Source organism: Hyperoodon ampullatus (assembly GCF_949752795.1).
Source record: "Hyperoodon ampullatus genome assembly, chromosome: 4".
Classification (NCBI taxonomy): Eukaryota; Metazoa; Chordata; class Mammalia; order Artiodactyla; family Ziphiidae; genus Hyperoodon; species Hyperoodon ampullatus.
In genome coordinates, this window is record NC_136917.1 from 33,447,944 (window position 1) to 33,571,621 (window position 123,678).

A 123,678-nucleotide genomic window follows, 5' to 3' on the forward strand; every position below is an offset into this window, starting at 1 on the left:
TCACAAATCAAGCCTTGGTAGCTTTAAGAAAATGGAAATTGTATCAAGTATCTTTTCCGACCACAACGCTATGAGACTAGATATCAATTACAGGAAAAGATATGTAAAAATACAAACACATGGAGGATAAACAATACACTACTTAATAACGAAGTGATCACTGAAGAAATCAAAGAGGAAATCAAAAAATACCTAGAAACAAATGACAATGGAGACACGATGACCCAAAACTTATGGCATGCAGCAAAAGCAGTTCTAAGAGGGAAGTTTATAGCAATACAATCCCACCTTACGAAACAGTAAACATCTCGGATAAACAACCTGACCTTGCACCTAAAGCACTTAAAGAAAGAAGAACCAAAAAACCCCAAAGTTAGCAGAAGGAAAGAAATCATAAAAATCAGATCAGAAATAAATGAAAAAGAAATGAAGGAAACATTAGCAAAGATAAATAAAACTAAAAGCTGGTTCTTTGAGAAGATAAACAAAATTGATAAACCATTAGCCAGACTCATCAAGAAAAAAGGGAGAAGACTCAAATCAATATAATTAGAAATAAAAAAGGAGAAGTAACAACTGACACTGCAGAAATACAAAAGATCATGAGAGATTGCTACAAGCAACTCTATGCCAATAAAATGGACAACCTGGAAGAAATGGACAAATTCTTAAAAATGCACAACCCGCCAAGACTTAATCAGGAAGAAATAGAAAATATGAACAGACAAATCACAAGCACTGAAATTGAAACTGTTATTAAAAATCTTCCAACAAACAAAAGCCCAAAACCAGATGGCTTCACAGGTGAATTTTATCAAACATTTAGAGAAGAGCTAACACCTATCCTTCTCAAACTCTTCCAAAATATAGCAGAGGGAGGAACACTCCCAAACTCATTCTATGAGACCACCATCACCTTGATACCAAAAGCAGACAAGGATGTCACAAAGAAAGAAAACTACAGGCCAATATCACTGATGAACATAGATGCAAAAATCCTCAACAAAATACTAGCAAACAGAATCCAACAGCACATTAAAAGGATCATACACCATGATCAAGTGGGGTTTATTCCAGGAGTGCAAGGATTCTTCAATATATGCAAATCAATCAACGTGATACACCATATTAACAAATTGAAGGAGAAAAACCATGATCATCTCAACAGATGCAGAGAAAGCTTTTGACAAAATTCAACACCCATTTATGATAAAAACCCTGCAGAAAGTAGGCATAGAGGGAACTTTCCTCAACATAATAAAGGCCATATATGACAAACCCACAGCCAACATCATCCTCAATAGTGAAACACTGAAAGCATTTCCACTAAGATCAGGAACAAGACAAGGTTGCCCACTCTCACCACTCTTATTCAACATAGTTTTGGAAGTTGTAGCCACAGCATTCAGAGAAGAAAAGGAAATAAAAGGAATCCAAATTGGAAAAGAAGAAGTAATGCTGTCACTGTTTGCAGATGACATGATACTGTACATAGAGAATCCTAAAGATGCTACCAGGAAACCACGAGAGCTAATCAATGAATTTGGTAAAGGAGCAGGATACAAAATTAATGCACACAAATCTCTGGCATTCCTATGCACTAATGATGAAACTCTGAAAGTGAAATCAAGAAAACACTCCCATTTACCACTACAGCAAAAAGAATAAAATATCTAGGAATAAACCTACCTAAGGAGACAAAAGACCTGTATGCGGAAATTATAAGACACTGATTAAAGATATTAAAGATGATACAAATAGATGGAGAGATATACCATGTTCTTGGATTGGAAGAATCAACATTGTGAAAATGACTCTACTACCCAAAGCAATCTACAGATTCAATGCAATCCCTATCAAACTACCACTGGCATTTTTCACAGAACTAGAACAAAAAATTTCACAATTTGTATGGAAACACAAAAGACCCCGAATAGCCAAAGCAATCTTGAGAACGAAAAATGGAGCTGGAGGAATCAGGCTCTCTGACTTCAGACTACACTACAAAGCTACAGTAATCAAGACAGTATGGTACTGGCACAACAACAGAAATATAGATCAATGGAACAGGAGAGAAAGCCCAGAGATAAACCCACGCACATATGGTCAACTTATCTTTGATAAAGGAGGCAGGAATGTACAGGGGAGAAAGGACAGCCTCTTCAACAAGTGGTGCTGGGAAAACTGGACAGGGACATGTGAAAGTATGAGATTAGATCACTCCCTAACACCATACACAAAAATAAGCTCAAAATGGATTAAAGACCTAAATGTAAGGCCAGAAACTATCAGACTCTTAGAGGAAAACATAGGCAGAACACTCTATGACATAAATCACAGCAAGATCCTTTTTGACCCACCTTCTAGAGAAATGGAAATAAAAACAAAAATAAACAAATGGACCTAATGAAACTTCAAAGCTTTTGCACAGCAAAGGAAACCATAAACAAGACCAAAAGACAACCCTCAGAATGGGAGAAAATATTTGCAAATGAAGCAACTGACAAAGGATTAATCTCCAAAATTTACAAGCAGCTCATGCAGCTCAATAACAAAAAACAAACAACCCCATCCAAGAATGGGCAGAAGACCTAAATAGACATTTCTCCAAAGAAGATATACAGACTTCCAACAAACACATGAAAGAATGCTCAACATCATTAATCATTAGAGAAATGCAAATCAAAACTACAATGAGATATCATCTCACACCAGTCAGAATGGCCATCATCAAAAAATCTAGAAAGAATAAATGTTGGAGAGGGTGTGGAGAAAAGGGAACACTCTTGCACTGCTGGTGGGAATGTGAATTGGTACAGCCACTATGGAGAACAGTATGGAGGTTCCTTAAAAAACTACAAATAGAACTACCATGTGACCCAGCAATCCCACTACTGGGCATATATCCTGAGAAAAACATAATTTAAAAAGAGTCATGTACCAAAATGTTCATTGCAGCTCTATTTACAATAGCCCAGAGATGGAAACAATCTAAGTGTCCATCATTGGATGAATGGATAAAGAAGATGTGGCACATATATACAATCGAATATTACTCAGCCATAAAAAGAAACAAAATTGAGCTATTTGTAATGACGTGGATGGACCTAGAGTCTGTCATACAGAGTGAAGTAAGTCAGAAAGAGAAAGACAAATACCGTATGCTAACACATATATATGGAATTTAAGAAAAAAAATGTCATGAAGAACCTAGGGGTAAAACAGGAATAAAGACACAGACCTACGTGAGAATGGACTTGAGGATATGGGGAGGGGGAAGGGTAAGCTGTGACAAAGAGAGAGAGAGGCATGGACATATATACACTACCAAACGTAAAATAGATAGCTAGTGGGAAGCAGCCGCACAGGGAGATCAGCTAGGTGCTTTGTGACTGCCTGGAGGGGTGCGGTAGGGAGGGTGGGAGGGATGGAGACGCAAGAGGGAAGGGATATGGGAACAGATGTATATGTATAACTGATTCACTTTGTTATAAAGCAGAAACTAACACACCATTGTGAAGCAATTATACTCCAATAAAGTTGTAAAAAAAAAAAAAGTGAAAAAAGAAGAGCTAAAGGAACTTACCCCAAACAACCTTATTTCCCCTCAGAATAAAGAACCTTAAAAATGCCCTCAGACTGACACTTCCCAGCAGCACCCACCCTCAAGTCCCGGTCTGGATTGGTCACAATATGCTATGCCCCCTGGTACTCACCCACACCCGTGGCACAGAGAATGCCTCGTTCTGCTGTCATCAGCTCTTCTCTTGGCCCCACCTGGGAGACCAGACAGGCTTTGCAGGGTGAAGTCCCTGCTGGTGGAGAAAAACATACGTGCTGAGGGAAGGGAGGGTTTGCAGAGGAAAATAAATGCTTCCCCTGCCTGCCCGCCCTCCACCTGGACCTCAGCTCCTGACCCCGAGCAAGTACGCGGGGTACCTAAGTGATCACATCCAGTTTTTAATGAACTCAGTGAGGTTCTTTCGCAAGGGCCCAAACCACAAACGCTCCCTCTCTGCCCCATGGAACTGAGGTTCTCTAAGTCCCAAAGCCCAAGGTCAAGGTCAGTGAGACCCACACGAGTGACTGGAGAGAATTAAGTAAAAGCAATGCATGGAGCTGTTATCCTGTGGAAGCCCATGAACTGGAAACCCACACTACATCACTGTGGTCACGTGGCAGGCGCTTAAAAAGCATTTGCATACAGGAAGGACCGGAGTAGCACCAGCCTTACCCCGGGGGGCCAGGGTCCTGCAGTTGTCCAGCAGCACGTATCTGCACAGGTTCCTCCGAGCGTCATCCAGCAACGCCCACTCCTGGATGAGCCCCACTGCCACATCCTCCAAGGTGACTGATTCCTAAGACAGTAGACATATTCCGGCTCAGCAAGGACCACCCTCACCATTCTGCAGGACGAGGGGTTATCCCTGGGGAAGGTAGACCCAATGCAAGAACATTCAGAGAGTGATCTCTCCAAAGCAGGGCTTAGCAAACCCAGCCTGCTTCCTGTTTGTCTGAATAAAGTTTTACTGGCAAACAGCCACACCCGTTTGTTTATCTCTACGGCAGTTTTTGTGCTACAAGGGCAGAATTGAGGAGTTGCTGGGACAGAGCTCATATGGCACACCCAGCAGAAAATATTGACTTTCTTTTAACATTTGGACAGATCCAAAAGTATAAGCTTTGGCTCTCTGTCACTCCACTAACCAGTGATGGCAGAGCCTGTTCTTCTCACCTTTACAGAGCTTTTCCTAAACTCCTTATTTAAGACATCAAAAGTTTGGGTTTGATCTTTTAATTTTCATGAAGTCCCTAGGACGCCGCCCAAGACACAGATAAGCATTTAGTCATTTTTTATGCTTGTTAAAATAGGACTTCCATTGCATCTGAGAAACTTGATGGCCTTTTAATCTCAGAATTCTCTACAACAGCACTGACTGGTAAAGCTCACTGTGATGATGGGAATGTTCTATGTCTGCACTTTCCAAAAAGAAAGCCACTGGCACGTGTGGCTACTGAGCACTTGAGAAATGTACTTTGGGTAACTGAGTAACTGAGGTTTTAATTTTGTTGGATTTTAATTAATTTTAATTTTACTGTATAGAGCCATGTGTTTTTGGTAGGTCTCACGAGCGATGGCAGGGATGGCCCTGGAGCTCTGCTGCTGCCGGCTCTAAATGAGCCCCACACTGCAGTCAGACTCTGGAATTAGGCACAGAACCCCAGGGTCGCGTTGGGAACCCTCCACCCAAACCAGTTCCCTCCGGAGGTCATGTACTGAAAGAGGTTGCCAGGTCCTGGGGACGGGGCTAAAGATGCTCCACACTTCCCTCTTCTTTCTTCCTCAGTTAGGAGGCAGGCAGAGAGGAGACAGGGCTCAGAGTACATAACTATTCCCCCCACCAACCATCCTAACCACCCCCTTCCCCCTCACCATGACACCAGCGCCAGGGTTTAAAGTTTCAGTAGGTGTCCTTCCTGCAATAAGAGAGACAGAGGTAAAAGAAGAAATGAGAGTGGAAGCAGAACACCAAGCAGGGGTTTGGTCCAGGTAATTCCATTTCTGTGGACCACCAGCAGGGCGGCCAAGCGAAACATGCTTACCCGGAAATTATCTCAATAAGGAACATACTGGGCCCCGAGCCACCTTTCACACCACTGGCCCTGACCGTTTCTACTGTCTCCAGTCACCTAATAAAAGCATCATTTCTCCTCTTATCCTCCCTCAAAACACCTCTAACATCCTCTACGTTTCCTCCACTGCCCTTATCAAGTTGCGATTTTTAAATATGTATTTGTATAGGTAAGTTTGCCTCTCCCTCTCCAACCACGATGTAAACTCTCGAAGTACAGACCTGTGTCCACTTTTTTCAGGACTGCAAATCCTGCCACCAGAACAGCACTTGATAAGTACTCAGTACTTGATGTACTAGGGGTTGGCAAACTTTCTGTAAATATCTTAAAATTTGTGGGCCACATGTATGGCAACTATTTAACCGTGGTTATAGCATAGAAACAGCCACAGGGAACACATAAACACGTGTTCCAATAAAACCTTATTAATAGAAACCAGCACTGGGGCAGATTTGCCCACAGGCCACAGTTTGTCAAGCCCTACTCTATATCATGTGGTGGAGAGAATACATCGATCATCAAATTCTCTCAGTTCTACCTCTTATGCATCGCAAACATTCCAACTTTTTCAATTCCACGATCACCACGAAGCCCCAACTTTTCCAACTCCACAATCGTCTGAGTCCTGAACTAACCCAAGCTGCTATATGTGTGGACTTTGCATTCATTCTTGTCCATCCTGAACACCATGCTCAACCCAGGAGTTGGTGGTTTGTTTAAATCACAAACAAAATCATATTACTCCCTACTTAAAACTCTGATTCAGTGGCTTCCCATTGGCCTTAGAACAAGGTCCAAAGTTTACCATGGCCTTCAGGGCCCTGCCCTCCTCTCCTCCCGGCTCATCCATTCCGTACTTTGTCTTCTGTGTTTTAGCTTTCCCTATCTTTTCTCAGCTCCTGGAATACACCAGTCTTTGTACTGCCTGAGGGATTACGCATCCACCGTTCTTTCAAATCTCCTCCCCACTCCGACTCCACAGCCTGACCCCTGTCTAGCTACATAAAACTCATCTTTTAAGTTCAAACATTTGTCCCGTTTAAGATATTTTTGCTGATCTCCTCCTCAAGTTCCCCTGTCCTGTGTTTCTACATCACCCTTGTCATTATTAATTTAAAATCTGTCTTCCCAGCTAGAATAAAACCTCCACAGGGGCAAGCACTAAATCTATTTCAGTCACATTGTTTCCCCTGTACAGGGCCCGGTTCACTGAGGGCACCCCCAATGAAAATGTGCCAAACAATCAACACTCCTCAAGAATAATTCAATATAGTTAGACTAAGAAGGCATGTGCCCGCATGCACACACACACACACACACACACACACACAAACACATAAGACAATACCACAAGTCAAAAATAAAAATGACTTAAAATGCCTGTTCATATAACAAAAATCACAACACTGGATTTCAGCTGTCTTTAAGAAACGTTAATTCTTTCTAAAAACACAAAGCGGGACATGAATCCTCGCTAAAAACAAAGACCACATTCATCAAATTGAAATCTGATGCTTAATTTTCCTCCAGAATTAATTTTTTCCCCATTTCTCATTAGAAGTGAGTCTTAACCCTATGATTTAAAAAAGACATCCCATTTACTGCCAACTCAATTTCAATTCCCGGTACTAACAAAGCTTATGTTCTTTTTCCTGGAGTCCCATCTTTTGAAGCCTTATGGCGATTTACAGGCTGGAGCCAACTTGAAAAGAACTGAATAGTCTTATTTTTCTTTGATGTTAATAAGACTTGTGACGTAAGTGAGAAATAGCTTTTATTAGGACATGCTCCCCTTACAGTTAAGAAAACTGATACAAAGTAAAAGTCAGAAGGGAGGGAGGGAGGGAGGGGAAAGGAAAGGAAAAGGAAAAGAAAGCTAACTTAACAGGTCCTAAGGTGAGCAAGTGCAAATTGTCAGTCACCAACTAATTCATCCCTTGATAGAGGGTACATTCCATTTTTTAAATTCACATGCCAAGTCACTCAAATCAGTTTGCACATGTAGACTCAGACCTAAATTTCCATTTGCAGAGCTAGATAACCTGAAACGTAATATGAAATAAAACGTTATTTATTAATAAACAGTTATCCTGCATATGGGAGATACGGTAGGCCTACAAATCGGGGAAGACGGGTGAGTGCTGGGGCCGGCTGGTGTCACCACTTCTTAGCTGCGGGACCTGGGCTGTACTTCGTGACCTCCCCTTCAATAGGCGGATGAGAGTCCTGTTGGCCCGAACAAGGGGTACCTGAGAGCGACAGACCTAACAGGGGGAGCCCGGCTGCAGAGCCGAGCTGTGCGGGCCCCATCCCGGCCCCGAGGTTACCGCGGGGAGGAAGCACCTCGGCCCGGGCAGCCGTCCTAGGCCCTCCGGCCCCTCCCCGCGCCCGCCGAGCCTCCCCGCCCTCCCCAAGGGCCTGGCCGCACCTGCAGAACCGCCGGAGACACTCCCACCGCAGCGCGCCGCGCGGCCCCGTACGGCCGCCACCATCCGCCGCCGCTGCGCACTTCTGCTTCCGGTGTCAGGGCAGCCGGGAGCGGAAGTAGTCGGGGCACCGGCCCTCAGGGCCAGAGGACCTCCGGTCCTCAGGGCCAGTGGCGGAAAGGTTGACTCCTTCATCCAACCTTGGAGGAAGAATTGTTTCCTTCCCCAGGGCTGCGGGCGAGGTTAAGCTCTCGGGTGGGGCCTGACCGGACCTAAAGAGTGGGGTTGGAGCGGGGTGTATGCCGACTAGTCGGGGCTAAGGACAGCTGAAGCCCGATGGGCGGGGATTGGGGCAGGGCCTGGGCTTGGTGGGCGGGATAGAGGCGGGGCCTCGCTGGCTCATTGGCACGCTCGATGTTCTACTTTCCTCTCCCCCTTCCTTCCCCCCCACCCTGCCCCGCCTTGCCTTTCTCTTTTGCCTTAACCCAAGTCCCTGCAAAAACATACCCATAAGTAAGATTTTTTTGTTCAGAATTTCTGATTTCTTCTAAAAATAAGATTATATATTCTACTTCTTCTACAATTTGCCTTTCTCACTAAAAATAAGATGTGAAAATCTATTCAAGACAATAGAGAGATCTGACTGTTCTTTTTAAAATTATGTATTTGTATGTCGTACAGATAATACATACATACAGGAAAAGTTCAAATGGGGGATCTCCCTCCATCCCTAAGTTTTCCTCCCCAGAAACAACCACTGTGACCAGTTCCCTGATATCGTTTATATTTCAAGCACTGCGTGTATTATTTCTCTCAATAAGTAACCTACAGAGCATCGGTTGATTGCTACATACTAAGGTTACAAAGCCCTTTCCTGCAAGGGTGCTACAAGTGGAGGATTGGAGGGAAGATGTGGAGAGAGAGATGAGGTTGATCCATTCCAATAAAACTAACTCAACACATTGTCATATGTGATGTATTAGCAGAATTTTTTTAACTGATAAGGAGATGTGGAAGAGAAATAAAGAAATTTGGCATAGTTGATTGAAAGCAGATCTTAAAGGATGAATATCAAGTCATGGAGAATGGTTAGTGCACTGGGTGAGAAATGTTGCAACTTGGGGGTATAGTGTGAGCAAAAACACAGAGGCAAGGGGGAAATACATGTTCTGGGAACACTGAGTAATGAGTTATGGCTAGAGATTAAAGCTCTTTGTGTGTGTTACTGTCACAGGAATACACAAATAGATCAAAGAAACAATAGCTCAGAAGCAGACTCAAGCATGTATGGACTTTTAGTATGGGTTAGGGGGTAGTATTTCAAATCAATGGGGAAAGGAGGCAATTGGGAAAATTGGCTAAAGGATTAAGTTCTTAGATCCCCATTTCACATCATTCACAACAATAAATTCCAGGCGGACTGACTCAAACTTTAAAAAGAACTTTAAGACATTAGATGAAAGTGTAGGAATAGTATTCCTAACAGATTTTGCTTTATATTTTTCAAAGTTATGGTATCAGTTGTATAACCCAATGGTTAAGAGTACTGGTTTTTGATACTTACTAGCCAGCCTGTGACCTACCTAATTTCTCTGTGCCTCAAGTTTCCTAAACTGTTGAGTGGGGACAATAATGAGATTGCACTGAGGATTGGATGATATAATGCCTGTATGCAAAACACTTATCATAATGCCTGACATGTTATAAGTGCTCAATAAATATTGGCTACTATCATTATAGTTTTTCATGACATAACCTTATATCAGTATAAAATCTCCCCCTCTTCCCTTTTTAAAACTGGCCTTTAATTTTAGTCTAACATTGCCATAACATCTTCTTGCTCTTGCTGTTAGTATTTGTCTGATATGTCTCTTGTTTTCAACCTCTTTGTCATTTTCTCTTAATTGATGTTTTTTAATAAATAGTACATAGCTGAAGAAACAAAAGAAAAAGAAAAAAGAAATAGTACGTAGCTGGATTTTGTTTTTTAACAAAGTCTGAAAGTAACTCTCTTCTAACAAGGGAACTTAATCCACTTATATTTAATGTGATTATTCATATGTTTAATGTACTTTTGCCACCTTATTTTACATTTATCTTATGTTTTCTATTTATCATGTGTGTCTGTTGTATGTTGATTGAGACAGTTCTCTTTTTTTCATAATTTTATTTATTTTTTTTATACAGCAGGTCCTTATTAGTCATCAATTTTATACACATCAGTGTATACATGTCAATCCGAATCGCCCAATTCATCACACCACCACCCCCACCACCCCCGCCGCTTTCCCCACTTGGTGTCGATATGTTTCTTCTCTACATCTGTGTCTCAATTTCTGCCCTGCAAACCAGTTCATCTGTACCATTTTTCTAGGTTGCACATATATGCGTTAATATACGATATTTGTTTTTCTCTTTCTGACTTACTTCACTCTGTGTGACACTCTCTAGATCCATCCACATCTCTACAAATGACCCAATTTCGTTCCTTTTTATGGCAGAGTAATATTCCATTGTATATATGTACCACAACTTCTTTATCCATTCATCTGTCAATGGGCATTTAGGTTGCTTCCATGACCTGGCTATTGTAAATAGTGCTGCAATGAATATTGGGGTGCATGTGTCTTTTTGAATTATGGTTTTCTCTGGGTATATGCCCAGTAGTGGGATTGCTGGATCATATAGTAATTCTATTTTTAGTTTTTTAAGGAACATCCATACTGTTCTCCATAGTGGCTGTATCAATTTACATTCCCACCAACAGTGCAAGAGGGTTCCCTTTTCTCCACACCCTCTCCAGCATTTGTTGTTTCTAGATTTTCTGATGATCCCCATTCTAACTGGTGTGAGGTGATACCTCATTGTAGTTTTGATTTTCATCTCTCTAATAATTAGTGATGTTGTGCAGCTTTTCATGTGCTTCTTGACCATCTGTATGTCTTCTTTGGAGAAATGTCTATTTAGGTCTTCTGCCCAACTTTGGACTGGGTTGTTTGTTTTTTTAATATTGAGCTGCATAAACTGTTTATATATTTTGGAGATTAATCCTTTGTCTGTTGATTCGTTTGCAAATATTTTCTCCCATTCTGAGGATTGTCTTTTCATCTTGTTTATGGTTTCCTTTGCTGTGCAAAAGCTTTGAAGTTTCATTAGGTCCCATTTGTTTATTTTTGTTTTTATTTCCATTATTCTAGGAGGTGGATCAAAAAAGATCTTGCTGTGATTTATGTCAAAGAATGTTCTTCCTATGTTTCCCTCTAAGAGTTTTATAGTGTCCGGTCTTACATTTAGCTCTCGAATCCATTTTGAGTTTATTTTTCTGTATGGTGTTAGGGAGTGTTCTGATTTCATTCTTTTACATGTAGCTGTCCAGTTTTCCCAGCACCACTTACTGAAAAGACTGTCTTTTCTCCATTGTATATCCTTGCCTCCTTTGTCATAGATTAGTTGACCATAGGTTTGTGGGTTTATCTCTGGGCTTTCTATCTTGTTCCATTGATCTATGTTTCTGTTTTGTGCCAGTACCATATTGTCTTGATTACTGTAGCTTTGTAGTATAGTCTGAAGTCAGGGAGTCTGATTCCTCCAGCTCCGTTTTTTTCCCTCAAGACTGCTTTGGCTATTCGGGGTCTTTTTTGTCTCCATACAAATTTTAAGATCTTTTATTCTAGTTCCGTAAAAAATACCATTGGTAATTTGATAGGGATTGCATTGAATCTGTAGATTGCTTTGGGTAGTATACTCATTTTCACAATATTGATTCTTCCATCCAAGAACATGGTATATCTCTCCATCTGTTGGTATCATCTTTAATTTCTTTCATCAGTGTCTTATAGTTTTCTACATACAGGTCTTTGTCTCCCTAGGTAGGTTTATTCCCAGGTATTTTATTCTTTTTGTTGCAATGGTAAATGGGAGTGTTTCCTTAATTTCTCTTTCAGATTTTTCATCATTAGTGTATAGGAATGCAAGAGATTTCTGTGCATTAATTTTGTATCCTGCAACTTTACCAAATTCATTGATTAGCTCTAGTAGTTTTCTGGTGGCATCTTTAGGATTCTCTATGTATACTATCATGTCATCTGCAAACAGTGACAGTTTTACTTCTTCTTTTCCAATTTGTATTTCTTTTTCTTCTCTGATTGCCATGGCTAGAACCTCCAAAACTATGTTGAATAACAGTGGTGAGTGGACATCCTTGTCTTGTTCCTGATCTTAGAGGAAATGCTTTCAGTTTTTCACCATTGAGAATGATGTTTCCTGTGGGTGTGTCGTGTATGGCCTTTGTTATGTTGAGGTAGGTTCCCTCTATGCCCACTTTCTGGAGAGTTTTTATCATAAATGGGTGTTGAATTTTGTTAAAAGCTGTTTCTGCATCTATTGAGATGATCATATGGTTTTTATTCTTCAATTTGTTAATATGGTGTATCACATTGATTGATTTGTGTATATTGAAGAATCCTTGCATCCCTGGGATAAATCCCACTTGATCATGGTGTATGATCCTTTTAATGTGTTGTTGGATTCTGTTTGTGAGTATTTTGTTGAGGATTTTTGCATCTATATTCATTAGTGTTATTGGTCTGTAATTTTCTTTTTTTGTAGTATGTTTGTCTGGTTTTGGTATCAGGATGATGGTGGCCTCATGGAATGAGTTTGGGAATGTTCCTTCCTCCACAATTTTTTGGAAGAATTTGAGAAGGATGAGTGTTAGCTCTTCTCTAAATATTTGATAGAATTCACCTGTGAAGCCATCTGGTCCTGGACTTTTGTTTGCTGGAAGATTTTTAATCCCAGTTTCAATTTCATTACTTGTGATTGGTCTGTTCATATTTTCTATTTCTTCCTGGTTCAGTCTTGGAAGGTTATACCTTTCTAAGAATTTGTCCATTTCTTCCAAGTTGTCCATTTTATTGGCATAAAGTTGCTTGTAGTAATCTCTTAGGATGCTTTGTATTTCTGCGGTGTCTCTTGTAACTTCTCCTGTTTCATTTCTAATTTTATTGATTTGAGTCCTCTCCCTCTTTTTCTTGATGAGTCTGGCTAATGGTTTATCAATTTTGTTTATCTTCTCAAAGAACCAACTTTTAGTTTTATTGATTTTTACTATTGTTTCCTTCATTTCTTTTTCATTTATTTCTGATCTGATATTTATGATTTCTTTCCTTCTGCTAACTTTGGGTTTTGTTTGTTCTTCTTTCTCTAGTTCCTTTAGGTATAAGGTTAGATTGTTTATTTGAGATTTTTCTTGTTCCTTGAGGTAGGCTTGTATAGCTATAAACTGCCCTCTTAGAACTGCTTTTGCTGCATCCCATAGGTTTTGGGCCGTCGTGTTTTCATTGTCATTTGTCTCTAGGTATTTTTTGATTTCCTCTTTGATTTCTTCAGTGGTCTCCTGGTTATTTAGTAACATATTGTTTAGCCTCCATGTGTTTGTGTTTTTTCATTTTTTTCCCTGTTATTCATTTCTAATCTCATAGCATTGTGGTCAGAAAAGATGCTTGATATGATTTCAATTTTCTTAAATTTACTGTGGCTTGATTTGTGATCCAAGTTGTGATCTATCTTGGAGAATGTTCCATGTGCACTTGAGAAGAAAGTGTAATGAGCTGTATTTGGATGAAATGTCCTATAAATATCAATTAAATCTATCTGGTCTGTTGTGTCATTTAAAGCTTCTGTTTCCTTATTTATTTTCATTTTGGATGATCTGTCCATTGGTGTAAGTGAGGTGTTAAAATCCCCCACTATTATTGTGTTACTGTCGATTTCCTCTTTTATAGCTGTTAGCAGTTGCCTTATGTATTGAGGTGCTCCTATGTTGGGTGCATATATATTTATAATTGTTATATCTTCTTCTTGGATTGATGCCTTGATCATTATGTAGTGTCCTTCCTTGTCTCTTGTAACATTCTTTATTTTAAAGTCTATTTTATCTGATATGAATATTGCTAGTCCAGCTTTCTTTTGATTTCCATTTGCATAGAATATCTTTTTCCATCCCCTCACTTTCAGTGTGTATGTGTCCCTAGGTCTGAAGTGGGTCTCTTGTAGACAGCATATAGGTGCGTCTTGTTTTTGTATCCATACAGCAAGCCTGTGTCTTTTTGTTGGAACATTTAATCCTTTCATGTTTAAGGTAATTACCAATATGTATGTTCCTATGACCATTTTCTTAATTGTTCTGGGTTTCTCTTTGTAGGTCCTTTTCTTCTTTTGTGTTTCCCTCTTAGAGAAGTTCCTTTAGCATTTGTTGTAGGGCTGGTTTGGTGGTGCTGAATTCTCTTAGCTTTTGCTTGTCTATAAAGATTTTGATTTCTCCATCAAATCTGAATGAGATCCTTGCCATGTAGAGTAATCTTCGTTGTAGGTTCTTCCCTTTCATCTCTTAAAATATTTTCTCGGGTCCTTTCTCTCTGTCTTCTCCTCTGGGACCCCTATAATGCGAATGCTGTTGTGTTCAATGTTGTCCCAGATGTCTCTTAGGCTATCTTCATTTCTTTTCATTCTTTTTTCTTTATTCTGTTCTGCAGCAGTGAATTCCACCATTCTGTCTTCCAGGTCACTTATCTGTTCTTCTGCCTCAGTTATTCTGCTATTGATTCCTTCTAGTGTAATTTTCATTTCAGTTATTGTATGTTCATCTCTGTTTGTTTGTTCTTTAATTCTTGCATTTTCTCGATCTTTGCCTCCATTCTTTTTCCGAGGCCCTGGATCATTTCATTATCATTATCATTATTCTGAATTCTTTTTCTGGAAGGTTGCCTATCTCCATTTCACTTAGTTGTTTTTCTGGGGTTTTACCTTGTTCCTTCCTCTGGTACATAGCCCTCTGCCTTTTCATCTTGTCTATCTTTCTGTGAGTGTGGTTTTTGTCCCACAGGCTGTAGGATTGTAGTTCATCTTGCTTCTGCTGTCTGCCCTGTGGTGGATGAGGCTATCTAAGAGGCTTGTGCAAGTTTCCTGATGGGAGGGACTGGTGGTGGGTGAGCCAGCTCTCTTCACTCTTCTCAATTTGCTCCAACTTTTCTTCAGTATGTTAATTTGTAAAAGTACAAGTTATGGTCAAAATTAAGAGTATTATTTGGTGTTGTTTCCTGATTATCAATTATTTTGTCCTTTTCTGCCTTGTTTTGTATTTATATTATTAAAATCATCCATGTTATTCAATACTTATTTTTTTAATATATCACAAAGAAAAACACTGATGGATTTAATAGACTTAAATTATAACATTCTCTATACTAAACAAGAGTAAAGAGTAAATGATAAGTGATAAAATTGGAGATATATTCCTAACATAAAGAGAAGATTATATCCTCAGTAGAGTTCTTGCCACACCAACAATACAATCACGAATAACACCCAACAGGAATTGACAAAAAAAAATGCCTCATAGAACAGAAACGGTTATGACAACTTAAAGTCATCCATGTTACTTATTTTAAAATGTTATATATTATGGGAAATATAAAGAAATAGAAAAAATAATTTCTTTATATACTACATGTTCCAAAATTTCACTGTTTACTCAGTAGGCTTCTTTGATCTGGAAATTCATATCTTTCAGCTCTGGGAAAGTATTTTATATTATTTTCTTAGATAACATGTTCCTTTTGGATATTTTTTCCTTTTTGTTTCTTTCTTTCTAAAACTCCTCAGACTCTTTATCTTTTTGGTCTCCTTTCTTGCAGAGTGTCACCACTTTATATCTAATCCTTTTATTGAATTTTCTTGTTGGCTTCCATAATTTTAATTTCTTAAAGCTCTGTCTTATTCTTTTCTTACTTGCAAGTATTCTTGTTTTATCTTTTTGAAGATACAAATTAAAAGTGTTAAGAGTTTACTTGTTCCCAGAGATGATTTTAGGACAGTATGGAGTCTCCTTAACACAAACACTATCACAATTGGGACTCCACTGAGGCTGTGAGTTTATCTGTAGCTGTAATTCTGCTACCTGCAAGATAAAACTTTAAGGTTAGCTTTAGACTATTTCAGCCTGAGGATGTAGGAAATAAGATATTCTTTTAGTAAAGTAAGATAAAGTCCCTGATTCCCTGACAAGTGGCTTGAGCAAATATTTTAGGACTTTGAGCTTGTCATTCTTTTTTTTAAAACTCCCCATCACATATAGAAGCAACCAACTGGCCTTGCAGTCCTCGAATTCCTCACTTGCTCCTTGGACTTCAATGCCAGTGGCCAAAAGCATATGTCATTGTCCAGGGCACCTTCTGGCTGGGGACCGCTTGCTCAAACCTCAGCTCTGTCCTCAACAGCAGCAGGGAAGCCTGACTGGGCAAAAGGAAGGAGACAAGACATACGAATATTGTGTACCCTAGAACTCAGCATGGTCTGTCCACTCACACACCTAAGTGTGTTACTCCATCTATCCTCTTGTTCCTCACTGTGTTTTAAGTTGATTTAGTAAACCATGTGATTTAAGTATTTCAGTTTGGCCTGTGAACTTTTCTATGCTGTGACCTCCAGCAAGGCTTGCCTGGTGACATAGTTGGAGCCTGTCATTGCATTAAGGTAATTTCCCACGTGGCAGGCACAGACACCAAAACCCAGACACTGATGTGACCAACCCTGGGTGCTGGATGCTAACTCTTGATCCTCTGGCACTGGTAACCCCAGAAAACCTTGTATAGCTGCTGCTACTGTTACCAGAAGAGGAGGTCCAGCTGCTTGCTGTTCAAAAGCCAATAAAGAGTCAAGGTTGGTGGAAAGGAAACTTTGCTTTATCCTGGACAACAGCAACCAGTGGGAGGGCAGACTCCTGTCCAAAGGCTGACTCCCTCTCCCACTGACAATCAGTGGGCAAGAGCTTTTATAGATGGAGGGAGGGGGCTACATGCAGAAACAGCACAGTCAGCTCTGACAGTCATCTTGAAATTGGTCATCAGTGGTCTGAGCAGCATCATTTTGATTGTTTTAAGTACAGTTAATCTTCACTTCCAGGGTTGGTTTCTTCCCATTTCCTTGAGGCCAATTCTTGGAATTGTGCCTGAGAGGTGAGCTTTTACATTATTCATTGTTTTATTCCTTATACTTGACCTTATTGTTTGGGAGGTGTGGTGTAAGGCCTAAAATTAAGGTCCACTATTATGTGCTGCCTTGACATCTGGGGAAAACTGGGATGGTCTTGAATGGCCTACTGTAAGTTCATCTCCTCACTCTGCTCCCACAGAAATGATCCCCTAGCAAACAATCCTCCTTATCATGGGGACCAGGCGCAGTTCCTGCCGATCCCCGAATAGCGGGCTTCAGTGACTTGCCAGCCTGCAGAATTATTCAAACAAGCCAGTCACATCTACCCATGGGAACGAGAGGGCACTTCATCCTCTTATCACTACAAAGCCTGCCTCTGGCAATGCCTGGTTATTCACTCTGTTGTTGAGTATATCCCCCTGGAATCCTATGTGACACATGGCATCCTCCCACCCCCCCCCCAGGGCTATGAATATACGTGATATAAATAAATATAATAAAGTGCTGTCTATCCAGTATCAGATGTCATGTGTTCCACTATCCCCATAACAGTTGGGCAGGAATCCCTCCCTCATCCAAGAGGTGAAGAGGAGACAATCAAAGCAGGAGGGAATATAAATCATAAATCTTTTTATAGACCATTTAGAGAGAATAAGTCAGGATCTCAAATGTCTTTACCCTTTGACTCAGTTCCAACAAGTTACTCTGTAGAAATATTTGCGCAAGATCTCAGTGATAAAACACATAAGGATGTTCATTGCAGTATTATTTGTTATAGGGTGAAAATGGAAGCAGCCTAAGTGTCTTGTCTATCAGTAGGGAATTGAATAAATAATTCCACACAATGCAATGTGGTGAAGTCATTAAAATTGAAGTGATATATAATTTACAATAGCTACACAAAATGTGTCAGTGTTATGTGTTAACTACATAGCAACATCTTTATTTTAATCCCCTAGCGTTTCTCTATTCCCAAACTTGCTCTGCACCAACGCTCTGATTTTATTACCTAGAACTATTTGCATGAAAATGCATTTTTTAACAAATAAAAGAAAGAAAATCAAATTTTGTTAGTGCCATGAATGTATTTCTTTCCCCTAAAGAGTAAATGGATTGGCATGATTAACCCCACTTGAAATATGAGAAAATTGAGATTGAGTAAAATTAATAACCCTGACATAAAATCACTGAGCACAGAGAAGGTGTATCTTAAACATTTGTTGGATGAATGAGTAGATGATGGGTGAATGGATGGTGGATGATGAATGGATGAATGAGTAGATGATGGGTGAATGGATGGTGGATGATGAATGGATGAATGGGTGGGTGGATGGGTGGATGATGGGTGGGTAGGTGGAGGGATGAATAAAGTTCCTAACTCCTATTTTTATGCACTTGTTGCAAAATTTAGCTTATTAACTTAATGAGTATCTTTGGACCTGAATTTTCAAATGCAATAAGAACATATTAATAGATTTAAGGTGATATAAAAAGGCACTAGTTAATATTTCTGTAGGATTTGCTTCAGTTCCTCATATCCCAAAGATTTCGACCTGTTTCATAAACCCAGCACTTGAAGCTGCTTTGAATTTCTTATTCCGTAGGTTCCCCGGAAGGTGGCAGTATGGTGTAAGGACTAAGTACTCTAAGTTCAAATAGGATTCAACCATCATCCTCATCATTATCAATAAAATAATATTAATAACAAGGGATCTTATTTGCACCCTGCCATGATCCAAGTACAGTGTTCATTGTTTTCCAAGCATAAATGTATATTTAAATGTTTACAGTAAATAAACATAAGAGAAGTTTTCCCCTATTTCCAAATAAGATAATGTTGAACTTACTTTATAATGAATTTTACACTTGACCTCATTTTTTTGGTAAATACAGTTGTGAAAATTTAGTTACAGACTCTTTCTTTTAAAAAAATTCTCCCCTTGGGCTTCCCTGGTGGCGCAGTTGTTGAGAGTCCGCCTGCCGATGCAGGTTCGTGCCCCGGTCCGGGAAGATCCTACATGCCGTGGAGCGGCTGGGCCCGTGAGCCATGGCCGCTGAGCCTGCGTGTCCGGAGCCTGTGCTCCGCAACGGGAGAGGCCACAACAGTGAGAGGCCCACGTACCGCAAAAAAAAAAAAAAAAAAAAATCTTGAAAAAGAAAAAAAGAAAAATCCCTTTGTTCTTGGGGGGGGAATACACTCATGACATTAACAAAATTTTTTTTTCTTTTATTTGTTTTTTTAAAATATATTTTCATGGAACTAGTTCTAAGGAGTAGGCCAGGAAATGGGGCCAGGGGAGGTACTAACATCATCCTCTACACCAACACTTAACATGAATTAAGCCTGAGTGACATCATAATCCTTGAGACTGTAAAGAATTAAGAATTACGTGTAAGCTGCTCACCCCTGGCTTTATCATGTGATGATGCAAAATGGTTTATGGGAAATCATTATTTTGAACACTTTAAAATGAAGAGGAAGTGACATTCATATTCTGTATAGCAACTTTTGAGGCAGTGGGTAAACATAACCAGACAAAGTTTTGAGCACTGTAGTGAACAGTCCTGGTGCTCTGTCCAGATCCCATTCATCACTTTGCCTGTCAAGTTATGTACACACCCCACCCCCAGAGGCAGCCCATAACCAATGACTGACTAAAACAGGGAGATGAAAGGCTTTGCCTCAAGATGGATCATCTCCATGGTACCCACTCCAGAGCTCCCCCATGGAATTAGCTGGGACAACCCATATCCTCCCTAAAATAATCATGTGCATTCCAACCCCTTCTCCCCCTGCCCCCAGTAAACCATGTACATCCCAACAATTACCCCCCAACAAATTATTTGCATGCTAACTGTTCCCCCAAATATATCACATGCAGTGTAACTGTTACCCTCCAAAAAAATCATTTGCATGCCAACACTTACTCCTCCAACAAATTATGTCATCCCAACCCTTACTAACCCAACAAATCATGTGATCACAACCCTGCCTCTCAGACACATCAAGTACATCCAAACCCTTACAAAAGCATGTGCATTCCCCAACAAAACATGTGCATCTTAATTCCTACCTCAAGATCTTCTAAAAGGAGACTGGCCTAAGATAACCACATCATAAAGGAAATTCTATCAATTAGTAGAAGTTACTTTTGGAGCTATTGTGAAGGTTTCCTGGGAGGAAGTATCTCTTCTGGGTCTGGGAGTTGGAAGGGGAGCTAGAGTTAGAGAGAGAAAGGAAATTTCAGGTAGAGGGAACAGTGTGTGCAAAAACAAGACTCCATGAGAATGGGGATTTTTGTCTGTTCACTATTTTATCTCTTGGACCAAAAATGGAGCAGTGCCCTCTGGGGTGAGGCTGGAAATTGAGCCTGGACTCAGGTATGTAGATGCCCAAAGATTCCCATTGCTGAGAGCTGCTGGCCCCCACCACCAGGAGATCTTTCAGGAGCTAGTCAGTGACTTGAAGCAGCTGATAACTACTCTAAGGTTTACAGCAATGAATAAACAAAAATCATTGCCCTATGGACCTGGCATTCCAGTAGTGGAGAAAGGCAATAAACAAAATAAATAAAGTAAATAAGCAAACTGTTTTGTATATTAGAAGGTGGTGGGTACAATGAATAAAAATAATTGGGCAATGGGGATGGGACGTGTGTGTGTGTGTGTGTGTTTGATTTTAGACAGGGCAGTCAGGGAAGGCCTCACTGACAAGGAAACACTTAACCAGTAACTTGAAATGAGGAAGTGAGCCATATGATTACCTGAAGGTATCTGAGGAAAAGCATTTAGATACAGGGAACAGCAAAGGCAAAGGCCCAGAGGCAGGAGAGTGCCTGACATCTTCAAGGAAAGACAAAGAGCCAGTGTGGTCAAAGCAGAAAAAGTGAGGGGGAGTCTGGGAGGAGATGAGGGCAAGGATGTCACAGGGGCAGATCATGCAGGGCCCTACAGGCCACAGTGAGGAATTTGGCTTTTTCTCTGAGTGAGGTGGGAGTCACAAGGGTTCTCAGCAGAGGAGGACCAGGATCCGACATGGATTTAACAGGATGACATTACCTCTGACCTCAGTAAAGCCTTGTTAAACATCACAACCTGGCTGAGATGAGCCAGGAGGAAGCAGAAAGAGTTTCTGAGTCTAGGGCATGAATGTCAGGGCTAGGAAGCAGCACAAGACAGTGACCTCATGGAGGTCAAAAGTAGCAAAGACAGCTACCTGGCAGTAAGGTGAAAGGTCTGGCATGTATGTATGGATGGATGGATTGGAGATGGACAGAAAGATAGGTGGGTGAGTGGATGGATGGAAAGGTAGGTGGGTAGGTGGGTGGATGGATGGATGGATGGATGAATGGATGGATGGATGGATAGAAAGGGCATCTGTAAGGTGGACCTGCAGGAAACTCTAAAAAAAACACTGAGACACTTTTAGAGGGTCTGGTTTTCAGCAAGGAAGTCCCTGGAGTTTTATGCTGTAATAACTTGGTTATAAAAAGCTATTACAGGGGCCTCCCTGGTGGCGCAGTGGTTGAGAGTCCGCCTGCCAATGCAGGGGATACGGGTTCGTGCCCCGGTCCGGGAGGATCCCATATGCCGCGGAGCGGCTGGGCCCGTGAGCCATGGCCGCTGAGCCTGCGCGTCCGGAGCCTGTGCTCCGCAACGGGAGAGGCCACAACAGTGAGAGGCCCGCATACCACAAAAAAAAAAAAAAAAAAAAAAAAAAAAAAGCTATTACAGGGGCTTCCCTGGTGGCGCAGTGGTTAAGAATCCGCCTTCCAACGCAGGGGACATGGGTTCGAGCCCTGGTCCAGGAAGATCCCACATGCCATGGAGCAACTAAGCCCGTGTGCCACAACTACTGAGCCTGCACTCTAGAGCCCGCGAGCCACAACTACTGAGCCCGCGCACCACAACTACTGAAGCCCATGCATCTAGAGCCCATGCTCCACAATGAGAGAAGCCACCACATTAGGAAGCCGGGCACCACAACGAAGAGTAGCCTCCGCTCATCTCAACTACAGAAAGCCCACGTGTGGCAACGAAGACCCAATGCAGCCAAAAATAAATTAATTTTAAAAAATGCTATTATAATCTCATCTCATCACAGGTAAAAAGCTAGGGATATTTGGTTTATCCTTGTGTGCTCTACTGAGGAGTGTAAGGGTGGTAGAGAGCCAGCAATGGCTTCTGGTTCTTTTTTGGGTTCTTTTAATAAATACTTCATCATTATACTGTTGGTAGACCAGAGAACAATACCATGCAGATCTGGGTTCTCAGACTTGAGCATGCATCAGAATCACCTGGAGAACCTGTTAAACACAACTTGCTGGGCCCCACCCCAGACCTTCTGGTTCATCAGATCTGGGGCAGAGCCTGAGAATCTGAATTTCTAAGTTCCCAGACGATGCTGATGTTGCTGGTCCAGAGACCATACCTTGAGAACTAGTGATGTAGAGAAACATGGACATTGAAACATAGACTTTGATAGCTCTGTGTTGAAAGTAATTTTGAACATTCTGAATGTAAAGAAGTTTCCAAAATATCTTAACTAACTTATTTTCCACTTCTGTTTTCCTTTTCATATATAAGAAAGAGTGATATGTTGTAAAAAGTTTTTTCCAAATAAATCTACAACGGCTTGTTCAATAAGGATAACATAAAAATTCTAAAGCATAAGAAGGCATTGTGTCATAGTTTGTTAGGTTTGGTGGTACATAAAATACGGGCGTACCTTAAAATTAATGATGCCTTAGGTTTTGGTTACATACGGAATGCATAGAGAGGGAAGATGTTAACTCTACCTTGGGGTAGGGAAAGGGGCAGAGTAGGGCTCTGGGGGATCTACCTTAGGGGTCAAGGAAGGACATACAAAAGAATGCACACATGGAGGACTTGGCCAGGGGCAGAGCAGTGGAGGAAAAAGGGAAATTCCTGGTGGAGGGGACCACACGGAGGCTGGACCATGCCTGGGCAAGTACTCAGGGCAGTTGAGCAGCCTGAGGGAGAGGGGTGGGAGATGAGGCTGGTGAGGTGGACTGGGGCCAGAGTGAGTATGATTTATGTGCCTATGAAGCACATTTAGCCTGCAAAGTATCTGGGGGGCTGTGAGGCAGGTGTGTGCTGGGCTCAGATTCTTGTTTCAGAAAGTTTTCCTGGATGCGAGGTAGAGCATGGGATGTAAAGACAACCATGTAGGAGACTGTTGAAGTTATCCCATATCAGAGATGCCTTAGGGACAGAAAATTTGAATAATTTTCCCAAAGTCACACAGCTAATAAGTGCCCAAGCCAAGATTTGAAACTAGGCAGTCTGGCTCTAGAGCCAGGAGTCTGCAATAGCATTGGCCTGACCATTAGGTGGCACTGCCTGTCGTTCTTGATCAACTCTTGCCTCCAACTCTCACCCTCTCCCCACTTCCCCCTCCCCAGAGGACCACTAGGGAGAAACAACAGGAAGGCCCAGTACATGGCTGCTGGGCCAGTGGGATGTTGAGAGCCCAACAGTCTTACTATGTAGGACTCATGACCATGTCCACCCCAATAACTGGCTAATTCCACCATGCTCCAACCACCCAAGGAGGTCCTTGTTCATCTTCTCTCATTCACACACTACTCTCCATCTCTCTCTGGAGTTGACTATACTTGGTGCCTCCACTTCTTCACCTCCCATTTTATCCTCGATCCACTTCATTCTGGCTTCCATCATCATCACCATCACCATCACCACTTTCACCACTATTATCACCACCATCATCACCTCCACTCCCATGATCTCTGCCACCACCTCCACTGTTTTCACCACCATCAGCATCACCATAACCACCACCTTTATCACCACGAGCACCACAAGTACAATTGTCCTCACTGCCACCATCACCTCCACCACCACCTCTGCTAGCTTCACCAGCACCATCACCACCACCTCCACCACCTTCATTACCACCATCATCCTTACCACTGGAACTACTCTTAGAATAGAACAACCTCCTTACTGCTCTGTTCTGTGAATATTTTTCAGTCTTAATTCATTTTGGTCTCTTTCCTTCGTCTTCCATGACACCATACTCTACTCATTTCCCCACATCTGTCTGACCACTCTTGCCCTCTCTCGTCTATTAGCTGCTCCTCCACTCCCTGATTTTATTTATTTTTTATATAAATTTATTTATTTATTTATGGCTGGGTTGGGTCTTCATTGCTGCACGTGGGATTTCTCTATTTGCGGTGAGCGGGCTTCTCATTGCAGTGGCTTCTCTTGTTGCGGAGCATGGGCCCTAAGTGCTCAGGCTTCAGTAGTTCTGGTGTGCGGGCTCAGTAGTTGTGGTGCATGAGCTTAGTTGCTCCACAGCATGTGGGATCTTCCCGGACCAGGACTCGAACCCATGTCCCCTGCATTGGCAGGTGGATTCTTAACCACTGTGCCTCCAGGGAAGTCCCTCCACTCCCTGATTTTAAATTACTTACTCAGAACTCTATTCTCACTCTATAATCACTCTCTAAATGATTTAATCCATTATCATGGCTATAACTACCATCTATTGGCTGGGGGTGGGAGGGAAAAACCTCTTTTTTGTGATCTAGATTACATATACAATGTATATTGAAATAACAATACCTCAAAATCAACTTACCCAAAACTTAATTTTATCTCTCCCCCAAAACCTGCTTTTCCTCCAATGTTCCCTTTCTCTGAACTTTCTCTATAGAACTCTATATAGAAAAGATTGTGTTAATTTTGTTCACTGCTATATCCCTAGAAAGTAGCACAGACCTTGTCACTCAATAAGATTTGTCTTAATAAATATTTGTTGAGAGAGGCAATGACTCCCAAATCCTGCAATTGCTCTCGATAGCTCCAAATGACCAAATAATACATCACCTTCTACCAGACTTTGAGACTCCAGTCAGATCTGGTGAGTGCCATATTTTGAGGGGGAAGGGGGATCACAGATTTGTAAAAAATGACACTTTCAGAAACTTTAGATAAGGTAGAGATACCATAAATTCTGGCTTACCCACCTCCAAACCACAGGGTTATTTAAAGTTTATTTTGATCCTACAGTCACTTCCTGCTCCTCAGACAATGCTCTGTAATTAAAGGGCATTGCTTTCCTAGGGTCAATTGATTCTGTAATCCCAAAGGCAATCAACAATAGCTAGGAAAACCTACTACCAAGGGAACATCTGAAAACCAGTGAAGAAAGGGTAAAGAGAATAAACTAATGAAAAGCAGAACCATGGGTCTGATGGTGAAAGATGGAAGAAGTTCACTTTTCTGTTAGTGGTTTCCTATGTCAGCTGACCTAAGATACATGTCAAGTCTCATGAGATTTCCTAGAGATAGGAAAAGTGGTCGAGAGGGAGCACAGTAGGGAGCTTGGAGAGCTGACTGGCAAGGGTTACCTGTACACAGGAATGCAAGGGTCATCGCTTCTTCCAGGTATGTGTAACCTTAACCTACCCCATATCAGGGGCTACTTGTTTCAACAGTTAGTTGTCTTTTCCTTCTCCTCTTTCTTCTGTTCTGCTTTGAACACTCTCCTTTCGCCCTTGGTTTATGGTTTCCTTCCTCACCACCCTATTCAAACTACGCTCTCAAATATCCCTAAAATTGTCCTTACCGTCAAATCCAATGAGTTGTTCATCTCCTTCTTCACAGGTCTTGTTTTCTAACTGATATTCTCTCCTCCTTGATAACTTCTGTGACCTAGCACTGCCCTGATTTTCCTCTGCCTCTCTTGCTATTCTTTCTTTCTCCTCCTTTTGCCTCTTCCTGAATATTAATAATAACCAAAATTTTCGAGCACTCACTATGCACCTTGCATATTAATCCATTTAATCCTCATAATGGACTCATAAGGTGGGTACTAATATTATTTCCATCTTACAGATGAGAAAACTGGAGCACAGAGAGGTTATGTTACTCGTCCAAGGTCACACAGATTGTAAATGGCAGAACCAGGATTTGAATCCAAGCCTCCTGGCTTCAGATCTTTGTTAATATGCCTTTGGGTTTTTTCCTTCTCTTTTTCTACTCTCTCTCCCTAGAGGAATCTTAAGATCCCATGGCTTCAACGCCACCTCTGTGAAGGTGGCTCTCCAACTCTGAAATCCCTTCCATTCTCTGGCTCCAGATCAAATAACAATATCAATAGCCACAATATCAACCAAAGCTAACATATGTTGAGCACCTGGTATCAGGCTAAGATGTTCTATATTCATTATCGCACAGTACCTCCATATTACAGGTGTAAAATGGCATCACAGAAATGGTGCTCAAAACCTCACAGTTATTTAGTTGCAGAGGCAGGTAATAGATCATAAAGTCTATCAAAATAATATAAGCTACTTGAAGGCAAAGTTCCCCTCACTTTTGCAGCCCCTTCTGCAACAGCTTACATATAAGACGTATCCAGTATATATCTGTGGAGTCAAATTTAAGTGAGAGAGCGTGTAATTTTTTATATATCAATTATGCCTCAGTAAAGCTAAAAAATTCTTTTAATGAGAGAAGCTCAAAAACGATGTTTCCTGCTTTGGGGCAACTGCAGGCAGAGTCCTGGAAACTTCTGAGATGGATTATTTGTGAATTTTGGTTATCCATGACCTCTCTGACCACATCACTAGATGGAACAGACAGTGTAGTAGAACGAGTATCAGGTGAAGAATTTAAAAATAGAATTCTAGTGCAAATAAAATGATAATAGAGGCAGCTAGCATTTATGGAGTGATTTCAGCCAGACATTGTGTTTTACACAATTCCCTCATTTATGTCATCACTCCAACCCCAGGAGGCAGGCAATGTTGTCACCCTGTTTTGTATATGGAAACTTAGAGTAGTTAAGCAACCTGCTCAGATTTGCACAACTGGTGTCTGAGGTACTTGACCCCTGGGGACCTCTTTTCTCATTAACAAAAAGAGTCAGCTGATGATTTCTAAAGCCTCTTAGAACTCTGGGATTCTGGCATGCCAATGACGCTTCGAGAACTCTCACTTAAGACTCATGCCCGTATTATTGAGCACAGGATCGCTGACTGGGCTGGAAGGACACCTTGAAGACTAGCCTTGAGGAAATGTGATGGTACCCAGAATGCCTGAGTTTTAGGAACCAGGAAGTACTTTTCAGCCATATGTTTTACTAGCTGCCTCTGCAAGCTATAGTCATCATTGGGGCAGCTGTAATATTAGTGTAGCTGCTGCAAATTAATCATTATACAAAAGTAGGAAAAAGGGAAATTTAAATGTATTAAGAAATATTCCAGGATTCTGCCATTAAGCGGTTCACATCCCAGCTGATAATATATTCATTGGACCACCAAAAATATTCAAAATTCTCCATGAAAGCAGTTGCATAAGTAATTGATCACAGGACAGACCTGGCAACTTCTTTGGAGAAGAATAAGAGCCTGGGAGGAGGAGTAACAGCCCCCCACCAAAGATGTCAACATCCCCTGAAATGTGTGGATATGTTACCTCACATATACAGGGGAGGTAAAAATTCTCCTCTACCCTCTTACGGTCTCTAGCTGGGAATAAGAATTAAATTGACATAAGACAGATTAATAGGAGAGAAGCATACACATTTAATTAAATTTTAACGTGTACATGGGAGCCTTCACAAGAAAATGAAGACCCAAAGAAGTGACCAGAGCACAAAGTTTTGTACCTTTTAGACAAAGAAATGATAAATGTGTGAGGAAACAAGACAGACAAAGGGATTAGGGCTAGATGCAATAAATTGTGAGGAAGTGACTAGGAGATACAGAGGAGGGGGAAGTTTTGGAAGATAGGGTTATTTTAGTAAGTTTGTTTGTACAGATCTGTTTCAAGGTCCATTCACAGTCTCTGGGAGTAAAGATGCTCTTCTCATCCTGGTACAGGGAGGGCATCTTTCTTGTGGGAAATTATGGCCAGTTTTTAGGTAGAAAAACCTAGGTCATAAAGCTCTTCCTGCATCTTCAGTCTCTCAATTGCCTCCAGCTCAAAATAATGAATATGCTAAAGTGGAATGTTTTGGGGGGGCATGTCCTGAACCCCATCACATGGTCAAAGGGACTTTGCAGATGTGCTAAAGATCTTGAGATGAGCAGATTATCCTGGATTATACTGGTGGGTCCAATATAATCACAAGGGTCCTCATCAGAGGGAGGCAAGAGACCAGAAAGGAGAGACGATGCTATGCCACTGACTTTGAAGATGGACCAAGGGGCCGTGAGCCAAGGAAGGTGGGCAGCCTCTAAAAGCTGCAAAACGCAAGGAGATGGATTCTCCCCTAGAGCTTCCAAATCAGCCCTACTAACGCCTTGATTTTAGCCCAATGAGAGTGATTTTTGACAGAATTGAATTTTCTACGGAATTGTAAGGGAATATATTTCTGTTATTTTAAGCCACTAAATTCAGTTAATTTTTTTTTTTTTTTTTTTTTTTTTTTTTTTGCGGTACGCGGGCCTCTCACTGCTGTGGCCTCTCCCATTGCGGAGCACAGGCTCCGGACGCGCAGGCTCAGTGGCCATGGCTCACGGGCCCAGCCGCTCCACGGCATGTGGAATCCTCCCGGACCAGGGCACGAACCCGTGTCCCCTGCATCGGCAGGCGGACTCTCAACCACTGCACCACCAGGGAAGCCCTCAGTTAATATTTTACAGCAGCAATCCAAAACTCATACAGGGAGACCCAGTAAGTGTTAGTACTGCCCTCCCTTCCACTCTTAAAGGGTCACTGCTAGCCCATAGGATTTTCTCCCAAATCCTGCAATTGGTCTGGATTGCCCCAAATGACCAAGTTAGCATATCACACCCTCTACTGAACTTTGAGACCCTAATCAAATCTAGGGAGCAGCATCTTCTGGAGAAAGGGCACCCCTTCCTCAAGTCACTGTCACAATAAACTGCCAACTTAGGGTGTACAATCTGAACATCTCCTCTTTGCATGCAACACTGTATGGGATTTCTGAAAGGGAGATCATGTAGGGTGGTAGGTTAGCAGCAGGAACCTAGAGCCCGGTTTAATCTCAGCTCTGCCACTGCACTAGCTCTGGGAAATGTAGCAAGTTACTCAACCTCTCTGTGCCTCTGTTTCTTAATCAGCACAATGAGGTTAAAGCTAATAGTATTCACCTTTTTTTAACATCTTTAATGGAGTATAATTGCTTTACAATAGTGTGTTAGTTTCTGCTTCATAACAAAGTGAGTAAGTTATACATACATATATATCCCCATATCTCTTCCCTCTTTTGTCTCCCTCCCTCCCACCCTCTCTATCCCACCTCTCTAGGTGGTCACAAAGCACGGAGCTGATCTCCCTGTGCTATGCGGCCGCTTCCCACTAGCTATCTATTTTACATTTGGTAGTGTATATATGTCCATGCCACTCTCTCACTTTGTCTCAGCTTATCCTTCCCCCTCCCTGTGTCCTCAAGTCCATTCTCTAGTAGTACTGCGTCTTTTTTTTTAGATTCCATATATATGTGTTAGCATACGGTATTTGTTTTTCTCTTTATGACTTACTTCACTCTGTATGACAGACTCTAGGTCCATCCACCTCACTACAAATAACTCAATTTCGTTTCTTTTTATGGCTGAGAAATATTCCATTGTATATATGTGCCACATCTTCTTTATCCATCCATCTGTCAATGGACACTTAGGTTGTTTCCATGTCCTGGCTATTGTAAATAGAGCTGCAATGAACATTTTGGTACATGACTCTTTTTGAATTATGGTTTTCTCAGGGTATATGGCCAGTAGTGGGATTGCTGGGTCATATGGTATTTCTATTTTTAGTTTTTTAAGGAACCTCCATACTGTTCTCCATAGTGGCTGTATCAATTTACATTCCCACCAACACTGCAAGAGGGTTCCCTTTTCTCCACACCCTCTCCAACATTTATTGTTTGTAGATTTTTTGATGATGGCCATTCTGACCGGTGTGAGGTGATATCACATTGTAGTTTTGATTTGCATTTCTCTAATGATTAATGATGTTGAGCATTCTTTCATGTGTTTGTTGGCAATCTGTATATCTTCTTTGGAGAAATGTCTATTTAGGTCTTCTGCCCATTTTTGGATGGGGTTGTTTGTCTTTTTGGTATTGAGCTGCATGAGCGGCTTGTAAATTTTGGAGATTAATCCTTTGTCAGTTGCTTCATTTGCGAATATTTTCTCCCATTCTGAGGGTTGTCTTTTCGCCTTGTTTATGGTTTCCTTTGCTGTGCAAAAGCTTTTAAGTTTCATTAGGTCCATTTGTTTATTTTTGTTTTTATTTCTATTTCTCTAGGAGGTGGGTCAATAAGGACCTTACTGTGATTTATTTCATAGAGTGTTCTGCCTATGTTTTCAACTAAGAGTTTGATAGTGTCTGGCCTTACATTTATGTCTTTAATCCAATTTGAGTTTATTTTTGTGTATGGTGTTAGGGAGTAATGATGAAAAAACTGAAAATGAGATTAAGAAAACACTCCCATTTACCACTGTAACAAAAAGAATAAAATACCTAGGAGTAAACCTTCTGAAGGAGACAAAAGACCTGTATGCAGAAAATTATAAGACACTGATGAAAGAAATTAAAGATGGTACAAATAGATGGAGAGATATACCATGTTCTTGGATTGGAAGAATCAACATTGTGAAAATGACTATATTATCCAAAGCAATTTACAGACTCAATGCAATTCCTATCAAACTACCACTGGAATTTTTCACAGGACTAGAACAAAAAATTTCACAATTTGTATGGAAACACAAAAGACCCCGAATAGCCAAAGCAATCTTGAGAAAGAAAAACGGAGCTGGAGGAATCAGGCTCCCTGACTTCAGACTATACTACAAAGCCACAGTAATCAAGACAGTATAGCACTGGCACAAAAACATAAATATAGATCAATGGAACAGGAGAGAAAGCCCAGAGATAAACCCACGCACATATGGTTATCTTATCTTTGATAAAGGAGGCAAGAATATACAATGGAGAAAAGACAGCCTCTTCAATAAGTGGTGCTTGGAAAACTGGACAGCTACATGTAAAAGAATTAAATTAGAGGACCTTCTTTTTTTTTATTCCACATGTTTTTATTTTAAAATAAAGGACAAAAAATACATCATATTGTTTTACAGATATTTTTCTGCAGATACTATTGCTTTTATTGTTTGATTGAATGTGATTCATTTTTAAAAGTTCTCACATTTCTGCCCAAGGCAGTGTTTGGCTCACAGCAGTCACTCTTTCTATATATTTGAGATATTTTATGGGAATTAAAAACTTAAGAATTTATGTCATTTGAGTTCTCTTTCTCATGAATATTTTAATGATCTGATTTAGTAACCCCTTGACACTAAGATCACTCATTTTTTTAAAAAGCTATATATCAGATATTTCTAGTGTATAATATAAAATAATTTAGATTAGAATGTGTAAATCACTGTGTAATTTCAATATTTCCAACTATAGATTTACTATGGAAATAGCAGTCATAGTCAGCTTTCTGGTTTTGTTTTTCTTTGTTTTGTTTACCATTTAAACTTTTTATCTTATATTGGAGTATAGCCTATTAACAATGTTGTGATAGTTTCAGGTGCACAGCAAAGCAACTCAGCCATTCATAAACATGTATCCATTCTCCCCCAAACTCTCCTAGCTTATAATATAAATTCAACTAAAATATCATTAAAACAAACAGAAGCCATAATTTGGTGGCTCAGAAAAAAATAATTTTGAAGTTGAAGTTAATAACTGCCAAACATAAACTTTTCCCTGCTAAAAATAACACTAGAGACAGTATTAAGAATATTATAGGATGATGGCTGAATGACTTTTAAGCTTTTAAAAGAGTCTCAGTGATACAATTTTAGTTATATTGGAAAGTTTTTTTGTTGTTGTTTTTGTTTTTGTTTTTTTGCGGTACGCGGGTCTCTCACTGTTGTGGCCCCTCCCGTTGTGGAGCACAGGCTCTGGACTCGCAGGCCCAGTGGCCATGGCTCACGGGCTTAGCTGTTCCACGGCATGTGGGATCTTCCCAAACCAGTGCACGAACCCGTGTCCCCTGCATCGGCAGGCGGACTCTCAACCACTGCGCCACCAGGGAAGCCTGGAAAGTATTTTTATTCTTTATAAACCAGCTATTATTCCTTATGTCTAAATTCTTGGTTGAGAGAAGAAAACATTTGTATATGTCTCTAAACTGGGTCATTTCTATATTTTGCAATTCTCTGTTTTTAAAAATTGCAATTATAAGGAAAAGTCAGAAATATAACCTGAAGAGCAGGAAAGATGAAATATTTAATGCTGTTCCCTAGAGTTTGTCTTCCCAAATTGTCCTTCCAGTTCATAATTATTTCATAAGGATTTTGAATGTTCATATGTTTATTATTAAACATTAGTTCAGGGGACAGTAATTTAATTACTATCATGAGTATAATTTTTCAATATACTATTTTTTATTCCAGAATATTTTGCAAAGCATTGTTTAAAATGGTGCATGCCAACAAAGTCTCCTAACTCCTTAGCAACTACATGCTCTCAAAATTACTTCCAAAAACCAAAATCTGCCAGTAGATATTTGCTAAAAATTAATTTTTCTAGTATTCACCTTCTAAAGTCGTTAGAAAGCTGAAGTATGTTCATGTACCTAAAATGTTTAGAACAATGCCTGGCATGTGGTAAGAGCTCAATTCCTCTTGGATATTGTGGAGGCTGCCCTTAGAACTTTGCCCAATTTCCCCCACCCAGGAAATCCTCTCCCCAAGACATGAGTCTCTCTCTTCAAGAGAAATTTCACTGGTGTGTTCATAGGCAGGATGGAGGGGTGTTTTCATCACAGGGTATGCTGCATTTTAATCCAAAAATTCCCATCTCCTCCAAGTCTTGCTTCACAGACACCAGCCACCACATCTTCTGAACCTCCCCAAGGAAGCCAAGACATCCCCCCCCCACCCACTTCACCAGACTCTCAGCCTCGAGCCCTCAATCCCAGTCTTTTACCGACAGGAATCAAAGTTTACCAGCTCCACCAAACTAGTCCACCCTCACCCAACCTGTCATCCAACTTGGTAAACAGACACCTTCCATGACCAGGACCCACTTTCTTTTTTTATTTTGGCTTTATTGAGGTGTAATTGATATACAAAAAAATTGCACACGTTTACTGCATACATCTTGATGAGTTTGGGCATAAGCATACACCATACACCCATGATATCATCCCCACAATCAAGATATTAAGCATATCTATCACTTCCCAAATGTTCATTATTTGTGGAAATGTTTTTCTTTTTCTTCTTTCTTTTTTGTAAAATGATTAACATGAGATCTATCCTTTTAACATATTTTGAAGTATACAACACCAAGTTGTTAAACGTATTTGCTATGTTTTACAGCAGATCTCTAGAACGTATTCATCTTATATAGCAAAAACTGTATACCCATTGAAAAAGAATGCCCTGGTAACCACCATTCTATTCTCTTCTTCTGTGAGTTTGACTACTTTTCATATAAGAGAAATCATACAGTATTTGTCCTTCTGTGTCTGGTTTAATTTCACTTAGCATAATGTCCTCTAGATTCATCTATGTTGCTGTAAATGGCAAGACTGCCTTATTTTTTAAGGTTGAATAACATTCCATTGTGTATATATATATATATACCACATTTTTAATCCATTCATCTGCAGGACCCACTTTCTTAGGAGGTAACCAATGTTGCAAATAAGGTTACTAGTCATTGGACCTGTGCACACTAGAAGAGCCACACTGGTTGTTCATATTGAAATGTTTCCACACCATGTGTAAATAATTGTTTCCCAGAATCAGCTCCCAGGACACTCCTGCCAGGCCAGACCCTTCCCTGGGACCCCATCGACTGCCTCACAATTCAGCGGCTGAAAGATTAACACCTGCTGCCTCAGAGAGGGTCTCCAATATCCATTCTGATTGGCTCGTTCCTGAAACATATCAGTTGTTAAATATTTTGTATATTGTACTTGCAAGTGGCAAATTATTCTAGATATTAGTATGTTAGAATGAAAAGAAGGTAAGGAGAGAACTAAGAATCAGAGTGGTGTAAGATTTATTAAGAAAGGAAGAGAAAAGCCACCCATCTATCCAGCACCTTCGGGTCTTTGCAGAAGCAGGAACATGGCTGATGATACCACCAGATGTTGGGAAGGTTTGTGGAAGAAAAAAATAGCACTTTAGCAGCCACAGTAGAAGTAGCCTTCACATAGAGGCAGTCTTCATTTTTCAAAAAGGCAGAAACAATACTTCCCTTCCAAGACATGTTTCTGGAATTTTGCCTGGTTCTGGTCCACTTGAATCTGGGTGGACATGTGACTTGCTTGTAACCAAGAGAATATGGTGGAATGGAGCTGCATGACTTCCTGGACTGGATCTTGAGAGGAGATGTAGCCTGGTTGGCCAGAACACTCATGCTTAGAGCTCTGAAGTGCCATGGAAGCTGCCTGACCAAGGCTGACATGATGGGAGGAAGCCCAAACTACCCTAGGTCCTAAGACTACATGAAGCCATGTCCAGCCAGTTCCCAGATGCTCCAACCCCATCACTGTCTAACAGCAACTGTATAAGAAGCTCCAAGCCAGAACTATTCAGCTGAGCCTTTCCCAGATTCCCAAATCATAGAAACCACGAGATAATAAAATGAATGTCTGCATTTTTTGATAGTTGTTATTCAGCAATAGATAACTGATACCCAGCCCTTGGAGAATATCCTAGAATCTTTCCTCAATCATTTCATGTCTCCCTTCTGCTTCCCTCTTCCAGGACTCTGCTTTCTGCTAAGCTTGTCAGGAGTCGTGGCTCACAAAACCAAAGGTAAGTGCTTAAAGCCTGACTTTTCCATAGCCAGAGATCAGAGAGGGCATAGACCAATAATGCACCTGGGACCACTCACATCCTCCAACAATACAGAGGAAGGGGGCTACTTCTGGGAACATAAATGGGGCAGGTTTACTCCCGTAATTCTTTTTAAGTCATCATTTCATCAAATTTGGGTATATTTTAAGTTATCTTTTTTTAATTTTACTGTTATTTGTCTATTTATTTGTTTTTAGTAACCACAGCGTGACAGAGGTAGAGGTAGAACAGTGAATAAAACACACCAAGTCTCATGAAGTAAACATTCTGGTGAGGAGAGACAGAGCATGATGAAAATCATTTCATTCCAGTCACAAGCAAGTCAACAGAAAATGAGCAAGTTCATTCCAGGTTAACTTTAATCCCTTGACGATCTCATTAGATTCTGAATCAGCAAGCCTAGGGTGGAGCCTGAGATTCTACATTTCTAGCTAAAAGTTAGGGATGCATTCTGAGTTGCCAGGCTCTGCACATTTTCCCCCCATCATGTTCCCTGCCTCCACTCTGTGTGAACCCTGGACAGCTCCCAGATTTCTCCACTAGACTTAAGCTTGAGATATTTCCTCAGCCCCCGTTATTTCCATTAATTTTCAAGGGACCTCAAATTAAGATCCTTAGTGATCTCCATCTAAATGAAGTTATACATAGTGTTACAAAGATAACATTTACCCTTATCACCATATACCTTCTGTGGTACTCTACAAACTCAAATTTTTGTAATCATAGCTGACATTTAATATGTTCCAGGCACTGCCTGAAGAACTTTATATGTATTAATTCACTTACTCCTCACATTAACCCATTTTACAGATGAGGAAGTTGAGGCACAGAGAGGTTAGGACACTTGTGCAAAGCCACACGGGTAGTAAGTGGTGGAGCCAGAATCAAACGCAGTGTCCCAGGTCTTAACCAAGTCATTCCCCTTTTATATATTCTGCAATGATCTTGAGAATAGCACAGTTATATTGCATTGAAATATTTGTGTTAAAATTAACTTGTTTAATACCAACCTCAGTCCTTTATCATGCATAAGAATCACACTTTTTTCTGTAGCTTGGGTTTGGTATGTTTAACTTTTTAATGTACTGACGTCTCACAAAAGGAAAAAGGTGCAGCTTCTTCAGCCTTGAGAGGCCTTTGCTCAGAGGCAAAACCAAATGATAACAGGAGAGATTTTGACTCTGGTGACATCTGACCTGCCTCTCTTCTCCTTGCAGGGGCCTGTCGTCAGTGCCCCAAAGATGCTTCCTGTGTCAATGCCACTCACTGTACCTGCAACCATGGATACGTTTCTGAATCCAGGATGATATACTTCACATACCCCTTGGAGACATGTGAAGGTAAAGGGGTAATTTTCAAATCACCTAGAGGTAGATGTGGAAAGAAGGCAGGATAAGGGCTTTGAAGAGGTAACAATAATATGCAATACTGAAACCTCTGCCAACTCAACCTTCACCAAGAAAGAAATTCTTCCATGAAGTCAGAAAAGTGGGCTCTTCCAGAACCTAGTTAGGTCTCAATTTTCTCCTCCATAATGTAGGGATAATAATGCTGACCTCGTGATAGCAGTAAGGGGTTTGAATAAGATAATAATAAATGTAACCATACTTCATGAATCATAAAGCATTGTGCAATTTTTTGTACAATTTTTTTAAGGAGAGAGATTATGTACTGAAGTCATGGCAAAGAAAGAATAAAAGCTTGGGCAGAAACTTTTTTTAGTATAAAGTCCGTGGTCACAAAAGATGCAAGATGCTGCCTCAACGCAATAATTTAAATGTCCAATCCTATGGAAGAATGAACACTCTAGAGTTGAGTAAATATTAGGTTTTTCCCCTTTCCTACTTTTCAACATCCCTCCTGGTTGGAAGCCTACTGTTGGCAATAAGGTGTATAATTGGCTTCTCTCCTCTTTCCCCGCCCAACATTCTACTTTCCTTCACCCAATCTTGCAAAAGTTGTAACCTGGCAGGGAGATGAGGAAAGGGGAGCAGGGAAGTTTTCCCTTGACAATACTATTGTTGCTATTTAGTCTCTATTTTCCTGAGATATAGCACTTTCAATCGTGACAGATTTTGTGGGTTATTTGAGGACAATTCCCCAATCACTCCCCTGAAATTCCCCTGATAACAGCAAATTCCTCCCTACACCTTACTCATCCTGGAGGAATCCTGTGTCTTCTTCAGCTTCTCCCTGATAAAGTCCGTTTGCCACTCCATGTGGCCCTCTCTGAAATAAACTAAGCAACCCCACACCCAAAACATCTCACACATGACCCACATCTAGGTCTTGGGAGATATTCACTCACCCTTTGCCCAAGAAACTTGAGATGAGCAGGTGCAGCAGATCTCTCTTTTCTGCCCAAGTGGCTCACTATTTAGATTTTTCAGGAGGAAACAGGCACCAATCAACTGGGTCCCCATAAAATGCAAAGACAGTGTAATTAGCTGAATGAATTCTTTAAAATCCCTCTCTTGGATTAAGATGAAGAGAAAAGCATCCACACACACTTCTCCTCTTGGGTGGAAGTAGAGGGGCTCACAGGACAGCATCAGCTCTCTCCAAATAAATCCTTCCTCTCTTACTTACCAACTCTTTTTAAACCCTCATATGAATGAAGGCTATAAAAATCATATGACCAGATCCCAGACATCTCCTTCTTTGCAAATATTGCATCATGGCTTGTTCCTCACTTGAAATGCTCCCCTTGTGCTTTTTCTAATGGTAGATCATGAATCATCTTTCCAGTTCCTACTGATTCAATGGGCTTATTCTAATTTTCTATTTCTTCTTGGAATAATTTTTATTATTTATAAGACATCACTTATTTTCCCTAATTTTTAAATTTGTGACCATAAAGTTGCATATAGCATTCTCTTATGGTTATTTTAATCACCTCCTTGAGACTGTGGTATGTTCCCCGTCTTGCTATTTTCCGTCAGGTTTTTTTTCATCAAACTTGTGTGGGTTTATCTTTCTTAATGGTCTTTTGAATTTTTTATCCTTTCTACTATGTTTTTTTGTTTTCTATTTTATTGATTTCAGCTTTAATCTCTTCTTAATTTCTTTTTTCTGGGTTCTTAAAATGAATACTTAGATGCTTTATGTTTTCACCTTTCTTTCTTAAAAATAAAGACATATAAGGTAATAAATTTTCCTCTGAGTATAGATTTAGATATATTCTACAGGATGAAGTATTCTTCTTATTGACCTGTGGATGGTTTGTAATTTCCTTTTGATGTTTTTCTACTCCAAGAATTATGAGGGAGGGTGCTTCCTCATTTCCAAAAGTTAAGATTTTTTGTACATTTTTGCATTATATATTCCTAATTTTATTAGATAATTAAAGAATCATTTCTACTTTTAAATTTTTATTAGGATTTTTAAACTAATGGCTGAAAATCTCTACTTCCTAAGTTTTTATTAGAGATATCTTTGTGGAAGCATATGATTGATTTTATGAAAAAAAAGTATATATTTTATTTTCAAGGAATATAAAATTATTTCTCTCTACATAGGCTTCTATCTCTTTCAGTCTCTATTTCTGTGTGTGTGTGTGTGTGTGTGTGCACGCACGCGAGTGCCTTTGTCTCTCTGACTTTCTGTATATGTGTATTTATTGATTTTATTTACTCATTAATTTCCCCATATCTTTACTTTTTATCCACTAGATCTTTCCTCTGTTTGTATGTGCTTATTGATTGTGGTATCTAGTTCTTCTCTACTCTTATTTATTTTTTATCTACTAGTTCCGAGAGAAGTGAATTGACTATCCCAGTATAATTGTATTTTGATTTGTTCTTGCTTCTTACATTTCTACTTGTTTGTGCGTTCTGTATTTATCTATGTTGTTTGGTGCATACATATTTGTGAATGGAATATAATTTTCTTCATAAAATATGTTAAGTATCGATACATAGTTTCCCTCTTTACCTTGTTTAAAACTTTGAACCTTAAATTCCACTGAGTCTGATATTAATATTATACATTGTTTTATTTCTATTTGAATTCTCCTAGTATCTCTTTGTGCACCTCTTTATTTCCAATATTATCAATCTCCCGAAAACAGTATATAGTTGGGTGTCATTTTTTAACCCATTGTTCCACTTACCTACTGCTGCATAATATAATCCAAACTTATTGGCATAAAACAACTGTTTTATTATGCTCATATGGGTCAGGAATTCAGACAAGCAAAACAGTGATGGCTCTTCTCTGCCCCATGATATCTTAGGCCTCAGATTAAAGTCTCAAATGGCTGGTGGTGACTTGGTGCTCAAACAGTTGAGGGTTAGAATTATCTGAAAGCACCTCTCCTCACATGTCTGTGCCTGGGATGGGATAACTCAAAGACTGGAATCATCTAGGACTGTCAACTAGAGCCCCTATGCTAGATCCCTCCATGTAGCTTCAGCTTCTCACAGTTAATGGTTGAATTCTGAGATGTAATGTCTCAGCATGGAGTTTCCAGAGAGTGAGGCTTCAAAGAGACTCACGCAGAATTGCACGTTTTTTATGACCTTGTCTCAAAGTCCCATTGTAACACTTCTGCAATAGTCTGTTGACTAAAGCAGTCCTGAGCACACTTGGACACAAAGGGATAAGACAATGTGCCCACATCTCAATGGAAAGAGTGTCAAATAATTTGGAAGCCATGTTTTGAAACTGCCACACTCAATATTCTAGTCTCTATTTTTTTCTCTTTTTTTCCTAGTCTCTATTTTAATAGAAGACTTCCATTTATATTTAGTGTATATTAGTCCATTTATATTTAGTGTAATGATTGGCACAGTTACTCCCACAGTCTTACTTTACATTTATTATTAATTTTATATTATTATGATTTCCTCATTTGCCTTTTTCTCTTTTTTTGCATAAGATTTTTTTAACATCTTTATTGGAGTATAATTGCTTTACAATGCTGTGTTAGTTTCTGCTTTATAACAAAGTGAATCAGCTACACATACACATACATCCCCATATCTCTTCCCTCTTGCATCTCCCTCCCTCCCACCCTCCCTGTCCCACCCCTCTAGGTGGTCACAAAGCACCGAGCTGATCCCCCTGTGCAGCTGCTTCCCACTAGCCTTTTTCTTATTTGTGTTTGTTTTATCAAGTTGCTACTAGTTCCATTTTTCCCTTTATTTATTTAGAATTTCTACTATACTTTTTCATCCTATTAATGGTTACTTTCTCTCTTCTTAATTTCATAATCAAACACATATTTCTCTCCTAATATTTGAAACACTCATCAATTATTTTTCCCACCAGGTTGCATTGTTTTCCCTACCAAGATGCTTAATTTTACCCTTACTTCCCCTCCCCCATTAAAGAGACGACATCCTTAAAATACTCTTATTTTACTCCTCTCCTTTCCTCCTCTTCCCTCTAATCTCCCCCACCATGAATTTTCACTTTATTTCAACGTTCATTGCAAAACCCTGCTTCCTCTTCCCTTCATCTTCCTCCAAGTTGAGGTTTCTGTACTTGCTTATTTAATACTTGTTAACTTGTTGTTTGCTTGGAGCATTTCTTCGCATGTTTTCTTCAAATTGGGTACATGGGTAATATCTCTCTAAATTATTGTATAACCTCACCTTTCTTTTACTCTAACAAGTAGATTCTATCTTGCCTGTGTAGAGAATTTTTTAACTCCATCTTCTTACCCCAGTAATCCATCGATACATATCCCAGTAATCACAGAAACTGTCTTCAAGTTTACAGGTTTGCAGTTGGGAATTCCAATACCAGATTGAGTCTCATTCTTTTGTAGTGAATTGTAACTACTTTCTATCTCACATTTTGTAAAGTTTTTCTCAGGAGACCATCCTTACTTTCATTGGCTAAGGGTATGTCACAGGACAACCCTATCTGAAAGGGAGGCTGAGAAAGAGAGCACCTGAGAAATGGGAACAAGATTGCCATGCTTGGCCTCCCAAACAAGGAATAGCTATTGAGCAAGCAACAGCATCAGCTACACTATGTCACACTCTGAAAATCCAAAATTCCCTGTTTCCTGTAACAGACAGGGGAAATCACACATTTTTACTTCCCACTTGACATCGTTGTAAAGGGGCTACAGTGACACTGAGGACTGGAGACATAATGATTTAACAAAAACATTCTAACTCAATTAGTTAGGTTAGCAGATGTATTCATCTGCTCAGGTTTCTATAACAAAATACCACAGGCTGGTGGCTTAAACCACAGAAATTTACTTTATAACAGTTTTGGAGGCTAGAAGAAGTCCAGGATCAAAGTTCTGGCAGATTCTATTTCTAGTGAGACCTGCCTTCTCACTATATCTTCACATGGTCTTTCCTCACTGGGCATAATGGCAGAAGCAATGGTTTGGAGTAGCACTCCTGTGTCTCTTCTTATAAGGATGCTAATACTATCAGATCAGGGCCCCATTCTTATGATCTCATTTAACATCAGTTACCTCCTAAGAGGCCCCATCTCCAAAAACAGCCACACTAGGAGTTAGGGCTTCAACATATGAACTGGGGGTAGGGGAGAGAAACAAACATGGTCAGTATCCCATCTATATGCCCTTGGCATTTTTCATTCCTTCGTACACCAAGTCTGAGGCTTTCTCTCACTACTGAAGACCACTCAGTCCACGCTCAGGACAAATGGAAGTACTGGAGAGTTTACATTCCCTGGCAACATTCCTTCACCAATAAATGATAAGATTTTGTGGATAAATACCCCAGCTCCCTCACTCCTTAGGTAGGCTTACGTGAAGTGCGTGCTCTACACTGCCTCTCAGAGGTTCCCAGAGGAATTGAGCCTCAGTTGCCCACAGTAGAAATTTCCTGGATAATACCCCCTTTATTTTCTGCCTTCCCTTCCCTGTTTCATTTCATCATTTCCGTTCCAGTGTTTTCTGGGACCATCTCCCAAATAAAGTACTTGAACTTGAATCCTTGTCTCAATGTCTGCTTCTTGGAGAACCCAACCAAAATCAATGAAGAAAGGAAAGAACAAAGACAACCATTAGTTTAACTGAGTTGTTTTGGAAAGCCAGGATAGACCCTGCTGGAAACGATACAGCTTCTGGCACATATTTAGATGTTCAATAAATCTTTGTCAAATGAATGACCAAATTTCTCCTTTGTGTTCCAGATATTGATGAATGTAAACCACCCATTAGTGTATATTGTGGTGTGAATGCTGAATGTCAGAATATCAAAGGAAGTTTCTACTGTCGCTGTAACGCTGGATATAAACTCCTCTCTGGGAAAGCACAATTCAATAATTCCAACGAGAACACTTGTCAGAGTAAGAAAATTCTTGTCTTCTTGTCTCCTTTTCTAATTTTTAATTGAGTCTAACACCAGAAAATGTATACTTGTGGTGGGGCCAGGCCATGTCTATTTTCTGGAGGGAAACGGGTGATGGAAAGAGGAGGGGAAAAGGAAAGAAGGAAGTTTATAGAAATAATGGGGTTAAGAAGCCAAGTGAGAGAGTTCCCTGGCGGTCCACTGGTTAGGACTGGGTCCTTTCACTGCCATGTCCCTGGGTTCAATCCCTGGTGGGCAACTAAATCCCACAAGCAGTGCTGTGTGGCAAAAACAAAAAAAGAAGAAGAAGGCAAGTTGGAGATGGAGGTGACAGGGTTGTGGCTGAGAAAAGATTCTTTGAATTGCAAAGTAAAGAAACCCACTCAGGCTAACTTCTGCAGAAAAGATGAGTTTATGATAAAGATGCGTGGAAACGTCTTGGAACTCAAGGGCAATAATACAGCTGGGATTCTGGAATGAACTGAAGCTGGGGACCAAACACTGTCAGAGCACCCCCAGTCTCTCATACTCTGGGTCTGCTCCTTTCTTCTCTTTCATTGCAAACTGCCTTTTCTGACTCCTTGTCCACAGGACAGGAAATATGGCCACCAACAGCTCCAAATCTTACCATTTTTATTGATCCAACCACCCAAAGAAGGATCAATTGATTCTCTCTTGGACATAATTGCATATTACTTGGAAATGTACAAATTGGCCCAATTTGAGTCATATGCCCACCCTCAGATCTGTGACCTTGGATAAGCATGATCACTGTCATAGAAATCATATAGATGGAGATCTATACATAAGAAACATGGGACTTGGCAGACTATCCATGAGGTATTGACTACAGTTGAAATCATAAGAGAGAGGGTCTTTAAAGCTAAATTCTAGGAAACTGATTTGTGGAGAAGCAATAATACTGGTAGATAATATTTATTTCATTTGTACTATGTGCCAGGTACAACACTAAGTGCTTTACATTCATTATTTCATTTATTACATGAGGTAAGCACTGTTATTACAGATAAAGAAACTGAAGCACCCCAAAGTTAAGTAACTTGTTCAAGGTCTGCCAACTAATAAGATGATTTTTAACTTATGTCAGCCTATATTGAGAGTCCACACTCAGCCACTTGCTACACTGCAACATGGGTCTCAGGGAAGCCATAAAAGGGACAAAGCATGATTTTTGTTGCAATAATAATAATAATAGTAATAATCAGTTATTCCTCTTTATCAGTCAAGATCAAACCTGGAAAACAGAAACACACTAGGTCTTTTAAACATAAGTAATTTCATATAGAGAATTGGTGCTGGTGAAGGAAGAGCTGAGAAGTCAAAAGGACAGTGAAGCAACCCAGGGATTAGCAATAGCAGAAATCTGTAGCCATCCTATACCTAGGGGGACAGAAGAGGAAGTGGTATTACCAGGTCCCAAAAGCTGGGTCCATCTGATGAGAGTTGGAAATTTGGAAGATAGACAGCCCTCAGATGGCTATTGCAAGGATTAATGAGATAGTACCATTTAAAGCATTTAGTGCAGTACCTATAAGTATTTGCTAATATTGCTAGATTTTCATCTGATTCTCAGGAAAACCAAACTACACTAACAACCCTGCTCCAGATAGAAAGGTCTGGAAAAGTTCAGGTTGCTCTTTAATATCAAGAGTATGTTGTCCACCAATGGGAGGTGCTCCTGCAAGATTCAGGCCCAGGTTACCCTATTTCCCCAAGTCTCAAGCTGGAGCCCACACCAGGGTCTTGGAGCTGCATGTGCTCCAAATGAGGTCCAGGTGGGGAAGGTGACAGAAATGAGCACAGGGTGCGTAGGAAGGGGTTGCTGTGCCATAAGTCCACCACTAACTCAGACAATCAATAAATGAATTAATGAATTAAATAATGAATAAATGAATTAAAAATTAATAAAAATTAAATATTAAAAATAAAAATTAATTAAAAATTTTAAATGAATTAATGAATTAATGAGTAAATGAATGAAAGAATATGACTGAACCCAAAGTGAATTAGTGTTTTACTAGGCAGCAGGCACCTCTGTTGACAACGTATAAACAGGCTGAGATTTTGCCTGGGTTATGATGTTAATCTGTTAAACTCACCTTATCTTACAAGAAAGAGAAATGCCTTAGCTATTTTCCTAATTTTAAGACATTTTCTAATTTTAAGAGCTCTTTTATATGGATTGAGTCCATCCAGGGTTAGTTACCACCAAGGTTGGTACGTCCAAGAAAGCCCTCACAAAAAAAGTATAGAGCTTTCAACCAAAAGCATGTTTTTCTACAATGAATGTGGTTTCCAATAACAAATATTTTCAGACTCAGGCTGTAAGTAAAAGTTCTTGAACTCTTAAGACAAAACCTTCAATGTACAGGAAAACTCTTTGCTCTTTTTAGCAAATAGACTCAGCTGAAAACCAAGACACAGAATAAGTATAGATTTAACCTCAGTATGATGGTAACAGATATGTAAACATTTGCTAGACTTTTCTCGTCTTTCTAAAATAGAGATGATTATCCTCACAACGTACAATACAAGAAGCAATATACAAAGGTCCCATTAACAGCTGACATTCTAGTCTCAGTTATAATTCCCAGCCAGGCTGAATTTTAAAACCTGAAGCACCGAATTTTCTGTTTCCTCAGCAATTTCAGTTATAATGTTCAGCCAGGTCTGAATGAAAGAATTTGAAGCTTACAATTTTCCACTTCCTCTATGCCAAGGTATCTCTACCACAGCAGTATTGACATTTGGGGTCCCATAATTCTTTGTGGTCAGAAGCCGTTCTGTGCATTGTAGGGTGTTAAGCAGCATCCCAAGCCTCCACGCACTAGATACCTGTAACATCCCCCACCCCAAGTCATGAGTGACCACCAAAAATATCTCCAGCCATTGCCAGTGTCCCCTGGAGGCAAAATCACTCTAAGTTGAAAAACACTGCTCTATACCACGACGGGGAATTTGGACTCTGATCCCCCAAAAGAGCAAATGACCTTGTCAGGAAACATAAAGTGTATGAGTTCAGACCTTCTAGATGCAAAGTTACCCACCTTACCTGCCAACCTCTCCACACTTTTACTTTCAATTCCGACAGTAATATCCTTTGTTGTCTTTTTCAGAAACCACCCCCTCAGAGACAACCAGTAGCACGAAAGAGGTGAGTGGAAGCTGAATCCTGGAACCTAGCCAGGTAACAAATATTTACAAATCTCAAAGCTAGCAAATGGAGGTGAATACTATATATTATATGTGTTGTATATGTCATATACCATATATATGATAATATAAAATATATAATATATATTATGACAACATATTTGATATATGTTAATTATAATATGTGTTAATTATATTATTATAATGTTATCTAATATGTATTATATATAACTATGATATATACATGTATGTATCATATGTATGTATGTTTATTGCTACATATCTCACTATAGAGATAGATACAGTGTGTATGTAAATAAGGGTGTATGTGTATGTGTATATAGGTATGTGTGTGTCTGCCCCCTAAAGAGACGATCTATCCCAAACCAAGAAAGACAGACTAAGCAAGACTGTATTAGAATATGCTGAGCTGTTTTAACAAAGAGGCCCAAATATCCAATGGCTTTAAAAAGATGGATCTTTATTATTTTCTGACTTATCAGTCCAGAGGCAAGGAATCCAGGCTGGTGAAGGGATTCTGCTCCATGAGTCCATTAAGTGTACCCATGGTCTTTCCATACTGTTGCTCCATCATCCCCTGGCATCTTGTCCTCAACTGCATAGCCAAAGCTGGGTTGCTGCAATGCTGCATTCATACTGGTGGATAGAGGGAAGAGGGTTCCAAGGGCAAGTTCTCTGGAGTACAAGGTGAAGAGGGGAGAGTAGAGAGAGGGCCTCTCTCCTCATCTACTCACTATTTGATATGCTAATAATGTCAGGATAACTTCCTTGGAGACATGTCTTTTTTTTTCTTTCTTTCTTTTTTTTGGATGCGTTGGGTCTTCATTGCTGCACGCAGGCTTTCTCTAGTTGTAGCGAGCAGGGGTTGCTCTTGGTTGCGGTGCACAGCCTTCTTATTGCAGTGGCTTCTCTTGTTGCAGAGCATGGGCTCTAGGCACACAGGCTCAGTAGTTGTGGCTCATAGGCTCTAGAGTGTAGGCTCAGTAGTTGTGGTGCATGGGCTTAGTTGCTCCGCAGCATGTGGGATCTTCCCGGACCAGGGCTCGGACCAATGTCCCCTGCATTGGCAGGCGGAGTCTTAATGACTGAGCCACAAGGGAAGTCCCTAGAGACATGTCTTAAGGTGACAACCCAGAAGTCGCATATATCAGAGTCAAACCTAGCTGCAAGGGAGGCTGGGACAATATGGTCTGTGGTTGGGTAGCATGGCCCAGATAAAATATGAGGAATTCATTCAATTATTAAAAGTAAGAGGGGGAAATGGATATTGTAGGACAATTAAGAGAGAGAAACCAAAAAAATGCCTGATATGTAGTAATCATTTAGTGTCTGTAAACTGACTCTGAATTTTAACAACAAGAATGCTCCATGTCTCTGAGAATCTATAGTCTAGCAGAGTGGCCTTGTCCCTTATTGGCCCTACTCCCCACCCTCACCCTGCTCTGCTCCAGAGAAACTGCTCATGCCTTGCCCTCCCAAGCTCCAGGCCTCCAAGTACATGCTGTTCTCTCAACCTGAAACTCCTTTTTCCAGTTCCTCACCTGGCTGGTTCCTCCCATTCTTCCTTAGTCAAGACTCAATTCAGGGGACTTCCCTGGTAGTGCAGTGGTTAAGAATCCACCTGCCAATGCAGGGGACATGGGTTCGAGCCCTGGTCCGGGAAGATCCCACATGCTGCAGAGCAACTAAGCCCATGCACCACAACTACTGAGCCTGCACTCTAGAGCCTTATGAGCCTGTGAGCTTAGTTCCCTGGTCTGGGAACTAAGATCCCACACGCCTCGAGGCAACTAAGCCCATGCACCACATCTCCTGAGCCTGTGCTCTAGAGCCTGCACGCCACAACTACTGAAGCCCGCACACCTAGAGCCCATGCTCTGCAACAAGAGGAGCCACCACAATGAGAAGCACGCGCACTGCAACAAAGAGTAGCCCCCGCTCGCCACAACTAGGGAAAGCCCACGCGCAGCAATGAAGACCCAACACAGCCAACAATTAATTAATTAATTAATCTTAAAAAGACTCAATTCAGGTGTCGTGTCCTCCTGGATGGCCTCCCTAAACTCCTCCATCTTAGTTAATATCCCCCCACTATGTTCTCACAGTAGGGGATGTGGGGTTTAGAAGTGTAGAAAGAGGTTTGAATCCCAGCCCCAGCACCACAATGGCAAGTGACATGGGCAAAATGATGACCTCTCTGTGTTAGGGTTCTCCAGAGAAACAGAACCAATAGGAGAAAAGATATAAAGAGATTTGTTATAAGGAATTGGCTGACAGGCCCTGAAATCTGTAGTCGACAAGCTGAAGACCAAGAAGAGTTGATTGTGTAGTTCCAGTTTGAATCCAGAGGTCTGAGACCCAGGAAGAGCCGATGTTTCCGTTCGAGTTTGAAGGAAGAAAACAATGTCCCAGCTCAAGGCTGGAACTGTCAGTCAGGCAGGAGGAAAATCCCTTCCTCAGAGTTCTTGTTCTAGTCAGGCCTCCAACTGCCTGGATGATCCCCAGCCACATCAGGAAGGACAATCTGCTTTATTTCATCTATCCATTCAGATGTTAATTTCATCCAGAAACACCCTCACAGACACACCCAGAATGATTCTTGACCAATATCTGTGTAACTCATTACCCAGTTAAGTTGAAACATAAAATTAACCTTCACGCTCTTCAAGATCAATTTACTCATCTGTAAGACGGGGGTGGTAATGGCACCCTTGGATAGATGAGCAGGTTAGATGAGGTAATATATGTGTAGTATTTAGCACAGTGCCTGACCCAGAATACATGTTCCATCTATGTTATCCATCGTTATCTCCATCAGATTGATAATAGTTACATGGTGTGCTGTCACCCTCTAGACAGTGAGCTTCTTGAGGGCAGGAATCAGACCAAGTCCACATTGGGAGCTCAGCAACTGTCCATTGAAGTAATGAACAAATAATCATGTTATCAACAGGAGCATTTCATTATAAAGTGTCATTTCCATGTTCCTCAAAAAATTAAACATAGAATTACCAGGTGACATGGCAATTCCACTCCTAGGAATATACCCAAGAGAACTGAAAGCAGGGACCCAAATATATACCCAGACAAAAGTATACTTCAAAAAGATACATATACCCTTATTTCATAGCAGCACTATTCACAATAGCCAAGACATGGAAACAACCTAAATGTCCATTGACAGATGAATGGATAAAGAAGATGTGGTATATATATACAATGGAATATTACTCAGTCATAAAAAGAATGAAATAATGCCATTTGCAGCAACATGCATGGACCTAGAGATTATCATACTAAGTGAAGTCAGTCAGAAAGAGAAAGACAAATACCATATGATATCACTTGCATGTAGAATCTAAAGTATGACACAAATGAACTTATTTACAAAACAGAAACAGACTCATAGACATAGAGAACAGACTTTTGATTGCCAAGGAGGGGGGAGGGCAGTAAGAGAGGTATGGAAGGAGAGTTTGGGGTTAGCAGATGCAGACTATTATATATATTGTAAAATGGATAAACAACAAGGTCCTACTTTATAGCACACGGAACTATATTCAGTATCCTGTGATAAACCATAATGGAAAAGAATATGAAAAAGAATGTATATAAAACTAAATCATTTTGCTGTACAGCAGAAATTAACACATTGTAAATCAACTATACTTCAATAAAATAAACTTTTAAAAGAAGAAAGCAGGGACCCAAATAGATACTTGTACACCTATGTTCTTAGCAGCACTATTCACAATAGCCAAAAGGCAGAAATGACCCAAATGTCCACCAACAGATGAATGGATGAATAAAATATGGTATAGCCATACAGTGGAATATTATTCAGCCACAAAAAATGAAGTTCTGATTCCCACTACGACATGGATGACCTTAAAAACATTATGTTTAGTGACAGAAGTCAGACACAAAAGATCACATAGTGTATGATTCTATTCATATGAAATGTCCAGAATAGGCAAATCCATGGAAACAGAAGGCAGATTTGTGCTTTCCAGAGGCTCGGGAAAGGGAGAATGGGGAGTAACTCTTTAATGGGTTTTATCTGGGGATGATGGAAATATTTTAGAACTACATGGAGGTGATGATTCCACAACATCATGAATGTACTAAATTGTCACTAACTTGATCCCCTGGGGATCAAAATCGCCCCCAGTTAAGAACCACTGGTCTATTTCTAGAAACCTTACCACTTCCTTGTTGGTAAAAGATGCTCATAATAACTAACACTTATATGGTGTTTACCAGGCACAGACACTGTTCTAAAAACGTAACATCTCTTCACTTATTTAATCTTCCCCAAAACTCTATGGGGTCTTAGTTCTGTCCTCATTCTAAACAGGGTACCTGAGGCACAGAGCGACTGAGTGACTTTCCCAAGGTTGCTCAGCAGGTGAATTGTGGGGTCAGGATTTAAACTAGTTGTCTGGCTCCAGCACCTGCTTTCTTGTGTTTTCTTCTGACCCTCTGGATGTGGGACCTATCAGATTGGATTTTTTTTAAATTCTTTATCTCTTCAAAGATGCAACAGGTTGTTGAGGCTATCGAGTCACTTCTCACCAATAAGACTGTATGGGGAATGGAAGAGAGGAGAAACATCACAGCCACGTTCACATCTATTCTCCAGAAAGTGGAATCAGTTATTCTAGAAACTGCCTTGAAAACCCCAGACCAAGAACTCCAGAAAGTCCAAAACCGTACTGTGGGTAAGAAGACAATAAGGCATGATACACACAGGGTTTGGTTACTAACTGGGGTCTGGATTGAGCAATTAGAAAAGTAAATAAGTACTGCATGAGTCCATTAATATAAAATTCTAGAAAATGCAAACTAATCTATAGTGACAGGGAGGAGAGGGCAGGTGAAGGGATGAAAAAAGGGCATGAGAAAAATTTGGAGAAATTGTTGGGGGTGATAGAAATGCTCTCTACCTTGATTGTGGTGGTGGTTTTACAGATGTATACACTCAATGAAACTCCTCCAGTTGTACACTTTAATACATGTGGTTTTTTTTTTTTCGGTACGCGGGCCTCTCACTGTTGTGGCCTCCCCCGCTGCAGAGCACAGGCTCCAGACGCGCAGGCTCAGCGGCCATGGCTCACGGGCCCAGCCGCTCCGTGGCATGTGGGATTTTCCCGGACCGGGGCACGAACCCGCGTCCCCTGCATCGGTAGGCCGACTCCCAACCACTGCGCCACCAGGGAATCCCAATACATGCAATGTTTTGTACATCAATTACACCTCCATAGAGCTGTTTTTTAAAATTGCCAGTGGGGGAATTCCCTGGTGGTCCAGTGGTTAGTACTTGGTGCTTTCACTGCCAGGACCCGAGTGGAGCTGGGAACTAATATCCCACAAGCCGCCTGACATGGCCAAAATTTTTTTTTAATAAAAATAATTTTTTAAAATTAAAAAAAATTTTTAAATAAATAAAAATTGTCAGTGGTTTCTAATCCTGAGTCTGGGATTCTGGCTTGAAGTTAGGTTTTTGGTTTTTTTTCAACCAGTGCTTACATAACTTAACAACACACGTCACAGTGATGCTACTTAAACCATCCCAGAAGGAACATCTTACTATATATTTTTAAAATAAAAATACTTTTATTAGGGAATTCCCTGGTGTTCCAGTGGTTAGGACTCGGCACTTTCACTGCCGGGACCCGAGTTTGGGGAACTAAGATCCTGCAAGCCATGCGGCACAGCCAAAAAAAAAAAAACTTTTATTATACTAGTCACACATATTCATTATATATCTATGTGATGAGATGATATGTCAATTAGCTTGACCTTGGTAATCGTTTCACTATGTATATGTGTGTGTGTCAAGTCTTCATACTGTACACCATAAATATATACAATTTTTGCTTTTGAAAATAAAAATAAATAAAATACCATAGAAAAGCCAAGTATTAAATTTTTTTTAAATTAGGAAAAAACATGTACACAAAACTAAATTGAGACCACCCAAATCTGCCCACAACCCAATCCCCCAATCTGATACCCAGGTAGGCACATGTCTGATGAAGAGACACATGTTTGTTGTGTATGTTACAATTTACATACGGTTGCACAACCTGCTTTCTCACTCACTACATTACTAACATCTTTCCATGTAAATCATATACATCATCATTACCTATGTTACTGTCTTCAATGGCTTATAGAGTTACATTGTATGTATAATTTATTTATACTATATATTTATTTATACTATAATTTATTTATTTCCCTATTCTGGTAAATGCAGGTTGTTACCAAACAACCCCGTGACAAAGACCATTGAAAATTTATCTGTGTGTTTGTTTGATGTTTTCTTAGGATAAATTTATAGAAGAGGAATTGTTAGGTCAAAGGGAAAAAAACATTTTATAGACTTTTGATACATATCACTCTATTGGCCTCCAGAAATGCTGTTTGCTGTGCTTTTTATTCAGCTCAGAGATGTCAGTGTATTTGTGTATGCCTAACTAACCATTTTGTTTTACCAACTTGCATGATAAAGTACTTTATAGTCTATAAACATAATAATTTTTAAAATTGTTTTAATAAAATAAAATTCAGTGTCTAACCTTCCTGGGAAACCAAAATCTGCACAATTTCATTCAAAATTAAACCAGATTACAAGTAACTCTCATCTTTCCTGATTTGGCCAGTTCCTAACTGTTTAATCGATGACCAGTACCCTTACCTCAGGGCCTTTAGTCTCCTCATCTATAAAATGAGATAATAATGCTGCATATAATACACTTACAACTAGGGCTGGTAATTGCTATAATTTTGATTATTCTACTTTCCACTCTTTAGTATTATAAAGTTTTATTTAAATAGTATCATTTTTTATATTCTTATCTACTTTATAATATTATCACTCTTTAAGTGCTATTTTGTTACTTGCTTCTTTTTAACTTTTTAAAACATATACAAAAGGAGACATAATAAGCCTACTGCGCTCATCATCCAGATTGAATAATTTCCAACTCATGACCAGTCTCAGACTGTCTGATTTTTAAGATAAATATTTTCATGAGCTTATTTCCTGCTCTTTTTTTTTCTTTTCTTTTGGCCATGCCATGTGACTTGCGGGATCTTAGTTCCCCCAACCAGGGATCAAACCCGTGCCCCCTGCAGTGGAAGCATGGAGTCCTAAGCACTGGACCGCCAGGAAATTCCCTTATTTCCTGCTTTTCTGCGACTTCATTTTTATTGGAAGCATTGTTCCCCATTAAAGAGATAAGCCATAAATTATTTAATCAGTTCCTTCTTAAACATTTAGGTCACTTCCCATTTTTCACCATTATCATCTTTGCTACTGTGAAATTAGCTACATCTTTCTTGTAGCTAATTCTGCCCTCTTATCCATGATTGTTTTCCTAGAATAAATTCCTAGAAACAGAATTGTTGCTTCAAAGACAATATGCTAGGGAATATTATTTAAGAACTTGGTTTCAGGAGTTAGAGTCGTACTTAAATTCTGAACTTCAGTTTCCTCATCTAAACAATGGTTCCTCATGGCGTTATATGATGCTGTTATAAGATGATGATGTATAAGGATCTTAGTCCAGTGCCTGGCACATCCTAGACATTCAGTAAATTTGAGCTTTTTGTGTAGCTATGCACATTTTTAAAACTTATAATAATGGTAAGCTTGCCCGTTGGTTTTCTTACCAGCTGTTGAAACTCGAGTTGTTACAGACAATTGCTCCAAGGGAGTCACCTTCAAGTTGAACGCCCAAATGAACTCCATGGATATAAATTGCAGTGACGTCATCCAGGGAAACACACAAGGTACATGTGGTGGCTGCATGCAGAATCCCTAAGACACGCAGAGCAATATCACTGTGTGAGTAGTAAGGAAAGGTCCACAATAGGCTCCTCCCTAATGGGTCTGTTACCCTAAAACTGTGTCATTTGAGTCTTTTCCTTAAAAAAAAAATATTTTTAAGGTAGAGGCTTTCTATTCTTCAGCATGAAAGAGACTTCTTTGCAGTTGAGGGGTTGTTCTACCTGGGTCTCAGTTTAGGTTCGCTCAGAAGCAGTCCATGGACAAGTATAAGGAGTTCAATTGTAATGATTTTATTTGGGAGATGATCCCAGGAAGCATCAGTAGGTGTATCAGTCAGGGTTCTCCAGAGAAACAGAACCAGTGGGTGTGTGTGTGTGTGTGTGTGTGTGTGGAGAGAGAGACAGGGACAAAGACAGAGATTTTAAGGAATTAGCTCCTGTGATTGTGGAGGGTAGCAAGTCTAAAATCTAGCCAGCAGGCTGAAGACCCAGGGAAGAGTTGTTGCAGCTTGAGTTGCTCCGCAACAAGAGAAGCCACCGCAATGAGAAGCCCGCGCACCGCAACGAAGAGTAGCCCCCGCTCACCAAAACTAGAGAAAGCCCGCGCGCAGCAATGAAGACCCAGTGCAGCCAAAAATAAAATAAATAAAATAATCTTTTTAAGTAAAAAAAAAAAAAAGAATACCCAATGTAGGATACCATTTATGTGAATTTTTAAACACAGAAAACAATACTGTATATTATAATGGAAACATGCTTATGTAGTAAAACTACAAATGTATTCATGGAAAGGCCACACTTCCACTTCAAGTCCGTGGTTATTTCTCGAGAAGGAAGAAAGAGAATTAAATAATAGTGGGATCTTTAGCCATATCTAAAACATTTTATTTCTTAAAAAATACATAATTCTGAAGCCAATACGACAAAACTATAATATATTTTAAATCTGAGTGTAAATGTCTGTTATGTCTTTTTTATAGTTTTCTAAGTGTTTGAAATATAAGCTAAACTTTTTTAGAAAATAAAGATGTTTTAAAATAACTCATCGGGCTTCCCTGGTGGCGCAGTGGTTGAGAGTCCGCCTGCTGATGCAGGGGACGCGGGTTCGTGCCCTGGTCTGGGAAGATCCCACATGCCGCGGAGCGGCTGGGCCCGTGAGCCATGGCCACTGAGCCTGCGCATCCGGAGCCTGTGCTCCGCAACGGGAGAGGCCACAACAGTGAGAAGAAGCCCGTGTACCGCACAAAAAAAAAAAAAAAAAAAAAAAAAAAATAACTCATCATTTACCACATGCTTGGCACTGTGCTAGGAGCCCTGTGGTTTCCAAATGAAGTATCCGGTATTAGTTACTCAGTAAGTTTAGTGCCTGTTGGAAAAATAGGATTAATCCACAGGAAATAATTAATGGACAGTTGTTTTCTCTTTGGCACGGCAGGGACTGCACTTGAAATACGAATTTGGAGAAAGACACATCAAGCTGCCTGAGGATCTAGGGAAGACTTCCCGAGCCAAAGGCTGGGTTGGAGCTGGGTCTTTGAGTAGGAGTTGTGAATATTTGGGTAGGAAGAGCAGGAGAGGAAAAGTAAACTTCCTAGGCACAACTGAGCCCAGGTGTGGCGATCATGGGAGTCTGGCAGGTATGGAGTGGGAAAGTGCAACAGAAGGAAGGTGGCACTTTTTAAGACTCCATTATTCTGTTTCCTCAGGTCCCAGTGCAGCTGCCTTTGTTTCATACTCTTCTCTTGGAAACATCATAAATGCAACTTTTTTTGAAGAGGTGAATGAGAAAGATCAAGTTTACCTGAGCTCCCAGGTAGTGAGTGCTGCTATTGGACCCAAAAGGAACACATCTCTCTCCCAGCCTGTGATTCTAAGTTTCCAGCACGTGAAGGTGGGTGAAAGCTGCAATTTGTACTTGCTTAGGTTTCATGGATGTTAGACCAAACAATTTTTAAATACTCCCAAGTCAATGATTCTGGACCTGCACTGTGCAATATCATAGCCAGGAGCCAACTACAGTTATTGAGCATTTGAAATAGGGTGAGTCTGAACTGAGATTTTGAAGACTTAGTATTTCCAGGTTTAGATTCAGTATTTCCAGACTTTGAAGACTTAGTAAGAAAAACAATGTGTTAAGCATCTCAATAATTTTATACTGATTACATGTATTGATTTATATCGACATATTAAAAGATATTATTTTGAATATAGTGCTTTAAATAAAATATTTTATTAAAATTAATTTGACCTGTTTCTTTTCCTTTTTTAGTGTGGTAGTAGAAATTTTCAAATTACATAAGTGACTCATATGATATTTCTCTTGGGCAGCATGGTTCTAGTTCGTGGAATTTTTTTAATTGCAGGTATCTCCTACATCTGTGAAATTTAAACGGAGAAATAGTGTTTATTATTGCACAAAAGCCTGGAATTAATTATTAAGACTACATAATTCAATCAGAAGAAAAACTTTTATATAATTCATTGCCTTTTCCCATTCTCTGCCCAAACTCTTAAAGGCAGGAGGGTTAATAGTCAGACATAGTCAACTGTTTAGAAAGTAAGAGTTGAAAGAAATCTTGCCGTTTTTTTGACAACATGGATGAACCTTGAAGACATTATGGCCAAGTGAAGTAAGTCAGACAGAGAAAGACAAATACTGACTGATCTCATATATATGTGGAATATGAAAAAACAAACTCATAGAAACAAAGGACAGATTGGTGGTTGCCAGCGACAGAAGGTGGGGGAAAGAGGTAATCGTGATCAAATGTTACAAACTGCCAGTTACAAGATGAATAAGTTCTGGGGATGTAATGGAGAGAATAGTGACTCTAGTTAACTCTAGTTAACTCTAGTTAACAATACTGTATGGTATATTTGAAAGTTGCTAAGAGAGTAGCTTTTAAAAGTTTTCACCACAAAATAAAAACTGTAAATATGTGAAGTGATGGATGTTAACTAACCTTGTTGTAATAATCATTTTGCAATGTATACATATATCAAATCATTACATCATACACCTTAAACTTACACAATGTTATATGTCAATTAAATCTCAATAAGGCTGGAAAAAATAAATAAAAATTTTTTTAATTTTTAAGAAAATAAGAATTAAGTGGGGGAAGGTGAGGAAAGGTAGGTTTTCTCCATCTGATGCATAAAATCTAGGAATGGAATTTTTGATGTATGGCATGGAGCAACGGAAGTGGAGCAAGGTATCGGAGGATGGTCCAGCAGATTATCAAAGGAGATACAGCCCCCAAATAGGAGAGCATCCAACTCACTTCCTTGGCCCAATCAAGTGATGCTATGGACATCCTTGGGACAAAAAAAAAAAGAGATTGAAAACTAACTTTATTCTCTCCTGGTGATGTTTCTTCCCTACACTACCCCTGTCATTGTATGAGCAATTATTGTGTTGTAAGCAGTCAGGGCAGAATTGATGTGAAGAGATCAGGGAAATTTGGCTTAGAGAGTATTTGGGAGAAAATTTTAAGTGAGCCTTATACTCTATTTTTATTTGACTCCCATGTTGGAAGATAAAGTCCTGAAATGAATGACATCTTGTAAAATTCTGGCTCCCAGAGAGACGTGAGCTCATTTTCTGTTATGTGGAATCCCAATAGAGTTGGGACTACGTGGACAGGTTCCTGGTGGTCATCCTCTTCACTTAAAATAGAAATCACCCGATCTCTCCTAACCCATGGTGTCACTTCTTTGCACCCCACCAGCATAGACTGACACTCTGAGAGCAGTCCCTCCCAAGGAAGGACATGATGAGCCTGTTCTCTTTTCAGATAAAGCCCAGTATCAAAAAGGTCTTCTGCGTCTACTGGAAAGGTACAAAGGAGGGTGGCCACTGGTCCACGGAGGGCTGTTTCCTGAAACAAGCAAACAAGACTCACACTATATGCAGTTCCACTCACCTGTCCAGTTTCGCTGTCCTCATGGCCTTCCACAGACAGGTATGATGTAAACATTGAATTCCTCAAGCTAATCCTTTTTGAGGCCCTGCTTAGGGGGCCATAAATGCTATAAGGAAAATTTTTAAAGAGGGCGTGTCTGGAGTGATTGCAGAAGTGTGCTACATTAGATAACATGGTTAGAGGAGAATTAACTATTCAAGCTGAAATCTGAATTTTAAGTCAGTGGGGTTACAATGTGGATGAATCTCAAAAAATCATGCTGTGTGAAAGAGGTTAGACACAAAGGACCACATATTGTAGGATTCCAGTTATATGAAATGTCTAGAATAGGCAAATCCATAGAGACAGAACAAATTGGTGGTTTCTAGGGGCTGGGAGAAGGGGAGAGTAGGGGGTAACTTCTTAATGGGCATGAGGTTTTATTTTGGGGTGATTAAAATGTTTTGGATGTAGAGAGAGGTGGTGGTTGCACAACACTGTGAATGTACTAAAAGTCACTGAATTGTACAGTGTAAAATGGTTAGTTTTATATTATTTGGATTTTACCTCAATGAAAAAGGTTTCAGGGAAGAGCATCCCAAAAAGAGATACATGTATGTGTAAAGGTCCTGAGAGAGAACAAACTTGGTGCGTTCCAGAAATAAATGTGGTTGGAGCAGAGTGAAGGAGAGGGAAGTGGAAAAGTTCAGGTTGGAGAAAAGGGCACAGGGAAAATGCATCAGACTTCAAATGCTATGGTCAGGAGTTTAGATTTCATTCAAATTACAGTGGAAAGGCAATAGAGAATTTGAATCAGGGATGCTGCCTACTTATGTTATTAGAAGAAATCTCTGGCTCCTGGGTCAAAAATGGATGATGGTGCAGCAGGAGTTGACTTGTAGAGAGACGATGGTGGTCAGGATTTGGGTGGCAGCAGCAAAGGTGGTGGGAGAAGTTCAGACTGGACACATATCCTAGATGAGGGGTCAGAGTACTGATGACATAGTCTGGGTGACAGCACACAGGAAGTCCTGCATCCCTCCCCTCTTTGCAGAGATGAAGGTGATCTGCCTATGTTGGGATGCCACATTCCAAGGGGTGGGGGAGTATAATCCCAGAACAGGAAAGCCTGACTGTGAGCTCCTCTCTGCTCGGTCCCAGGAGGAGGATCCCGCACTGACTGTGATCACCTACGTGGGGCTGAGCATCTCTCTGCTGTGCCTCCTCCTGGCAGCCCTCACCTTCCTGCTGTGCAAAGCCATCCAGAACACCAGCAGCTCGCTCCACCTGCAGCTCTCACTCTGCCTCTTCCTGGCCCACCTGCTCTTCCTAACAGCCATCAATAGAACTGAGATCAAGGTACTTATACTGCCCCAAAATACCCCTGCCCTGACTGCAGTGTATGCTGATGAGTTCATGGAGCCATGCTGCATTGGACACCTTAATAAAATAGCCTTGGGCCCCAGAGGGAGGTTGGGGGAGAGGTGCCAAGGTGAGTAGTGCTGCCATTATCAACCAACTTTACCTTCAATGACCTTGGTCTAATACCAAGTGTTCTGAACTCAATGTCAGTATAAAAGAGAGGTTCTGGGGCCATGCTCCACCCTGACAATCCCTCCTGGTGACACCTTCCTCCTTCCCCAGGTGCTGTGTGCCATCATTGCAGGTGCCTTACACTATCTCTACCTGGCCTCCTTCCTCTGGATGCTGCTGGAGGGGCTGCACCTCTTCCTCACTGCACGCAACCTGACGGTGGTCAACCACTCCAGTGTCAACAGGTTCATGAAGAAGCTCATGTTCCCAGTGGGCTACGGAGTCCCGGCTGTGATTGTGGCCATTTCTGCAGCATCCAGGCCTCATCTTTATGGAACACCTGATCAGTGAGCTTGACTCTCACCCTGTGCCATGGACATATTTGAGGGCAGTGTTAATAGTGATGATTGGGATAATCACATCAAATACACTCTACTTTCCCCTTGAGTATAAGGGCTCTAATCTCTTTCCCAGTGAGGCAGGGGAAAATGATGTATAAGGCTCTGGAAGGGGAGAATTTTGCAGTTAGGTCCCAGCTTTATCCCTCCCATAATTTGTGACCTCAAGTCCTTAATTCTCAGTTCCCTCAGTAGTGAAATGGGGATAATGGTCACCTCCATGGTCCCACCTTCAGAATACGTGTGAAAATTCAACAAGACTGTGCCTGTAAAATGTTTAATGTAGCAGTAACACATGGGAGTGAAAAATTAAAACCTTCATTGTCAGCTGACATTTTCAGGAGACACTGGAAAATTATCTGTTAGGAAAAGGTGTCATTTCATATCCATTTCATGTGCTTTCTCTGATCTCTCTTTGTGTCCCTTTTCCCATTTTTCCCAGCTGCTGGCTCCACCTGGACCAGAAATTCATCTGGGCTTTCCTCGGCCCCGTCTGTGCCATTATCTGTGTGAGTGAATATGTAGCTCTGATGTTCCTGACCTAAGAAGCACCAGACATGGGTGCAAGATAGCACAAGGGACATATATTTTCTCGGTTGTATGATTTGATTTTTCCACCTGTTATCAATTCAAACCCATGTGCAGGGAGGTAGGAGCTGTGTACAATTTACAGTGGACATAGTACATCTTAACCTGTATTCTACATGGTCTGTGTCATTCCTGCAGGTGAATTTTGTATTTTTTCTCTTGGTTCTTTGGATTTTGAAAAGAAAACTTTCCTCCCTCAACAGTGAAGTGTCAACCATCCAGAATATAAAGTAAGATGAAGCAAGTGGTATTTTCTAACCCCCTTTTCCTCTACTCACTTCCTACTGGTCCCTCCTACATATCGACACAGACATACACCCCACAACCAGGCTCTAAGGACTAGCAAGACCACTACCATCTTCCACTATCACAATTAATGAGAAGCTGTATTCACTAGAGTACAGACTAAATTTCTGTGACCCACAAAAGGGAGTGAAATAGAAGTTTATTTCATTCTCACGCCACAGACCAGAGGTAAACAGTCCAGGGCTAATGGGAAGCTCTGCTCCACAGAGTGATCCAGGGACTCACGTTCTTTCTATTGTGTTGCCCCACCATCCCCTAGGATGTTGTCTTTCAGTATCCCATATGTAGGGAGGAGTTGACATGGAAGTTGCAAGTTCCACATTTTCTCATATCCCATTGGCTAGACCTTGGTCACATGGTGACACCTAGCTGCAAGGGAGGCTGGGAAATGTAGTCTCTAACAGGGTAGCCATGTGTCCTTGATAAATCTCAAAAAGCGAAGAGATCTAACACTAAACGGAAGAAGAGGAGAATGGAAGAATACAGCTTTGGCCACACAGCACAAGAGGCAATAGGTTCAGGGAGGATTTAGGTTAAAATATATTTTGTATAATACTATTTCAAAAAATTGGGTACTATGAGTATTTCTTTTATTTTTCAGCATCCATCTTAATTTGACATGTAATTTGTTGAGGTTTTCATTGTAATCACAACAATAACACATTTGTTATTTGTTTATTATTTGTCAGAAGTTTTCAAGATATATAAAGTTAAAAGTGAAAGTTGCTTACTCCCTCTTTTCCTGCTACTTTTACCTCCCAGGGAATCCAGGGGTAACAAACTGCATGATATGATATGTCTGATATTTCCCCAGGCCTTTTTCTGTGCATTTTCTGTAGAACAGACAGGCTCACATACAATAGTGTCACTACACAAATTGTTCCTCAACTAGCTTTTCTCACTTAGGTAATATGATATTTTTAAATTAGGAATATATAGATACAAAAGTAGGGTGACCTTACATCTCGGTTTGCCTGGGATGGTTCCAGTTTATGTTCGTTGATGCATTGTAATTATTAACAACACTCCTTTTTCATTGAAACATAGTTGATTTACAATGCTCTGTTAGTTTCAGGTGTACAAAAAAGTGATTCAGTTACACACATATATATGTACATTCTTTTTCAGATTCTTTTCCATTATAGGTTATTACAAGATATTGAATATAGTTCCCCTGAATAGCCCCCATTTTGATCTCAAAAACCTCCCTGTTTGAATAACAAATTATATGACCCCTCCATCTATAAATGATATATATATAGAGAGATAAAGAACTTTATCTTTGCAGTTTTAGAATGCTTTATGTATGTATGGTACTAATTTTGCTCTATATACTGTCCTAAATACTTTACATATGTTAAGGTCTCGTTTAATCTTTGCAGCAACCCTATGAAATAGGACTGTTACAAAGATTAGGGAACTGAGTTACAGAAAAGTAGGGATTCCCTGGTGATGCAGTGGTTAGGACTCAGCGCTTTCACTGCTATGGCCCAGGTTCGATCCCTAGTCAGGGAAATAAGATCTCCCAAGCCATGTGATCAAAAAAAAAAAGAAAAAAAACCACGCCAGACAGTAACTTGCCCAAGGTCACACAGTTAGTTAGTGCTACCTTGGATTTAAACCCAGGCATTCTAGCTCCAGAGTCTTCACCATTAACAACAATGTTGTAGGAGTATTCATGTCCATCATTAACTTTTTTACATTATTGATTACTACTCCTCTCAGGATGCTGACACTCAAAGCAACAGCTCAGGTCTTCATCCTGGGATGCACATGGTGTCTGGGCTTCTTGCAGATGGGCCCAGCTGCCCGTGTCATGGCCTACCTCTTCACCATCATGAACAGCCTTCAGGGTTTCTTCATTTTCTTGGTCTACTGCCTCCTCAGCCAGCAGGTAAACTGTGACGTCTTTCTTTATTGTTTTAAAGTTAAGAAAAATTTGGAGATACATAGTTTAATAAACATTCAAATCCACGTTCTCTAAATTTTCATAGGCACTTGTGAGTAGTGTGTAAACACTCCCTATATTTTCTCTACTGTGAGATGCAATTGATTGTAAGAAACATCAATTTATTAATGGCTTTCAGAAAGTAAATAATTGCTACATCAAGGAAATACCATGTTTTTCTTCAACTTTCCCATGTGTAATAGTCATCTATTGCCGTGTGACAAACAACCTCAAAAATCTCAGTGGCTTAAACACAAATATTTACTTTTCATATTCTGGAGTCTGCAGGTTGACTGGGGTTCAGCTGATCTTGTCTGGGCTCAGCTTGACCTGGTTCCAGGATGAAGATCATGTTCAGGTCTGCTCTTTGTGACCCTGAGGCTTGGGAGAAAGGGGAGCATCTCCCTAACATAAGTTCTTCTTATAACAATGGCAAAATCACAAGAAGGCAAGCTCTACTGAGCAAGGCCATTTCAAGGTGCTTCTGTTTGCATCACCTCCACCAATATTTCATTGGCCAAGTAAGATCCCATGTCCAAGCCCAAAGTCAATGGGATAAAAACACTCCATTCACCACGAAGCTAAGACAGGGTGTAATACTAATACAGAGGAGTGAATAACTGAGATCAATAAAGCAATCTACCACACCCCTTAACACGAATTCTTAAACACATTTCCATGTGATGTATAGCCTCTCTACTAATGTTTAGTAGTTCTATAATGAAATTACATAATAATATAGTTTTTGTAACATTTGATCATGAACATTTTCAAATATACGAAAAAGTTGAAAGAATTATGTAGTGAACATGCACATACCAATCATCTAGATTCTGTAAGTAATGTTGTGCTATGTTTGCTTAATCACATATCTGTCCATATACCTACGCTTCTATTCATCTACCCATCCATCTACATGTACAGCCAAAGAAAACTGTAAGCAACTCTTCTCAGTGGATGTATGCACTTGAGTGAGCACAATGCAAAAGATTTATTTGTACTCTTCCCCCAGTTCATCTCAGTGCTTGAGGCATCTCACAGTGTGAGCCTCCAGTTTTTCAAGATATATATTTTGTATTCAATATGGCTACTAAACACAAGCCAATTCATGTGTCTGCAGCTGAACAAAAGAAACAGTGTGCATCTGACACTTGTGAAATACTGGCTGCTTTGGGCTTGTTGAGATAAATCTCTAAGATTGTTCCTTACTAAGGGGTGCTCAGGGGTAATGTGAACTGCATGCTGGCTCTAGAATTGAACCCTAGGCAAGATGCTACCGTGCTGTATACTACTGAACCATGTTGACATACTTCTACTTAGATTTAGTTAAGTTATACTCATCTATAGAACGAGATACTATGCAACTATTAAATATAATGTAAAAGACTGAAACCCCAGTGAAACTTGGATCCACATGATCCAGGCCAGGAGGTGCAACGGCCAAATAAAGATATTCCAGCAGCCAGAAGAAATACAAAATCACTCAAGTTCTTTATTTGTACTTCTCAAATACCGTGAAGAAGACACATAGTCCAGCTGAGCTTTGTTGAGCTTGGCCACTAAGATTTTGGGGTCGTGTGTTACTGCAGCAAAACATGTCCTGACTGATACTCTTTCTTTCCTGATACTCTTCTTCTTCCTCCTCCCTCCTTCTCCTCCTCTTCCTCTTCTCTCTCTCTCGTGCGCTCCTTCCTCTCTCCCTCTTTTCCTCACTCTGCATCTACACGCCCAAAGAACCAAACTAGGAAAGGAAGAACAGCTCCTCTGAGGATAAGAGAGAGGAAGAAACTGAGCTGACAGAGCAAACACTCCCGAGAGAACAAAGGATGAGCATAGGCATAGACCATTCAAATGTTAATTTTTGTCTGGGCACAAGAATATTTTAGGACTGGAAGGTTATTCAAAATATATTAGTGAATATATGTGGAATCTAAAATATGATACAAACAAACTTATTTACAAAACTGAAACAGACTCACAGACATAGAAAAAAAAAAAACATTTTTACCAAAAGGGAAAGGAGGGGGAGGGAGGGATAAGTTAGGAGTTTGGGATCAGCAGACACAAACTATCATATATAAAATAGATAAACAATGAGGACCTACTGTATAGCACAGGGAACTATATTCAATATCTTGTAATAAACCATAATGGAAAAAAATATGTAAAAGAATATATACATATGTATGTATAAATGAATCACTTTGCTATACACCAGAAACTAACACAACATTGTAAATCAAATATACATCAATAAAATAAATAATTAAAAAAATTTTTTTTATATATTAGTGAAAGAGTAAGTTTCAAAACATTGCTCCAGAAGGGTTCTATTTTGTTTATATAACATATATAAATATTCATTGCTTATGCTATGTTATATATTTATTTACTTGTGGGTAATGGTGTATATGGGAAAACACCACTTATTCTCAAGCAATTTTGCCACCCCCAGGGAAGACATTTATCAATGTCTGGGGACACTTTTGATTGTCACAACTAGGGGAAAGGGTACTACTGACAACTAGTTGGTAGAGGCCAGAGTTATTGCTAAACATCCTACGGTGCATAGGATAGTCCCCACTACAAAGGATGATCCAACTCAAAATGTCAGTAGTGCCAAAGTTGGAAACCTTGGTGTAGCAAATGTTGTTGATGGCTCTCTCATATCACCTTGGCATTATATTCTACATGCCCAGGGTTGCATATTGTAAACACCTGTGACTCTGTGCCTGTGGGCTTCTTACTGCCCACAGGACATGCCTGCTTTACACACAGGGCATGCCTGCTTTACACACAGGGCAAGCTGGTGGTGCCAGAGAGTAATGGCCCTTGAGAGCAGCCATCAACCAATGACTGATGGGAGCTGGTAAATAGATACCCCAGCTCCCTTGTCCCTGAGGTGGGATGACTCTGAGGTGTGTCCTCTGTTGTCTCCAGAGCCCCCAAGTGACACGGAACCCCAGATGTCCACAGTGGAAAGGATTATGCATCCTTTACTAGCTGCCTTCCCTTCCCAATCTCACTTCCCCACTGATCTACTGGTGTTTCCTGGGATCACCCCTTAAATGAACTCTTTGCACTTGAACCCTTGTCTCAGGGTCTGCCTCTGGGGGACCCCAAACCAAGACACATGGAAGGATACCACCAAAACATGATCAGTGAGTTTTCGCTAGATTGAGGAACTATGTGTGACTTCTATTTTCTTCCTTTGTGTATGCTTTTTTTTTTTTTTTTTTTGCGGTACGAGGGCCTCTCACTCTTGTGGCCTCTCCCGTTGCGGAGCACAGGCTCCAGACGCGCAGGCTCAGCAGCCATGGCTCACGGGCCCAGCCGCTCCGCGGCATGTGGGATCTTCCCGGACCGGGGCACAAACCCGTGTCCCCTGCATCGGCAGGTGGACTCTCAACCACTGCGCCACCAGGGAAGCCCTGTATATGCATATTTTGTTGAGTTTCTATAACAAATGAAAAAATTATTGTGATAAAGTATATATAACAAAATTTATCATTTTAACCATGCTTAAGTGTACAGATCAGTGGCATTAAATACATTCACATTGTCATGCAATGATCACCACCATCCATTCTAGAACATCTTGATCATCCCAAACTGTACCCCTTAAACAATAATGCCCCATTCTCCCCTGCCAAGCCCCTGGTAACCAGTATTCTACTTTGTCTCAATTAATTTGACTATTATAAGGATCTCATTCATGTGGAATCATACAATATATGTCCTTTTGTGTCTGGCTCATATATTTCACTCAGTGTAATGTCTTCAAGGTTCACCCATGTTATAGCATGTGTCAGAATTTTATTCCTTTTTAAGGAATAAATAACATTCCATTGTATGCATATACCACATTTTGTAGGAAAAGTTTTTCATAATGTCTCTATCGTCTTTCTAACTCACTGACTTTTCTCTTCTCCATTGTTAACAAAAACAATCCTAGCATTTCCTTTGATGTTCCAGGTCCGAAAGTGGTTTGGCGAGATCATCAAATCTAAATCTGAGCCTGAGACTCATACACTTTCCAGCAGGCTTGGTCCTGACTCAAAACCCAGTGAGGTAAGAAGACTTGTGACTTATTCTAATGTTTTACCCCTTGACACCCTGAACTTCCTCTCCATGTCTTAGTACAAACTCCCTTTCTTGCAGGGTATGGAGAAGAGTTCTTTTCCTGATGACTTGGTTTGCATTCCTCATTCCCATCGTATTGTTTCTCAGTGACTCTTCCTTGCCCACTAACAGGGCTTAGGCTGGCTGTTCTATATATTCCTGTCATTTAAAGTATGGGTAAAACATCACCAGCACCACTACCATCTAATGTAGAATCCTTTAGTGGGAGATTTACAATCATAGACATAGCAGAGTGGTCATCATCCCCTGAAATCTCACTGTCTAAAGAGAGGTGGACTTGAGCCCCATGGAGTTAGTGGATACCACAGAAAGGATCCAGGAGAGGAACCCCACCCCAGATGCTCCACATACCTATAGAGGAGGAGTGCATGTGATAATGGGACCTTCCTGGGAGAGGAAATGGTCCTGTTAGAAAGTGAACCTCTCTGGAACTTGGTTGCTGGTTTTTGTCTGTTTTTCCATTGAGCTAACTCAGGACCAATGCACCAAGGAATAAGCTCCCAGTACTATCTGAGACTTCTCTCCACAGTTGTCCCCTAATTGCTCTTTTAGAAAAATGAGAGAATATACTTGTAAGAAACCATGTCACTAGATGAGCCAAATGGGCTCCAAAGCTCAAAATCCATAAAAATTCTCCCAATCTCATTTGGTTTTATGCCTTCCATGTACATGCCTACCACATCTGCTAGCCAAAGAGCCTTAGAATATGTTATTTTTAAGCTAAACAAAACTGAGAAATTTCTGATACATTGTCTTCTACATTTCTTGAGAAAATATGGGATTTTCTTCAGCCATGGAAATATTGAGGTCATTGAAGAAACATCTATTCCTTATTGGAGGGAGGGAAAGGGAATTCATTCTAAATCTTTCCAAAAGAACCAAGAAGAAAATGGAACCATTTTTAGGACAAAAGTTTTAGGACAGTCACGTCAGCTGATTGGAAAAATTTTTTATATATATTAAGCTTAATCATTCTCAATAAGAGTAAAATTGTGGTAGGTGCTAACCATTGGTTGTGACCTTCGAAACGTTTCCCAGATAATCCAAAATAATAAAGCTGCCAACACTCCAGCTACTGGTTTCCCACAATGAATAATAAAGCTTTATTATTATTTATTATTATTATTATTATTGCTTAACATTGTGGAAATTGAATGAGTATATCTTTTAAAAGGGAATTATATATCATATGTTTATATATGATATATTATATATTTATAATATATTTTATATGTAGCTGCATTTAAGAAATACATTTGCTTTAATTAAAAGAATTTCTGAAGCTTTTATTTTTTTATGCACAGAGTATGAGTAAAAAGGTAACAAAACACTCTGTCTTTTACAGACAAATTTGATCTTGGGTTAACTTTCTAGCTCTGTTCCCCAGACATTTGATAACATTGGAAGGTCAGCTGTATAACCAGGGAATACTGTTTATGGGAAAAGTCATATGCTTGACTGGGCGGGAAATTCTGTGAATGAACCATAAATACCAGGAAGGAAGGCATAGATTTGGACTTCCTGCATACAGTGACTCTTATAACTGAGTCAGGAATTCCTATCCTCATGGGCTGCTATACGAGATATTTGTTCCTCTGTGGGGCCTGAGGCATCTAAACCAAGCTGGAGCTTGTTGGGGGCAAAGAGAGTATTTGTTGAGTTCTACAATGTGTAAGACACTATGGTAGGCAGTGGACATACAAAAAACAATAAGACCAACACAGTACCTGCCTTCAAGGAGCTTAGAGTCTAGCCTTTCTTTATGGACAACATCCAGGGGGCTGAAATTCTAGAGTAGGATACTATATCCAAACTTTTTTTCAAAAAAAGAATTCTTCAACCTGGATTTTTGAGAGGTCCTCCCACTGTAAGCTAAAGAATGCCACACCTTTCCTAGGATTCCAAAATGCTAGGATATCATGCCATCACTGCCTGCTGGATGAAGCTTTCTGGCTTTAACCCACTCCTGCTGTTTCTTTCTATTTTGTTGTCATTCGTTTGTTTGTTTGTTTGTTTTATCCTTACATCTACCTTTAATCTAAACATTTTGCGGGGGGGGGGCATGTTTTCCAGGACAAGTGAAAATACTAAAACTAGAACATTCAGCTCCTCATGGAAAGTCATACATGTGGATCTGGTTGGCATCATAAAGAATGAAGGTGGGGACAAGGAGAATCATTATACATGTCATTCCTGGAGAGGAAGTGCTTAACCTTTACTTCCTGAAGTGTTTGTTCTGCATAATGGGCTCTCAATAAATGTGTATTCAATTGGATTTCTCTTCACTGATGTGTTCAATCAATGCTTGTTCCTGGATACACAAATCATGACCATTGCAAATATTCCCTGGACTTTTTGTAAATAAAGAAGCCCTTTTCAAGGCCTTTTTTCAGGTTCTTACTCTCTCTCATCCTAAACTATGAGTTTAAACTAAATGAGTTTAAACTCATTTAGTCCCTCAAACCATCAGCTTCTTCCAAACCATCATCTTTACCTCCTCTCTTATCCAGGCTAAATCTCGTGATCAACCATGTCAGATGATTCTCTCCCATGCTTTCAACACCATTGCTTCCTCATTCTGATTCTATACTTAGCTGGGAAAACCCAAATCCAGGACTGATCCAATCATGGCAGGCACTGTGGATTGTCTACTTAGCAGCCATCACCACCATTACATGTTCCTTATTGACAGAAGCTTGATTGTTTTCATATTTGGGACAGCACTGTACCTGGGTCCAGAGGTCAATTGAGATTGGTCTCAGCCCAGTGATTCTCAATTGGAGGTGATTTATCCCCACCATTAGGGACATTTGGCAATGTCTAGAGACATTTTTGGTTGTCATGACTGGGGCAAGAGGGAATGCTACTGACACCTAAGTGACAGATGCCAGGGATGCTGTTAAATATCCTATAATACACAAGACAGCCCCCACATATACAACAAAGAACTGTCCATCCCTAAATATCAGTAGTGCTGAGGTTGAGAAACCCTGGTATAAACTAACCATAGTGATCTTATTCTTATTTGCTAGCAAATGGTTTGGGATGGGCATTTGGATCAATTCTAGCCACTGAGATATAAGAAACACCTACTGGAACATATATTCTCTCCTTGATAAAAACAAATACAAATTCAAGAAGAGCTTGCCGATTACTTCCTATTTTTAGCTGCTATCATATAATAATATGAGGCTTGGAGAGAAGATATCATGGAAATACTAAGGGTGGAAGAGTGAAAAGACAGAAATAATCTGGGCTTTTATGACACTGTTGTGTTGCTGAACCAACCCTTGAACTTTTTCATATGTAAGACAAATAAACTTTTTTTTTATTAGTTTCTGCTTTATAACAAAGTGAATCAGTCATACATATACATCTGTTCCCACATCCCTTCCCTCATGCATCTCCCTCCCTCCCACCCTCCCCATCCCACCAAAAAAATGTCATGAATAAACTCCTTTTGTTAAGCCAGTTGGGTCAGGTTATCTGTTACTCGCAGTCCAAAGCATCCTTCCTTATGAACCAACGACGTCTCTTCTCTGCTCTCCATCAAGGCAGTGAGCTCTCAGAATCACTCAGCTAGGAGCCAAAACAAATGTGTGTTTTCTGGTCTAAACAAGACCTTCCAGGCTACCTGGAGCTCACTCTTCCTATCCCTGATCAACTTCCCCACATGGGGAGTTCTAGTTTTTCAGTTCTTTCCTCAATCTGCATCCCCTTTCTCTATATAAGTTAGAAGACTTTGTCTCCTACTTCACAGAGAAAATAAACACCAGCTTATGAAAACTCCCTAAACTTTCTGACATCCCTTACAATTATACATACATCCACACTCATCCTTGATTCCTTCCCCCACTGATTCTCATCATCTCCTCCATTCTTCCACAATGGCAGAGAGGGTCCCTCTTCTTGTTTGAAACTAACCTCCACCGCTGTGCTTTGGATCTTGTCTCCTCCTGCCTCTTTGGGGACCTTTCTCCAGTGATTATCTCCTCTCTCTCCTGAGTCTTCCATCTCTCTCACATCCTCACATTCCTCAGTGGCATTTAAATATGCTAAAGATGGATGAGTGGGACTTCCCTGGTGGTCCAGTGATTAAGAATCCATCTTCCAATGCAGGGGACACAGGTTCGATCCCTGGTCGGGGAACTGAGATCCCACATGCCGCGGGGCAACTAAGCCCACACGTGCAGCTACTGAGCCTGCGTACTCTGGAGCCCATGTACCACAACTAGAGAGCTTGCATGCTACAACTACTGAGACTGCACACTCTAGAGCCTGCACACCACAACTAGAGAGAAGAGCCTGTGCAGCAACAAAGAGCCCATGCACCACAATGAAAGATCCTGCATGCCACAACTAAGACCCAACACAGCCAAATAAATAAATAAATAGATAGATAGATAGATAAATAAATAAATAAATACCTTAAAAAATGGATGAGCAAACTTTTTCTGTAAAGGGCCAGATATCTTAGACTTTTCAGGCTAGATATAGTGATAGATAGATAGATGATAGATAGATAGATAGATAGATAGACAGGTGATAGATAGACAGAAATAAATACATTTGTGTGACATGTGTGTAAAGGGATATGTGTGTATATCACTTTAGAAATACAAAAACCTTCTCTAGCTCACTGGCCATACAAAAACAGGCTTCAGGAAGGATTTGAGACCCACACACATAATGCTATAGTTTGCTGGCCCCCATGATAAAGAAAGAGAGATGGCAGATTCTAGGGAAATGGCCATCTGCACACATCTCAGTTCCCCTCCACTCTCTACCTTAATATATCTGCCTCTTTGAACCAAAAGTCTGCTGGGACCCATGACAGCTGGGTGGGCATGAGAGTGATATCTCTGGGGGGAATCCCCAAAGGGAAATCTGGGGTTGAAATGTCTCCCCTATGCACTAGGTGGAAAGTTCCAAGGTAAGCTGAAGAATGCTCTGGGTGGAAATCAGGCACAGTTCATCCTATGAAGAGTCTGACCCACCACGGTCCACAGACATCCTGGGATAAGGTCAGCATCACTCCTGTGTGTGTGTGTCTGATCCATCTGGCTCCCAAGGACTCCAAAAGGAGCTCTGCTCCTGAATCTAGGAGAAAGCAAGGAGATTGGGGAGCAAGGAGGCACCCCTGCACACCTCCCTAGTGCACACATAGACCCCCTGCAGTGAAGAATCCATCTCATTTCATCACTTAGGAAACTGTCACCACTTAGAGTTCTCAGCCCCCACATCTGAGCCCCAAAGAAAAATGACAGCCCGTGAGAGGCCCCCAACAGCCAAAAAGAGGATGGTCCAACATAATTGTCACCCAGGAAAATCGAGCTGCTGGAGTAGACAGACAACAACTTTAAACAAGAAGAATGCAAGGAGGTTCAAGTACAGCACCAAAACATTCTATGGAACTATGGAACCAAATAAAAAGGGAATAAATAAAAAGATGAATTTTACTGGATGAATTAAAGAAGAGGATGATCACTGTTAAGAGCCAAATTAGTGGGTTAGAAGACCATGTGGAAGAAATATTTCAAAAAAAAAAAAACAGAACAAAAAAAAAGCCAAAAGATGAAAATCATGAACGAAAACGATCAGTCTTGGAGACCCAGGAGATCTACTATGGGAATAATTGAGGGTAGAGGTTGGAAGAGTAGGGAGGAAGTATGTTCAGGTCTCTTCCACCCCAGAAGTTCCCCCTGCTACAATAAGCATTCTATCTACTTCTCTTCATAGCCAAAATTCTAGAAAAGTTGTTTACACCCTGCTGTCCCCACTTCCTCCCACCCTTCACTGCTCAGCCCACTGCAGTCTGATTTCTGCTTCCAACACACCCAAGAATGACTCAATGTCTCAAATGCTTCCTCAGTGCTAAGTTCACTGATGGCTTCTCAGACTTTTCTAACTTGACCTTTGGGTCACATTTTGCTCTGTTGGTCTTCCTTTCTTCTCTTTTTTGACAATCAAGTATTTTTAGGTATTTTTTCCAGCTTTATTGAGATATAATTAACAAACAAAATTTGTATATATTTAAGGTGTACACCGTGATGATTTTATCTACGTATGCATTATCCCCTTTCCTTCTTGAAGCATTCTCTTCTCCTGGCTTCTCTAACACCACACTATCCTCCTATAAGTGTGGTCAACTCATCCCAGTTTGCCCTGGACTTTCCCAGATTTGACACTAAAAGTCCTGCATCCCAGAAACCCCTCCATCCCAGGAAAACCAGAATCATACTGCAATCTCATCTTCTCCTGTCCCATAGTGTCTTAGTTTGGGCTCCCCCAGGAGCAAATTCTGAAACAAGGATTCTAATGCAAGTAGTTTATTTTGGAGGTGATCCCGGTGAACACCAGCAGGGTTGCAAAGAAGTGAATCAGGGGAAGAAAGGAAGCCAATACAAGATGGGAGCTTAATCCCAGCAGGGACCTCTGGGCAATCACTTGGGACCTGCATCTCAGACTCATCTCACCTGAGGGAAGAGGGAGCTGGGGCGTGTGTATACCAAGTTCAGGTTTTGGTTGAGGATTGTTCCAGGAAGCATTTTCCCCCTGATGCTTCTCACCTGCCATCTGCCAGATAAGGTGGTTTCCAGTGGCAGCTGCTGGCCAACAGAAGTCACTGAAAATGTGAGGACTAAGGATATAAGCAGGGCATGACCACATCTGCTACATACAAGATTCTATCCTTGACCCAAGAGAAGTTCTTAGAACTCGGCAGGAGTTCATGAACCACCTAAATTTAACTGTGTTGTTAGCATAAGTATTTTTTCTTCCCCATCTCTAGTAACGATAATTCCTTCTTTCCTACTACTTAAGCTGAAAACCTGGAGTCATTCTTTAGGCTTCTCTTCCTCTCACACCCAACATCCAATTCATCAGCAAATCTCACTAGCTGTATCTTCAAAATAGATCTAGAATTCTTCCTGCCTTCACAATTAGCTCCCTGGTCCCCATCATCCCTCACCTGCATTATTGTAATAGCCCCAAGAGAGCCACAGAGATGATTATCAACAGACCCAGAACCCAACTCCTGCTCTCTTATCTCAGTCCAGGATGTCTGTTCTATCATATCATGTTGTTCCTTTCCTATAACTGTGGGCTAAGGCAAGAGCTACAAGGTTAGAGTTTTCAGGGATAATTCAGGTTTACAGACAGCCCCTTGAATGGCAGCGGGTGCTACAGAGAGACATCAACCACTGGAGGCACAGACTGAGTCCAAATACCGGCTCTGCCACTTATCCACTAAATGACAACGGACAAGCCATGAGACCCCTCTGGGCCTCAGTTTTCCCAGCTATAAAATGGGGTTGGTAATTATTCCAGCCTCACAAAATCATCATGAAGATTAAATGAGAGCTACTCCATCTATCTAGTGCACAATATATGCTTGACTAATCATGGCTTCTTTTTTTTAACCACCAAGAATGCCCAACCTTTGGTCCCCTAGACCCAAAGAGGTAAAGAGAGATTTCCCTGGTGGCACAGTGGTTAAGAATCCACCTGCCGGGCTTCCCTGGTGGCGCAGTGGTTGGGAGTCCGCCTGCCGATGCAGGGGACACGGGTTCGTGCCCCGGTCCGGGAAAATCCCACATGCCACGGAGCGGCCGGGCCCGTGAGCCATGGCCGCTGAGCCTGCGCGTCCGGAGCCTGTGCTCCGCAGCGGGAGAGGCCGCAACAGTGAGAGGCCCACGTACAGCAAAAAAAAAAAAAAAAAAAAAATAGAATCCACCTGCCAATAGAGGGGACACAGGTTCAAGCCCTGGTCTGGGAACATCCCACTTGCTGCGGAGCAGCTAAGCCCGTGCGCCACAACTACTGAAGCCCGCGCGCCTAGAACCCATGATCCACAACAGAAGAAGACACCGCAATGAGAAGCCTCTGCACCTCAACAAAGAGTAGCCCCCACTCGCCGCAATTAGAGAAAGCCCAATGGCAGCAACGAAGGCCCAACACAGCCAAAAATAAATAAATAAATAAATAAAATTTTTTTTTATAAAAGAGGTAAAGAAGACCTCCTTCATGTTTTCCTCTCTACCTGAAATTAGACAATCATGAGAGATGCAGAAGGGAGATAGGTTTGGACCAGCTCCGCTGTGGACCATTCCCCCACAGCGTGACTCAGAGGTGTGACCACAGCCCCCCTGCTTTCCCATTTCTCAACACACATATTCGGGGAAACTGAAGTTTCCTCTTCTGAGATGGGGAAACTTCCCCTTACCCCAGAAAAACAGTTGCTTGGGCCAAAGTTCCCCTGGGTAGAGGGCTTAGAACAGGATGCCCACCCACTCTGCAGTCTGTGGGCCATATGGAGGGTTAGTTTCGATACTGATGAGTTGGGGGGCAGGTGTGGAGGTGGGAGGAGACAAGTACAGAGGGAACAGGAAGTGAAGTGAATGCCAATCCCCTGCTCCCACTGCTTCCCCTGCTCAGAGCCTCCTTGCCTTAAGCCCCTGCTCTCAGTCAAAACAGGAATTATTGTGCTATTAGTCAAGGGCACTTGTTGATCAATAAATTGATTGGCTTGTACCCACCTCTGGACACAAATGCAGGGATTGTCTAAAGAGATTGATGTGTTGAGTTGTGCCCAGCTGGGGGTAGTACCAGCCCTCTAGGGAGTGTTTTTGATTAGCACAATGACTGGGAAGGACACCTCTGGTATTTAGTGGGTTGAATTGTGCCCCCCCCTCCCAAAATTCACATGTTAAAGTCTTAACCCCCAGCACCTCAGAATGTGAAGACTCTGGAGATAAAGTGTTCAAAGAGGTAATTAAATTAAATCAAGTCATCAGGGTGGGCTCTAATCCAATATGTCTGGTGTCCTTAAAAGAAGAAGACAATGGGAATTCCCTGGTGTTCCAGTGGTTAGGACTCTGCACTTTCACTGCAGGGGCCCAGGTTCAATCCCTGGTCGGGGAACTAAGATCCCTCAAGCCGTGCCGTGCGGCCAAAAATAAATAAATATTTTTTTTTAAAAAAGAAGATGAGATTATGACACAGACACTTACAAAGGGAAAACCATGTGAAGACACAGAGAGAAGACAGCCCATCTACAAGCCAAGGAGACAGAGCTCACCAGAAACCAACCACGCCAACACCTTGATCTCAGACTTCCATCTTCCAGAACTGTGAGACAATGCATTTCTGTTGTTTAAGCCAGTTTATGGCACTTTATTATAGCAGCCCCAGCAAACTGACACAGTGGGCAAGAACCACACAATGAACTGGCATTTTGAGAAGCTCTAACATTGCAAGAGCTAATAGCCCAAGAAGATCCACTCATAAGTAAAGTGAATTACTTCATCAAAGAGCTTTGCAGACCAACAAACAGCCTAAAGGCACATGTGGGTAGATATCTCCATTGTCCTGAGGATCTGACCAAGACGTGGCCTGCCACCCTGGATGATTCATCTGGTCTGTCTTTCTGGAAGTTCCATGTCTTGGCAGAGGTCTGATTCCACCACTTAGCTTGGGCAGACCTCACCCAGGACATTGAAAAAGCTTCATGTCAGGAATAATTTTGCCTCACTTGCTTCCCAGAAGCTGGTCCACATCAAGTAGGCAGTAAGGGATCCCAGTCCCAGCACATCATGGTCCAGAGGAGCCAGGGTATTTTCTCTTCCAGTTCAATCAGTGCCAGACCTGGAGCTCCCAGAATCAGTATCATTTCCTAAGAGCCAGGGACTTGGTGGCTTTCCTCCAGACCCCGGAACTGGGAGACCATTACCAAGACCTGGTGTCTCTCCAGCTCACCATCTGCTATGGACTGAGTTTTATGTCCCCCCCCAAAAAAAACTCATATGTTAAATTCCAAACCCCAATGTGATGCTATTAGGAGGTAGGGACTTTGGGAGTGATTATTAGGAGGTAGGGACTTTGGGAGTGATTAGGTCATGGCGGTGGAGCCCTCATTAATGGGATTAGCGTCTTTATAAAAGGGACCCCAGAGAGCTCTCGTTCCTCCCAGGAAGTGAGGACACGGTGAGAAGACGGCATCTATGAACCAGGAAGCAGGTCGTCACTAAACACTGAATCTCCCTGAGCCTTGATCCTGGGCTTACCGGCTTCCAGAACTTTGAGAAATAAATGTCTGTTATTTATAAGCCATCCACTCTACAGTATTCTGTTACAGCAGGCTGAACAGACTAAAACACCATCCAACTGAACAAGCCCCCAAGTCCTCACCCTAGAAAAGATCTGACTTGCACCCCAGGGAACTCGCTACATCCAGGCTGCTGGTTCCATCTTTAGCACGTCCACATCAGTTCTCAGAGGGCAGGAGGTTCTCATATCCAAAAGCCAAGGGGTACCGGGTACGGACCCCCACCCAACCTCAGCTCTTGGGTTCAACAGGAACATTTCCGCTCACAAATCCAATATGTAGTTTTGTCGCAAGAGAGGTCATTCCAGGTGCCACCTTTGTTCATGCTGGCACAGTCCTCATCATGGAGGTTGTTGGGTTCCTGTGGGTCCCAAAAGCTGGATAAAGGAAAAAGTGCATATAGGGAGGGATGAATAGGGAGAGCACAGGGGATTTTTCAGGGCAGTGAAACTATTCTATATGATACTGTGATGGTAGATACATGACATCATGCATTTGTCAAAACCCGTGGAATGTACAACACAAAGAGCAAACCCTAATGTAAACTATGGACTTTAGTCCATAATAATGTATCTATATTGGTTCATCAATTGTAACAAATGCACCACACTAATGCAAGGTGTTAATAATAGAAAAAAAGTGTGAGGGAGAGAAGGAATATGGGAAATACTTCTCTGTACCGTCTTCTCAATTTTTCTGTAAATCTAAAACTGCTCTAAAAAATAAAGTCCTACTCAGACATAAAAAAGAATGAAATTTTGCCATTTGCAACAACATGGATGGACTTGGAGGGTATTGTGCTGAGTGAATAAGTCAGACAGGAAAAGACAAATACTATATGATATCACTTATATGTGGAATCTAATAAATACAACTAACTAGTGAATACAACAACAGAGAAACAGACTCACAGATATAGAGAATGAGCTAGTGGTTACAAGTGGGGAGAGGAAAGTGGGGAGGGGCAATACAGGGGTAGGAGAGAAAGAGGTACAAGTTATTAGGTATAAATAAGCTACAAGGATATATTTTACAACACAGGGAATATAGCCAATATTTTATAATAACTATAAATGGAGTATAACCTTTAAAAATTGTGAATCACTATATTATACACCTGTGACTTACATAATACTGTACATCAACTATACTTCATTTAAAAATAATAATAACAGAAAAAAGAATGAAGTTTATTAATTTTTTTTAAAAAGGCTATCGGAAAAAAAAAGAAAAAGAAATGCCTTCATGTCGGGGTTCTTTCTTCCATCTGAATCTTTTCTCAGCCTTTCAGAATTACCTAAAGATGATTCATTATCCTCTTCACCCCAGCAGCTTGTCTGTTCTAACTCAGCCCCACTTCCTGTTCACCAGAAATTCTCCCAGCTCCTGAATCAGTTTCCTGCATCTGGTCAGTTTCTGCTTCCTCTTTCAAAGAACACTTCTATTACACCACATTCCTCCCAACCTTCCAGGTATTGTAATGTCTTAGGTCATGTTCCCTTAAAGCAGAGCCATATTTGGCAATTCGGATGCAGAGGATTTATTAAGGGCTGTTCTCAGGAGATAGGGAGTGAGAGAAACAGGATGGGGCAGGGGATAGAATTGAGCAAGGATGTGGGTTCAGCCTGATCTAGCCTCAACCTGATCCCACAGGAAACTCTGAAATTTGAATAGCACCACAGAGTTATTCCAACTTGAAACAAGGTGTCCAGGCTTCTCTCAACTGGTCACTGTCTGTGGCATGACCCCAATGGGAGTGGAGTAACCTCCTAGCTGAACAGGCTTCCATTCAGCTGAAGCCAACTCTGGAGAAAGCATAACTGTGAACCTTTAGCAGTCAACGCCCCCTGCTGGGGGGAGCCCTCACCAGCCCCATGAAGGGATATGAGCTGAGCACCTGCAGTGCCACACCAAGCCACGACATCTCAATTTGCAGAGTTCTGCTTCCCTCCAGGAATCTTTAATAAAAAATAAAATCCCCAGACAAAACACTAATATCTCTAATATAGAAAGAGCTCCTAGAAATCAGTAAGAAAAAGACCAAAACCGCAACATAAAAAATACACAAAAGATATGAATAGATAATTCACAGAAAAGTTAATACGTATGGCTATTAAACATATGAAAATACACCCAACCTCAGGGATAAGAGAAATGCAAATTAATACTACACTGGGATTCCATTTTTCACCTACATTTAAACCAACGAAATTCCAAAAGTTTGATGAATGTGTGGGCAAAAAAATTATAGTCAAGCTGGTGACAGAATAAATTGGTATAAACAGTATGGGGGACAATTCGTTAATATTTATTTAAAATACAAATACATACACTCCTTGAGAAAGTAAAGCATAATGGCTAAGAGCATAGAGTTTTAAGCCAGGTTGGGTGGCACTGCCACCTGCTAGCTGTCTGACCTTGGGAAGGTTGCTTAACCTCTCTGTGCCTCATTTTCCATACCTTCAAAATGGAGATAATAATGGTACTCACCTTACAGAATTATTAAGAAGATTAAATAAATGAGTTAATATAAAGAGTGCCCAAAAAATGAGATCCTGTTCATCCTTTTGGCAAATCAAAATCTTCCTCTTCCTCTTGCCCTATAACCATGCCTCCTTTTCCTTTTTCTCCCCCCCAACCATTGGTCTGGGAACTTGATATGTTTGAGCAGTTGTGCTAAAGGTTGAGATGTTTCAATGCAGGAAAAATTAAAGTACAGGCACCAGAAGCCCTATCAGAAAAAAAAGCACCCTTGTGCCTCCCAGTCCAGCTCAGCCTGGGATTCTAAAGAATCTGCTGGTTTGGACTTCACAAGGACTTACAAGGAAGAGAGATCCCAAGAGCCCTGGATACTTGCCTCAAAGTGATGGGTGACCCATCCAGCCACCTCCAGTCCCCTTCACGGTTTCTGTCATTCAGCCCCAACCAGTATACCCGAGGAGAGCCATGAGCCTTGGCCACAAAGTTCTGCAAGTACAAACTTCATTCAGCCACCAGTTCTTCTACACACCCTCTGCTCTGTCCCACACACATTTAGGGCTTGTGAGTGCCACCCCAATACCCTTCCCAGTCCCCATGGCATGCAGAACAAGATCAACGCATTCTTCCCACTTGAGCATGTTCAGTGGTAATAGTCAGGCCACCTTCTTGCAAAACCTATGAACCACTCTGTGCCTCAGTTTCCACCTCTGTAAAATGGGATAATAGTAGCTAACTCCTCATAGAGTTATTGAGAGGATTGAATGAATTAGTATGCATAAAGAGCTTGAAACAGTGTCTGACATGCAGTAAGTACTATGACATCTTAACATTTAACATTATATAATTTAAGGAACATTTTAATAATAATAAGTGATATCTTGATTTCCCTGGTACTTTCACCCCACCCTGCAGTCCTCATCTGCATCCAGGCAGAAGAACTTGGGTGGCGGGGGTAGGAAAGGAGTGGGGATTCCTGGCTTTTATGTTTCCAAAGCCCAGGCCTTTGGGAGAAATGAAAGGACTTGGGCAAAAGACAAAAGATTAGGAAGAAAATGAAAATATCATGATTTAAAGCAACTCCTCTCTAGGCAAACTGATCTATGGTAAGGGAAACCAGATAAGTAGTTCCCTAGGGTGGGGGTGGGGTGACTGGGAAAGGAGCATGAAAGACCTCCCTGGGTGGTAGAAACATTGTAAATCTTGACTGGGTTGACAGTTACACAGGTATATACATATGCCAAAACTCAGTGAATGTACACTTAAGATCTGTGCATTTTACTGTATGCAAATAATATCTCATTCACTCAACCTTATTCAAGACCAAGATTCCCTAAAAGGTAAAGAGGAAAGATTGCAATGTGAAGGAAATTATGGAGATGTAGACATGGTGGGTGCCAGAAAGAAGGCTCTGCATTTCATTCCCTGGTAGAGTCTGAGGTGATGGCCAAAACCATACCCCAGATGGGTATGAAAACTCTAAAAAGTAGAGTGTACCTCGACCCTGTTTCCTGGGTAAAGCCCCAGAGAAGTATCAGGAAACCAGAAAGAGAAAAGAGCTGCTTGGCCCATCAAATTAGAATAGTGTCTAGCACATAGTAGGTGCTCAAAAATTGTTCATTGAATTAATAAGTTAATAAGTGACCTACACACTTTGCACAGATATCTCATTTGATCTTCATTGTGACCTACTGAAGCAAGGATTGTTAACCCCATTTTATAGATGGGAAAATTGAGGCAGAGAGAAGTTAAGTAATTTGTCCAGGATCATTCATCCAGTGGATGTCCCAGTGGATACCAGCTTGGAGTAAAGACCTTGAGGACCAGACATGTACTACACTCTGCCTTGACCCCATATAAGCTGTTCCTACTCAGAAGAAAAATAGAAGATCTCAACTGACAGATAAAATTTCCACCCTCCTGGTATAATGGGAGCTCAAAAGAGGCAGGAAATGAGTTACTTAAAGAAAACAAAGTTATATTTCTTATGCACCTGAGTTTAGGGAGTATGACTTATACCTCCCCATCATCTTATTACATCTAATTAAATTACATCATTTAATTTAATCTCAAAAAAACCCCTCTGTACTACCTACTCATACAAATGATGCTATGAAACAGAAAGATTTTTTTAAATAGGGGGAAAAAATAGGATGGTAGGCCTAAATCTAACCAAATCAATAATTACATTAAATGTAAATGGGCTTAAAACACCAATTAAAAGCCAGAGATTGTCAGATTGAATTAAAAAAAAATAAGACCCCACTATATGCTATCTACAAGAAGTCTACTTTTAAAATAATGACATAGACAGGTTAAAAATAAAAGGATGGGAAAAGATAAACCATGAAACACTAATCAAATAGTGCTATGAAGCTTATGGCCAAGAACATGGACTTTGAAACCAGCTTCCTGGGCTCAGATCCCGGCTCTGACACTTACTAGTTGTAACAAGTGAGTTGCTTAAGTGAAATATGCCTCAGTTTCCCCATCTGTGAAGTACTGATAGGTAATGATATGTACAATGTACAAATGGTCTTACCACCTAGCTTTGGTAGTATTAAGTCATTAAAGTTATTTACACATATTCCAATTCTCCTTCTACATAAACATAGATGAAACCGTCTTTCCCTGCATCTTAAAACATAGCAGTGCCCATGTGACTTTCTTTGTGAGTACACATAGGTAGAAGTTTTAAAAGTCAGTGTATGACTTGCTTCATACACTTCCATCATTGAGCTATAGGGACTGTCTGTTACTTCAGCATAACATAACCTCTCCTGACTCACACACTAATTTATAGAACTGTTGTTAGAATTATGTGAATGCATGTAAGATGTTTAGAATACAGCCTAGAGAATAGAAAATGCTACCTAAGAGATAGCCATTATATTATATCTCCATGTTAGAGGGAAAACTGAGACTCAGAGAGGATAAGTAAACACAATCAGGATTTGAACTCAAGCAAAGCATACCCCCTTAACCTTGATATTAAAAGTTTTAGTGGGGACTTCCATGGTGGTGCAGTGGTTAAGAATCCGCCTGCCAATGCAGGGCACATGGGTTCGATCCCTGGTCCGGGAAGATCCCACATGCCTTGGAGCAACTAAGCCTGTGCACCACAACTACTGAGCCTGTGCTCTAGAGCCCATGAGCCACAATTACTGAAGCCCACGTGCTCTAGGGTCCACGTGCCGCAACTACTGAGCCTGTGTACCGCAACTACTGAGCCTGTGTGCTGCAACTACTGAAGCCCGCACGCCTAGAGCCCATGCTCCACAAGGGAAGCTGCTGCAATGAGAAGCCTGCACACTACAACAAAGAGTAGCCCCTGCTTGCCACAACTAGAGAAACCCCGCGCGCAGCAATGAAGACCCAACACAGCCAAAAATATTTTTTAATTAAAAATAAATTTAAAAATAAAACATATTATTAAAAAAGAAAAAGTTTTAGTGACTCAAAAGCAATTCCAATTTCTCTACATCCAGGCCTGGGAAGGATATGTAAATCCTAGAAGAGAAGCAGGCTGGCCCTGCTGGTTCTCAAGGGCTTGGTAGGGACAGCTCACCTGCTCAGCAAAGTTACTGATGATGACCAAGTGAGAGTAATTCTCCTGGCAGAACTTCCGGGCTTCATCCCATGACTTGGTGCTTGGAGAGAAGTAGTAACACTTACCCTGAAAAGGGAGCCAGCCCTCAGGGCAGGTGACCCTGGTACAGTCTGGGGACAGGATAGGATTCTGTCAGAGTGGCCCCAGAACCAGAGTAATGTACATGGTATGCCATGTACAGTTGTGCAGGCTATGCACTGCTCCACTCCAGGTGAGCACCACTCACATAGATCACACTGAGAATTACTCCCATGGATGTATGCAGTGTCGCAGCTCTGCCATGTCCCCCATCTCAGTGAAGTTCCCCAAGTCCCACTCACCTAATAAGCCCCGAAGTTCCCGCAGGGACTGGTTGGTGTCAGCTCTTACTCGTTCAATGTCCTTCTTCAGGCCGGCTAGCCCCGCCATGCCAGTCACTGTCAGCAGGGATGGGCTGTAGGGTTAGAGACCCAAACCCCCATCTACCCACCTACCCATCACTGACCGCAGACACACCAGAGAGCAGCAAGAGCTGTGTTCCCCCACTGCACCCACGTTCTAGTGGGTGGAGGTAAAACTCAAAAACACATGCTCAGTGCCCAAGAAGAGCCCTAGTGTGGCTCCAAGGAGAGATTAATCCCTGAGGCATGAGGAAGAGTAAAGATGGTGGGCTTCTTGCAGGAGGTGGGTTTTAAAGGAAAATGGTGATTCCGTATCTCTAAGGGGATGGGGAGGCTCAGTAGGCAGGAGCCACCTTGGAAGCAAAGGTCCAGAGACAAGCATGTTGGGAAAGACTGGTGCAGTAGAGATCAAGTGGAAACTCACAGGAGCTTGAGATCAGAGTGGGAAGAGATCTGGTGTCTGGGTCCTTAAATGCAAAGCTAAAGGTTTTTTGTTGGACTCTGGGCAGTGAGAAGCCATTGATGGGTTTTGAGTGGAAGAGTGGCTTGGTCTGAATTGTGGGGTGAAGGATTGTGGAATGGAGCAATTTTCAGACTTCAGGAATCATACTGAAAGCCTTTTCTACAACTAATGTATGTGTTACCACTACTTTCACACAAATTTGCCTTCTCCCAATACTCCTCAGGGCCATCACTAGATGGCCCTTCAGTTGGACAAGACAGAAATATTAGATAGATAGATGATAGACAGACAGATAGATGATAGATAGATAGATGATAGATAGATAGATAGATAGATAGATAGATAGATAGATAGATAGATAGATAGATGATAGATAACATATATGTTATCCTTGACACTCTTCCCTCTCACTCACCACCATTCCCACTCACTCATCCCCAGTCTGGTCAATTTTACCTCCTAAATCTTTCCACTCCACCTACTACTCTTCATCCCCACAACCACAACCCTCATCCAAGCATCCATCATCTCTCAATTACCCAATTTCACCATTCTCCTCCCTTGTACTTATGTTGCCTCCTACCACAGGGCCTTTGCACATGCCTGAGACCCTGAACTCCTTACCAAGTTAATTTCTTCTCTTCCTTCACACAGCTATAGTACCATTTCCCTAGCAAAACTCTATATGACACTCCCAAAGATAAGGTCAAGACCCCTCGTTAGATTTTTTCATAGAATTGCCTTCCTCTTCCTTTGGACTATTCATCAAAACTTGGAATTTTACCCTCATTTGGATGATAATTTGGTAAATGGCTGTCTATGCTTGTACTGTCCAACAGAAACAAGATGTGAACCACATAGGTCATTTTAAATTTTCTAGTAGCCACGTGTTTTAAAAGTCAAAAGAAAGTAAAATTAATTTGAATGCCATTTTTATTTATCTCAATATATCCAAAATATTAGCATTTCAGTGTATAATCAATATTAAAGATTATCATTATTAATATTATTGATATATTTGACATTATTTTTGTAGCAAATCTTTGAAATATGTATTTTTTGGTTGGGTTTTTTTGTTTGTTTTGTGGTTTTGGTTTTCTGTTTTTTTGTTTTGGCCATGCCACGCAGCTTGCAGGATCTTAGTTCCCCGAGCAGTATCAAACCCGGGCCCAAGGCAGTGAAAGTGCCAAGTCCTAATCACTGGATCTCCAGGGAATTCCCATGAAAGCTATATGGTTTTTTTTACGATTTTTTTCGATGTGGACCATTTTTAAAGTATTGAATTTGTTACAATTTTGCTTCTGTTTTACATTTTTGTTTTTTTGGCTGCGAGGCATATGGAATCTTAGTTCCCCGACCAGGGATGGAACCCACACCCCCTGCACTAGAAGGTGAAGTCTTAACCACTGGACTGCCAGGGAAGCCCCCCATATGTATTTTAGGCTTACAGTATAACTCAATCCAAAATGACCACATTTCAAGTGCTCAACAAGCACAGTGACTCATGGTCGCCACACTGGACAGTGGAGGTCTAGACACACACACACACACACACACACACACTCCACAGGGACAGGGACTATGTCTGATGTGTTCACTATCCTACCCACCCATCCCCCACCCTGCTACATAGCACAGTGCCTAGCAAAGATGGCATTGGGGTTGGTCATGAAGCTGGATTTGAGGATCATGTTCGTGCTCAATACACATGATTTGAAGGGATGATTGAAAGCGCTCACCATTTGCTCTCCATGCCATCTGCTGAAAGGTTAACATCCTCAGCTCTTCCACCACCTCCTGGTCTATGAGAAGGAGTCCAGCTTGAGCCCAAGTCCTCCCATACCCCTTCCCCAATTTCTCTGCATGCCCCATCCTCACCTTACTCACATTTAATCAGGGTAACAGCCAGACCAGTGCAGCCCATGAGCAGTGACACCACCACCAGCAGACACACGTACACCATCAGTCTCTCCTCCTGGTAACACCTAGGACCTCTGGACTTCTGACTGATCCAGGGCACTGGAGTAGCTGGGGGGCAGAGATGGGGACAGAGAGACTGAGGCTGATGCTTCAGATAGTGAGGAAAGGACCCTTGAGCTTTCCTCCAAGAGCAGGGGGGCAAATGACTATGGTCATGACTATATCACCAGGTGGGGTCAGCAAGAGAATATCAGGGAGAGCAAACCCTAAAGAAGCCCAGAGCATTTGTGGAATACATACAATATGCCACACATTCTGTCACACCCTTATTATCTTATTGGCTCCTGACCCTTATGACATAAATTTAAATAGTATTCCCATTTTGCAAATAAGTGAACTGAAGGCTTGGAGAGGTCATGCATAACTTGGACCCAGCTCTTCTCTTAACATTTAGGATGCATTATCTTCTACACTCCAGCAGCCCCTGCCCAAGCTGCTCCCCAGTGGCCCAAGCTGTGGACCCTTGCATCTGGGGCAGAGTACATTTCCCATAACTTATAGGCAAGCAGGAGGTAGGGCTTGAAGAGTACCTGGTAGATATCCTGGGTCCCTGGGGGTCTGGTTTAGACTCAGAAAGGAGGAGCTTCTGAAAGGAAATGTTCCTCTACCAGGGTCTCACTCCAGAGCTATAGGTCTCAAATACACTGGCCACAATGAGAGGGGAGATAGAGGTAAACCTAAAGGACTTACTGGCTATAGGCAGCTGGGATGCAGGATGTACAAGATCAGTGCCTGGGAGGAAGGCAAGAGAGGTTTATTCAGAAGTCACCAAAAGACTTCGTCTCTCAAGATCAACAACCTCCCCTCAAGCCCTCTGATTTGTTCTTTGGTCAGAATTGGGGGACTGGAGGGAGGACTTCCAAGTGTCTACTCTCAGGCTTCGTAATGGGTATTCCCACTGCTCACCCAGTTGAGGAGTTGTGCAGGTGACAGGGGTGAGGTTCAGGCCTGGAAGGGATCAGAAAGACAACAGTCATGCAGAGCAGGCCTTCAGCCAAGTGAACAGGAAGGTCCCAGCCCTAGATGCTCACCTGTGTTCTTCAGGAGCTTGCAGGGAAGTGGGGGGTTCTCTGTTTTCTTTCCTGAGGAGGGAGGAATGGTTGCTCAGTCCCAGATCAGGACAAAGCCAGCACTGGGTCTCCTGTACCCCCAGCCCCAGCTCACCTGCCCTTGGAGGCCTTGGTGGAGCCGTCCAACCTGGCGAAGAGAAACTCAGCATTAGAGCTGGTCCAAGGATGAGAATGAGGTGGAAAGGCAGTGATGGAAACAGGATTGACATGTGCACACTGTTATATTTAAAATAGATGACTGGGACTTCTCTGGTGGTGCAGTGGTTAAGAATCCACCTTCCAATGCAGGGGGCGCTGGTTTGATCCCTGGTCGGGTAACTAAGATCCCACAGGCCGTGGGGCAACTAAGCCTGCGCACTGCAACTACTGATCCCTCACCCTCTGGAGCCCATGTGCCACAAATAGAGAGGCCAAGCACTGCAACTACTGAGCCCACGTGCTCTGGACCCTGCATGCCACAACTAGAGAGAAGCCTGCACGCCGCAATGAAGAGCCCGTGCACCACAAGGAAGATCCCGCATGCCGCAACTAAGACCCGATGCAGCCAAATAAATAAATAAATATTTTTAAATAAATAAATTAAAATAGATGACCAACAAGGTCATTAATTAATTAATTTTTTTTTAAAGAGGGACTTCCCTAGCGGTCCAGTGGTTAGGACTCCGCACTTCCACTGCTGGGGGCACAGGTTCAATCCCTGGTCACGGAACTAAGATCCCACATGCCACATAGTGTGGCCAGAAAAAAGAAAAAAGAAACAGGATTGAGACTGCAATGGAGGGTTAGGGATGGGGTTGTGCATGAAAATGGAATTGGGCTTAGGGATAGGGACAGGATTAAGATACAGTGACCAACCATCCTGAATTACCCAGGACTTTCCTAATTTTAAAACAGGAAGTCCCACATTCCAAGAAATCTTTCATCTCTGCACAAACTAGGACAGTTGATCCCCCTAAGTTAAAGACACAAGTGAGTTTGGGTATGGGAATAGAGTCAAGGTTAAGGTTGGGATGAGGGCGTGGATTGAGATGATGGGGTTGAAGAAGGGTCAGGGATAGTGATGGACATGGGAGTAGGTTTGTGATTCAGGGTGTAGTTGGGATGAAGAATGAGGCTGTAGCTGCATTGGGGAATGGGGGAGAAGTTGAGGTTGGGTTGTAGTTGTGTTGGGGCTTGGTGATAGTTTTGATTTGGACATGGAGATGGGTTGGAGATGGGGCTGCATTTGGAGATGGGGATGGGACCTAAATTTGGGGAAGGGGTGGCCTTGAAGACAGTGATGCGGTGGGTCTTCGGGCTGGGCTTGGGGATCATGCTGGAACCAAGTTGGATTTGGAGACGGACTGTCAAAAAGCAGAGCCCAGTGCACCTCCTTAACTCATACTGAGACCCATGGTGCCCTGGGACCTCCTAGATTGACTCCACTCTGGACTCAGAAGTGGGGGGCGTGGATCCACGTGGAATGGCCCCTGTCCAAGGACATTCAGGGGCCCTGGTGGGAGTTTACTCAGGGAAACAAAGCCTCCAATTTTTTTTTTCTTTTGGCCCTGCCATGCAGCTTGCGAGATCTCAGTTCCCAACCAGGGGTGAAACCCAAGCCATGGCAGTAAAAGCACCCAGTCCCAACCACTGGACCCAAAGCCTCCACTTTTATATACACTTATTGGACTCTTGTTGAGTCCCTGGCCAGGCATGGACCACCCAAGTCTAAAGGCAAATTTGGGCCCTGGGTGTGAATGCGAAGAGGTTGGAGAGACAACAGTCCACTCACAGCTTCTGAAATACTGGTTTTCATGTCTCGGGGCCTTTGCATTCACCAGTACTTTTCTGGGCTTCTCTTCTTAACAAACTCCTGTTCATCCCTCAAGTCTCACTCCAATGTCCCCTCATCTGACCCCGAATCCTCCCACTAGTGCAGGCAGACCCCTCAATTACCCTCAGGATTTCCCCAATTTCGTAGTCCCTCCCCTCTCAGACCTGCTCACCCAAGACTATGCCCAAAACTGCCTCCCCCATCAGACTGAGAGACCCTCAGCGTGGACGCATGGGTACTCCCACCATCATGGTGCCCCGTATGGGCAGGCTGACCATATATGTCTGCAGTGCCCAGCTAGTTCCCCCTGGGGAGTCTATTCCCCAACCTCATCCCTCAAATCACACATCTCTTCACCTGCCCTCTGAGAGGTCCTCTTACCTGGCTTGGGAGGAAGGTCCTTGTACGGTGGTGCCGTGTTCTCATAATCATCATCATCATCCTCTTCTCTGGGCCCTTCCAGAGGAAAGGCAAGTGAGAGCCCAGCCCATTCCCTCCTCTGTCCCTCACACCCTGGTCTCTGACCCCAAGGTGGGAATACTGTAACCTGGGTCCTGACCACCCCTGGTCCCCAGCCCATGCCTGGCCAGGGCCATACCTGGCAGGTCCCTGCACCCAGAGTTAGTATACAGGGTGCACATGACTGCAGCTAACACAGGAGCCTGAGAAGAAGCAGGCAGAGCTCGACAGCTCCTTCTCCTTGTGTCCTCAACTCAAGTGACTAGGGTTTTTCTCAGTTCCTTTTTTCTTTAAAAGTCAAGAACATGCAAATCTATCTTGAGGGGAACACCACAGACCACACACACACACACACACACACACACTTATTCTTCTCCCCAGTTTGGATTCATGCACAGAAATAACAATGACAACAGCCCCTGCATTTGAGTTCCTACACAGCACCAAGCCCTGGGTGAAAAATAGATAAGCTCCTTCCTTCATGAAACTTCAATCGAGACAGGAGAGACAATAAACCTATAAAGAAATATAGAAATAAGAAATATGGTTTGTTTTTTTATTTTATTTCCAATAGTAACTAAGTATTATTTTAAAATAAAATAAAACAGGGTAAAGGGATAGGATGGGGGCTAATGTAGAGAGGTGGTCAGGGGAGGCCTCCCAGAGGGGTAGACATTTACAACAAGACGTTAAAGTAATCGGTGCTAAGTACTCCCACATTCCCACAGTGAAGTTTTAGGCTCACTGTGGCTACATAACAAATAACCCCAAAACGGGCTTCCCTGGTGGTGCAGTGGTTGAGAGTCCGCCTGCTGATGCAGGGGACACGGGTTCGTGTCCCGGTCCAGGAAGATCCCACATGCCGCGGAGCGGCTGGGCCCGTGAGCCATGGCCACTGAGCCTGCGCGTCCGGAGCCTGTGCTCCGCAACGGGAGAGGCCACAACAGTGAGAGGCCCGCGTACCGAAAAAAAAAAAAAATTACCCCAAAACTTCATGACTTAAAAAAACAGTAGGCACGTATTATCTCACAGTCTCTGAGGCTCAGGGATTCAAGAGCAGCTATGTGGTTCTGGCTCGGGATCTCTCATAAGGTTTCAGTCAAGATGTTGCCCAGGGCTGCAGTCATCAGAAGCAGGGCTGGGCTGGGGCTAGAGGATCTCCTCCATGACGGCACACTCCCATGGCTGTTGGCAGGAGACCTCAGTTCCTTGCCATGTGAGCCTCCCCCAAGGGCTGATTGAGTATCCTCACAACATGGCATAGGCCAAAATGGAAGCCACAAAGCCTTGTATGATCTAGCCTCACAAATCACAAACTATGATCTCCACTATATTTATCACATGGACCAGCTTTGAGTCACTGTGGGAGGAAAGCACACGAGGACATAAATACCAAGAGGTAGGGATCATTTGGAGGTCATCTTGAAGGCTGCCTACCACAGTCATATACACAGAACTTGCAAAGGAGTGTTTTTCATCCTGAACTTGACATCGACTGGAGGGTATTTAAAAAGTGAAAGTTAAAAGGCCTGTCTATGCTATGGGGAAACCAAGGGATGAGGTTTTGATTCGCACCCAAAACAGCATGAAGTGAAATGATGGACATAGGGGAAAGGGCTGCAATAGGAGTGGCTGCGTCTTTTGGTACATCAAGGATGTGGGAGTTTCCTGTGAGCCTCGTAAAAGCAGTGGAATAACCAGGCTGAGGCCCAAGAAAGCAGCCTGCCTATGTTTCTCAAAATGACCACCAACAGCCTTTGGGGCAAACAGCCCTAGAATCATCCATGACTCCTCCCTTCTCTTTCATTCCATGGCTATGGCACATTAAGTTTTCAAAAGATGGCTGCAACAATATCTCATGTCCTACATGTTCTTATGCAATGTGACCATGCCACTCCATCAAGAAGTAGAGTCTAATTATCCTCCCTTTAAATCTGGGCTTGCCTTAGTGACTCTCTTATAACCAACAAAATGTGGCACAAGGGAGAGCTGCCATGCAGCTTCCACCTGGCTCTGTCAGAACATGTGCTCCCAACTGACATTTTGTGAGGAAGCCCAAGCCACATGGAGGTGCTTGGCTCAACAATCCCTGCTGAGGCCAGATTTCAAGTCATCCCAGCCCAGGTGCCAGACATATAAGTGAAGACACCTCCCAATGATTCCAGCCCCCAGGAGAGTTAGAGTCACCTCCAGCCCTTTGGGTCTTCCCATCCAAGGCCCCAGACATCATAGAGCAGAAACAAGCTGTCCCGACCATGCCCTGTCCCCTAGAATCCATGAGCATATGAAGTGATTATTTTATGCCACTACGTTTGGGGTGGTTTCTTAGACACCCTAGATAACTGGAAATATGACCAATCTGTTAGTAATCTGGTTGGCTCTACCTTCACAGCATATTCAGCATCTGAGTCCTTTTCACCTCCTGGTCTTAGCCATCATCCTCTTTCACCTGGATTACAGTAATAGCCTCCACCTAGGTCTACCCACTTCTGCCCTTGCCCCCTTTATGGTCAAACTCATAGAAGCAGGGAGATGGTTGCCCATGGCTGGAGGGATGGAAAAAATGGGTAGATGTTGGTCAATGGGTACAAAGTTTCAGTTGTGCAAGATGAATATGTTCTAGAAAACTACAATGTGACTATAGTGGACAACATTGTATTGTGTCCTTGAAACTGGCTAAGAGGGTAGATCTTGGGTGTTCTTAACACAAAAAAAAGAATAAATAAAAGGAAAATGTTAACTCTGAAGTGATGGATATGTTGACTGGCTTGGTTGTGGTGAATATTTCACAATATACATGTACATTGGGTTATCAAGTTGTACACCTTAAATACATACAATTTTGACTGTCAAGAATACCTCAGAAGGACTTCCCTGGTGGTGCAGTGGTTAAGAATCCTCCTGCCAATGCAGGGGACACAGGTTCGAGCCCTGGTCCGGGAAGATCCCACATGCTGCGGAGCAAATAAGCCCATGTGCCACAACTACTGGGCCTGCGCTCTAGAGCCCACAAGCCACAACTACTGAGCCCGCGTGCCACAACTACTGAAGCCCACGAACCTAGAGCCCGTGATCCGCAACAAGAGAAGCCACTGCAATGAGAAGCCCGCACACCGCAATGAAGAGTAGCCCCCCACTCGCTGCAACTAGGGAGAAAAGCCCGCACGCAGCAACAAAGACCCAGCTCAGCCAAATTAATTAATTAATTTAATTTGAAAAAAAGAATACCTCAGTAAAGCTGGAAGAAAAACAACCATAACTGTTTTTATTTAAACTTTTGATAATTTCTTTACCACAATTTTCTTTCACTTTTTTTTAACATTGCATTAATATATAATTTTTCTTGGGGAAAAATAGAGTCTGAAATCAAGGTGTGGGCAGGGCCATGTTCCCTCCAAAGGCACTAGGGGAGGATCCTTTTTGCCTCTCCAGCTTCTAGGGTTTCCTGGTACTCTTTGGCTTGTGGCCACATCACTCCAATCTCCGCCTCAGTCTTCACATGGCTTTTTCTCTGTGCATCTCTGTGTCTCAACTCTAGATGCTATGCTGGTGGTTTTGAAGATGCAGGAAGGGGCCATGAGCCAAGGAAGGCAGCTCTAGAAGCTGGAAAAGGCTAGAAAACAGATTCTCCCATTCTCGAAGCCGCTGAGGGATAGTGGTCCTGCTGACAACTTGGTTTCCGCCACAGGAAACAACTTTGAACTTCTGACCTCCAGAACTATAAAAGAATTAATTTCCGTTGTTTTAAACCACTAACTTTGTGGTAATTTGTTACAGCAAGCATAACATATTACATACCCCAAAGAGCAAGATCCCAATTCCTCTTTTGAGGGGTTTTCCATTAAAGTAAAAGGAAATGCAACTCAGATTGGCTTAAACAACAAGGAAATCCCGTCAGGCCCATCCATGTACAAGTTAGAATATTGGGCGGGGTCGCTGTAACGGAGATTCAGAACAAGAGTGGCTTAAATGAGATGGAATTTATTTCTCACCTCACAGTCTCAATATAAGCAATCCAGTCTCCGCCAGTGGAAACTCTTCCCCAGCACATGCTGAGGGGGGTGGCCCCAGCCCTACTTGAGGTGGGAGGGCAGCAGCAGACCAGCCTCCCTCTCCAGAAAAAGCTCACCCCAGGGGCTGAGCTTCCCCCCGCCCCGTTCCCATGATGTAACATGCTGAACCTCTCCCACCTGCATGAGGTGTGGGTGTGCTGTTCCCATTCTACAGATGGGGAAATGGAGACTTGTCTGAGAAGGAAGAGTCTGTCTGCCCAGCAAATACCCACTGAGCATACACAACAAGTATCAGATTCCAGATGGATATGGGGGGGTCAGGGTGGAGGGATAGGGAAGGGATTGGGGGGGTACACCAACCAAGAGGACTGATAGCATCTCTGGCCATCAAGGGCATCCTTTAAGGTGGGTGGGCCTGGGCAAGGTAAGTGTGGTGAATGTTGGATGGTCTCACTATGTGAGGGTGATGGCCACATGGCCAAGGCCGTGCCTCGAGACTTGGCACACAGTAGGTGTGCAGGAACTTGTAGTGAAATCCAGTCCCGTCAACTGGGTATAATAACATAAAGCCATGGGTCCAGGCTGACCTGGCTCTGCCCCACTCTTGCTACGTGACCTCAGGGGAGTAGAACAACATCTCTGGGCAGAGGTCTCCTGATACGTCCAATGGAGATTGGGGATTCAGTTGTTCATTCATCTATTCAACAGATATGTATTGACCAGCTACTATGTGTTAGGCTCTGTTCTAGGTACTAGGGAGACATTGGTGAATAACAACAAAAATCTCTACCCTTGGGATTAGAAACAGGGAGAGATATAATGAATAAAATAAACAAATACCTTATATAGAGAACAAACTAGTGGTTACCAGTGGGGAGAGGGAAAGAGGGGAGGGGCAAAATAGGGGTAGAGGATTAAGAGTTACAAACGACTATGAATAAAATAAATAAGCAACAGGATATATTGTACAGCACAGGGAAATATAGCAATTATTTTGTAATAACTTTAAATGGAGTATAATCTATAAAAATATTGAATCACTACGTTGTACACTTGAAACTAACATAATATTGTAAATCAACTATACTTCAATAAAAAAACATATCTTAGAAATGTTGTTAGATAGGCATAAGCAGAAAAAAGAAGAAAAATAAAGCAGACAAGAGGAATCAGGTGTGCATGGGGCGGGAATGTTGCAATAGTAAGGAAGATCACAGAATGGAAATGATACAAAGCATGGTCTTGGACCAGAACCAAAGTATACTAGAAATCACAGAATGATATCTGGAAATTCCATACGTATTTGGAAATTAAATCATGGGTCAGACAGGAAGTCAAAACTAAAACTATTTTTGACTGAATGAAAGTGAAAACGTACCATATCAAAATATGTGGAGTGCAGCTAAAGCAGTGCTAAGAGGGAATTGTAGGGCATTAAACACTTATGTTTAAGAAGGTGATGGGGGGAGTTCCCTGGCGGTCCAGTGGTTAGGACTCGGCACTTTCACTGCCGTGGCTCTGGTGGGGGAACTAAGATCCCACAAGCCGCAAAGCACTAGGTGTGGCCAAAACTAAATAAATAAATAAGAAGGTGATTGGGTATATTTGAAAGTTGCAAATAGAGTTTTTTTCTTTCTTTCTTTCTTTCTTTTTCAAGTAACAGTTTTAGGAACATCTTTCTTATCTGTGTTTCTAGACACTTCTCTACATGCATTACAGAACCGTCTGCACATCCATTCACTAAAGTAATACTGTTTACAACTGGATGATCAAGGAACACTCAAAAAACACGTTTTTAGGGCTTCCCTGGTGGAGCAGTGGTTGAGAGTCCGCCTGCCGATGCAGGGGACACGGGTTCGTGCCCCGGTCCGGGAAGATCCCACATGCCGCGGAGCGGCTGGGCCCGTGAGCCATGGCCGCTGAGCCTGCGCGTCCGGAGCCCGTGCTCCGCAATGGGAGAGGCCGCAGCAGTGAAAGGCCCGCGTACTGCAAAAAAAAAAAAAAAAAAAAAAAAACACGTTTTTAATGTCATGAAGAACCTAGGGGTAAGACAGGAATAAAGACACAGACCTACTAGAGAATGGACTTGAGGATATGGGGAGGGGGAAGGGTAAGCTGTGACAAAGCGAGAGAGAGGCATGGACATATATACACTACCAAACGGAAGGTAGATAACTAGTGGGAAGCAGCTGCATAGCACAGGGAGATCAGCTCGGTGCTTTGTGACCACCTAGAGGGGTGGGATAGGGAGGGTGGGAGGGAAATGCAAGAGGGACGAGATATGGGGATATATGTATATGTATACCTGATTCACCTTGTTATAAAGCAGGAACTAACACACCATTGTAATTATAAAAAAAATAAAAAATAAAAGCATTAAAAAAACACATTTTTATACATGAGCTGTTAAATACACCTCTACATGCAATAAAAAAACGGTCAGCACGTTATTTACTGATGTAAGACTCATCTAATCTTGCTGAGCAATTAGCACTCTTAGAACAACCTTGTGTGTCTATAAACACTTCCTTATATGCATTACAGAACATATACCTGATCCATGCCCTGAAATAACACTGCTTTCACAGAGCAAGTAGCTCTTGAACGTTCTCATTATAAGAAAAAAAAGAAAAAGGGTAACTGTGCTGTAATGGATGGATGTTAATAAGACTTAATGTGGTGACAATTTCACAATGTATACAAATATTCCATCATTATGTTGTACACCTGAAACTAATATAATGTTATATGTGAATTATATATCAATTTTAAAAGAAGGAGCAGGGAGGAAGGTGGGGAGGAGAAGGAGGTGATCAGGAAAGACCTGACAGTTGAAATCAACTGAAGAAGGTGGGGGGAAGGCCCTGTATACATCTGGAAGAAAAGCATTCTAGTCTGTGCAAAGGCCCTGAGGACAGCAAGCTCCTGGTGTCTTCGAGAAACAGGGAGTCTGAGATCCAAAGTCCCCTTCTCAGTGAAACTTTCTAAAACTGAAGTTCCAAGCCCACCCTTCTCCATACACTCCATTCATTGCGTTTGTTCTTAACAGTTATCACCATCTTGTCACACACATTGTGTCCAATAGGATGCTTGTTGAATGAATGAGTGACGGTCCTGCCCACCAAGCCCTGACTAAGGCCAGGCCACTCCAGGCTCACTGGTCCTCCACCACCAGCCAGCAGCCCGACACGAAGGCAGCAGAATCCCGGGGCAGCTCCTGGATTACAGGCGTGCCTCTAGTCACTATCACAGACCGAGGCCAGGTCTTCCCCAGGGACTGTCTAGGCCAAGCTAATTTATTTTTCCTCCTCTCCGGAACTGAATTACCCAGAGCTTCCGATCTCCCATGCAGCGGACCGAGGCGAGGCGCAAACTCCGCCCAGAATGTTCTTCTCCATCCCCGGCCCCACCTGGGGCCTCCGAGGCTGTTCCGCCCACAAAATGCTAATGCAGCCCCTGCCCGGGGCAGAGCAGAAGCCGCGGCGCGGACGGCAGTGGCAAGGGAAAGAGGAAGGAGGGGCGGGGAAGCTGTGGGCAGCGATGCAGGGCACCTGGGGACGCGGGCGGGGAACACAGTGAGGTCTCCTCGTCAGATGGCTGGTAGAGAACAAAAAACAGGAAGACTGTGGGGCACGGGTGACTGAGACCCGGCCCCTCCCTCACCCCTTAATACCACCCTCACTCTAATATTATCCCCCCCAGATCTCCAATTCTGAGTATGGACAGACCAAGCTGAAGCCTCTGAGTCCAGGGACCTCAGGACAGATGTGGGTCCACATCCCCACCCACCCAGAGTCATCCCTGGCTTGGACCTCTTCATCCTCTAGTGAAACGACTGGTCGTGGGAGTCCCCTCTGGTGGGCCTTCTAGTTAGAGAGTGCCTACCAGACGAAAGTGATAACAGCGCGTACTGGATACCTCCTAGGTGCCAGGCAGGAAGCGCTTTTCGGGCAACCATCAACTGGTTGATCAACTGATTCTTCCAAACCACCCTGTTCATTTATTCATTTGTTGATTTTTTTTTTTTTTTTTTCGCGGTACGCGGGCCTCACTGTTGTAGCCTCTCCCGTTGCGGAGCACAGGATCCGGACGCGCAGGCTCAGCGGCCATGGCTCACGGGCCCAGCCGCTCCGCGGCATGTGGGATCTTCCCAGACCCGGGCACGAACCCGTGTCCCCTGCATCGGCAGGCGGACTCTCAACCACTGCGCCACCAGGGAAGCCCTCATTTGTTGATTTTTGACAAGTATTTACTAAACCCCTGCTGTGTGCCAGTACCCTTCTAGGTGCAGAAACACAGCAGTGAACAAGACAGGTAAAATTCCCTGCTCTGCAGAGCGGACATTCAAGAGGAGAGACCAACAGTAAACAAGTTAAATATTAAGTCAAATATATAGATCTCAGGTTAGAGGGTGGTAAGTGCTAATAAGGAAAATAAAACCATGAAGGGGGTGGGGGCTGTTTAGTAGGGACCCATTTTACAGGTGAGTAAACTGCATCTCTGAGAGGGAAGTCACTTCCCAAGGTCACACAGGGAGTGAGTTGGCACCGTGATTTGCCACTCTGGGTCTCCTCCCAGCTCTGGCCTCTAGGTGAGCAGCTGACACACAGAGAAAGAGAGGCAGAGGGGAGACACACAGAACAGAGCAGGGCTGCCTGGCATAGCTGTGCAGGTTGGGCACTGCACAACTCCAGGAGTGCCATTCACAAAGACAAGAATGTGAATGTTGTCCCCTGGAGTCAGGAAGTGCACAAGAATCTCAAATCTATGCCATGTTCTGGGGCAGAACTTCCTGGAAAGGAAGTCTCAATCACCATTGGTCTATCCTCTATGGCTTGCGTTACTGAACCGGGTTTGTTTGCCTGATGCCCAGCAAGCCAAACCTGAGACACCAATTTTGCAGCAGAGAAAGGGTTTACTCACAAGTCAGCCAAGCAAGATGGGAGAACATATCTCAAATCCGCCTCCCTGAAGGTGAGGGGCTTGGGATATTTATGGAATAAAGCTGAGGCTTGGGGAGCATGGGGAAAGGTGATTAGAGATCTTTTCTTTTAAGTGAGGTAATCATCATTCTACTCAGGCCAATCTAAGCTACATGCTTCTCCACGGGATGCAAGTCCAGAAAATGGCAGGGTTAGCATGCTCTGAGGGTGGAGTTTTGAGTCCTCTGACGTCAAAAGGACACTGATTGGGCACCTGTGCAGACCCACTTGGAGGGTGGGTGGTCCCAACCAGTCTTAACTGGCTTGAGCTCAGACTGGACACAGCTGACTCCAAGTTCCTGAAAAACAACTCTGGTAAACATCTTATTGTTTAGGCTACGTGACACTTGGAGGACATGCAAGTTTTTATAAAAACAATTAAAGCAAGCTTGAACCATGAAGGCACGTTACAGTTCACTACTTATTAAGCAAGTTACAGTTTAATGGATCTAACTGATGACGTTCCGTTTCACTTGCCTTTTTGAGTTACCGATATATCACAGCCACTTCCCTGTGTCAGCACATGAAAATCTAGCTCAGTAGTTCTCCCAAGGTTGGTCCCCAGACCAGCAATATCTCTGTCACCTGGGAACTTGTTAGAAATGCAGATTCTGGGGCTCCAGACCTCCTGAGTCAAATGCTTTCAGGCTGGGTGTGGCTTTTGCTCCACATAAATGGGGAGCCCCGGGAGGGTTTCAGCAGAGGAAGGACATGATCCAATTTCTGTTTTGACAGGTGCAACCCGAGGGTGAGAGATTAAGGAAGGTGGGGACCAGGAGAAGCCTACTGCAGTTGTACTGGAGATATGGCCATGACTTGGATGGGACTGGTGGCCATGGAGGGGGTAGGAATGGGTTGTGTTCTTTATCGGTTTCTACAGTGCAACCAAAGAAATATGCCACTGATTTGGATGCCTGGAGTGAGAGGACTAGAGTTGAGTATGACCAAAAGGTTTGGGGCCTGACACCTGGAAAAAATGGAGCAGACATTGCCCAAGACAGGAAGACAGAGGGAGGAACAGATTTACGAGAGAGCAGAGAGAAATCAGGAGTGTCATTTGAAGGTGTGTTATAGACTGTTTGTGTCTCCCCACCACCACCAAAAAAAAAAAAAAAAATTCATATGTTGAAATCTAATCCCCAATGTGATAGTATTAGGAGGTGAGGCCTTTGGGAAGTGATTAAGTCATGGGGGTGGAGCCTCACAAATGGGATTAGTGCCCTTGGAAGAAGAGACATGGGAGCAAGCTCACCCCCTTTCCACCATGTGAGGACACAATGAGAAGCTGGCCGTCTGCAACCCAGAAGAGGGCCCTTGCTGGAACCCAACCATGCTGGCACCCTGATCTTGGATTTCCCACCTCCAGAACTGTGAAAAATAAATTTCTATTGTTTATAAGCCTTTATTATAGCAGCTCAAACGGACTAAGCATGTGAAGGTGCCCAGTCGGTGGCTGGATATATTCATGTGTCTGCATTTCAGGGGAGAAGACATATCTAGAGACAAATTTGGGGGTTATCCACCTATAAGGTGGTGTATTCGTTTCCTAAGGCTGCTCAACAAATGACCGCAAACTGGGTGGCTTAACGCAAGAGAAATTTATTCTCTCACAGTTCTGGAGGCCAGAAGTCTGAAATCATGTTGTCGGCAGAGTTGTGCTCCCTCCAAAGGCTCTAGGGGAGATTCTGCTCCTTGCCTCCTTCAGCCTCTGGTGGCTCCAGGTGTTCCTTGGCTTGTGGCCACATCACTCCAATTTCTGCCTCTGTCTTCACAGGACCATCTCTCTTTCTCTGTCTCCTCTTCTGTTGATGTCAAACCTCCCTCCATCTTTCTCTTATAAGAACACTTGTCATTGCATTGGGGGCCTACTTGGCCTACGATCTCATCTCAATACCCTTCATTACATTTGCAAAGGCACGTTTTCCAAAGAAGGTCACGTTCACAGGTTCCCAGGATTAGGGTATGGACATACCTTTTTAAGGGGGCGGCACTATTTAACCCGCTACAGATTGTATTTAAAGCCCTTCGTAGGACGATTGTGAGTGGAGAGAGATACCCTCCACCCCCACTCTTTTCTTCTTGTTCACCTCTGTGTCCTCAAGGTCTGACACAGCCATTCATAATAGAGGGATGTAGTAGTAACAATAAGTAACACTTAACTAATGCTCTGTGCTAAGCACTGCTATAAGTACTTCATATAATTAACACATTTAATGCTTAAAACATTAAAATTGAGATCTCGATTTTACAAAGAGCTAAACGCACTCACCCAGGCCACACAAATAGGGTTCTAATCCAGGACATCTGTTCTCTCAAATAGCAGGAAACCCCCTTGGCCCAAGTAGAGGAAGCTGGCTTGCTTTAGAGAATCTCACATATTACAAACACAAAATAAATTTACTGAAGAACACCGGATGCTGCTGTCAGCTGAGATCCTGTGATTGGAGCTGGCATAAAACAACCGTAACTCTAAACATGACATCTCTTGGTATCAATGCCACTCAGGCCTCCAGGGAGCACTTTCCCGCCTCTCTGGCTGATGCCCTCCTGTGTCTGAGTGTGATTCTGGTTGTGCCACTGCCAGTGCTGGAAACAGATGCTGCTTTGGGGTGTGTAGAGGATTTGAGCACCAGACAAGTTTAGGTAGGAGAAAAGACAAATTATCTTGTGTATTCGTTTCCTAGGGCTGCCATAACAAGGTACCACAAACTAGGTGGCTTAAAACAAGAAAATTTTATAGTCTCACGGTTCTGGAGGCTGCAAGTCCAAAATAAGGTGTGAGCAGGGCCATGCTTACTCCCAAGGATCTGGGGGAGGATCCTTCCTGGCCTGGGATCCTTGGTGTTCATATGCTTGTAGATGCATCACTCCAGTCTCTGCCTCCAGCATCATGTGATGTTCTGTGTGCACGTCTGTGTCCAAATTTCCCTCTTATAAGGACATCAGTCATTGGATTAGGACCCACCCGAGTCCATCATGACCTCATCTTAACTTGATTACATCTGCAAAGACCCTACTTTCAAATAAGATCACATTCACAGGTTCCCAAGGGTTAGGATTTCAACTTATTTCGGGGAGGGGGGGTGGACACAATTCAACCCACAACACCTTGTCAAATGAAATCTAATCATGCAGCATCCAAGTATCATTTCCCAGCACTGCCAAGCACCCAGTGAAAGGCTTCTCTTTTGTGTTCCAATGTGCAGGATTCCAGAGAGAGTAACAAATTAACACAGCATTTGTTACAGCTGCACATTGGGCCAAGAAGTATTTGGCAGTATTAAACAATGTATTATACTTTTAAATATACATGTGTAGAAGCTCTAATGTAACAGGTGTGAAATGTAAACCCATTCTTTACAGGGGCAACTACAGGGATACTAGAATCACAACTCGTTTTATTTTTACAAAGTATTAAATTGGATTTATTTAAAATCTCAGCTTATAAATAGTTTATAAATAACTTTTATTTGCTTATTTAAATTAAACTTAATTAAAATACTTAGTTTAAATAATTTTATTTAAACTTTTGATATTTGCTAATTATATCAGCTCTGTGCAGGGTTTTTTATGACAAATTCGAAAGTTTTAGAATAAAGACTTTTTTGAAACACGACAGAAGAATAATTTTCATTTGTGCTCTAGCTTCGGGAGATCAGAAGCGCCCAGGGAGGGAGGGAGGAAGACCCATGCTCGCATCGTCCACCCTCTCCTGCCCAGATGGATTTCCAGAAGCAGGGAGGTCCCCTCTGGCGATCACCGGAGTAGGAGCCGCGCACCTTACTATCTCAGCCCAACCGCCAGGTGGAGCCAGAGGTACCTGAAGTCCTCCGGAGTCGTTCATCTCTATGATCACCGCTGCGGCCTGAGCAACCCGGAAGCCGTCGCTGGGCAAGGAGTGCTTCCAGGTAGGAGCTGGGTGACCCCGGCTGCCTGCGGCGACAGCAACCATGGGGGCGCACCTGGCCCGGCGCTACCTGGGCGATGCATCGGTGGAGCCCGACCCCCTGCAGATGCCCACCTTCCCGCCAGACTACGGCTTCCCCGGGCGCAAAGAACGCGGTGAGGCCCAGTGCGCAGGCGCGGCCGGCGGGAGTTTGGGGTGGGCGCCGGAACCCCTGAACCCCGGGGTCGGCTGGGCTCGAGCGTCATGCACTGTGTCTGGGTTCAGCCCTGACCTCGGCCCAGAGGAGTCCAGAGGGCGCGCGTGACCCTGCCTGAGTGTGGAGGCATTCCAGGCAGAGGACACTGTTTGATCAAAAAGCCCGGGGGCAAAAGAGAGTGGCGATACAGGACCTAATGAGGCGGTAGAAGTTGGACTTAGTCCTGGAGTGAGTGGGGAACTATGGGAGGGTTTATCGCGGAAGGGATGTGGTTATTGTACCTCTGTCCAGATGTCACTATTTTTAGGTATGCTAGAGAAAACACAAGGGGGGGCTCACGCCGCATATACTGTCCTGCACGTTGCTTTTTTAATTCGTTAATATCACAAGCATATCGAGCGCCAGTCCTGGACCAAGTCCCAAGTTGAGCACCGAGGATGCAGCAGGCACTGACTAAGGGGGAACTCACAGCCCTATAGGGAAGACAAAGGAACCTGGCGGATCTTGATGATGGCCCCTGGGAGTATCAAGGCGGGCTTTCAGGAGACTATGACTGGAAGCGAGGCCTGCGGGAGATGCGGAGGAGTTGACCACACCGGGACCAAGGACAGGGGAGAGCTAGTGCTTCAAAGCAGAGGAGGGACACGATCAGATTTGCTTTATCAAAAGGTCACGCTGACTGCCAGGTGGGCGACGACTTGGAGACAGGGAGACCCCTAAGGGAATGGGGTGGTGCAGAGAGGTGTGGATTTAGGAGAATGTTGGGAGGTACAGTCCTATGGTGTCTCTGGTGTCCTTGTAGTTCCTTCAGCCCCACTGGAACCTGCAGTCCATCAGTACCCCCACCTCCTTATCATGTCAGTCCTTCCCACTTCACACCCTGCTTTCCCATTAATGTTTTGCAAATACCCAGAGCCGCCCACCCCATCCCCTCCTCTGTCTTGCTTAACCAGAACCCTGGTTAAAGCCAGCTCTCCTCCGTGGCTCCTGTCCCTGTGCAGCTGAACATCGGAGAAAAATACCCATCCTCCCTGACTGGTCTCGCAATTGCTCCCCCAGTTGACTCTTCATGCTGCTGTTTTCCTGTCACATTCCCTGGCCCTTCGCTCTCTCCTGCTCCTTCCTAGACCATGGTTTCACGCCTTCTGTCTCAGACTCCAGCACCTCCTTTCAGCTAGTCACTTTGTATCCTCTTAAGAAAACAGAAGCAGCCAAAAGAGCTCTCGTGGGCTCCCTTCATCCCTGCTTCCTACACACCCTGGACTCCACCTTCTCTCCTGTTAGCCCAGATGATCTGCCCCGACTTTAACTAAGCCTCTGCTCCAGGTGAGCCCTCTGATGCCCTCCATCCCATCCTCTCACCTACCCAAGGACCGCCCCCAACCACCCTCCCTCTCTTGCAAGGTTGATTTTCCTATCAACATGCAAATACACTGTTATTTCTGCTGTTGTAAAATCCTCTCCTGGGGCTTCCCTGGTGGCGCAGCGGTTAAGAATCCGCCTGCCAATGCAGGGGACGTGGGTTCGAGCCCTGGTCCGGGAAGATCCCACATGCCGCGGAGCAACTAAGCCCATGCGCCACAGCTACTGAGCCTGCGCTCTAGAGCCCGCGAGCCACAACTACTGAAGCCCGTGCGTCTAAAGCCCGTGCTCCGCAACAAGAGAAGCCCCCGCAATGAGAAGCCCGCACACAGCAACGAAGACCTGACACAGCCAATAAATAAATTAAAAAAAAATTTTTTTTAAAGAAGTTTTACTCTTTTTTGTGTGTGTGTGTTGGGTCTTCGTTTCTGTGCGAGGGCTTTCTCTAGTTGTGCCAAGCGGGGTCCACTCTTCATCGCGAGCCTCTCACTATCGCGGCCTCTCATTGCGGAGCACAGGCTCCAGACGTGCAGGCTCAGTAGTTGTGGCTTACGGGCCTAGTTGCTCCGCGGCATGTGGGATCTTCCCAGACCAGGGCTCGAACCCGTGTCCCCTGCATTAGCAGGCAGATGCAACCACTGCGCCACCAGGGAAGCCCTAAGAAAACTTTTTTTTTAAATAAAAATTTAAAAATCCTCTCCTGGCCCCACCTCCCCCTCCAGCTACCTCCCCACCACTTCACCGACAGGGCTGTGGTCAAGCTTCCTCCCCACCCTCACTACGTCTGTATTGCAAAGCCCCGTTGTCAGATTCTCAGGTCTAACTGCACTACGGCAGCAGCAGGCACAGCCGGTCACTGCCACTTCCTGGGAGCCCCTCTTCATGTGGTCCCAAGACCCCACAGCTCCCGCCCACCTCCCTGCCTTGTAAATGCCAAGGCGCCCCACTGTGTGGGTCTCTCCTGTCTCCACCCACTCCCACCACTCCCTGGGGGTCTCTGCTAGTCCTCTGGTTTCAAATGGCTGCTGTGCACCAGTGCTGGAGTTTTTATCTCCAGCTGGGCCTTGACCCTGAACCCCAGACTCATGGACCTCACTGCCTGCTTGGCGTCTCCGCTCCACATTTAACGGGCATGTTGCACTCAGCAGGCCTGAAACAGAGCTCCTGACCTCCCCTACCAACCCTGTGCCTCCCCCTCCAGCGCTGACCACCACATGCTCAGGCCGAAACCCCTGGGGCATCCCGCCTGTCCTCCCACTTCAAGGCCTTTGCACCTGCTGTTCCGCTCTTGGGGATGCCTTACCCGGGTGTCTATGTGACCCACTCCCTCACCTTCATATGCCACCTTTTGAGGGAATCCTCCATCTAAAGTTCTGACCCACCTCCCCACACTGCCTCTCTCTCTCCCTCGTTTTATTTTCCTCCCTAATACTTAGCATTGTCAGGCATCCTACAACATCTAGCTCTACCTGTTTGTTCTGTGTCTCCCTCCAAGAGCAGGGAGGGATCCTTGCCTGGCATGTTCCCTTGTATAGCCCCAGCACCTAGCACACAGTAGGTGCTCCATAAATCCTGGCTGCTGACTCATCATGCTGGAGCATCACGTGTGAAGCGCCACCTTGACATGGAAACCATCAGGGGCTGCAGGTGGACACAAGGCCTGGGGCTCAACTCTCTACGGGGTGGAGACCGAAGCCATGAATTAGAATGAGCGGAGGGCTCTTAGCAAGACCCACCAGAAGCCAAGGCTTAATGTTTGGGCAGCTTCATATTTGGACAGCCATAGAGACGGGAGGAAACCTGGGGAGGGTGTGGCAGAGAGGGGGGCCACGGGAAGAGAATGTTCGAGAAAGGAGGAGCATCTAGGACCAGGAAAGATGGGGTAAGTTGGAGAGGGGGCGGGGGTTCCCTTGAGGATGCAGGAAGGCTAGGTCCTGTGTGCCCCATGCTGGGTGGGGACAGAGCTCAGGACCACCAGCACAGCGGGCGCGCGCTGGGGTGTGTGCCCACGATTTCTGACGGCCCCCAAATGGGCCCCAGTTGAAGTGAAGGTTGATTTCATCCCCCTGGGATTTACCAGGTGGGTGGGGCAGCAGGACGAGGATTATTAGTTCAGCTATGAGGTGGGCAGAAGCTACGCCTCCACTGAGAGGACAGAGCTGGGATCCAGGTCCCCCAGGCAGACACACAGACACACACACACCTCTGCAGGGTGGGGCTGTCTGGGGAGTGACCCCAGGGGGACGGGAGGCAAGAATCTAGTGTGGATTTTGAGGTGCTCGGTGATGGCGGGAGAGGGACCCTGCCCATCTGGGCCTCAGTGCTGGGGGTTGCTTGGCCCTGGCTGAGCCCCACCCGTCCCCCGGCAGAGACGGTGGCCACTCAGCAGGAGATGAACGACGCACAGCTGGTGCTCCAGCAGCGGGACTACTGCGCCCACTACCTCATCCGGCTCCTCAAGTGCAAGCGCGACAGCTTCCCCAACTTCCTGGCCTGCAAGCACGAGCAGCATGACTGGGACTACTGCGAGCACCTCGAGTGAGCCCCACGCCCGCCCCGAACCCGCACCTGGCCCGGCCCTGGGCGCGCGGCTCCAGAGGCAAAGGACAGCAAACTAGCACTGAGCTTCTAGCCAGGCTCCGCCTCAGTAGAAAGAGGAATCCCAAAGGGGCTGTGGGGTGGGGTGGGCTGCTTTGAGGTGCCTACAGGAGCGGCCACGCCCAGTTCAGGTGGGAGGCCCAGCTCCTGCTCTGGGCCCACGGGTGTCCACCCCAGGGGAGGGGGCAGACCCCAAAGTTACATCACAGGCACGCAGGTCTTCCCTACTTGCGACCCCCTCCCAGTCCCATCAGCTCCCGAGGCTACCCCTCCCTCCTTGTACTCTGCCTGCAGCTACGTGAGGCGCATGAAGGAGTTTGAGCGGGAGCGGCGGCTGCTCCAGCGGAAGAAGAGGCGGGAGCAGAGGGAGGCGGACATGGCCAGAGGCCAGGAGTCCGGCGACGTGGGCCCCGGGGTGGCCCTGTAGTGGCCCCGCCTACCACCCTGTGGACCAGTCAAAAAAATAAAAGCCTCCAGGGCCCTCATCCCTGGCTCCGCCTCTTTCTTTGGTGTGCTGATCCCCGAAGCGACCCCCAAAAGAAACACCGCCGAGTCTGAGTCCAGCTGGGCAGGCAGGTTTTATTCCAGATGCTGGAGAGCAGTGGGTCCCAGTCCTCGCCAGAATGGCACTGGGGCGGGGGGCCACGAGCCTGGCGTGGCTGAGCCTGGGTGAGGGGGTGCCACTCAGAGCAGGAAGGGGATGATGGGCATGCGCAGGGGCGGGTAGTCTCGGAACTCCTTCAGGTAGCTGCGGTGCTTGCCCTTGGCCCAGATGGTCATCTGGGTGAAGCCCACCAGGGAGAAGAGGGCCACTGTGGGGTGGAGCAGGGGAGTCAGGGAGGGAGGGCTGCACACAGCAGGGGCGGGCAGGGCCCCCCGGGGAAGGGGCAGCGGGCTCACCTGGGAGACACTGTGTCATGATGGCAAAGCCAATCCAGGACCCCACCTGTGGGCAGAGCAGGCAGGGTGAGGGCGGGCAGGGCTGGGCAGCCCCAGCTGTTCTAGTAAGGGGATGGGGACCACACGCCAGTGCCAGAGGAGCCTGGAGTAAGGGGGGGACTACACGATGAAGCTGCCCCTCAGTCCCCAATAGCCACAAGCCCAGCTGGACACCTCCCAGGCCCTATAGAGGCCACAGTCTCCGTTTCCAACTGTTCCAAGTTCAAACTGCAAGAGCAGCCACGGAGCCAGGCAGCGCCCCCTCCTAGAAGCTAGCCCTCCACATGGGACCCCAAGCCCCAGGAGGGAGAGGAGAGGAGGGCAGACCCTCACCTCGTAGGTGTAATTGGGGCAGGACACCAGCAGGAAGAGCCATGTGAAGGGATTCTTGGTGGGGTATGGGATCTTCCTGGTCTTAGACCCTGGGAGGACAGGACAGGAGTGAGACCCGCTGGCTCAGCCTGCCCAGGTGGCCATCCCCCCTGCCCGGAGCAGGCCACTCACCAGCTGGCCGCAGGTCCCGCAGGGCCATGTGGATGGAGAAGTTGCCGAGCTGGCAGATCTGTTAGAGAAGCAGGGTCAGCTCGGAGCCCCCACCCCGCCACCCAAACTCCCCGCACCGTCATCCGTCCCAGCCCGCTTACCACAAAGATGGCGAGCGCCAGTTTAACCTGCTGAGCTCCGTAGGCTGAAGAGGAAGCAGAGAGGGGAAGCCCGTGAGGGGAGAGCCTGGGTGAAGGGGTGTTCACAGGGGGAGCAGGGTCCGAGGCCACTTACTGGGCGGTGTGTAGAGAGGGTGGTTGATGTAATAGGCCATCCACGCGGCGAAGCCCCAGTAGTAGGTGCAGTTCTGAAAGGGAGCAGGGCCGGGATGGAGCCTGGCCCAGTGGAGGGCAGGACCCAGGTGAGGGGGACCAGGGAGTGTAGGGCCGGGGGTGAAGGGCCTGGACAGGCAGCTGGGGGCTCACCTTGAAGATGTTGCGCAACGGCATGGTGCCGTGGGAGAAGCGGTGCACGAAGAGCGTCTCCAGCAGGCGCTTGATGTAATGGAATGAGTGGCAGATGCAGGCAAGGCTGGGGGCGGGGAAGCCAGTTCAGCAGGGGCAGGTCCAGCAGGCCTTCCCCTCCCCCGCCACCTCCTCCCACCCGGCCCCACTCACTGTACCACCGTGTGCCGACTGGACGTGAAGTCATATTTGTGGCCGTAGATGAAGGGCACCCGAAAGTAGAAGAGCAGATAGATGAAAAGGGGCCCGGCGTACTCCGTCAGGAAGACCTGGGGAGGGGAGAGGGGAGTCACCCCAACGCGGCAGCCGGGAGACGAGGCCGCTGGGAGAGGGGGTCTGCACGCACCGTTACCCAGCTGATCTGGGCCCCCAGGTCCCGGAAGTAGAGTGTGGCCGTGGTGCCCACGGGCAGCTTCTGCAGAACATCCTCATCCTTCAGGGACTTGCCCTCTGCGGAGAGTCGGGCCAGGGCTCAGGGCCTGCCTGGGCCTTCGCCCAGGGCCACCCAGGAGCCCGGGGGCAGCCAAGCAGACAGCTGTACTCACTGGGGTCCAGGCGGAGGGACTGGCGGGCGGGGTACCACTGTGGATCTGTAGGGAGAGTAGGGTATCACAGCGCACAGCCTGGTGGGGCCCGGGGTCCCTACAGCTCCTCCGGCCCCCGGGCAAGATCTCTGAAGTTTGTGTGGCTCCAGGACACAGACCGGAAGAGCAGGCAAAGCGGGATGCTGTCCCTCCCCAAAGCCCAGCAAGGGCGTTCCTGTTGATGGCCACACGGGGGCGGGTGCCCCAGGCAAGCCCAGAGAAGCCTGGGCCACACTGGGGGCGCATCTCTGCAGGCCCTTGAGGGAGAGGCATGTAGGACGGGGTCCTACCTAGAGGCCCCTGCCCAGAGGGGTCGCGGGGGCAGTGTGGCTGGGCCCTGGACTTACGGCTCTTGGTGAAAAGGTTCTTGATCTCGGCAATGGTGGCTTGGGGCTCCACCTGGGGGAAACACAGGCCAGGGACCAGTAAGCCGTGGGCGGGGAGCCCGGGACCCAGAATCCCTCTTGGTGAGGTGGGATGGACTGGGGTCCTAGGCAACTGCCATGGGAGGCGGGAGGGTTGGGGACCAGGCCCCCCAACCCACGTAGCCGACAAGGTAGCCATGGGCCTGAGGGCCATTTTAACCAGGCAGCCAGGTCACCCCTGGACTGGCTGGGAGATGGTTTGAGCATGGGAAGCCAGGCCCACTTCGCCTCTCCTCTCCACCCCCAGCCACGACTCCCCCCAGAGTAACAGCCCTCAACGTGTTCCAGACCTCCCTGGGATGGGACAAACCCCTTCCCCTGGCCTGGCCTCGGAGTGGGGCCGGTCTCAGGACTCCACCTCCTTCCCAGGCCCCAGAGCCGTGCAGGGTCCACAGAGGCTGCTTCACCTCCTTCTCACACTGGGAGGCCAGCTCCCGACCACACCCAAGGGCCAGGGTGCTCTATCTACCCTGAGGCGCAAGCTGGCTGGGGCAGGCCCAGGGACAGTACCCCTCCTGCACACCCTGAAGGGCAGGGGCTGGGTGTCAGGACCCAGGTGGAGGGGCACTCCCATCTCCCTGGGGGCCAGGAGCCCAGGAAGGGGTAGGTCGCAGGCCCAGCACCCTCAGGCCAGCACAGTCTGCACCACGGTCCTACCTTGTCCAGGAAGCACAGCTTCTCCCGGGTCTTTGCGTCCAGAATCTCCACCTCGAAGAAGAGAACGGCCTTTTTAGGTTTCTTGATCGTCTTGTGGGGCATGGGCCGGGGGAGGCCATTGAGGCCAAAGACGGGGCCAAGGCCCTGGCTGGTCTCCCGGGCCACCACGCTCACGCTCAGGTCCATGCCTGCCCCGCTCTGCCTGCTGCAGCCAGAGGCCCCAGCTGCCGGCCGTCAGCCCCCACCACAGACCTCCCCACGCGAAGTGCTCTGGGCCGGGCCGGCGAGATCATATTCTGCCGCGGTGCTGGAAGGGAGCCCGTGCCTGCCTTGGCTCCGCCAGCTTCTGTGCAGATGTAACCCGAGTGGCCCAACAGCCACGGCCCAACTAAATATAAAACTGCCCCACACTGAGCCCCCCAGGAGCCACGCCACAGACCTCCTGGGAGGGGGGACCTGGGGGCAGCCCTCCAAGGGCTGAGTTGCCCTGACTGTAAGGCTTTCGAGTGGACATGGACCCCCAACAGCACGGGGGGAAGGGAGATCCCCAGAACAGGAATGGAGGCGCCTCCTGGCCTCCCTGCCCAGTGCAGAGCAAGGGCCAGTCACCAGGAGCAGGGTGAGAGGCCAACGGGCCGCCCAGGCCCCAGCTCAGGCCCGCAGAGTTCACTGGGCTTGGAGAAATCCCAGCTATTTTGAGAATCTGCAAGATAGATCATCCATTTCCCCTTCTGAGCTGTAAGAGACACTCTGGATTATTCTCCTTGTGCATTTGTGTTCCCAGGGAGGTGACAGATTCCGGCGTTATTGGTGCAGAGAGCCTCTCTCTAAGTGTGGAAAGGGTCAGGAAACCAGGAAGTTTCCAGCAAGCGCCCCCAGCCTAGGCCAAGACCTTGGCTCACACCTCCCCAGCCTCCCTCTCCACCCGTTTCTCACTAGGTCCACCCAGGCCTTGTTCAAGGCCACCTCCAGGGCAGTCTTCCCACCATGTCAGCCCAACATAGCACCCTCGTCCAGGCCCTGAGCCCCCCAAAGCCCAGGGCAGACAGCCTGAGCACCGCCCCCAACTCCACTCTCCCTGAGCCCCAGGCAGTGGTGGGACCGGTGGTGCAAAGGGGCAGTGCTGGGAGGGAGGGAGCCCCCAGGGGGATGTGACCCACCCATTCTAAGCGGGTCTGAGAAGGCACCCGGCCCAGCTGTGAATGGTGTGAACTGCTGGTGGAGCTGGAGTGAGGCCCAGTAGGGCCCGAGCCCACCATGTAGGCCTGAGGGCCCTAGTGTAGGGCTTGATGCAGATCTTATTAGACATGGGGACGTGGCAGGCAGGGCTGGGTCTGACCCCAAGTCGGCCACTGGGCAGCAGGTGCTGAGGACCCTTCCCGCCTGGTAGGCCCTCAGTCAGAGGCAGCATGGAGAAAAGGGGCAGATCTTAGAACCCCAGGGCAGGGCCCCAGACAGGGCTCTCTGAGGGCATGCCCACCCACCTAGGGCCACGCCCCCCAGGAGGAAAGGGCTCCCCTCACACACACTCCACCACCAGTGGGAGAGACAGGGGGCGTGGTGTGCAGCACACAGGACTGAATCCGGCCCTGCCACGCTGTCACTGGGTGACTCTGGGGCTGTCACTTCTCTCTGAGCCTCAGGCCGGAGGCAGGTAGGAAAGTGTGTACCTCGAGGGGCTGGCGTGGTACCTGACAGATGGGAGGTGCCCCCAAACCTCAGGCTGTGAGGACAGACTTGAGGAGACCCTGAGGGCCTGCGATGAAGGGAAGGGGATGGGCCTGGGTTCAGATCCCGGCTCCCCTACTGGCCAGGGGGTCGCTGCAGCACACTGGCCTATTTGCCCACCTAGGCTCTACCCACCCCACGTCATGGACAGAGGGCAGGAGAGAGCCCAGAGCCCAAGAATTCCTGTCTGATGCTACTGTTACCACGCTAGAGAGTGCGCCTGCTGTCAACTGGGGGCTCTGCATGGCCACGTGGCCCTGGGGGGCAGGTTACTGAACCCCTCTGAGTCATGGGGATAACAAGGCCAGACAGAAGGGCCAGAAAGAGGGCGCTGCTCACACTGCCCCGAGTGTCTGGCCCCACCAAGGGGCCTCTTGGAAGAGGGAAGGGGTACAGGCAGAATGTGCCCGAAAGGGCGAGGATAGCATGGCCCCGAGCAGGCAAAGGGCCTGCTGCCCTGTGGCTGCAGGTATATTAATAGTTCCTGGGTCCCAGGCGGGCAGTGCCCACATGCCTTCGGAGCTCGTGTGGTCCGCAGGAAGGCTGCACCATGTCTACTGGGAGAGCAGGCCTCCGAGTTCCTGCTGAACCACTCAACAGCTTAAAATACAACCAGCCCCTCTCCCTGCCGGCCAGCTGCTGGGGGAGGGCTGAAACCCTACCATCTCCCCACAACCTGGGCACCAGACCAGGACCCAGGAGGAGAGTATGGGACGTCGGGGCCCCGACTGGCTGCTGGGAAAGGAAGCTGGGCAGCGGGAGAGGGCGGCTGGGACAGGGGCCACCCTCGGGCCACCCTCCCAGCAGCCGCGCTGCAGCTGCTACGGCTGCCACCGCCACCAACACACCCAGGCCAGCCCGAGGCCGCAGAGGAGCAGCGGCGCCCTCACAGAGGTAAGCCCGGCCGGTGCGGCAGCACTCAAGGCCCCGGGGCCACTGGGGAGTGGGCTGCCCCAGCTCAAGGCCACTGTGACAGGTTTGGTCCTCATTTCCCATTTCCTGTCCCCAAATCTCCACCGCAGGAGAGGTCTGAAAGGCCCTGGGCAGGGCAGGGGGGTGGGGATGCGGTGCGGGGGAGCCACAGGACCTCTCTACCATCGTACAACTGCCTGTGCCTCTCTAATTATTTCAGAAAAGTAAAAATTTAAAATTTTAAAAGCCAAGTGGGAAGAAAAAAAAATAAAAAATTTAAAAAATAAAATAATGTATATGTGTGTATATATATATATATATATACACATATATATATATATATATATATATACACACATACATATATATATATATATCAGGTGAGAGAAGCCAGGTACAAAGCGGTCACATGTTTACGTGAAATGCCCAGAATAGGTAAATGGAAGGAGACAGAAGGCAGATTGGTGGCTGCCAAGGATGGGGCGAGAAAAAGTTGTGGAACTAGACAGAGACGGTGGTTGCACAACACTGAATTAAATTCACTTTTAAATGGTTAATTGTACGTCATGTGACTTTTACCTCAATAAATCATTTTTTTTTAAGGGCAGGGCTAGCAAACCGGTCCCAATTACCCATAAAGAGAAAAGGTCCAGGGTCAGGGAGCAGCAGAGGCTACCCACACCTCCACCCCACCTGATGAGGGCCTCAATATGGGGGAGCCCATCACGCACTTCCCAATCTGCAGTCCCTGAGCTTACCCCCTACTCCCCACCCCATGCTCTGCGCCCCAGCACACTCCCGCCCCCTACGCTTGTCACACACACACACACACACCCCTGAGCCTGCCCAGGCCTGAGGCCAGCCTGGGGTGGGGGGGGCCCAGGATAGGCCCAGGACTGGGGTGAGGGGCACAGGTGGCTGCTGGGCAGAGCCCCAGGCAGGGGTCCTGAGCACAGAAGGGGAGGCAGCAGGCTCAGGCCCTACCCCGGAGAGAAGGCAGGCAAGGGACAGGGGATAAGTGAGTGGTGGGACTTTTCTGAAGGAGCCGGGGGCAGCTCTTCCTGTCCCCATGGAGGGAAGGGGCTGGGGGGACAAGGGGGCAGTGATATGTTCAAAGGATGAATGAAGCAAAGCCCGTGAGGGTGTCACTGACCTGAAGTCTGGGCACTGGCCACAGGCAGGGGGTGTGGCCCCAAAGCCTCAGGCACAGTGGCCAGACAGAGGGCAAGGACAGGCAGGAGCCCTGGCCTGGGGCACAGGAGGGTGGCTCTAGGATGACAGATCCCCAGCCCAGGAGGAATTCTCACCCAGAGGCCCCAGATTCCGGGGCCCAGCCAAGGGCAACTCATGGCAGCAGGAGGTCAGGGCTGGTGGGGAGTGGGGGGGCCGGACAAGGGGCAGGGCACAGCCCACCCTGCAGGCTGCAGCCCTGCGCCACCCAGAGGGGAGTACCCAGAGCTACTGCCGGGCAGCAGGGCCCACAGGCTTCACTGCCTTCGTGGAAATAAAGATGCTGCTGATCCAGGTAGCCATAGTAGAAAGAGGGGTGCCCACTTTCTGAGCACCTGTTTCAAGCTAGCATGGTTGCCCAGAGCCTCAGGTAGACAAGGCTCCTGGGATGGTCCCCACATGGCAGATGAGAAAACCAGGGCTCAAGAGTAGGAGAGGGCTTCCCTGGTGGCGCAGTGGTTGACGGTCCGCCTGCCGATGCAGGGGACACGGGTTCGTGCCCCGGTCTGGGAGGATCCCACGTGCCACGGAGCGGCTGGGCCCATGAGCCATGGCCGCTGAGCCTGCGTGTCCGGAGCCTGTGCTCCGCAGTGGGAGAGGCCACGACAGTGAGAGGCCCGCGTACCGTAAAAAAAAAAAAAAAAAGAGTAGGAGAGGCTCAGGGCCTTTGCACATGCTGTTCTCACTGCCTGAATCGCTCTCCCCCAGACCCCACAGGGCTCCTCCCTAACCTCGTCAGTGAGACCCTTCCTGACTGTCAACTTAAAATAGCAACCCAGACATTTACCGTCTGCCTCCCACTGGATGGTCAGCTCCAGAGGGCAGGGACTGTCCTGTCCTCAGTCACTTCCCAGCACCCAGAACAGAGCCTGGTGAGGAGCTGTTCTCCATAAGCACCTGGGGGAGGCACCTTGCCCAAGGTCACATAGGCACCTTGCCTCAAAGCCCCCTCCCCACCACCCTGTGAGCCAAGGCCTTTCCCTCACTCCTCCTTCACACTTGGGGGGATGGGGGCCTGCCCACCACACCAGACCCCAGAGCAGAGGTGGGCGTCCCAGTGCAGGAGCTGCTGCAGGGGGGCTTTCCCTAGCCTGGGCCGGTGGCCTCGCTCCAGGGAAGCCTCTGTGAGGCCTGCAGACACACCCGCCCAGCTGCGGTGACCCTGTGCAGCCCAGCATTCTGGCTACCAGACCCTCCTCCAAGGAGGGGGCCACCGCTCACCAACGCAAAGGGTCACTGATAGGCCAGCTCTGGCTCCTAGGGAACCCTGTCGTTCTTCACCAGCATCCCCAACACAGAAGGGGCTCCACACTGACAGGCTCCACACACCCTGGGCCCTTGGAGACGGCAGCAACACAGGCACAGCGGCCCCTCACAAGGAGGCTCTGAGGTCAAAAAGACTCACCTAGTTCCTGGCTGTGTGGCCCTGGACGAGTAACCCAACCTCTCTGAGCCTCCATTTCCTTATCTACAAAGTGGGCTGCCCCCACCTGCTATCTCACAGGGTTACTGTAAGACTTACAGATAATAACCACCACCATTCTGGCCTGTGTGAGGTCCGGGGCAGGGGGTGCTAGTGCACAGGGGGTGCCAGAACAGAGAACAGTGGCATGTTCTGCACCAAGAATTGTGGGGAAAAACAGAGTATGGGGGGCGGGGGGGGTCAGGAGTTGGGAGGATGGCCATTTTAGACAGAGTGGTCAGGGAAGGCCTCCCTGAGAAAGTACACAAACATGTCCAGTCTAGAATAATTCTTTTTTTTTTTTTTTTTTTGCGATACACGGGCCTCTCACTGTTGTGGCCTCTCCCGTTGCAGAGCACAGGCTCAGCGGCCATGGCTCACGGGCCCAGCCGCTCCGCGGCATGTGGGATCTTCCCGGACCGGGGCACGAACCCGTGTCCCCTGCATCGGCAGGTGGACTCTCAACCACTGCGCCACCAGGGAAGCCCCTAGAATAATTCTTATAAAGAATAAATGTTATCAGACCGATACTAGCAAAATAGAAGTGGCAGACACACAGGGAGCCAGGCCCCTCCTCCCCAAGTCCTCACCACGATCATGAAGGGGCCCAACCACACCAAGGTCAGAGAGGTGGTGCAAGGAGCTGACGACAGTGAGCCTGAACCCTAACAATAGCAAGACACGTGCGGATGGCAGAGGCTGGGCTGCGGCGAGCGTCCCTACTGTAGTTCATCACCACCACAGCCGAGGTGGCAGCCGCCGAGACTGCCCCGCTCTCCACTGCCCCCTTGTGGCCGCGGCCTCTGCTACCACCAGCTGGAAGGGTGTGCACAGCAGCTGGAGCTCCAGGTGAATGAACCGGGCACATCCGGTGCAGGATGGGATCAAGAGAGTGAACGCTAACTCTGGCTCTGCCAGTCACCAGCCAAGAGGCCTCGGGGAGCCACTGCCTCACACTCCTTCCTTCATTCACTCATCCTTTCCTTCCTCCCCTCTTCCCCTGGGCACTGCAGTGAACAAACCCCTGCCTTCACAGAAGCTGCATCCCAGGCGTGGGCTGGGGGTGGGTAGGGACACACAATAAATAGTGGCAGGTTTTGCACCAAGAGTTGTGGAGACAAAAAGAGAAAGGTGGCAGGGGTGGGGTGGGGGAGTATGGCCATTTTAGACAGAGTGGTCAAGGAAGGCCTCCCTGAGGAAGGGGCATCTAAACAAAGGCCAGTGGAACTGAGGGAACACGTCATGCATACATCCAGGGGAAATGCGTTCCAGGCAGAGGGAACAGCCACTGCAAAGGCCGAGACTGGACTGTGCCTGGCATGTTTAAGCAGCAGACCACTGTGGCAGGAGCAGAGTGTGGAGGGGGTGAGCGGGAAGACACAAACAGGGAAGTGATGGGGCAGATCTTGCAGGGGATTGTGGGCCACAGGGAGGACTCTGGCTTTTACGCTGAGTGAGGTGGGAGCCATGGAGGGTTCTTGAGCAGAGGAAGGATGTGACCTGACTCAGCTGTTCCTAGGCACCCCCGTGGGAAGTGAGAGACCAGGGCAGAAGCAATGATGAGGGCAGGAGTAGGGAGATGGCCATGGAGGGGGTGAGAAGTGGATGTGGGGATGGGGGGCGGGGGTGGGTCTGAGGCTCTGACCTGAGCCTCAGAAGAGAGAAGCACCAAGTAGGAGGGCGGCAGGAAAGGCAGGCACCGCCTGAGCCCAGGCTGGAAGTTTGCAACTGCTGCTCTACCCTGTGGGAGCTGCTACACAGGCGGGGCACCCGGGGCCCAGGCACCAGTGCCCAGAAAGCCTCCCAAGCCAGGAGCCTGGGCCCCTCTCAAGCTTCAGTTTCCCCATTTTCATAAACACAGCCAGGCCCAGTGTTCCTCAGGCCCCTCCCACCTGTAAACAAGACGCAGTGGCCTCATGGCAGAGTCTACATCCCCGGGCCTGGGACAGGGGCGGGCACAGGCCTGAGAGTCAGCTTGGCCTCCTGGTCACCCTCATCACTTCCCGCTTCCGTGCGTCCTAAGATGGAACCTGCCCAATGGGTATGGGTTACAACCGCAGCTGCTTCCCAAATGCCTCTCCTCACCCTCTCCTTTCAATCCCCATGGCAGCCGAGGGAGCTGGAGCCATTAACTCCATTTCACAGATGGGGAAGCTGAGTTCCAAGGGGTTAGGAGTGCACCCAGCTCACGCAGCAGTAAACTCCTGAGCCTAGATCCCCACCACACACCAGCCTCTGGGGCTGCACCCCCAGCCAGCGCGCCCCGCAGAGGCCCCCATGCAGTGAGGGTGCAGTACAGCACACCCTGCCTAGAGCAGGCTCGCTGGGACCCCATGGGGTCTGCCTGCCAGAAAAGGGCTCTTCAACCAGGATGCCTTGTGCTGGGCAGCCTGGCACAACCCAGTCAGTACCTGCAGGGGAGTGTGGGCTCTGGTGGGTGACATCTCCCGACGTGGGCGCACAAGAGGCCTAGCTGAGGGTACAAGCCCTGCTCAGTGCAACCTAGAACTCCAGGCAAAGATGCAGAGGGCCCAACAGGTCCATCAGCCGGCCAACCTGGGCACTCTCGGCCCCCAGAGCGCCCACACGGGGCACAAGGGCTGCCACACCCAGAGGACGGAGGCCTGGCCTTGAGCAGCACATGCCAGACTGGCTCACCCACTTCACAAATGCAGAGGCTTGAGCATGTTCACCTACACTCAGCGGCTCAGCACTTTCGGCTCCCTCTCCCTTCCACTTTCCAGAAATATCGAAGTCACACTACTCATGCCAGGGCAGCTGAAAAGACCTGCCAGGACGCCAGCACAGGCCACACCTGCTCGGCCAGAAATACCTCCTTCCCCAGTGGCCTCACTCATGACCCCATTTCTCCTGGGGGGATTGCACAGCCTCCCTGAGGTGCCACAGTGGTTGGGGGGTGGGGGAATGTTGCCCAGGGTAGAAAGGGCAGAGAGAGACTGACCACCCACTCCCAGGTCCTCAACCAGCTGGCTCCTGCCTCCCACCCCTGGTAGCCAGAGGAGAAGTGGCAGGGTCTGAATGCCAATGTCCCTAGGCTCTGGGATCCGGGGCCAGGAGAAGCTGGCAGAGCCCCAGGCAGCCCAGTAGCATCCAGCCTTGAAAGACATTCTTCCGGTGCTCAGGTGCCCCGGCTGGTTGCTGTGACCACAGAAGGCCCAAGATGAAGGAGATGCTGGGCCAAAAAAGCAGGACTCTGGGTCTTGGGCCTGAGAGGGCCATGCTCTTTGACCAGCTGTTTGCTGGTGCCCACAGCCCACACACCTCCCTGGGCAGTTACCGGCCGATGGGGCCTCCAGGGGGTGCTGTCCTGGACAGAGCTGTGCTGCAAGGGCCTATTCCATTGGAAGGGCCGTCACTAGTATCGTCTATCAGATGCTTACTTTGTGCCAAGAACTGTGCTAAGACCTTTACCTGCACAACTCACCTAGCCTCACCTGCGCCTGTAAGCTAAGGACTGTGACTCCAGTTAGGTGGCTCAGAAAACCAGGGCTCGGAAACCAGGGGGCCCTTGCCCAAGGCACGTAGCCCAAAGAAGTACCAGAGCCAGCACCGCCCCCACCTACCTGGGCCCAAAGACTCTCACTGCTCAGCATCACAAAGCAATACCTCCTCCACTCTGGGGAACAGGGCCAAATGCTAACAGAAAACAAGGAGAAACAAAGCCTGGACCCAATTATCTGGAAGGCAGCCCCCCCTCAACTTCCCTGACATTACAACTCCAGCACACCTAGTCTCCAGAGGTCTGGACAATGCAGAACATGTCACCTCCACAAGGAGCGCCCTTGGGAGGCTGAGCCTGCTTGTCCCCCGGCCCCAGCCTCCCTTGGCCCCGGCAGAGTCAGGCCATACCAAGGGCGAAAGGCCTGTCACCCCGATACCACCCAGAGGGGCTCAGGCAAGATCAGCAGCTCTCTCGACACTTCCTGCATGGTGTCCTGCCCCAGGCTAAAGCCACCAATGAACCTGGAAAACCAATGCCATAGGGGTGGGGGGCTCCCCAACACTGAGCAAGAGGCAGTGCTGCAGAGGCCAAAGTCAGACCAACCTCCCTGCCTGAGCCCTGTCTTCTCCATCCGGTAAATGCGAATGTTTGTAAGAGGACCTGACAGAGATGATTCCCGTGGCGGATGTGGCTAAGAACCCCGCCTAGTGGTCCTGAACCCTGCCTGCTTATGAAACCCACCGGAAGAGCCCTGGCCTGGACAACTCAGACAAGGAAATCGGGATCTCTGATGGAGGGCCAGGCATCCACAGCTTCGAAAGCTCCCAGGTGACAGATGAGGCGGCCAACTCAACCCGGACTGCCTTCCTCAAACAGGGTCCTGCCCTTTGGATGAGGCCCAAAACCCTTAGCACAGCTGACTGACGTGCCCTCCCAGACCCTTCCAGTGGAGCCTCAGCCAACCCCCCTGGTCGCTCTCTACCCCTTCCCTGCTCCCTTCCCCAGCACCAGCAAGCAGGGTGCCAGCAGCCAGCCTCCCCCAGCTCATGCTGGCCTGCTAGGTTTGCACTGTCACCCCACTTTACAGACGAGGCAGCCAAGGCTCAGGAGCCCCAAGGACACATGAGTTACAAGCTCCAGGGGCAGGGCCCTGCCTGCTTTTCCTCCTTAGAACTGAACGCTTTTCCTCCAGGGCTGCCCCTAACCCCAGACCCCCGGAAGATGGCCCCGATCTGCATCCGTGCACCACTGGCCGGGTCAAGGTTGGTGACCACATCTGGTCTCTCTCCATCTCTGGGCAGGAAGGCACTGTCAAAGCTGGAAGAGGTGGTGAGGCTGAGCTCTGAGGACACAGGCTGACCAGAGCAGCAGAAGGCGCTCATCCAGGCCGACCTACACCCAGCACGCCCAGCCCAGGTGCAGCAGGCAGGTCAGTCTACACCGGGGGGAGTGCCACTTGCATGACAGCCCAGTCTGGGACCCAGGTGGCCAGCCTTCTACCCGCAGCAGCAGCTACCACCTCCTGCATGCTCACAACGTGCAGGCAGGGAGGCAAGTCCTCGACACAAATTATCTCCTTTACTATTAATCCCCTTTTCCAGGTGAGGACACTGAGGCTCACTCATTCACTGCATAAATAGTGACTGAATACCTACTACATGCCAGGCACTGTGAAGGACTCTGGGGGTTCAGCCCTGGAAGGAGAGAAAAAAAATCCTTGCCCGTATGGAACTGACATTTTCACAGGGAACAAAGACAATAAAATAGTCACACATGATATGTGCCATGGGAAAAACAAATCGGGAAAAGGGGACAGGGAGGGACAGGTGAAGGGAGCTGGCAGTTTCATGTAAAGTGGTCAAGAAAGGCCTCCCTGGGACTTCCCTGGTGGTCCAGTGGTTAAAACTTCGCCTTCCAATGCAGGGGGTGCAGGTTCGATCCCTGGTCAGGGAGCTAAGATCCCACATGTCTTGCGGCCAAAAAACCAAAGCATAAAACAGAAGTAATGTTGTAACAAATTCAATAAAGACTTAAAAAAAAAAAAAAAAGAAAGAAAGACCTCCCTCAGGGGATGTTGAGCCAAGCCCTGAAGGCAGTTAAGGAAAGGGCAGTTGAGAGATCTGAGACCATGTAGGCAGAGGAATGGCCTGTGCAAAGGCCCTGAGGTGGAGCATGCTTGGCGTGCTCAAGCAACAGAGCCAAGGCCCCTGTGGCTGGGGGCAGGGTGGGTAGCAAGAAAGAAGGAGGTGAGGGCAGGGAGGTGATGGGTCATACAGGGTCTCCTGGGCCAGGTGAGGACTATGGCTTCTACTCTGAGTGAGGTGGGAGCCACAGAGGGTTCTGGGCAGAGGAGGGATGTGACCTGGCTTGGGTCCTTAAAGGATCCCTCTGGACTATAGGGGAATAAGGATGGAAGCAGGAACACCAATAAGAAGTTATCAAGATAGGGGCTTCCCTGGTGGCGCAGTGGTTGAGAATCCACCTGTCAATGCAGAACACACAGGTTCGAGCCCTGGTCTGGGAAGATCCCACATGCCATGGAGCAACTAAGCCCGTGAGCCACAACTACTGAAGCGTGCGCTCCTAGCGCCCGTGCACCGCAACGAAGAGTAGACCCCGCTCGCCGCAACTAGAGAAAAGCCTGCACGCAGCAATGAAGACCCAACGCAGCCATAAATAAATAAAGAAAGAAAGAAAGAAAGAAAGAAAGAAGTTATCGGGCTTCCCTGGTGGCGCAGTGGTTGAGAGTCTGCCTGCCGATGCAGGGGACACGGGTTCGTGCCCCAGTCTGGGAAGATCCCACATGCCGTGGAGCGGCTGGGCCCATGAGCCATGGCCGCTAAGCCTGCGCGTCCGGAGCCTGTGCTCCGCAACGGGAGAGGCCACAACAGTGAGAGGCCCGATACCGCAAAAAAAAATAAATAAAAAATAAAAAAATAAAAAAAGAAGTTATCAAGATAAAAGGATGGCTTAGACCAAGGGGGCAGCAAACTGTGGCCTACAGGCCAAATCTGGGCCACCACCTGTTTTTGGACAAGCTAAGACGGTTTTTACATGTTTAAACAGTTGGAAAAAATCGGAAGCCTATTTTATGGCACATAGGAATCATACAGAATTCAAATTTCAGCATCCGCAAACAAAGTTGCATTGGAACATGGTCATGCTCACTGGTTGACATACTGTCTACGGCTGCTTTTGTGACAGTGGCAGAGTTGAGAAGCTGTCACAGAGATTGTAGGGCCTGCAAAGCCTAAGATATTTATCATCTGGCCCTTCACGGGTAAATCCTGCCAATCCCTGGCCCGGGCCAGGTGATGGCAGCAGTACTGATAAGAAGTGGTTGTATGCCACATGTATTCTGAAGGAAGAGATACAGGATTTGCTGACTTCTGGACAGGAGGTGTGAGGGAAAGAGCTGAGTCAAACAGCCTGGGGCCTGGTGATGAGAAGACTGGAACTGCCATTAATCGGCAGGGGTTGGGGGGCAGCACAGGTTGGTGGTGGGGAATCCAGCCTCAGTTTTGGACACGTTGAGTCTGAAATGCCCACTGAACATCCCCAAAGAGATCCAGCTCACTGAAAAACACCACTCCTCCTCCCTGGGATCCTATGAAAACATCTGTAAGCGAGCAAACTCAGTGCTCTTCGAACCCTTTTTGGTCATGTATCCCTAAAATAATTTTGCAAATTTCATGTCCTCCCCCCAAAAAAAGATTTTTAAGTTGACACCTAATTTTTTTTTTTTTTTTTTTTTTTTGCGGTACGCGGGCCTCTCATTGTTGTGGCCTCTCCCTCTGCGGAGCACAGGCTCCGGACGCGCTGGCTCAGCGGCCATGGCTCATGGGCCCAGCCACTCCGCAGCATGTGGGATCTTCCCGGACCGGGGCACGAACCCGTGTCCCCTGCATCGGCAGGTGGACTCTCAACCACTGCGCCGCCAGGGAAGCCCAACACCTAATATTTTTTACCTGAGCTTGAATAGTTGCAAAGATGTCACTTCTGGCCAACTGTAGATATTGCAAATTTTATGTAAACATTTACGGGGCTCTGTTAAATCTCACCAGAGTCTAAATACTTGAGTAATATCATACCTACCATCATTCCTTTAAAAGGAAAAAGCTATAAACAAGCTCTTTAATATTTGCTCCTTTTTTGCCTTCAAGTTGAATTCTGTTCCTGTTCCCCTCCCCCATGGAATTTTATCCAAATACACGCTTGTGACTGAAGATTATTACTGAGCATCCTACCTATTCCTCAAATTGAAATTAAATTTCTTAAAAACATTTTCAGGACCTAAGGCTCTAAGCGTAAAGAGAACATCCTTCAGGATGAGTTATCATTACAATATCAGCTAAACATACATCATAAACATACATCATAAATCATCAACAACTGTTACTAAACATTAACCATAAACAGTAAGTTATTGGCGCTGCCTCTCTCAATGGGATGGAGGCACCCTTTTTCGCAATTAGTTCATGTAGCCAAGGTGAATATTTCTTATTGCTAGAATGAGCTACAGCTTTTATTCTGACATTTCTTTATTTTTTTTTAAAGTAAACACTAAGAAACCCAGTTCACATAAATAAGCAGATGAGAATGGACAGAGTTTTGTTAAAGCAAAAAAAAAAAATCCCAATTCTGAGAACTCCTTCTGAGTTACTGGCCCAAAGTCTCACAGTGATCTAGTATCAAAAATATCTGTAAGGATCTTCCAGCTGACCAGCCCATTAGGCACCACTCCACTGTTTTTCTGAAAGCAGTGACTTGGGACCTGGTCCCAGGGACTGGCAACAGGACCTGGTCCCCAAGGCCTGGTGTTGCTCACTTGCTCATCCCCATGCAGGTCCCCAAGAGCATAGAGCGTGGCAGGCATTACCCAGTCAGGGTGGGAGACCCAGACCCCACCTCCCAGTCCAGTCTCAGGCCCAGGCACTGTCCGTTTTCCAAGGCTCTACATGGCCCAGAGGAGCTTTGAGCAAGCCCATCAAACCTTCTAATACATAAGCCAGAGGGCTCTACCCAAGGATGGCTGCAGCCACCTACTGCACAGCAATCCTGTTCCCTGTGCTCCTCGGAGACGCCAGGCCCAGGCCAGGAAACTCACAGAGCCCTGGAAACAGTGTCCGGTGCCCAAGGACAGCTAGGATGTGCTTGCTACACAGAGACCTGCAAAGGACTCAACCACACGTGGAGGTCATCTGGAACCCCCCAAGAGCCTTTTCTGCTGACTGAGAAGTTCCTGTTCTTCATCTGCTGAGCAAACCGAGCCCTTGATATGCCAGGCCTGTGCTAGGGGCTGGGCTTGATGATGAACAGAAAGACCTAGGTGTGACAGCAGCATGCTGGGCAGTGATCCAGGTGCTGGGATACAATGGCCAAGCCCCCCCGACTGGGCCTGCTCACGCTCAAGGGGAACATGGGCAAAGGATCTGTTACACAACATGAGGTCAGGGTGTACCAGTTGCTGGAAGAAAAGAGCTGGGCAGGGAGCCCAGAGGGCCACAGGAGGTAGTCAGGAAAGGCCTCTCTAAGGAAATGCGATTTGAGCCAGCATGAGGCTCCCCGAGGAAAGTGCAAAAGCCCTGAGGCAGCACAGAGCTTGGCAGGGCTCAGGAACATCAAAAGACTGGAGCATGGCGTACTTGACGGCACGCAGCTGTGGAGGAAGCTGGAGTGGAGGCCAAGACAAGTACTTTCGGTTTGAGCATCCAGTGATGGGAAGTTGCTGGAGTGCTACAACCTGGTTTGGTTTGAGGAGGAGCCCTCTCGCTGCTGGGGACAAACATGGAAGCAGAGACGGCAGGCCAGAGACACTGATGGCTTTGATTAGAGCATGAAGGT

The 123,678-nt window shown here is 44.9% G+C and overlaps 4 protein-coding genes across 5 annotated transcripts; 2 read left to right on the forward strand and 2 right to left on the reverse strand.

The window, feature by feature from the left end:
• Positions 1–34,791: 34,791 nt before the first annotated feature.
• Positions 34,792–74,147, forward strand: ADGRE3 (adhesion G protein-coupled receptor E3; the record flags this gene model as incomplete). The annotated part of the gene is made up of 15 exons (XM_079701496.1): positions 34,792–34,870; positions 36,130–36,252; positions 42,041–42,196; positions 45,336–45,373; positions 49,931–50,114; positions 53,077–53,193; positions 54,897–55,081; positions 56,988–57,155; positions 58,257–58,454; positions 58,740–58,975; positions 59,469–59,535; positions 59,753–59,844; positions 61,646–61,814; positions 65,844–65,939; positions 74,130–74,147. The coding sequence occupies 15 exons, from the start codon at positions 34,792–34,794 to the stop codon at positions 74,145–74,147; spliced, it is 1,926 nt and encodes a 641-aa protein (XP_079557622.1).
• Positions 74,148–76,360: 2,213 nt separating this feature from the next.
• Positions 76,361–88,551, reverse strand: CLEC17A (C-type lectin domain containing 17A; the record flags this gene model as incomplete). The annotated part of the gene is made up of 12 exons (XM_079704099.1): positions 76,361–76,493; positions 78,974–79,083; positions 82,163–82,314; positions 82,525–82,620; positions 84,787–84,849; positions 84,935–85,075; positions 85,718–85,759; positions 85,934–85,975; positions 86,059–86,109; positions 86,192–86,224; positions 88,292–88,366; positions 88,509–88,551. 12 exons carry the CDS (start codon positions 88,549–88,551, stop codon positions 76,361–76,363), a joined length of 981 nt encoding a protein of 326 aa, XP_079560225.1.
• A 12,686-nt stretch (positions 88,552–101,237) lies between these two features.
• On the forward strand, positions 101,238–105,912 carry NDUFB7 (NADH:ubiquinone oxidoreductase subunit B7). Its single transcript, XM_079702604.1, has 3 exons — positions 101,238–101,426; positions 105,199–105,367; positions 105,722–105,912. The coding sequence occupies exons 1-3, from the start codon at positions 101,315–101,317 to the stop codon at positions 105,852–105,854; spliced, it is 414 nt and encodes a 137-aa protein (XP_079558730.1). The 5' UTR covers positions 101,238–101,314; the 3' UTR covers positions 105,855–105,912.
• Positions 105,913–105,995: 83 nt separating this feature from the next.
• On the reverse strand, positions 105,996–109,225 carry TECR (trans-2,3-enoyl-CoA reductase; the record flags this gene model as incomplete). Of its 2 annotated transcripts, XM_079703946.1 has the most annotated exons (12): positions 105,996–106,239; positions 106,328–106,373; positions 106,700–106,788; positions 106,871–106,928; positions 107,011–107,054; positions 107,144–107,216; positions 107,335–107,440; positions 107,527–107,642; positions 107,720–107,823; positions 107,919–107,963; positions 108,305–108,356; positions 109,040–109,225. In XM_079703946.1, 12 exons carry the CDS (start codon positions 109,223–109,225, stop codon positions 106,112–106,114), a joined length of 1,047 nt encoding a protein of 348 aa, XP_079560072.1. In that variant the 3' UTR covers positions 105,996–106,111. The 2 variants fall into 2 exon arrangements, with proteins under 2 accessions (XP_079560072.1, XP_079560073.1); XM_079703947.1 differs by lacking the exon at positions 107,919–107,963 and having other exon boundaries at positions 109,040–109,157.
• Between the last annotated feature and the right edge of the window lie 14,453 nt (positions 109,226–123,678).

Excerpts from the sequence above, each read along its gene's own strand:
- NDUFB7 (XM_079702604.1), top strand. The coding sequence starts at position 101,315 with ATGGGGGCGCACCTGGCCCGGCGCTACCTGGGCGATGCATCGGTGGAG. Across the intron at positions 101,427-105,198 it reads CCCCGGGCGCAAAGAACGCG|AGACGGTGGCCACTCAGCAG; the intron begins GTGAGGCCCAGT and ends GTCCCCCGGCAG. Across the intron at positions 105,368-105,721 it reads GACTACTGCGAGCACCTCGA|CTACGTGAGGCGCATGAAGG; the intron begins GTGAGCCCCACG and ends CTCTGCCTGCAG.